The sequence below is a fragment of the Lampris incognitus genome, chromosome 2, assembly GCF_029633865.1.
Source record: "Lampris incognitus isolate fLamInc1 chromosome 2, fLamInc1.hap2, whole genome shotgun sequence".
Taxonomy (NCBI): domain Eukaryota; kingdom Metazoa; phylum Chordata; class Actinopteri; order Lampriformes; family Lampridae; genus Lampris; species Lampris incognitus.
Window position 1 is genome coordinate 6,403,992 of NC_079212.1, and position 114,009 is coordinate 6,518,000.

General features: G+C 46.9%; 5 protein-coding genes across 10 annotated transcripts; 2 read left to right on the forward strand and 3 right to left on the reverse strand.

The window, feature by feature from the left end:
• The first annotated feature begins 5,903 nt into the window (after nucleotides 1–5,903).
• LOC130108475 (transmembrane protein 198-like) lies at nucleotides 5,904–21,300 on the forward strand. Of its 6 annotated transcripts, none has more exons than XM_056275418.1 (6): nucleotides 5,905–6,090; nucleotides 7,510–7,831; nucleotides 8,533–8,820; nucleotides 18,147–18,722; nucleotides 19,433–19,566; nucleotides 20,612–21,300. In XM_056275418.1, the coding sequence occupies exons 3-6, from the start codon at nucleotides 8,667–8,669 to the stop codon at nucleotides 20,759–20,761; spliced, it is 1,014 nt and encodes a 337-aa protein (XP_056131393.1). In that variant the 5' UTR covers nucleotides 5,905–6,090; nucleotides 7,510–7,831; nucleotides 8,533–8,666; the 3' UTR covers nucleotides 20,762–21,300. The 6 variants fall into 6 exon arrangements, with proteins under 6 accessions (XP_056131396.1, XP_056131393.1, XP_056131392.1 ...); XM_056275417.1 differs by having other exon boundaries at nucleotides 7,561–7,831; XM_056275420.1 differs by lacking the exon at nucleotides 7,510–7,831 and having other exon boundaries at nucleotides 8,492–8,820.
• A 7-nt stretch (nucleotides 21,301–21,307) lies between these two features.
• Nucleotides 21,308–32,691, reverse strand: LOC130108476 (matrix metalloproteinase-19-like). The gene is made up of 9 exons (XM_056275422.1): nucleotides 32,485–32,691; nucleotides 29,384–29,472; nucleotides 28,697–28,827; nucleotides 27,873–28,085; nucleotides 25,782–26,027; nucleotides 25,596–25,697; nucleotides 24,018–24,182; nucleotides 22,450–22,577; nucleotides 21,308–22,284 (listed from the first exon to the last, which is right to left on the reverse strand). Exons 1-9 carry the CDS (start codon nucleotides 32,563–32,565, stop codon nucleotides 22,042–22,044), a joined length of 1,398 nt encoding a protein of 465 aa, XP_056131397.1. The 5' UTR covers nucleotides 32,566–32,691; the 3' UTR covers nucleotides 21,308–22,041.
• Nucleotides 32,692–34,501: 1,810 nt separating this feature from the next.
• On the reverse strand, nucleotides 34,502–41,844 carry pym1 (PYM homolog 1, exon junction complex associated factor). The gene is made up of 3 exons (XM_056274245.1): nucleotides 41,578–41,844; nucleotides 36,288–36,381; nucleotides 34,502–36,140 (listed from the first exon to the last, which is right to left on the reverse strand). Exons 1-3 carry the CDS (start codon nucleotides 41,606–41,608, stop codon nucleotides 35,639–35,641), a joined length of 627 nt encoding a protein of 208 aa, XP_056130220.1. The 5' UTR covers nucleotides 41,609–41,844; the 3' UTR covers nucleotides 34,502–35,638.
• A 5,516-nt stretch (nucleotides 41,845–47,360) lies between these two features.
• spats2 (spermatogenesis associated serine rich 2) lies at nucleotides 47,361–62,677 on the forward strand. The gene is made up of 13 exons (XM_056274482.1): nucleotides 47,361–47,510; nucleotides 51,307–51,588; nucleotides 53,077–53,156; nucleotides 55,795–55,903; nucleotides 56,536–56,585; nucleotides 56,793–57,015; nucleotides 58,172–58,354; nucleotides 58,508–58,643; nucleotides 59,397–59,455; nucleotides 60,768–60,877; nucleotides 61,118–61,220; nucleotides 61,839–61,984; nucleotides 62,290–62,677. The coding sequence occupies exons 2-13, from the start codon at nucleotides 51,564–51,566 to the stop codon at nucleotides 62,563–62,565; spliced, it is 1,500 nt and encodes a 499-aa protein (XP_056130457.1). The 5' UTR covers nucleotides 47,361–47,510; nucleotides 51,307–51,563; the 3' UTR covers nucleotides 62,566–62,677.
• A 10,239-nt stretch (nucleotides 62,678–72,916) lies between these two features.
• On the reverse strand, nucleotides 72,917–92,923 carry pan2 (poly(A) specific ribonuclease subunit PAN2). Its single transcript, XM_056272746.1, has 27 exons — nucleotides 92,646–92,923; nucleotides 91,687–91,790; nucleotides 90,718–91,023; nucleotides 90,457–90,626; nucleotides 90,217–90,337; nucleotides 89,943–90,020; nucleotides 89,567–89,837; nucleotides 89,069–89,414; nucleotides 88,010–88,106; nucleotides 86,334–86,453; nucleotides 86,087–86,206; nucleotides 85,204–85,332; nucleotides 83,024–83,223; nucleotides 81,314–81,462; nucleotides 81,057–81,163; nucleotides 80,847–80,945; nucleotides 80,414–80,502; nucleotides 80,144–80,288; nucleotides 78,200–78,337; nucleotides 78,018–78,077; nucleotides 77,818–77,908; nucleotides 76,988–77,145; nucleotides 76,691–76,834; nucleotides 74,728–74,907; nucleotides 73,931–74,024; nucleotides 73,530–73,733; nucleotides 72,917–73,331 (listed from the first exon to the last, which is right to left on the reverse strand). Exons 3-27 carry the CDS (start codon nucleotides 91,003–91,005, stop codon nucleotides 73,297–73,299), a joined length of 3,633 nt encoding a protein of 1,210 aa, XP_056128721.1. The 5' UTR covers nucleotides 91,006–91,023; nucleotides 91,687–91,790; nucleotides 92,646–92,923; the 3' UTR covers nucleotides 72,917–73,296.
• Between the last annotated feature and the right edge of the window lie 21,086 nt (nucleotides 92,924–114,009).

Genomic DNA, 114,009 nt, shown 5'->3' on the forward strand with positions numbered 1-114,009 from the left:
GCAAGTCTAGGTAGACAAGGTTACAGCGACACCGTGTGGAGTGCAGAGGTAACACGGTTTAAAGGAGCTAGACCTCATCTCCTCATTCCTGCACCGGTGGGAAGTGTTAAAGGTGGTCGTTATATGAGCAAACCCAAACACACACACACACACACACACACACACACACACAGACACACACACACCCTCTCTCTCTCTCTGTCTGTCTGTCTGTCTGTCTGTCTGTCTGTCTGTCTGTCTGTCTGTCTCTCTCTCGCATACACACACCTCGTTGTTTCTCTGCACAGCATGGATACTGATGTATATTAATGGGCGTCATCTGGTATTCCTCCACATCTCCTCAGTCAACTACTGATACCTATCTTAGCTACAGCCTGCATCCAGCACCTGGTCTAACTTACTCTGTACTGTATACTGTACTCTACTGCACTCTACTGTACACTGCACTATACTGTATACTGCACTGTATACTGTACACTGCACTGTACTGTATACTGCACTGTATACTGTACTCTACTGCACTGTACTGTACACTGCACTGTATACTGTACTGTATACTGTACACTGCACTGTACTGTATACTGTACTGTATACTGTACACTGTACTGTATACTGTACACTGCACTGTGCTGTATACTGTACTGTAAACTGTACTGTATACTGTACACTGCACTGTACTGTATACTGCACTATACTGTATACCGTACTGTACACTGTACTGTATACTGTACACTGCACTGTACTATATACTGCACTGTACTGTATACTGTACTGTACTGTACACTGCACTGTATACTGTACTGTGTACTGCACTGTACTGTATACTGTACTGTACACTGTACTGTATACTGTACACTGCACTGTACTGTATACTGCACCGTACTGTATACTGTACTGTACACTGCACTGTACTGTATACTGCACTGTATACTGTACACTGCACTGTACTGTATACTGCACTCTAAATGTACTGTACGGTATACTACACTGTACTAGATACTGTACTGTACACTGTACTGTACACTGTACTGAGGGTAATGGTTGTAAAGTTTGCAGTAAAACAGACCCATATTTTCAATCACGATCAGTTGAGACAAACACGAACGGTTATATTCCGTCTATAATTCAAACCCTTCAATTAAGTATGTAAATCTCTGTTTGACCTGGTCAAATAAATCACAGATTAGGCCTTTAAAAGTCCAGTGATACTCAGTGTGTGAATACTGTGTAATAGAAACTCACAATCTGCCAACTTTCTTTTGCGAGTCTTTTTTTTTTCTTTTTCACATTTTACATGTATGCATCATACTCCCGGATAGAGCGTCTCGAACTCTTAGACAATTCTTTCTAGATATTCTGGTATATCCCCAGTCTTTCTACTTTAAGGATACTGTGTTGTGTTGGATGTCCCATGTGTTTTTAGGTTAACTCAAGTTTCTAATGATAAAAGGTGGTGAAATAGAGTTAGAAGGAACACCACCCCATAAATATGAATAGTATAGTACCCCTCTACTCTAAAATGTGTGGGGGGGGTTTTATGGGTAACACTTCAGTATGGGGAACGTAGTCACTGTTAATTAGGTGCTTATTAGCATGCAAATTAGCAACATATTGGCTCTTAATTGGTCATTATGACGTACTCATTAATGCCTTATTCTGCATGGCCTTATTATACAACCAGTAAGCCATGAACTATGAGTTTTCCCTCTATAACCTCAGAAGTATTGCTTATTAGTAGTACCATCTCAATATGCTTTGCTTAGTATGGCCTTTATAAGGTGGTAGTACCACAAGAAGAGTTATTCTCCCTTACTAACACTTAATGAATATGGTCTGTTCTTACATAACAACACACAAAACTACAAGTGTTCATAGTGTTAAATTACTCTAAATTAAGTTTTTGTTACTTAGAATATGTTCCCCATACTAAAGTGACATCTTGATCATTACTAATTCACTAGTAATTAAGTTTCTGTTACTTAGAATATGTTCCCCATACTAAAGTGGCATCTTGATCATTACTAATTCACTAGTAATTACGTTTTTGTTACTTAGAATATGTTCCCCATACTAAAGTGGCATCTTGATCATTACTAATTCACTAGTAATTAAGTTTTTGTTACTTAGAATATGTTCCCCATACTAAAGTGGCATCTTGATCATTACTAATTCACTAGTAATTAAGTTTTTGTTACTTAGAATATGTTCCCCATACTAAAGTGGCATCTTGATCATTACTAATTCACTAGTAATTAAGTTTTTGTTACTTAGAATATGTTCCCCATACTAAAGTGACATCTTGATCATTACTAATTCACTAGTAATTAAGTTTTTTTATGTTCCCCACACTAAAGTGTTACCGTTTTATGTCTGTGTCCCCTAAAATGTCGGGCCTTGACTATACTGACCAGGGGCGCGCGCTCATTGTGGCAAGGGGGGCGGTCGCCCCCCCAAGGTTGGCAGTAATCATGGGAAAGAAAGGGGGGGAAAAAACTTTAACCGTATAAAACAATATATTTTACACGCGCTCTGATCTGACGCATTATCATAATACCAAATAAGCCTAACTCATGCAACGTTCCCAACAAACAGCCAGGTTATAGGCAGTTCTCTATCTAACCCACCCAGCAGATGGCGTTAGTATACAAATTCTATCAATAATGCTATAATATACCAATGCTTTTCGTTTAAAATGTGAGTACTTACTAAACAAACGTTAAATATGCCGTGGTTTAACAGAGTATGTTTGCGCCCCGCCCCCGCATGAGAGGTTTATTTCCCGTTCCTGCACACGGCCCCCCGACACGGACTTGTACCTGTACAAAGTTTGTCACTACAGCGGTGTTTTCAGTCCTCTACTGGAGGAGGAGCCGTCTATGCGCCCCACTAAAATATGAGATTCAAACGTACCCTGGGCAAGCTAGATTTGGTACGTCACAAATACGAGAGCCAATCGCTGTGGGATATGCAAATGAGGGGCATGCGAAGCAACCGGAAACCTCCTGCACAGAGCGGACTTGTCAGTACAGCGTCGGCGTGAGCACGGTGAACGTTTTGAGTTTGCAGTTTTTGGATGTAAACCGCACCTTGGAGCTTCCTCCGCTATCTACTAAAAACTGTACTGCTGAAACGGCTGGAATTTATTCACAGACATCGGGCTCACGTGCCTACAAACCTGGAGGGACTGCGTATCTGCAATGCCCATTTCACTGAGGAGCGTTTCCATAATCTCATGCAAACGTCACCGGGTTTTCACGAGAACTTAGTTCTGATGTCTGATGCCGTGCAGACTATCCTGGGACTGCGACAACGAGCGGCAGTCAGTATGCAAGGTATGCATTTCTTTTACTCAGCCGACAGTCAAATGAAAGTTTTCTGCACGTCACACATTTCCTTTGTGACCAATAGCATTAGCTATGTTAGCTTTTTGCTAGCTGCTTGGTGATAGTAAAGCTGTAATAGAGTAAGCTGACTAAGGCGGTCAGGGTTTGGGGTACTTTGTTGTTGCGTAACATAACACTCATGAACAACTTAACTTTGCTTCTCTTCCTGATAGGCCGCTCTGCAGCTTCTTCTCTACCCCGGCATCTGCCTTCACAGACTCTCTATTGCCTACTAGTGGATAGCCCGCTTTACTACAGTAAACTGTGTATTTGGCTAACGTTCCAAAGTTCAGCCATATGAAACGATGATGGCGGCCGGAGGTGCGGCGTTTCCCCCCGAAAAACAGCACGTTGTGCAGTGTAAACCTCTTTTGGAGTCGGGACCTTGATCCCAACCAGGTTCATGCAAGTCCCCCGCCCCCATGTGGTGCCACTAAAGGCTCCGAGGGCTGACGCCCCCGCCCCCCTTGTCTGCTTTCCGGGCTTGGTCCCAAACAAAACTCTCAGAACCATAATCTTGAGTGCGGTGCGGCTGCCTCACCCTGATGTCCCGGCGTTTTGAATTTTAAGACTACTGTTCCCAGGCAACCTTGGTTGGCGATCAAGACCAACAGATATTACACGTAATAGGTGCAAAAATCTCAGCCAGATGGAATATCTTGCTGCAAACGTTGATTAGACCTCTGGTATATAATTACAAAATAACAATATGAACACACTGCAACATTGTAGCAGATATTATCATATGTTTCGCAACCACTGCTGTGTCAGCCACTGCCTGTTACAAGCTCACAAACAACATAAACAAATAAACTACACTAACTACACTTCCCATTCTGATACGTCTGCTAGTCGCCCATTTTGGTGCACAACAGAGTCCGAGTCTGGATCTGACTGAGGCTCAAACATGTGTGGCTGAATCTCTCCGATGTCAGCTCTAACGCTAGCCGTCTTGATGCTACCGCTCGTTCACCGGGTAACCTAGCCAGCAGCAGTGGTGGGCGGGGCGTGAGGCCTGTGATATTTGCATATTCATAGACCCTGAATTTCCTAATGAGGGAGAAAGACATGCGCGTCCAGTTTTTCATCTTGTTTTGTTTTTGTTTGTTCTTTTACTTTTTATGTGAGAAACACCGTTACACAATGGATCGTTCTATGGAAAGGACCATTTTTCTGCCCCTAGCCTTTACAGAAATATTACACTTGAAAAATACTTTAGGGTTACAATTCAGTTCTGTGTTAAAATAAAAAAATGTTATTTGAACAATCACATCTTTTTGGGCCATCAATTTGGCAATATTTGCTTTTATTCAGTTATATAGGATGCCAGGCACCACAGAAGTGCTCGTCCCCACAGTCATGTATAGAGGGGCAAATGCTGAATTTTGAGGTCAAAAACGTGATTTTCTACCATTTAAAGCACAATAATGTACACGTAATGATCAAATATATGATGTAAATTACATAAAACAAAATTCCAAATAAATATTATAAAATATATAATTGAAACTAGTGGTCCCCTGCAGTTGTGTCACTGGTGTTACCGTGTAAGAAAAATCTATTATTTTTGAGAAGAAAAAAAAAAAACCACACTGACTTGACATCCTTTTACCCACTTCCTGAAGGTGTATGAAGCAAGGCCCAGGGTAAGTCCACTGTCTGTTTTTGGTGATCAGAAGTGTTCTAGTTTGTCTCGTGATTTCTATGAAGCCTTTAGTTGAGGCACTGCTATGACCTACTTTATTGTTAGGGAATTGTCACAATTTTTTACTGTGGTCCAAGTTTAAATGTTAGAAAAAGAAACACATTTTAAGACATTTTGCCATTCCGAAAGTGGCCAATTCTATAGAATGACCCCAAAATATTCATCAGTTAATCATCTCAGAGTATTTTTAAACTATATAGGGTGTTCGGAGGGGAACTTTAAGGCCGGTAGCTCCCAATTCAATACTGCAACAACAGTTTAGTGTCAATTCAATGTGTATTGCAATTTATTCAGATAAAAACATTATAAATATTGTGTTCTGAAAGGATGTTTGAGGCTCCGGCCCCAATAGTCTACAGCAACATGTGAAAACTGCAATAATCCAAAGAAAATGTGCAACAAAACGCATTAGTTTGAAGCTCTGGTCCAAAAGCTTAAAACGCCAATACGCTCCTCCGAGTAAAACGTTCAAACAATTCCAATTCATTCAGAGTTGTGCACATCGGGAAATCAAAAAGTCCTGATTTCAAAGTTCATTGTGCTTCAACACCGCGATTCAAGAGAAACGCTGCGATGTTAAAATTGTCACGGATTTTGCATTTTTCCCTTTCTTTTTTTCCACCGAATCTTTTTTTTCCCTTCCCTCCACCAGAAATGAAGAGAGAGTCAAACTGGCTCGGCCTTGGACTTGGCAGCCGTCTGGTGCCGTCACTGTCCAGTACGCCAGGAGGCCAGATGGTCTCTCTCCCACAGAGTCCAGTACTGTCAGCTGTTCTCTCACACACACACACCCAACACACACACACACACACACACACACAAGGGCTTATAAGGCCTCGGCCGCTCCGTCCTGTACAGAGGGGAAACTGCACGGAGACAACTTATTCACACGCCTGCTTTGTTGAGTTTACTGGAGATGTGACGGGTCAAACCTCCCGACTTTCCCTGACAAATAACACAACGCCCTGTTCTGCTCCCTGGACACGCCATGCCTCGTCCCAGGTAGGCCAGATTTGTTCTTCTTATGTTCATTTTGTATTTTACTCGGCGTTGTTGGTGCGATTAAGAATACGAGAAAAGTAGTCTTAAATCAAATAAAGTGTGTGATATGTACATACACACACACACACACACACACACACACACACATATATATATATATATACACAGACAGCTGATAATTGCTTATGGCATGAAACAGGCTTACTGTCTCAAAGAATTTACTTGACTCACTGGAATATATATATATATATATATATATATATATATATGTGTGTGTGTGTGTGTGTGTGTGTGTGTGTGTGTGTATGTATGTATGTGAATATATGTATGTGAATATATGTATGTATGTGAATATATATATATATATATATATATATATATATATATATATTCACATACATACACACACATAACATGAACAAAACACATTACACAACATTAAGATGCGGCATAACGAAAGACAACAAACTCAAAATCATGGATTTCATAGCTACGACCTTGTCCATTTATAATTGAGTAATGTAATTCAGTAATCTACGGTAATTTTGGGTAATCTAGTAAATTTTTTAGTAATCTAGGTCAAACTTTGGTAATGTTTTCATTACTACGATTAGGATGTAAACTGTGTGTCTCCTCCTGCGGTTTATCTAATCCCTACTGGGCACTGAGCGAAATGAGTCACCGCATCGTTCTCGTGTAACTTCTCATGTGAAGTCAAGACCAAACCGCCGCCGTCCGAACTGCCTCTCAGCAGTTTGGCCTCCTCCTCAGCAGCTTGTAAGAGCTGGACAATACGGACCAAATCGTCACGACGATATTTCCCACCGGCTACCTGAACACGGATAACGTGAGGAGGACGTTTCAGTGACGACTGTTGGCGCTTTCATGCGATATTGTCACACAATTAAAACGTTTATAAATGATCGTTAGGGCCCCATGGTTTCTGAGCGTTAGGCGGCGCCACGGTGACGCAGTGGTTAGCGCGGTCGCCTCGCAGCAAGAAGGTCCTGGGCTCGAACCCCGGGGTTGTCCAACCTTGGGGGTCGACCCAGGTCGTCCTCTGCGTGGCGTTCGCGTGTTCTCCCCGTGTCTGCGGTGGGTTTTCTCCGGGCGCTCCGGTTTCCCCCGCCGTCGAAAAGACATGCATGTTAGGGTTGATACTCCTGTCTTGCGCCGCTGACCCGAGGCCTGGCGAGACCAACCGGAGGTGGTCCCCGGGCGCTGCACGGCGGCCGCCCGCTGCTCCTAGCTACACAGCTGGGATGGGTTACATGCAGAGCGTAATTTCCCTATGGGGATTAATAAAGTTTATCAAAATAAAATGTAAAAAAATAAAAAAATAGTCATGTGGCTATGATGACCAGGCAGGTAGAGACAGTCAGTAAGTTCAGAAAACCACCCCATTTTACTGTACTGCAGGCTTCGGGACCAGGAAATGACAACATCTAAGTTATATCCCCGTATCACCAGAACCAGTCATGCTGCAGAAGTTGACAGCAGTTGATAAGACACAGAAGTGAAGCATGCTGCAGCAGGCTGCAGGCCGCCGGCCTCGGCAGCGGGCTAAAGCTTTGCTAATTCCATTTGCTGACCGTGAGATCTGCCCCGAACGGCTTAAGAGGGCCACGGGACCACATACGCTGTACTTCCCCAGTCTGACGACAAGATAAAGGAGCCGGACCGTGATTCATCACTACCCACCGCCACTCGAGCTCAGCCCTCAGAGACGCAGGAGGTGCAGGTAAATCTGAGCACCGTTTGCAGGCGCGCCGTTCTACATCCTTTCAATATAATCACTTAAACTCAGCTTTTATGCGTTATCCTCAAATAATGACCCACACTGCTTTGGATGTTGTGCATGTGCGTGCAAGATGGCTGTTTTCCGGTTCACAGGCTGGACGCTGTGTATTGTGTTGCCGTTGCTGGGAGGGGAGGGGAGGGGGGAGGGGGGGGAGGGGTTGTTTGTTTTATATTGTTGGCTAAAGGGAGCGTTTAAACACATGCTATAAAACAAAAGGATTTTGTGACGGCTAGTCATTTCCTCATCTGCATCCTGTATTTTAACAAAAGGTTCTGGGGAGGGAAAGACATGTGGGTCGGGGGGGGGGGGATCCCTGGTTTCCTCGTCTGGTTCCTGAAGAGGGAATTGCTCATGAGGGAAAAGGGAAAGAGGCGTTTGCTCTCTCTCTCTCTCTCTCTCTCTCTCTCTCTCCCACACATGCATGTAAATAACTGCTCTGACGGGGGCGTCGCTTGAACGCATCATGCCAAACGACAGGAGGTAGCTCGGGTGGTAAACGTAAGACCGATTAATTATAAATATATACGTTTGGACCCAACCGATTCTGTCCCGACTCGTGCGAGCTGCGGCAGAGCTCACGTTGTTGTCCACTCCTTGCAGGTGCGGGACAGGAAGGAGTTTAATGTGTGTTCCCGTTTCAGGAGCTTCCTCCTCCTCCCCTGGACACCAGAAACACACGTACCAATGGTTCTCCTGCGCTGAACAAAGCGACGTGCACTCCCGCCCTGTCCGAAGCGAACGCCAGCGGCGGCGGCGACGACGCTAATCTGCCGAGATGGCAGACACTTCGCTTCATGTCACCGAGGAGCCAGGGCCAAATTTAACCGAGGTGGACAGATGCATGCTGGGGATTAAGAGGGAGCATGAAGTCATCCCGACCATTATCTGCTCCATATGCCTTTCACTGGGACTGGTCTACTGCTTTCTGGGTAAGAACCTCATGATGATGAGCACTGGCATCCAACAGGGTAGACGTTTTAGTGTAAATGTACACACTTGGATGTATGCACAGTACATTTACACACTCACATTTACCCCCACTTCTGGAAGATGTGGTCCGACTGCGGATGATATCGTCATATACATGGTTAATTTGAGTCCACTGCTGGTAGCTGCCAAGGCCTGAGGCTGGATCGGGGTGTGTGTGTGTGTGTGTGTGTGTGTGTGTGTGTGTGTGTGTGTATGTGTTAGTGCTGTCACATTATATTCGAATATCGAATTTAATTTCGAATTTGCATAAAAACACGAGATTCGAACGTAAATGGGGAAATTCGAATTAAATAAATAAATAAATAAATACATTGATTGTACTTTAAAATTATTAATTAATCAATGTCAAAAATGCTGAAAGTAGGCTACGGCAAGAATTCCCGCTCTAATTACCCATAAGTCCATTACCCATAAGTCCATGGAGCGGAAACGTAGGCGTAGGCTGCAGCCAGAAACGAGAAAATGGAGGAATTTGGTGCTGCCGACAACAAGCCCGATGATCAGCATACCAGAAAGATCGTCACTCCAGAGAATCTTAGGAGTGCGATTTGGAAACACTTTGGTTTTTGGAGTGTAAATGGAAAGACTGAAAACAAGGGCAAGGTAATATGCAAACTATGTGAGCGTGAACTAGCGTACCATAGTTCCACCACCAACCTACGGTCTCACATGCAGTTCCATCATCCGGCCGAATACAAAGAACTGCAGGACCCTGCTGGTGCGTCTGCTGCTGCTAAACAACCCAGGCTGACAACGTTTTTCTCACCTTCGGCTGCTCTGTCCTCTACACGAAAAGAGGCGATCACTTCACAACTCACCAAATTCATATGTAAAGACATGCGGCCAATAAGCATCGCGGAAGGTGGAGGCTTTAAAGATTTTCTCCGTGAGATTGAGCCACGTTACACTATCCCGAGCAGAACCACAATAACTAAAAACATTGTGAAACTCTACGATACTACTCGTGAAAATGTACGCCGGATACTAAGCGATAAGGAAATTGCACTCACTACAGATGGGTGGACGTCTATAGCCACAGACGCTTATGTTACAGTTACAGCACACGTAATGTCGGAGGCGTGGGAACTGAACGATTTTGTCCTACAAACGAAAGACTTGAGAAGTAGCCACACTGCAGAAAATGTCGCGGAGTGCATTTCTGGCACACTGAGGGATTTTCACATTCCCCGTGAATCGGTGATCGCAGTCACAACAGACAATGCACATAACTATGTGAATGCTGTGGAGAGGTACCTCGATACCGTTAACATACCTTGCATGGCACATACAATCAATCTAGCTGTACGTAAAGGGCTAGACGTCAGAGCCATAGACACGACACTTAGCAGGCTAAAGAAAGCAGCCGCACATTTCGGCAGGTCACCTACCGACAGCTACCTATTGGAGGATAAACAGCCTTTGCTGGGCTTGAAAACCGATAAATTAATTAACGATTGCATCACGCGATGGAATAGTACATATGAAATGATCTGCAGGGCATCGGAACAACAGGCAGCTGTTGCAGCTGTGATATTTGAGAAAAAATGGTCAAATCTCGAACTAACCACAACTGAATGGTCCATGGTCGAACAGATGCGTGAAATACTTAGACCGTTCAAGATGGCGACTGAGGCTTTGTCAACTAACAAATATCCCACAGCTTCTGCTGTACTGCCTTTACAGCATGTACTACTGTGTCAACTTGGCTCACCCATTCCTAATGCAATGCCCAGCTTGAGAGAAATGACCGCAAAGATCGACACAGATTTGAGGAAGCGTTATGACAAAAATAACGAAGCAACATTCATGTTATTGAATAAAGCAGCATACCCGGATCCCCGCTTTCATAGTTTAATACATTTATCAGAGGAACAGAAGGACCAAGTGCACGCAAACATTAAAGAAGAAATGGCCGTGAGATTTGAAAGTGGGACGGATGAGCATTCGTTAAGCTCAGACACTCACGCAGGGAAAACGGCCCTGACGGCAATGGGCGATCTGTTTGGAGAAACATACAAGGGAAGGGGCGAGACGAGAGACCACCAAGACAATGTACTGCACCAAGAGATGTGGTCCTGCCGAAGAGAGACAACGATGCCAGCAGACAGCAATCCTCTTCTATGGTGGAAGACGCTGGGTAGCGCAAAATATCCCCACCTGGCGCAGCTTGCAAGAAAGTAGCTGAGTGTTCCCGGGACATCAGTGCGTTCTGAGCGGGTCTTTTCCACAGCTGGGAATATTGTTACCAAGAAGCGCTCCGCTCTTGACACTGAACACGTTAACCAGTTGATATTCCTGGCGAATAATTTGTAGCCTCCCAGTCCAGTTAGGCCTATGTGTAGGCTATGTATAATCGTATTTACAAAGGCCACATAACCCACTATTTTTTGTTTTATTATTACTATTGTTATTTACTTTAGTTATTTAGTTTGGTGGGCTTGCCTAGGCTACTTATAGGCCACGTTCTGTTAGTAGCCTACGTTACGTTGCCGTGGCAGCGCTGAATGCAGCCCAATCGCCGTGAGGATTATTGACATTATTATTACTTGTTTGAGAAGCGTACTCTGTGGTAATTGTTTTTGAAAATATGGCAACATTTGACTTCATAATTTGCATTAAACTTCACTAATTATTTCGACCGAAATATGTTGTCTGTCTGCTTGTCCCCTCTTGTGGATACAAATGGTAAAACGCATGATCAAAATAATAACTGGTCAATAAATTACGGTTATTTTTAGTCTTGCCATTTTAAAGACCGTTTTTTACGTGGAAATTCGAATCCAAATTCGAATATGGGTACAATTCTGCCACGAATATCGAATATGTTTTTTTCTTAAAGTGACAGCCCTAGTATGTGTGTGTGTGTGTGTGTGTATTCAGGCTGTGTACTGGTGAGAATCTGGCAACACGATACGTGTCACGATAGAGAGGTTACGATTCAATATATGGTGATATATTGTGGTGATATATGGTGATATATTATATACTGTAAGAAAGGTGACATATTGTGATACTGTAAGAAAGGCGATATATTGTGACTGTCAGAAAGGTGATATATTGTGATACTGTGAGAAAGGTGATATATTGTGATGCTGTCAGAAAGGTGATATATTGTGATACTGTAAGAAAGGTGATATATTGTGATACTGTCAGAAAGGTGATATATTGTGATACTGTCAGAAAGGTGATATATTGTGATACTGTAAGAAAGGTGATATATTGTGATACTGTCAGAAAGGTGATATATTGTGATACTGTAAGAAAGGTGATATATTGTGATACTGTCAGAAAGGCGATATATTGTGATACTGTAAGAAAGGTGATATATTGTGATACTGTCAGAAAGGTGATATATTGTGATACTGTCAGAAAGGTGATATATTGTGATACTGTAAGAAAGGCGATATATTGCGGTTTCATAGGCCTGTGTTCTTCGTGCTTATGCTACTTCCTGTCTCAGTTTACGTTGTTGGGTTGGAGCGGAAGAGCCAAATGGCTGAAGATAGATTACAACACTGCCATTTAGCGGTCGTGGGGTTACACACAACACAAAATGTTTGTCACGAACCTTTACATGTAAACAATTAAAAATCGATACAGTGGTTTTGAGAATTGATACAGTGTCACAAAAGATAATATCGCCATACTACAGTGTATCAATATTTTCTTACACCGCTGATGGGACTTAATTAATTGTAAAGCGCTTTGAGTGGCTGTTGCTGCTAGAAAAGCACTACATAAAATGCAACTTGATTGATTGATTGATTGATTGATTGATTGATTGATTGATTGATTGATAAACCCCCAGGCAGGGGAGACAGATGGGGACAGACTATAGGAAGACTCGCCTGCTGCATTTAAAGCCTCTAAATCACACAGATGCCTTTGTGAACGTTGATGGCACGTTATGAATAAATAGCATTTGCACTGAAATGAAACTCAAACACAAACCTCCGAAATAACACACACACGTAAAAGAAAGAGCGTGTGAGGCGGGAGGGCAAAAAAGAAAAACAGCTGCATAATTTCTAACCCCGGCCATGTTCTATTTGATTATTGTGCTCAGAGCTGCTTGTGCTGGACGGAGTATTACATCTGTCCAATAAAATGTTCTGCTGCAAACAACACTGGAGCGGGGGGGGGGGGGTTTCACGTACGGTGCCTGTTTAAACCAGCTGGGGCGCACACACACACCCTATTAACACAAACTGTGTGCAGTGTGTTCACATATTCGAGGTGTCGGTACACTTTATAACCACTACACACTACGAAGCATTAGTTAAGTATTATTAACTCCTGAATTCATCATTTGTAAAGCAAGACATGCACCAGTGGTTAGTGAGTGTGTTAATAGATGTGTTATAAATACTGCAATTCATGATTAATTAATTATTAATACTGCAATTCATGATTAATTCCTTATTAATAAGTGTCAGTTTCCTTTTTCTGTTGAGATGATAACTGAGACTTCTGTGGGTCTTGGGGTGCTGCTGGCCTTTCAGTCTCATGTGTAAATGCTTTGTAAGACATAGACAGTCCTCACTCCAGATGAACGCATACAAAATACTCAACTAACAACTAGTAACTACCTGAATTAGTCATGAATTGCAGTATTGATGAGTATTTATAGAACGTCTGTTAACACCGAGTTGGAACAGTTACGTACGGTTCACATCTAGACCCAATTACTCCAATGGTTGTGTCAGTATATAGTTTATATTTGACCTAAAACATCATCAATATAATAACGCAGTAATAACAATAAATGTAACTACAGTACAGCATTTATAATTGAGAGAGAGGATCTTATGAACCATTTACAACTCCTAAATAACTGCTTTGTAACTGATGTAATTCTTAATTTAGAAACGGTGAGTCCATCATTTACAAAGTATAAAAACACAATTATTAAACACGTTATAGATGAGCTTATTCATCGAGCATACAACGTTTATAATTGTGTTTATGAATTACTTACGCATGTGTATTAATGTAGGAACAATGCTGTACAAATGATTAATTCAGCAGTACTAATACTTAACTACTGCTCGATAGTGTGTAGTTATTGTCAAGTGTTACCGAGGTGTCTAACGGGTCAGTTTGTCCGTTAATGAGCACTTAATGAGGTTGTTTGGATTGCCCCCCCAGCAGTTTAACAAATGTCAGTGATTAAAGATGAGAGAAATACAGCACTTTCAGTTAATCGTCTGCAAAAATATATAGAGAGAGAGTTGTGTGAAATCGGTTGTTTCCGCTGCACGACAATAAATTACGGGAGCGTTAACGCGAGTCCCGGAGCAGAAACTGCAGTGCGCAGACGTGATGAGACAGATCCTGACATGTCTAACAATGTTTTGGAAAACGCAGCGTGCAAGTCCGTCCAAATTTCTGCTCAGTTTTGGTGCGAAATAACTTTAAAAAAAAAAAAACTAAAATTTAATCTAGTGGTGAATCACGTCCTCGCTGCATGGCTGTGAGGGTTGTGACTGGTCAAGGCCATCTTCACACACATTCCTCTGACGCCCTAAAGGGAGCTTTAATTGTACAGGCAGTTTTAATGAGATTTAAATCTGGACGGTCCCTTCTTAGTATGCACTCCTCGAGCGCCACCGTGCATGGCTTGCAAAGGATTAAACAGAGCCTCCGCACTGTTCCTACTACACGTGACTGATGGTACCCGAAATCCTGTCAAGTCCGAGTGAAGTCACGAGTCATTGGTTTTAAGTGTTCAGTTTTGTTTTTTTCTTTCAATTTTGCCGAGTTGAGTGTAAAGTCGTCAATTTTGTGACGGGACATTTTGTCAAATTTTGTGACTTGAGTCCTACTCGGCTGCAAGTCAGGTGACTCGAGTCCCCACCTCTAGTCACTGGTAAACCCGTACTGGTGTGAGAATTCAAATCTGGTGTGACTGAATTCTACAGTGTAAAAAAGCAACACAACACATAATCCATCCCATCACATCTCAAATCTAGAAGTATCCATCCACCCATCCATTATCCAGGAGTGTGAAGAACTGCCCCGAATTACCTGCAAACCCATATTAAGATGTTAACTCCTGTTCGACCTCTTCATCTTAACTCTCGGAGGCTACTTACTGTCGAAGACCTCTACCAACATGACCAGTCCAGACTTTCACCTCTCCTGGACCCAAAATGGTGGAACCAACACCTGGTCTCCATCAGCACTACTGACTCAGCTCCTTCCTTCAAGAAAGACCAAAATCTTTCCTCTTCCAGGCCATCCTTAAACCCTAAATAATCCCCAAGAAAGACTTTGCAGCTAATATGAAACATATGGCACTGCTATTGGTGTCCGATGAAATTACTTAACGTCCCCATCCTTACTTCAACACCATTATTATCAATGTCTCCTATTCTGTCCTCCTTCTCCCTGTTGTTGACATCTTATTCTGTTACGGTGAAGACATGTCTGTTACACTGATATGTGTCAGTGTAAATCTGCTCTGTTCTTTGATTCTCCTCTTGATGATCTAAGACACACTTACACTAAATACACTCAACATAACATGTATTCTCTTAGCTATGTAGCAATTGTAGTACTATTAGTAGTTCATATAGTCTACTCCTGTATTTTCACAATGTGTGTCTGGTGTGTGGTGTGTGTCTGTGTGAGAGTCTATAAACGGCCAAACTAAAGCACATGGGGCCTTGATTCTTTTTGGAGGTTATTGGGGACGATCAGGGGCACCTATAAAAAATAGCAGAAAATTAAAAATGCATAATTATGCATAAATATGCAAAATATGCATGTTTCTAAAAATGGCTAAAAACCACTTTTCTCGGCATGTCAGATGATTCTGAGCATCTTTGATTTTTTTCACCTATATAAAAAAAAAATTCTGGGACTTAGAAATGTTTTGGCATTATGCAAAATATGCATTTTTGCACAAATGCACTTATGACCCTAATTTTTTTTTGAGGTGGTAGGTATTGTTCCAGAGAGGACCAGAAAAATATCAGAAATTAAAATGTAATTATAATAATTATGCATAGTTATGAAAATATGCATTTTCTAAAAATGGCTAAAAACCACTTTCCTCGGCATGTCAGATGATTCTGAGCATTGGGGGGGGGGAGTTGGAGTGGGGGGGGGTGTTTAGGGGCAGGGGGAAGGCGGTTAGCTGGCAGGATGAAGAAGAGGGAGATTTAGACGGGTGGAGAACCAAACCGCTACATTGTAGCGGGGTTCTTCTAGTACTACTATATGATCACTATGTAGCAAACGTACTTCTACTACGTCTCGAGTAGGGTTGGGCATCGTTTGGATTTTTACGATTGTGATTCCGCTTTTCGATTCCGGTTCTTAACGAGTCTCGATTCTGGTTCTTTGAGAGGCCGGGGTCAAAACAGGTCACGTGCTTATTTCACTGAAGAAAATGTTATTTAAAAAAAAAACTTGATACCAGTCATTCTGTCTTAAGAACGGGTCAATCATGTGACCGTCTCATTCTTACATTTACAACAACTGTCTCCATACATGAAGATGAAGAAATAAAGACACAGTCACACCCCGGTCCGGACTACCAGGTATTAAATTAAACTCCTCAAATTAGAAACAGTTCTTGTTTAGAAAAATGAGCACATCTGCCTTCTCAGGCTGTATACGCGAGCGTTCCTGTAATGTTTATCTCGTACCGCCGCTAGGGGGCACTGTTGGGTAATGAAACGTGTTGTACGTTAATACGCGGCACGAAGAAGAGAATGTAAGATGGCGGCCACGCATGTGGCGTTGAAGGCTCGGCGAGCTCAGTAAACCTTCTCTTAACGTCACCTGCTGTCGTTCTTAAATCTACTACGGTACCACAAACCGGCGACGACGACCCCCAGCGGTCTGTTGCGGACCGGCCGACAAAACGCCACATGTCGGCGTCTGCGTACAGTTTATAGCAGTTCGCTCCTGTAGAAAAGAAGAAGACGAGCGTTATTAACGTTCACCTACCCGCTGCCTGCCGCGTCGTGCGCTGAGGGCTGCTGAAGAGGACGCCGAGGCCGCAGGTGGAGACCGGCGCGACGCGTTCGACACGGTACACCGGTCCATCTGGACACCGTGCGGGCCAAGGTGCCGGGCCGGGTTTGTTGTGCGTCCTCCCTCGCACGAAGTAGCTTCGCCACAGGCCGAAGCCGCACTGCCGACCGCCGCTCGCTCCGGTCCATGATGGCGCACGTTGAACTTGCCGCCGAGGCGGAAACTACGGAAGCTGCGCGCCGCCACCAACGGAAACGGAAGCGAACTGTAGCGCGAGTGATACTTATGTAGGAACCGATAGGCAGAATCGCAATTTGAACTTCTTAACGGTTCCTTTGGAACCGGAATTTTGGATTCTCGACGCCCAACCCCTATACTTGAGATAGTTCTAACTCTGATATTATGACTACTAGTACTACAACTTTCGGCTGCTGCCGTTAGGGGGCGCCACAGCGGATCATCCGTTTCCATCTCTTCCTGCCCTCTGCATCTTCCTCTGTCACACCAGCCACCTGCATGTCCTCCCTCACCACATCCATAAACCTCCTCTTTGGCCTTCCTCTTCTCCTCTTCCCTGGCAGCTCCATATTCAGCATCCTTCTCCCAGTATACCCAGCATCTCTCCTCCACACATGTCCAAACCATCTCAGTCTTGCCTCTCTTGCTTTGTCTCCAAACCGTCCAACCTGAGCTGTCCCTCTAATATACTCCTTTCTAATCATGTCCTTCTTCATCACTCCCAATGAAAATCTTACCATCTTCATCTCTGCCACCTCCTAGCTGGTCTCACAACCATAACTCTGATATTATGACTATGTAGCAAATGTAGCACTAAAAGTACTTATATAGTAGTACGGATATGATTACTATTAAGGCAATATACTACTACTACTTACTTATTACTACCCTTACTTCTTAGTACTACTAAGATGTGATTACTATGTAGCTGATGTACTACTACTACTACTAGCATCATAGTACTACTAAGACATGATTACTGTGCAGAGAATTAACTACTACTATGACTTCATATAGTACTTACTATATGATATGATTACTATGTAGTACTGTATGCTTTCAGTTGGTAACACTCGGATTTATCTGCTAATTGCTAACGCTCCTGTAATGTATATCGTTTTGGATAAAAGCATCTGCTAAATAAGTAGTTGTGCCTCTGAATTTAAATGTGTCATGTAAATGTTAGATGAATGTATATGAATATGTATATTATCATCTTACGCTGAGCAGTAACAACCAGTCCCTATTGATCTCTATTCAGGGTACCGCTGCTTCAAGATGGTCATGTTCCTCTCCGGCTTCCTGACCGGATCAGCTGCCGTGTTCCTGCTGTACCATAAGGAGCCCATGCTGGATGCCCAGCTGGGCATGGAGACCAAGGCAGGGATCGGGCTGGGGGCCGGCGTGCTGTGCGGCCTGCTGACCATGCTGGTGTACACGATGGGACTCTTCCTCACAGGTGTGCAGCTGGGCGGTCTGCTGACCGTCGCCGTCCTGGTGGTCATCGGACAGTTTTACACACTCACCCCCATGTGGGTGCCTCTCAGTGCCCTGTTGACCTCCTGTGTCGTCTTCGCCACCTTCACCCTTCAGTGGCAGAAGCTGTTCTCGGTCACCTCCACGGCTGTGTTCGGGGGAGCCACGGTGATGCTGTCCGTGGATTACCTGGTGGAGAAGTTCACGCTGACCGATCATGTTCACGAGATCCTAAACCAAGTTCCCCCACGTCCACTGTGCTGGTTCAGCTGGGCCATCACCGGGATCTGGCCTGTGTTAAGTCTCATGGGTGTGTTGGTGCAATGGAGGTTCACGGCCAATGGTGTGTCACACAAAGCAGGTGAGTGACAATTATCTATTAGCCAGGCCACAGGTGGTGTGGTTTGGGGCATGTCAACCAAAAATGAATGGTGGTTTTTTTTTTTGTGCACACATACGCAAAATTTCTTAAGTGTCATTTCCAGTTAGGGATGGATGATATGGAAAACATCACTGTCATGATGATCATAGGGTTTTTTTATATGATATCTATATGTGTCATACCTGTTTCCATATGAAAACAACCTATTTAAGAATCCAGCTGAGGTTCATCACATTGAACTGTTTGGTAATGTAAGTATTGTAGCGAATTGGGGGGGCAGCCGGGAAGCGAACCCGGGTCGCCCGCACCATGGGCGACTGCACTAACCAGCCAACTAAAGGATCCGACCCATTAGCCAAGGGCCAGCGAGTCTACTCATCCGTGGTCGTTACAGTATAATATCAAGCCTAAATTAGTTTTCCCTCAAATATTTCAGGCCTCATTTTGCGAGAAATTTGAGATTCTCGTTATCATTCATCAAGATGACAATGTTGCACCTATCGTGATATGATAATATTCAGATTTCATCCCAACACAATGCCCTTGAAAGATGATAAACGATATATTGAACTATTTCTCAGCCCTAGCTTCAATACAGACGATGAGGAGCTAACCTCTCTCTCTCTCTCTCTCTCTCTCTCTCTCTCTCTCTCTCTCTCTCTCTCTCTTCCTGTGTGGATGCTCCTCAGCTGCTCACACGAAGCAAAACGAACGAGCCAAGATGTTCGGGTGCCAACGCAGAAACTCCAGGAGAAGAGCGGAGTCCTGCCGCCGGCGGAAGCCTCCACCTCTGAAGCGCTACGCTGGAGATGTCCTCGCCCCGGTCAGTAGAGATGAATCATCCAAACAGAGACAATATACTGAAAACTAGGGTTGTGTGAAAATATCGATCCACTCCGAGTATCGCAATACTGTCGTTCACTGTATCAGAAACACTGCATCGATTTAGACTTGTCAGTGTGTGACTTCATCACTGAGCACCAGGTGGCAGGTGAAGAATTGTAACATGTTCTGAAACATGACAACAGCAGGCGATAGAGACACACTAGATGACTTATTGCTCTGATCTGATGCATCCTGAGGTGTTTTCTTTGTGACATTTTTTCTAAGATTTTTAAAAATATTGCATTTGTCCCTAGTGCCTGTTCCATCACAATACATCACAATATACTGAGCTGTGGCACTTGTGTCCTGATACAAATCGTATCACCAAATCCTTGCCAATACAAAGCCCTACTAAAAGCTAAATTGAGAGATACTAGCAAAAGAGGCTAGATACTGGGCGTCCGGGTGGCGTGGCGGTCTATTCCGTTGCCTACACGGGGCTCAGCGGTTCGAATCCCCGTGTTACCTCCGGCTCGGTCAGGTGTCCCTACAGACACAGCTGGCCATGCCTGTGGGTGGGAAAGCGGATGTGGGTATGTGTCCTGGTCGCTGCACTGGCGCCTCCTCTGGTCGGTCAGGGCGCCTGTTCAGGGGGGGAGGGGGAACTGGGGGGAATAGTGTGATCCTCCCACACGCTACTTCCCCCTGGCGAAACGCCTCACTGTCAGGTGAAAAGAAGCGGCTGGCGACTCCACATGTATGGGAGGAGGCATGTGGTAGTCTGCAGCCCTCCCCGGATCGGCAGGGGGGGGTGGAGCAGCAATCAGGACGGCTTGGACGAGTGGGGAAGTTGGCCGAATACAATTGGGGAGAAAGGGGGGGAGGTGTAAAAAAAAAAGAGGCTAGATGCTAGTTTTCATTCGCCTCAAAGAAGAAAAAGTGAATTCTAGCTCTGACGATGTTGAACCTCTCCCTTTCTGTGTTGGTGGAAGCAAAACAGAAAGTCCGTTCGTATAATAACCACGTCTTCCTCGCCTCCTCAGAGTTATCTCCAGAGCCTTCAGGTGCGTCAGATGGGGACGGGATCCTCGACCAGCAGCCTCAGCACCATCACACACACAGTGGTAGACTTTGACTTCGAGACCGGCTCCATGGTGCCCCTGACCGCCTCCTCGCCCGTTTTTAGGATCTGAAGGAAAAGACGAACGGACGCCGTTCCGCGACGCACCCGCTCGGCGAGGGCTTTTTACTGCGCCGCAGAGATGGAAAAGTAAACGAGAGTTAAAAAGCAAACCCTCCAGAGTTTGAGCGGCAGGGTGAGTCCCCTGAGACTTGCTCCCTGCACAGAGGCCTAATGGAAACTCTGGATCGTTAGCTAAACCCCGAGGTGCCCTACAATTACAAGAGAAATATGAAACTACAACTATGCAAAGTCACCAGAGCTCCTGACTGTATTTCTCTCTCGCCGTCGGTTCAGCTCAGTCTTGTGTTTGACAGTCTGTCGTTTCACACGTCCATATCCTAACTTGTGTTTTCCACATGCTAACTGTCGGGCGTTGCGGGAGTGTGCAGGTTTGCCTGCAGACAGGTCGGCGGTATATAAGGTGTTTTATGTAGTCGGTGTGATTGCATTGTTACAGAACAAATATCAGAGTTGCAAACAGAATTAGAGAAGGAATGCTGGCACACGCCGTAGCCTCTAGGCCAGTGTTTCTCAACCCAGTCCTCAAGGACCCCCTATCCTGCATATGTTCTTTGCAACCCTGAATAGGTGCCTGTTTGTAGTTATTCCACCAATCAGCAATGAATTTTGTCAGATGTTGCACACCTTGCATGATTAAGTGCTGCGAGATGATTGGTCGAGTAAGTACAAGCAGGGCTACCTATGCAGGGTTACAATGAAAATCTGCAGGATAGGGGGGGTCCTCGAGGACTGGGTTGAGAAACACTGGTCTAGGGGAAAGAGGAGAACGGAAAGGACTTGGTAGTGCGAATGTTATTGGAATATAGTCGTATGATGAAGGTACAAACATTCCTTAATCGTCTTCCGTAGTCGACACAGTTGGCAGCATTACGTCAGGTTATATTATGTCATGAAACTAACCTTAATCCCCAACGCATATACTGCAACATTCTCATCCATATTGCAAAAAAAAGCCTTAATTCGCCTTATTTCATTTTACAATTCACGATTTGCTTAAATGCATTTCAGACACTTTTCCCACAGCGCCACAAAAAGGGGAAGAAAAAAAAACAACGGTATCTTTACTGCAAAAGAAAAAAAGCTTATGGTTGATTTTGTACATTATGCTGAAATTTAATAACTTCCACTCGACCTTCGCAAGAGAATCCTATATGAACGTTTTATTTTTCCAATGCTACCTTCCAAATAAATAAGCATCTTTTTCCCCTGTTACTATACACCTTTTGTTTTTGGTCTTTTCGTTTTGGGGCAACACCGCCCTCTGGTGGCTCAGTCGTCGCATTGCAGCCAGTGCGGCGCGGTGCTCCGGGGAGAGGCCCGCCCGGCGGCCGGGCGGTGTTTGCTGACACGCCAGTACTGGGTGCCTTTAAACACGTGCACGTGTCCGTCCCTCCATGTTAAGGCCGCACCGGGGCTGCTGGGGACCCCGGGCAGGAGCTGCCCGAGAGGTTTGGGGTTCGAACCTGTTCTGTCCGTTGGTCCAGTTTCATCCCATTGCCAATACCTGGAGCCCTGAAACAAACACATGAGGAGGAAACTGAAGTCTGTCACAAGTGGAGGACGCCTCCGCCCCCCCCACCCCCCACCCCCCAAAAAAGGAGAGGTTGGCACATTGAGAGGGACTTGGTGGCACGTTATAGAAGGGGCGAAGCGGGTGGTGTCTTGTCTTGTACGTACTTGGATGAATGTCAGCTTTTTGCTCTTGTTGCAGTAGAAGGCTGAATCGACATTAGCGGGAATCTTCGCCGGGGGTCTGGGGAAGCTGTAGTCCAGCTTGAACCCGGCGTACCTCCACATTTTATCCCCTGTGGAAAAACATGCAGGGGGGAAAAAAACAAAGCTTTTTTTGAGAAACACCTCGGTAATAACAGCAGGGGGCACAACGCAGCCCTGACGTCGTGCCGCTGGAGGCATCGTTATGACACGTCTGTGTGATGGGGGTCTCAGTAACCAGTGGTTTAATGGAAGGAAACCGCATCCTGGCCTGGTTTACACACCTTTTTTACTCTCAGAATTCTTGACCCACCTTTATTTGGAGCCCATTTAAATCCGCGTTGCCACAAACTCACAGTACACATCAAGGTAAGTGGTGTCAGGCTGATGTGAGTTACAGCAAATAATTTACTTCAATGCCAGTAACTTCTCTATCTGAAAATACCTATATATATACATACATACACACACACATATACATATATATACATATATACATACATATACCTATATATGTATGTATAGATGTATATATGTTTATATACATATAGATGTATATATATGTATATATAGGTATACGTGTGTGTGTATATGTATATAGATAGGTATATATAGGTGTGTATGTATGTGTGTATGTATATACATATATGCATATATATATATACATATATACATACACACACACCTATATACCTATATACACACATCTATATATGTATATATAGAGGTATATATGTGTATATATACATATAGAGGTGTGTATATATAGGTATATATAGGTATATGTGTATATAGGTATATAGGTGTGTGTGTGTGTGTGTGTGTGTGTATGTATGTATGTATGTATGTATGTATGTATGTGTGTGTGTGTGTGTGTGTATATATATATATATATATATATATATATATATATATATCCAAACCACTTATCCTGCTGTCAAGGTCACGGGATGCTGGAGCCTATCCCAGCGGTCACTGGGCAGCAGGCGGGGAGCCACCCTGGACATTCCACCAGGCCATTACACAGGGCCCACACACACACACACACACACACACACACACACACACACACACACACACACACACACACACACACACACACACACCTAGGGACAATTTAGTAGGGCCGAGTCACCTGACCTACACGTCTTTGGACTGTGGGAGGAAACCCACACAGACACGGGGAGAACATGCAAACTCCACACAGAGGACGACCCGGGACGACCCACCAAGGTCGGACCACCCCGGGGCTCGAACCCAGGACCTTCTTGCTGTGAGGCGACCGCGCTAAGCACCGCGCCACCGTGCCGCCTGTGTGTAACCTCGATTTTTTTAAACGGTTCGTAAGTATGGGAGTTCGTAACCCGGGGACTATTGGTAATCGGTTCCCTAATGATGACCGCCCGTCTTTTTGTTGACCACTGCATCACTGGTAATACCTCTGGTTACCCACATCACAACCTGTGTGAAAACAGTGTTTAGCCGACTGGACACACGACTTCGGCCGTCAAACGCTTTTCCCCAAAAAGCACCTTTTAGGAAGTACGACTTCCCGGTTCTCGGAGAGTGAACGGCTGCGTCCAGGTTCCCCGGCAGGCCGCTCCACAGTGCAGAGATGAGGACCGGCGTGTTGAATCCCTTATCTGACAACGTCCACACGTACTGACCGCTGAACACGTAGGTCTTGTGCAACGGACCTGCAGAGGGAAAACACAGGCCAGCAGATAGTCAGAGACCCGTTAAAGCTGGGGTAGGTAACTTTATTTGTGAAAAATGTCACATCCCTCTTACGGCCGAGAGGGATTCAAACCCAGACAGCATCCTCATGTGGGCCACTTCAGGCAAGGATGCGGCGCTGACGGCCTTCTTCTGGCCCTGACAAAATGGATGTGAGCCTGAAGTGGCCCACGTGTATAATAGCAAATATGGCCCAAATATGCCAAATCACATGTGGGCCTTTTTCTGGCAAAGATGCGGCGCTCTGGGCAACATGTGATCTGGATGTGACCCTGAAGTGGCCCGTGTGGTAAATGGTGAATATGGCCCAAATATCACAAAACAAATATGGCCACCTTTGGCGAATATGTGGCACATGCTGCATTGCTACGGCTCGGTTCTGGCCCAGATCTGGCAAACAGGAGCGGACCGCCCAGGTGCCATCATTCCACGCGGTTTGTGGGCCGGATGAAAGTGTCGGGTGTGGGACGGGTGTGGGACGGGTGTGGGACGGGTGTGGGACGGGTCCGGCCCACAGCAGTTTTGCTATCTGGGAACGGCCTGAGAGAAAACCAAGCCGCTGTATTCAGGATCTCAGTGTCTCACCTGAGCTCGCCTGACTGGCTGAGGCTTAACCGCTCTCGTTGGCCCTCAGCCAATCAGGGGAGCTCTTTGTGAAGGGGCAGTCTTACTGCCTGTCAATCATTCACACAAAGCTTTTCTTCTCACCACGGAACTTGTAGAGGTGGCGTTCATCTTAATACATACTTCACCTTTTAAGTACAAAAGTGTATCACGGTATCACCGTTGGTGTAATGTGGTTATCAGCAACAATATGAATTTTGCCAGTTACTACGGGCAGGCTCATGCATGAAGCTGGTCTGGAGGGAGAGGTTACGGGGGAGGGGTTATGTCAAAATTGCTTATTGTCCCCTACCCCAACTTTAGTTGATTCAAGTAAAACTTTCTGACGAGTATTGAGGAATCCAAGCATGCATTGATGGAAACCTGTATTGTTATTGCGCGGATTACTTTTATTGATGTTTCTTTTCCTCTCTAAAAGTCCCAGCATCTTATACACAGAAAGACTCTCTTGTCAGTCTCCCAGGTTTATCATAGGGCCCTGTAACAGAACACGAGTTTCGGCTTATAACTTCTGAACTGTAGGGCCTAGAAAAAAATCCAGATGTTTATTCCAGGTGTTCTTTGGGGACCAGAAAAACCAGATAGTCCGCCATTTTGAATTTCCTGAAAAACCTGTTTTTTTGTGAACAAGTCCCGGGTCGTTGTGATTTAATTACCACGTAATTTGTGTCCCATGACCGAAAGTACGCCATCGGGTACCACTTGCAGCCGTACGTTGGATGTTCTCCTGTTAAGTGTCATGTCTGTACCTAGCATAGTCGCGTCAATGGCAGCCTTGCAAGGATCCGGAGCAGCTCCCGCCAGGCTGGCCTGTCCAGGATTTCCAGATGGGGGACTTCTCTCTGGCTTTCCTGAAGCGGGGACACAAATGGAAATCAGCGGCTTTATGACGAGGAAAAGTAAACGTGGCGCCCCGTATCGTTGGGGGTTTTTACCGTATAAAGCCTGGATGCCTTTTAGGTCATCCGGGTGGAGTTTGAAGCTGGGACGGTATCCGTTGTACACGGGGGCCATCAGCGCGGTGGGGTGCCGGGAGTGGCCCAGGCCCAGGGCGTGGCCGATCTCGTGGGCGGCCACGATCCTCAGGTTGGTGCCGTGGTCCTTCCCCTCCGTCCACAGCTCGTCCTCGTCGAAATGCACGATTCCCGACTCGGGGGCCTCCGCGTGGGCCAACACGCGTCCTAGCAATAAAAGAAGGAACCATTATCTGCCGAGGAAAACGTCCGCTCATCCATCACCCGTCCGCTCATCCATCACCCGTCCGCTCATCCATCACCCATCCGCTCATCCATCACCCGTCCGCTCATCCATCACCCATCCGCTCATCCATCACCCGTCCGCTCATCCATCACCAGTCTGCAGAGCGGACAGGCGACACAGTTTCATGCTGCAACACGGAGGCCATCGTACGATATTACTCAGCTTGTGAAGGGCCCCTATGAACAGTTCTGAAAAACCCTACTGGAGTAAAAATACTACTACTTGGCGGTCTGTTCCCTTGCCTGCCAACACGGGGATCGCCGGATCGAATCCCCGTGTTGCCTCCGGCTTGGTCGGGCATCCCGACAGACACAATTAGATGTGTCTGTCGGGACACCGGATGTGGGTGTGTGTCCTGGTCGCTTCACCAGCGCCTCCTCTGGTCGGTCGGGGCGCCTGTTCGGAGGGGGAACTGGGGGAATAGCGTGATCCTCCCATGCGCTATGTCTCCCTGGTGAAACTCCTCACTGTCAGGTGAAAAGAAGCAGCTGGCGACTCCACATGTATGGGAGGAGGCATGTGGTAGTCTGCAGCCCTCCCCGGATCGGCAGAGGGGGTGGAGCAGAGACCGGGACGGCTCGGAAGAGTGGGGGTAATTGGCTGGATTAAAAAAAAAGTATTGAGAAAAGTTGTTTTTCCAGTAAGAAACTAATTTACTCTTACTTGACTCGTTACTTTGTGAGTTACTTTGTGAGTTACTTTGTGAGTTACTTTTGTTGTCATGCCTACAAACTAACACAGCAGCAGCTCCATAAACATGGAAATATGCTGTAGTTGACGTGGCCCACATCACTAGAAATAAACAGACCGTATGAACAAACCACATTCATTTTGGCCATACTTGAGACTTAGTCATACAAATTATTCATTTAGCCACCAGTATGGTTTAAGTCACGATGGTTTTACTCTGTAATGGTTATTAAAAAGATGAATACGTTATTATTACACTCCAAAAGGTATAGGTTAGGAAGAATTTACTAAAATACTATGAGTAGCTGTACTTCATTATTACCCACCTCTGCCTATGAACTGACCATAGAAAGCACTGTGAATACTAAAGACCATAGAAAGTGATAATTCATCATCATCCTCATTATCATCATCATCATCCTCATTATCATCCTCCTCCTCCTCATTATCGTACTCACCATCCTCATTATCATCCTCCTCATCCTCATCCCCATCATCATTATCATCATCCCCATCATCATCATCATCCTCATTATCGTACTCACCATCCTCATTATCATCCTCCTCATCCTCATCCCCATCATCATTATCATCATCCCCATCATCATCCTCCTCCTCATCATCGTACTCACCATCCTCATTATCATCCTCCTCCTCCTCATCGTACTCATCATCCTCATTATCATCCTCCTCCTCCTCATCTTTCTCACCATCCTCATTATCATCCTCCTCATCCTCATCCCCATCATCATTATCCCCATCATCATCCTCCTCCTCATCATCGTACTCACCATCCTCATTATCATCCTCCTCATCCTCATCACCATCATCATTATCATCATCCCCATCATCATCATCCTCCTCATTATCATACTCACCATCCTCATTATCATCCTCCTCATCCTCATCCCCATCATCATTATCATCATCCCCATCATCATACTCCTCCTCGTTATCGTACTCACCATCCTCATTATCATCCTCCTCATCCTCATCCCCATCATCATTATCATCATCCCCATCATCATCATCATCATCCTCATCCCCATCATCATCATCATCATCATCGACCTTACCTCGCCCATCAAACGGCACTGGGCACGTTCTGTCTTTTCTGTGAAAGGAGATTTTGATGTCCGCCGCTCCTTGAAACACTTCCTTGAACCTTAACGGCGACACATCACTCCAGTACTTAAAGGCCTCGTGGACGGCCAGGCGCGTCTTCGTCTGTCCTAGATCAGGCGTGTATGTGTAGATGCGGTAGGTCAGCATCTTCTTACGCCAGTAACCTGTTGAATTGTGCATCAAATGTTGCATAAATTTTGAAGATTATAATGCATTAAAATAAAAGGTAAATCTGGAAAAAGGGGAAGGTTTACTAGATGGTGGTGAGACCTGCTATGCTATATGGTTTGGAGACAGTGGCACTGACAAAAAGACAGGAGGTGGAGCTGGAGGTGGAGGAGTTGAAGATGATAAGATTTTCATTGGGAGTGATGAAGAAGGACAGGATTAGGAAGGAGTATATTAGAGGGACAGCTCAGGTTGGACGGTTTGGAGACAAAGCAGGAGAGGCAAGATGGAGATGGTGTGGACATGGGTGGGGGAGAGATGCTGGGTATACTGGGAGAAGGATGCTGAATATGGAGCTGCCGGGGAAGAGGAGGAGAGGAAGGCCAAAGAGGAGGTTTATGGATGTGGTGAGGGAGGACATGCAGGTGGCTGGTGTGGCAGAGGAAGATGCAGAGGACAGGAAGAGATGGAAACGGATGATCCGCTGTGGCGCCCCCTAACGGCAGCAGTGGAAAGTAGCAGTAGTAGTAGTAGTAGTAGTAGTGGTTTCTCAACAAAACTATATCAAAACTCATCATGCAACAGAAACCCACATACAATTACCCACCCATCAGTTGGTATTTGAGCGTTCTGTTGTTGAAAGAGTCTTCCACACCACAGCGAGGCTGCTCCATCATTGACAGAGTGGCTGCACTGAGTTGTCCCGTTACAGGAAGGCCGGTGGACCTCTGGAAGATTCTGACACAGCAAGACAAAGGGTTATGACGTCGACCGATACCAAAGTAAATACAACTTAAATTGATGTGTTTGGGCCCTACCCAGATAGCATCCGGATGTGGGCCACTTCAGGTAGTGACGCGGCACTGATGGCCTTCCTCTGGCCCTGACAACATGGATGTGAGCCTGAAGTGGCCCACATGTGTAATAGCAAATATGGCCCAAATATGCCAAATCAAATGTGGGCCTTTTTTGGCAAAGATGCGGTGCTCTGGGCAACATGTGATCTGGATGTGACCCTGAAGTGGCCCGTGTGGTAAATGGTAAATATGGCCCAAATACCACAAAACAAATATGGGCCACCTTTGGCAAATATGTGGCACATGCGGCATTGCTGTGGCTTGGTCCTGGCCCAGATACGGCAAACAGGAGCGGACCGCCCAAGTGCCATCATTCCACGTGGTATGTGGGCCGGATGAAGTGTCGGGTGCGGGACGGGTCCGGGCCACAGCCGTTTTGCTATCTGGGTGGATAAAGGACGTGCCGGGCAGATGGTATAATCACATGAAATAATCACCTCAGGGCTTCTGCAGTTTCTTCAGAAGGATCATTTTGGCTCCTCACGTCCAGTGGAATGTGCAAGTAGCCATAATTCCTTAAATAGGCCTGCAGAGAGAGGCCTCGTTTTAGCAGGCACGCCAGGGTTTGCACAAACACGTCTTAACCATCACATCCACAGCACATCCATAAAGAACTTGCATTTGATTTTGCGGAAACATGATTTAGTTTCACACTAAACCGTACTGGCATGCCCAGCAGGCTGAAACCCTCCCGGGCTTGCCGTCACTCTCGCCTCCCATCTCAGTAAAGTCAGCCTGCTATCGCCTGAAGAATATATCAAGAATTAAAGGATTTATGTTTCAGCAGGATTTGGAAAAACTTGTCCGTGCGTTTCTCTTCAGCCGACTCGACTACTGTAACGGCGTCTTTACAGCTCTCTCTCTAAAAAAAAAAATCAGTCAAACAGCTGCAGCTGATTCAGAAGCTCGAGTCCTCAACTAAGACCAAAAATAGTGGATCACATCAGTCCAGTTCTGAGGTCTTTACATCGGCTTCCTGTCTGTCAAGAATTGATTTTAAAACTCTGTTCCTGTTTTATAAAGCCCTGAATGGTTTAGGGCCAAAATACATTTCTGATCTTCTGCTGCACTATGAACCACCCGGACCTCTCCGAGGGTCTGGGACAGGTCTGCTTTCTGTCCCCAGAGTCAAAGCTAAACATGGAGAGGGCAGCGTTCAGCTTTTATGCACAACATATGTGGAACAAACTCCCAGGAAACTGCAGGTCTGCTGCAACTCTCGGTTCTTTCACATCAAGACGAAAGACCTTGCTGTTTACCACTGCCTATCATTACATCAAGTTTGAAGTTTCTGATTATCATCTTACACTGCACTGTAACTTTTACTCTGTCTTTTCATTTGTCTTAAATGTCTTTTTACTGCCTTACGTTGCTTTTCTTAATGCCTTTTATGTTTTATGTAAAGCACTTCGAATTCCCTTGATGCTGAAATATGCTATACAAACTAATTTCCCTTGCCTTGGCCAGCTCTACATATATATATACATATATGTATATGTATATAGACATATATATATACACAAACATGTATATACATATATACATATGTAAATACATATACATATTTATATATGCATATATGTATATTATGTACATATAAATAAAAAGTATATATACACATGTATATATGTATATACATACATGTACATGTGTATAAATATATGTATATACATATAAATGTATATACAGCTATACATATCTGTATATACGTGTGAATGAATATATGTATGTGTATATACATACATACATAGGAAAATGGACGTATGTATATCTATATACGTATATGTATAGTTTCCCCCCCCCGAAACCGTCAATGGTGTTGTGAGTGCTCAACTAACGAGGAGCAGAATATTATACATATATGATTTTCCACTCATATGTATATGGTAGATTTGATACATATATGTATATATACACTACCGTTCAAAAGTTTGGGATCACCCAAACAATTTCGTGTTTTCCATGAAAAGTCACACTTATTCACCACCATATGTTGTGAAATGAATAGAAAATAGAGTCAAGACATTGACAAGGTTAGAAATAATGATTTGTATTTGAAATAAGATTTTTTTTACATCAAACTTTGCTTTCGTCAAAGAATCCTCCATTTGCAGCAATTACAGCATTGCAGACCTTTGGCATTCTAGCTGTTAATTTGTTGAGGTAATCTGGAGAAATTGCACCCCACGCTTCCAGAAGCAGCTCCCACAAGTTGGATTGGTTGGATGGGCACTTCTTTGAGCAGATTGAGTTTCTGGAGCATCACATTTGTGGGGTCAATTAAACGCTCAAAATGGCCAGAAAAAGAGAACTTTCATCTGAAATTCGACAGTCTATTCTTGTTCTTAGAAATGAAGGCTATTCCATGCGAGAAATTGCTAAGAAATTGAAGATTTCCTACACCGGTGTGTACTACTCCCTTCAGAGGACAGCACAAACAGGCTCTAACAGGTACTATTTAATGAAGATGCCAGTTGGGGACCTGTGAGGCGTCTGTTTCTCAAACTAGAGACTCTAATGTACTTATCTTCTTGCTCAGTTGTGCAACGCGGCCTCCCACTTCTTTTTCTACTCTGGTTAGAGCCTGTTTGTGCTGTCCTCTGAAGGGAGTAGTACACACCGGTGTAGGAAATCTTCAATTTCTTAGCAATTTCTCGCATGGAATAGCCTTCATTTCTAAGAACAAGAATAGACTGTCGAGTTTCAGATGAAAGTTATCTTTTTCTGGCCATTTTGAGCGTTTAATTGACCCCACAAATGTGATGCTCCAGAAACTCAATCTGCTCAAAGAAGTGCCCATCCAACCAATCCAACTTGTGGGAGCTGCTTCTGGAAGCGTGGGGTGCAATTTCTCCAGATTACCTCAACAAATTAACAGCTAGAATGCCAAAGGTCTGCAATGCTGTAATTGCTGCAAATGGAGGATTCTTTGACGAAAGCAAAGTTTGATGTAAAAAAAATCTTATTTCAAATACAAATCATTATTTCTAACCTTGTCAATGTCTTGACTCTATTTTCTATTCATTTCACAACATATGGTGGTGAATAAGTGTGACTTTTCATGGAAAACACAAAATTGTTTGGGTGATCCCAAACTTTTGAACGGTAGTGTACATGTGAATGAATATATGTACACATGTATGTATATATACATACATACATAGGAAAAATGATGTATGTATATCTATATACGTATATGTATAGCTTCCCCCCCCCCGAAACCGTCAATGGTGTTGTTAGTGCTCAACTAACGAGGAGCAGAATATTATACATATATGATTTTCCACTCCTATGTATATAGTATATTTGATACATATATATATATATATATGTGTGTGTGTGTGTTCCTTATTTGTTGTCCCTACCATTGAGTGTTTCTTTAAACAAAGTTATATGTATATACGTATGTATATACATATATGTATATATATACATATATACATGTGTATAAATATATGTACATACGTGTGTTTAAGTATGTATAGATATGGGTGTGAATAACCCAAGTCTGATTTCCTTAAATGTGAAGTTTTCTCACCACCGCTTGGCTCATCTTTCCCCTGCTCATAGCAACTGATGATGCTGCTGTTAGCAAAACAAGAAGCACCATATAGTCCATTGTATTTTCTGTTGTGTTTTTTCCAGTGTCGTTACTTTTCCATCAGCGAACGAACATCTTCTGCGACTCCATCCAGCGCGCCGCTGCCCCGTCCAGCACGCGAGCGTCTGTCCTCCTGCTGAGGGCGTGCCGGTCTCCGCCGCTCCCGTCTGTCTAGCCTTCACTTTTTATACCGTCTGCGGCCTCCCACCACAGCATCCCTCTGAGGGACCGGCCTGTGTGGACACGCCTACCTACCAACACCAGTAATTCACGCTCACTTCCGCCAGCGTGAGCACAACAGAAACTCCAAAAATGGCCTTCCACGTGAAGGGGGGGGGGGGGTACACGAAATAGCTAAGAACCAGATGGTTTGTCCAGTGTTTTTATTTAAGAGCCGAGCAAATGAGCCAAAGCCACGGCCCAGGACAAGCACGGGTCCCTCGGAGGAAAACCCTCCTGACATGCGGCCTTTCTTTAAAGTCGTGGGGTCGGTCTGGCCGTTTGTTCATCGACTGCTTTACTCTCTAGGAAACCACCGTTGGGGAACGCCGCATTAATGTCAGCCGAACAAGCTACCGTGTAAAGTGAAGGGCCCGTCTGACAAGAGCGCCGCGGGGCCAGAACCGCCGCTGGCGTCGCTCCGTGGAAAACACTGTTCGTCCAGGATGCTCAACATGTCAACCCCCCCCCCCACCACCACCCAACCCCATCACCCCACCCTGCAGTAAAAAAAACAAAAAATTAACACTCTCAAATTGACGGTTTTGTTCAGCTTCACTGTAAACAAAACAACAAACCGCGGCTCCTCTGCGGGACGACGGTTAATCACCATGTTCACTATCTAAGCCCCACGTCTGCAGAACAATGCTGCAGTGAACCCGTCGTCCCCGCATGTGGGCAGCGCTCCCGGCCTCTTCCCAGCTGGAATGCCTCACTGCGGAGCCCGGCCTACGCAGAGGCGGTGGGACGGAGGGGAGGAGGGAGGCTCGTGACCCATTGTCCCAAAGCAATTAGCCACATTATGTTCCTCCGCCAGCGGCGGCATTCTAACACCAAGGGGCCGAGCGCCCTCAGACGAGTCGCCGCATCTGCGAAAATATGTTTGTTTGAGGTGGGACCCTCGCGTCTGCGTCACTCTGCTTTTTTACTACCGTCGCTCCAACCATACGGGAGGTCTCGGCCCGTGACTGAAGAGAAGAAGACAAAGGTTCTTTAACATTAGTCCTTTAAATACAATGAAAAGGTCAAGGCTACGCAAAGTCCACAACTCCTGTTTATAAAGGATTACAAGAACACCTCGACATGACTGCGGCTTGTGTTTCTAAGACTTTACAGGAGAGACGTGGTCTACATGCTGGTTTGTGACGTCGTCTGACTCTTTGTTTTGGGGGGAGGGGGGGGGGGTTAATTGGTCTCGAAAGCCGCCCGCGCGCAGGACGGCATCCTGGCGCTCATGACCGCTCAACACGCTCGCTCGCCAAGGTGACTCGTGGCAATAAAGCGACCATAGAAAAAGCGGTAAAAATAGTATTAAAAATACAACAGTAATATACATAACATGGTGTGCAGCGGGCGTAATACATATTATAATATTGTTATATTATAATAGAGTAACCCAGGCACTGAGGGTGCACAATCCAGTGCATTCTTAGTGCCGGTCCCAAGCCCAGATAAATGGGGAGGGGAGGATTTTTTTCTTAATTTTGAGATACTTTATTGAGCCCCATGGGGAAATTATGCTCTGCATGTACCCCATGGTAGCTGGGAGCAGTGGGCAGCCGCCGGGCAGCACCCGGGGACCAACTCCAGTTCATCTCGCCAGGCCTCGGTCGGGGGCACTAACCCTAACCATGCATGGCTTTTTGATGGCGGGGGAAACCGGAGCGACCGCCGAAAACCCACCACAGACACGGGGAGAACATGCAAACCCCACACAGAGGACGACCTGGGATGATGACCACCCCCCCCCCCCAAGGTTGGACAACCCCGGGGTTCGAACCCAGGACCTTCCTGCTGTGAGGCGACAGCGCTAACCACTGGGCCACCGTACCGCCCAATCAGATGCGGGTCGCATCAGCGAGGGCCTCCAGTGTATAATACTACTGCTATTCCTACCACCGCTATTGACGGCTGCTCCCGCTAGGGGTCGCCACGGCGGATCGTCCGTTTCAATCCCTTCCAACATTAAAATGTGACCTCTGAAAGATGTGAACTTAGTGTCAGACTCGCTTGCTCCGTCATGACGGCCTCACGAAAATGGTTGTTCTTCGACCGTGTCGGCGATCAAACCCAACAGCCGGTCGAAGGTCATGGCCGGTATTCATAGAGGCCAATCAAAGGAGTCTCAGACGTCAACCTGAGGATCGAGCGTCTTGCTCTGCGCACGCACGAGGACGCTTTTCCGCTCGCGAGTACTGTTCTGTGCGCACGCGGGTTTCGAGACCAATTAACCACCACGGGGGGTGGGGGGGGGGGGAGTCCTCCTCGTGGTGCTGAGCGAGAGTACATGTTAAACACACTGACACATGGGAGATAATACTTTTCAGTAGCATGGACCTTTAAGCGATACAACCGAGTAGGAGGACGCCTCGGCATTAGTGTGCATTCAATAGACCCGTCCAGCCATCGACGAATGATTTCGAAACCACACAGGTCGATGACGGAGGGTCTCTGTGCTCGCCGCTTCTACGTCTAGCTAATATCTGACAAGACAAAAGGCTGTGGAAAAAAGAGAAAAAAGAAATAAAATACATGCACAGCTTTTCAGTTTAACACAATTGTGAAGGCGCGGTCTAACACCAATACAAGTGAGCGGGGTTCTTAAAATATTTACACATTTTGTGACCGAGAGAACAGACAGGACAGTTTGTCAGCTCTGGAGATGTCGCGCCAGCTACGTACATATCCCGTCAACGTCGCCTTGAGACGCGCCGGGACCGCGTTCGCTCCCGAAGCCACAGTTTGTGTTGAACAGCAATCAGCAGAAATATAGTCAAGGGGAAGTAAAAGTTCTCAAAGCTGCAAAAGGTCTCTGGCCTTTTCAATACTTCATTTTGTCCAGTTGGTCAGCCGCCTTCGGAGCGGGCCGGTTTCAAGACTCGCCCTCCAGCTTCTGTAACTCCTCCTGCAACGCCTCGGCCCGGCCAAGCTTATCCAGCTGATCCTTCGTCAGCTGCTGGATTTCTCCAGAGTCCATCTTTTGCTGCAGCTCCTCCACGTGTCGCAGCTTCTTTCTGAGGTTTTTGATCTTCTTGGCCCTTTCGGACGCCGCCGCCACGGGCTCGTCCGGAACCGCGGTGTCGACGGGTGCCGCCGTATTGTCCGAAGACTCGCCGCCCTCCGACACCGACAAGTTCTCAACGGCGTCTCTCGCCGAGTCCACGTCCGCGTCGCCATCCTGGCCCTGCTGCTGCTGCTTCCGTTTTTCTTTACGCTTCAGGTTGCGCTTGGCCGTCTTGGAGAGTCCCGCCATCTCGTTGTCCGCACAGCCGGGGATCTTCTGCTGTTGCTTTGGCTGTGCCGCGTCGGCCGGGTTCATGCCGGGGGGGAGGTCCGGCTTGCTTTTGAAAAACTTCACAAACTTGTTTTCATACCTGCAAGAGAAACAGACGTTTGCATTTGTGCACGTCAGCGCTTCACGATCCAGCACAGTGGACTTCTTTTCTAACGAGCAACTGCAAGAAAGTTGGCAGTGTGCAGTTTTCAGTCTACATTTGCACATTAGATGCAATCATACTTACACGGGGACTTCTTCCTGCGGGACATAACCATCCTTGACCCGCCGCGGCTTCCTCCAGGTCCCATCAGGTCGCTGCGTGGCCGCAATATATTTCCCTGTAAGTACATCAGTCACAACGTCATGAGGAAAAACTGGCATGCTTACAGGCAGAACCTCGTAAGTGGTCAAAACAAAGTCAACCGGGATCTACTTACGCTAACCCACATCAGACGTTGAGCAAAATTCACTGGCTTAAGTAGGACACGCGAAACAAGGGGGGCACATCGTTGTGCGTATCGCTAACGCTGAACTAACCCCAACCGTGACCTCCACCAACACAAGAACAACTCGTATCTGTGCACTGTCTCTGTAATTAGTTGGCGATACCTTTTCACAGGTGTGTGTCAGTTTAGTAAACCGACTCTGTGAGCTACAGGTTCTCTACTGCATCCATCACTGGCGGGCACGTTGGCGCTCGTATGAGCAGAGTACCTCAAACACCTTTGCCAGCTTGTATGCAAATTGCCATACCGCAGCTTCTTTTTTTTTGGGGGGGGGGTTCCCCCCTTTTTCTCACCAATTGTACCCCAGCCAATTACCGCACTCTTCCAAACCATCCAGGAAGGTGTTCCACCCCCTCTGCCGAGCCAGGGAGGGCTGCAGACTACCACGCGTCTCCTCCGATACATGTGGAGTCGCCCGCTGCTTCTTTTCACCTGACAGTGAGGGGAGGGGGGGGGGCGTAGCGCATGGGAGGATCACGCTATTCCCCCCAGTTCCCCCTCCCCTCCGAACAGGCACCCCAACCAAACCAGAGGAGGCGCCAGTGCAGCGACCAGGACACATACCCACATCCGGCTTCCCACTTGCAGACACGGCAAATTGTGTCTGTAGGGACGCCCGACCAAGCTGGAGGCAACACGGGGATTCGAACCGATGATCCCCATGTTGGTAGGCCACGGAATAGACCGCCACGTCACCCGGCTGCCCACATACTGCAGCTTTGTCTGAGAAAAGTACAATACTGGGGTGTGAAACTTCCATCAAACCTGAGCTAATTTTGACTCGTGCATTTCCCTTACAACAGACCAGCAGTTAGCGTGTGGTGATCTCAGGCCAGTCCCTTTCACATTCCCTCATTCGACTTGCATCGACGGCGCCGATGCCCCGCAGGATCCGATCCGCTTCAAAATCAAAGGGATGCACAGAACATGACTTAGGCGTGTCCACGTCTTACAAGCGGGGGCAGGAAAGAACAAATGTCTTTTTCTAAGATGCAAAAATACCTTGTGAATACGGCCTCTCGGTTTGTATCTTAACAGGTCAACAAAACAGCCGCGGACCGCGGTCCCGTTGGAGATTAAAAAAAGAAAAATGCCAGAATCTGGGGGAAAACGTCGGTATTCAGGTATCAAAAAATCCAGGGATCAAACCATGGCCCGCAGTTTTGTCTTCTTTTCTTTTTTTTACCTCTGGGAATAAGTCCAGTCTACTCTGGACAACCATGGAGGGAAGCGAGAGCGGCAATTCTACAAACCATAAAACTATACAGAAAAATCAAACAAAACTAAGCAAAAACACCACCAACAAATTACAACCATTGACAAATACAAAAATATACTCTATAGCTTTGGTTTTCCTCTCTCGATAACAGTGTCCGCTCTCTCTTTCAATACGTCTCTCGCCGCTCCTCAGCAGACGAATCTGAATGTTTTGCATTTTTAGCAGAAGGTGGAGGGGCGTAGCCGGGGGGTTGTGACTCGTACCACATCACATCGCCAAGCCTATGACAACCCATGGCTGTAATAACGCCGTTATAACCACAGAAGCAGCACTGGACTGAAATTCACAGCTTTGCGTATAGATTGTCGAGATAAGCACCGGGGTCGATGTCTCCGACTCGGACGCATCCAAACGCAACAGTATTCGGCGAAGATAAGTCGCTTTGGTGTTGTGCAGACCTTAAAGAAAATGATTCCACCAACAAATAGCTACATCTAAATTATATTATTCTACACATATTTGTACGCTGTATTTAACGTTTTGGGTCGCACCTCCGATCCACGCCTTGCCACTCTGAAATCCCATCCATCCATTATCCGAACCGCTTCTCCTGCTCTCAGGGTCGCGGGGATGCTGGAGCCCATCCCAGCAGACACTGGGCAGCAGGCGGGGAGACACCCTGGACAGGCCGCCAGGCCATCACAGGGCCCCCCCCCCACACACACACACACACACATCTAGGGACAATTTATTCACCTGACCTACATGTCTTTGGACCGTGGGAGGAAAGCGGAGCCCCCGGAGGAAACCCACGCAGACCCGGGGAGAACATGCTAACCACTACGCCAGCATGCTGCCCCCATTCTGAAATTCCAACATTTCCACATTCTGGTGGGTTCCGGTCCATGGGCCCCCCCACTCCGAGTCAGGTCAAGTCGACACTCCACTGAGGTCTATGACAGAATTAGAAAAGAAAAAAAAATCCCTTTTCGGAAAAACAAAAAAGTATCCGTCACCTAGGAAAAGATACATTTCAATCAAGCGATGTCGTGGAGTGTTATTGACAACTAATCAAAGTGAGAGATTCCATTTTGTGAAGTCTTTCTTCCTCAGGGGCTGTTTTGTGGCCCCAGTGCTGGCTACCTGGCGGGACAAAGCTTAGCTAATATCAACACGGACCCCCACCACAAAACCACCCCATGGTCGGCTTATTACGACCTACAGTTGGGTTTTAAGCTACTTCCTCGCGGTCCTCCGTAATTATAATACGTTACTTTCCCTGTGACAATAAATGATCTCCTTCCATAAGCTGTGGTGAGAAGGAACATGAATAAAAGCAAAGTTTAATGTCACCTAGCGGTTATTATGTCCACGCTAGCTGACTTTCTAACTTGTGGCTAACGTTAAGCTAGCTCTTATGACGTCATTCATAGGTACACCTACTGCCATTAGCATCTCAGCTACTATACAAGATGGCGAAACAAGACAAAAACGCACCGGCTACATATTCTATTGCTCTCACGTTGTTTTACAAACGCACAGAGGCGAAAAGTATCTGTGGCATATCTCCTGCCGCCGGTAGGGGGCGCTAAGTTGGGAAACGCTCCCGTGGACCGTATTAGAGGACAAACGACCTGTGTGGTCGTATGGGCTGCTGGAGGACTTGTTAATAACGTCTAGTGTTGAATTTTGGTAGTGTAACCGGTTATTTTTTCTTGCCCGGTACGGGATTCGATACGGGGCGTTCTGCACCACAAGGCGACATCGCTACCCGCTCGGCTAAAGGGTAGTTTACACTTATTAGTAGTTTACACTAGCTTTCTCTGTGTCGCTGTAAAGCGTCAAACGTAATCAGAAAATGGCAGGTGAGCCTCCACGCAACTATTTTTTTTTCTGCACACAACTTTTCCCATTTTAAGCAAATTTGTTGCATTTTTAGAGGTATGACTCGGATCAGACATGAGCTCGTGGTGATATTTACACACGTTTTTATCACATTTTTCAAGTTTCACACTTTCAGCTACATGCAGTGGTGGATCTAGAGATTTTTTCCTGGGGTGGCGAGACTGTGTCCCAGAGGTGGCAGCTGCCACCCCTGTGGCCACCCCTGTAGATCCGCCCCTGGTGAGGGGGGGGATTCTAAATCGGCGACTCCTGTTTTGAGACGAGTTCGGCGCGGGTCTCATTGACCTTTCACCTGTACATGTACATAAAACATACTTTAAAAACACATTATCTGATTTCTAAACGGGGTGGCAAGACTGTGTCCCAGAGGTGGCAGCTGCCACCCCTGTGGCCACCCCTGTAGATCCGCCCCTGGTGAGGGGGGAAGGGGGGGATTCTAAATCGGCGACTTCTGTTTGAGACGAGTTCGGCTCGGGTCTCATTGACCTTTCACCTGTACATGTACATAAAATATACTTTAAAAACATATTATCTGATTTCTAAATGGGGTGGCAAGACTGTGTCCCAGAGGTGGCAGCTTCCACCCCTGTTGCCACCCCTGTAGATCCGCCCCTGGTGAGGGGGGAGGGGGGGTTCTAAATCGGCGACTTCTGTTTTGAGACGAGTTCGGCGCGGGTCTCATTGACCTTTCACCTGTACATGTACATAAAATATACTTTAAAAACACATTATCTGATTTCTAAACGGGGTGGCAAGACTGTGTCCCAGAGGTGGCAGCTGCCACCCCTGTGGCCACCCCTGTAGATCCGCCCCTGGTGAGGGGGGAAGGGGGGGATTCTAAATCGGCGACTTCTGTTTGAGACGAGTTCGGCTCGGGTCTCATTGACCTTTCACCTGTACATGTACATAAAATATACTTTAAAAACATATTATCTGATTTCTAAATGGGGTGGCGAGACTGTGTCCCAGAGGTGGCAGCTGCCACCCCTGTTGCCACCCCTGTAGATCCGCCCCTGGTGAGGGGGGGTTCTAAATCGGCGACTTCTGTTTTGAGACGAGTTCGGCGCGGGTCTCATTGACCTTTCACCTGTACATGTACATAAAATATACTTTAAAAACACATTATCTGATTTCTAAACGGGGTGGCGAGACTGTGTCCCAGAGGTGGCAGCTGCCACCCCCTGTGGCCACCCCTGTAGATCCGCCCCTGGCTACATGGCCCGAAAACGATGGGAGGACGCTGTTCCACAACGAGCAACACGCTGGGTGCGCAACGTATTCAACTCGTCCAAGAAACGACGACACGTCGAGCAAGTCCACCGCGAGGCTTCCGCCGGAGCTGGAATCACAAACCGGGACCCGACGGAAGCCGGAACGCTCGGATGACGTCACCGCTCGCCATGCATGGTTAACGTTTAACCACGGGGGGGGGGGTCTAACGACGCAGTCTGACCACCTCAACCCCCCCCCACGTGTCACCTACTGAGCTCAAACGCTGCTAACCGAACCGCAGCAGTTGCCATTATGTTTCCCGAGTGCACAGATTAACCCCCCCCCCGTCTCCACGAATTTCAACGGCCCCAGCGAGCAAGTAACACGCTCGGCCCTGGAAATACCCCCCCAAGAGAGTCGAGGCAAAACCCGAGGCGAAGGCGACTTCGACGGGACCCGTTTTAAGGACGGGGCGGGTGGGTGAGCCGCCGGCCTAGCGTCGGATCACACGCTGCTCGCCCTCCCGACAGATCTCACGCCACGGCGCCTGCAGCACCGCCGGCGAGCCGACGCTTAAGTCGGGGGGGGGGGAAGCGCAACCATGGGGGGGGGGACCCCCACGATATTTCCCCCAAGCAGCAGGCTCGTTCCCCCCCCCCTCACAATAGGTCTGACACATGCGTGCGGCTTACCAGACTCATCCGTTACATAGGGGGTTGCCATTTTGGAGTAAACGTGCTTTTTCCCCCTCGCAGCCCGGTCCTCGTCTCTGCTCCCCCCCCCTAAACACCCCGCAAGTCAGCGACGGTCGCTCCCTTTAGGTTTTCCCGAAAGTCCCGAGTTCCCCCTCCGGACGCCGATGTTCGTGACCTCTCCAAGAGGCCGGACGTCGCCGCGAAGTACAGAAACAGCCGCGAGTTACGAACTCGCGCGAGCGAGGCGGAACTCCGCTCGCCGACCCGCCCCCCCCCTCCCCCCGCCTTCAAATAATCGGGCGTCCCCGGGCGGCAAAGCGTGCGCGCCTACGTCGATTCGTGGACTTCGGAAGTGACGACACGCACCGCGGGTTGCCAGGTTTGGAGCGAGTGAGCGTGTCGGAGCCGCTGGAGTTGGACGTGAGTTGGCCTGGGTGCGTTTACATATGCACGAGCTCGCCCGTCTCGCCCCAGTTATGGTAATACTGGGGTTTTTTTTGAGGTGGCCGTGTGGACGCATTTGTTTGCTTTCTAAAAATCGAGGTACGGTCTTAATCAATGAATCGAAATCCCAACTGAGACCGTTACATTTTGGGGAATCCGGGTGGCGTGGTGGGCTATTCCGTTGCCTGCCAACCCCCGTGTTACCTCCGCCTTGGTCGGGCGTCCCCTACAGCAGTGTTTCTCAACCCAGTCCTCAAGGACCCCCTATCCTGCAGATTTTCATTGTAACCCTGCATAGGTAACCCTGCTTGTACTTACTCGACCAATCATTTCGCAGCACTTAATTATGCAAGGTGTGCAACATCTGATTGCTGATTGGTTGAATAACTACAAACAGGTACCTATTCAGGGTTGCAAAGAAAATGTGCAGGATAGGGGGGTCCTTGAGGACTGGGTTGAGAAACACTGCCCTACAGACACAACTGGCCGTGTCTGCGGGTGGGAAACAGGATGTGGGTAGCTATGTGTCCTAGTCGCTGCACTAGCGCCTCTTCTGGTCGGTCGGGGCGCCTGTTCGAGGAGAAGGGGGAACTGGGGGGATAGTGTGATCTTCCAACAGAGTCTCACACGTTTTCGTTAAATACACACGAATTTAATCAAATACATTTCGTGACTATATACGAAAAGAACGTATCAATATAACGATCTTCGCACGCTCTAGGTCCCCTGGCGAAACTCCTCACTGCCTGGTGAAAAGAAAAGGCTGGCGACTCGACATGTATCGGAGGAAGCATGTAGTAGTTTGCAGCCCTCCCCGGCTTGGCAGAGGGGGTGGAGCAGTGACGGCTAGGAAAAGAGGGGTAATTGGGCGGGTACAATTGGTGAGAAAAAGAGGAGGAGGGGGGGGGGACACTGTTGAATTTTTGAAATCGTTCAATCTTTCCATAAATGTTAATGTCTAACACTGAACCCAGCCACTGGGGATGCACAAGCCAGCGCATTCGTAGTGCTGCTCCCAGTGGGGAGGGTTAAGTCAGGGAGGGCATCCGGCGTAAAACCTTTGCCAAATCAAATATGCCCATCATAAATCAGATTTCCATACCGGATTGGTCGAGGCCCGGGTTACCAACGACCGCCACCAGTACTGTTGAATGTCTAACACTGATTTCTTTTGGTTATTGAAACCCAGAAGTCTCAGATCCCTGATGAGAGCATATATGGTTGCCAGAGTGTTGAAGAAGTCAAACTGATGATATTGTCTATTTTCAGGCGTTATTAAAATGATTGCCGTTGTTAGCTGATTTTTCACAACCACCAAAAATTAAACCGTGTATCTCCAAATTGCCTTTTTTTCTTATCTAAGGTTCTGGACAGAGTAATCATCTCATTTGATTTCTTTTATGAACACTAATTGTTTTTAACAAATTTCCGTCTGGTTTTAGAGCACTTAATTGTACCGAGACAGCTCTGGTTAAGGTCACTAATGACCTACTGCTGACTACAGACAGAGGTGACTGCTTGATTTTAGTTCTCTTAGACTTAAGTGCTGCCTTTGACACAGTCGATCACGGCATCCTCTTACATCCCTTAAAGACTTGGGTTAGCATCAAGGGCTCGGCTCTTACTTTATTACACTCTTACCTCACCAACAGAACGTTTTCTGCTGTTCTGTTCTGGGTAACTTTACATCCTCAATGGCTCAGTTGAGTTGTGGTGTCCTTCAAGGCTCAGTTCTTGGCCCCCTTCTGTTTTCTATATACATGCTGCCCCTTAGCCAGGTCATCCAAAATCACGATGTGTTTTATAATTTCTATGCTGACGACACTCAGTTATATGTAGCGAATTCGGGGGGGGGGTAACCACAGGAAGTACCGCGGCGCGAACCCGTATCGCCCGAACCGCGGGAGACATCGCTAACCGCTCGACTAAAGGGTCCGACCCGTGAGCCAGCGGCCAACGTGTCTACTTATCCATGCGCTTAAGCATATCAGCTCCTTCACGCCTCTGGGCGCCTACGCTCCCGATGGCCTCACGGTCTCACCATCCCACTTCTGACACCAATGTAGCGAATTCGGGGGGGGGGGGGGGGGTAACCAAGGCGTCCAGTGTGGTAACGCAAGCGATCCCGGAGGAGCTGGTGGGAGCCCGGGGAGAGTTCTCTTTTCTTTGTGAAGGTCAGGGCGCCCTGGAATGGGTTCGCCCCGAGAGAGGGGCCCGCGCCCTGGGAAGCGTCGCGGTTCCGGCGGCGTCCGGTGAGCTCTCGCCGGCCCTTGAAAATCCGGGGGGGGGGAGGTGTAAATCTCGCGCCAGACCACGTGTCTACTTATCCATGCACGTTACATATACATGCCACTAAAACCCATAGATCCTAGTACCTTACTCTCACAACTTGCCTCTCTGACATTAAATTTTGGATGTAAATTTAACAATGATAAGTCTGAGGTCATTCTGTTCAGTCCCCCAAATTCCATCAGCCCTTTTGGTACTAATCTTGGTGGTCTGTCAGGTAGTCTTAAGCAGGCTGCTAGGATTCTTGGGGTAATATTTGATGCTAACAAGTTGTACACGCTTTTATCTGTTCTCGGCTTGAGTATTGCAACGCACTTTACTCAGGTATCAGCAAGGCCTCCCTTCACCATCTGCAGTTGGTACAAAACGCCACTGCTCGGCTCAGTACCGGGACAAAGAGGCATGACCCTATCACTCCTGTGCTTACCTCTGTACACTGGCTCCCTGTTACATTTAGAATTGGTTTTAAAATGGTATTGCGCACTTTTAAGGCCTTAAACGGTCTTGCTCCAACATACATTTCTGATTTACTGACCTGGTATACGCCCTCTCGACCATTAAACTCCACAGATGGAGCCCTGCTGGTTATCCCCAGGTCTCGGTTGTTACAAAGGGTGATCAGGCTTTAGAGCCCCCACACCATGTACCTCTCTTCATGTCGAACTAAGACAAACCAAGTCTCTAGCTTCTTTAAATCTCGTCTTACAACTTTTCTTGTATGAAGGCTTTTACAAATGTTTGATATTTGTAATTATTTATTCATACTGCTTTATGTTTACTCTTATTTATTTGGTCTTATTCTTATTTTTGCCTTGTCTGGTTGTATTTCTTTGTAAAGCACTTTGTAACATTGTTTTAGAAAAGTGCTATATAAATAAAGTTACTACTAGTATTATTAGCAGTAGTAGTAATAGTAGAAGTAGTTTAGATTGAAGTGATAGAATTCCACTGCACAGGCTAAAGGGCAGAGAAATTGAGGGGAGTGGTTAATCCATAGTTTTTACGGCACGTACAATTTATTATGCAAATAGACACAGACATAGCTATTCCTCAAGTGTCATCACCATCATTACCAATACCCATTTGTGTGGAATCACTGAAATATTGGCATAAAGCAATAACTCCTAAAAAAGATAAATTCTTATTTGCATGAATTGCATGTAAACATACTCACTGTGGTTCTGCAGGTAACTCCCTCGCACGGCTCCTCTCATTACATTTACTGGTGGAGACTACGTGAAGTGAACTGGAAATATTTACAAGCAGACTTGTAGCAAGCAATACTTTACATTGCGATCTTTATTGTTGACACTATCCAATTCTCCTGATTGTCATTAATGAGAGGGTGTTTCAGTATTTCAATGATTTATTTGACAAGATGACGTAAATGTCTGCGGTTATGTAAGACAACAATTATGTAAGTCAACTAGCCCTACTTGTTCCACAAGTTAGTAACTGTATTTTTATATCAGTAGTAGTGGTGTCCAAAGATGAATACTTCTCGATGTGATAGCATAAAGTTAGTAAACCTCTTGGCCTTTTCTGCAAGTAAGTGTTTCATTGACTGGACTAAACTGACGCAGCGTGAAATACCTTTTTGGTAACACTTTAGTATGGGGAACATAGTCACCATTATTTAGGTGCTTATTAGCATGCAAATTAGCAACATATTGGCTCTTAATTGGTCATTATGACGTACTCATTAATGCCTTATTCTGCATGGCCTTATTATACAACCAGTAAGCCATGAACTATGAGTTTTCCCTCTATAACCTCAGAAGTACTGCTTATTAGTAGTACCATCTCAATATGCTTTGCTTAGTATGGCCTTTATAAGGTGGTAGTACCACAAGAAGAGGTATTCTCCCTTACTAACACTTAATGAATATGGTCTGTTCTTACATAACAACACACAAAACTACAAGTGTTCATAGTGTTAAATTACTCTAAATTAAGTTTTTGTTACTTAGAATATGTTCCCCATACTAAAGTGACATCTTGATCATTACTAATTCACCAGTAATTAAGTGTTTTTACTTAGAATATGTTCCCCATACTAAAGTGTTACCACATTTATTTTTTAAAAAGAAAAAATGGAAACTGCCCCATTTGAATGTGTTTTATGAGGGTGGATAACTTTGGGTGCCTATTAAAGGATGAAGTTAAAGAAACGTTAAAGGAAAGAAAACTCTTTCCACCCTTGTATGTCATTTTCATCGCCAGGTATCTGTCATGTCATGGGAGAGAATAATCCAGTTCCCTTAAAGTAGCCTGATTACATCAAGCACCCCCCCCACCACCACCACCACCACCACCACCACCTTCCTTACAGTAAGCAGTGAAAGAATGCTTTCATTAAACGAAAGTCTCAATCTTGATCGTGTCAACGGTCGACGCTGTTAAGTCAAATTTAGTGTCCCCTGTAGAATATGTATCCCAGGAGACACGATCGCTTAGTTTTTAATACGAAACAGGTTTCGGCTTGGGAGTAGACCCTCTCAGCTCGGTGCAATGAATAACACGGAGTTGAGAAGACAGGGCCATCGTAACAATGATTTGCACGACATCTGAACTCCTTCCAAGGGCAAAGTAGGTCAATTTCCTGCCTGTTATTAAAACTGTCAAAGATAACTCGTCCATAAAAAAACCCCAAAACTATAATTGGTGCAAATATGACTGACGCTTTTGATTAAAGCAGAGAACTGCACCATATTTGAGTTAACAGTCAGAATTCACTCGAACCCTGTCCCAGATGGTTATCATGGCTCCCTGTGCCTCCCATCGTGCAGACAACTAAAAGCAGTATTCGCGTCGCTCCCATTTTCTACAGAACGGGCGTTTTTTTGGCTGCTTCCAGAAGCGCTACTTTTTTTTGGTTACGAAATCGCGTTGAGGCTCCAAAACAAAACCAAAAAAAAAAAAAAAAAGCAAAATAACTCCCTATTTCTTTTAATTCCCGGCGTGAAACGAAACGGAAGTACAGGCGCTGAACCGGCGAGGAGGGGGTGTGGGGTGCGTATTTTACAGCGGAGGCGAAATTCGGCAGGGCACCGCTTAACTTGGCGCGCCTGGGAAGGGGGGTTGGTCTCATGCGACGTGGCAACCCGAAGGGAAGGCGAGAAGCCCGTCGGCCGCGGCAGACGGCTCCAGCGCTCGGCGAGACCTGCGGCGGCGGACGACGGGGGGCCAAGCAGGAGGTGAGGCGCTTCTAGAAGCCGCTCTTTTTTCTTTTCGGGGGGTCGCTTTGCCCGCCACCGAAAGTACGTAGTCGTTGTTCCCCCTCCCCCTCCCCGCTCGTTTACGCGGAGGCGTCTAGCGCCCGTCGGGCGCCGTTTTGAGTGTGCGACGCCCGGAGGCTCACGGAGGCGCTAACGTGTAACGTCCGCGGGGCCGGTCAGCGGTGCACCGGGGCGCTGAGTAAAGCAACGGCAGCCCGGGCAAGGCGCTAGCTTGGCGGCGGCTAACGCTGCGGGGGCATCCGCAGATATTGCCTGCACAATAACTGCCCTCCCCCCCCCTCTCTATCTCTATCTCTCTCTTTCCCCCCCCCCTTTTTTTTCGGGTCATATTTTCAGACTTTGCACGCCAGGAAGCACGGGGGGGGGGGGGGTAAAGAAGTGCAGCGAGCCGGATTCGAACCCGCGGTCGCAGCGGACCCAGGCCCGGAGCCCGGCGGAGCGCCTCGCGTGTCGGTATTGTACAACGTAAGTCGGCCCGGGGTGGGGGGGAGGGCAGCCGCGTGTAACGCCCGTTAAGTGGCAGCCGGCCCGGCCCGGCCCGTAACCGGGTAACCCTTAGCACGCTAACGCGGCCCCGCGGCCAGGCGATAGGAGACGCCGAGCCGCCCGAGTGAGTGTGCAGGGCCCCGGTCAGCGGCGCCGCGGGTTCGGATCCGGTCCGGGTCGCTCTTCTTCCCCGTCTCTCCCCTCGCTGCGTTTACCGTCCTGCCGTCGAATGGACGCTCGCCGCGCCGCTAAACGCGTGTGACCTCCGGGGGGTTTGGAAATACGCCGGACTCCCCAACTTTCACTCAAGCGGCGTTCGCTCGTACCGGGGGCCGGGCGATCGAGGCGGTGACGCGGCTTGTCTCCTCCCGAGTGATCCCCAGGTCCGTATTGGCGTTCGGTACCCCATAACGCTGTGGTAGCTGCCCCCCCCCTAGCCATTTTGGGTTAAATTCGCAGGGTTGAGAGGCTGCATGTGTACGTGAATAATAAGTGATGGTGTTATACGTGCACACAGCAGGGGCGACTCTAGGATCAGAGCTTTAGGGGTGCCGAGCACCCAGAGTGATACATTTGGGGGGGGTGGATCAAACCATTTTCGAAGCGTGGGGGGGGTGCTGTATTTTCGTTGTTAAAATATTACGTTTAAACCATATACCGGATATGGTTTTGACATTTCTTCAGCTTATTAAACATGGGCATACAGTAGACAATCTTCAGTTTTAGGGGTGCTGGGGTTCGATTTAGGGGTGCTGCAGCACCCCCAAAAATGGGCTAGAAACGCCTATGGCAGGGGCGATTCTAGGATCAGAGCTTTAGGGGTGCTGAGCAGCCAGAGTGCTGGCCGGCCAGGCAAGATACATTTTGGGGGGGTAGATCAAACCATTTTCGAAGCATGGGGGGGTGCTGTATTTTTGTTGTTTAAAATATTACGTTTAAACCATATACCGGATATGGTTTTGACATTTCTTCAGCTTGTTAAACATGGACATACAGTAGAAAATAACAAATCTCTCCAATTTTAGGGGTGCCGGGGTTCAATTTAGGGGTGCTGCAGCGCCCCCAAAAAATGGGCTAGAAACGCCTATGGTGTACAGTAAGTCAGATAGTCGCCCAACCGCAGTTTAAGGCCCCTGCGCTTAGCCAGCCATGCATGGTTTCCCCTTTCCCATGACAAACCTGCAGAGCTTTCCTCGCCGGTCTGCCCCAAAGTTGGTGAGCGTGCATCCGCGGGTCCGTCACCGTGGGGCGTTCAAAATCACAAATCTCTTCAAGATACGTGTCATCGTGCCGATGTTTAGTGGGGGATGCAAGCGGTGGCAATGAGGTACAACTTGCACGTTTTCAACTAATCAGAACAAGCAACACGCTGATCCAACAAACCAAGGAGGGTCCCGGGGTGTAACGAGACCCATTAGGCCGCTCGCTGCGAGTCTGCCCCCCAAGGAGGAACCACAACGGGTATCTGTCCTGAACGCAAAGGGACGTCTCGGGCCTTCTAGTGGTTTGTAAACAAACAGCCTTGGGATTGAAATGGATCGGAGCCACTTGCTGTATTGCGTGTTTATTCAGTCGGAAACAAGATTACATTTATTTTGTTTTTGTTTTTTGTTGTTGTATAGAAACACGACCCCGTCCCTTCTACGACCTTCTTTCCCGCTTAACTCAGCTATTCGGTTTGGAGCAAACCATTGATCAGCTGTTGCATTGCAGTGCCTGCTTGGCACACGTCTAGAAGTTCGTCATTAATGACTCAAGTGCACCTGGTGTACTGGAAGATTTCAAGCACCCCTCCCTCTTGATAAACACAATGCATCTCCTTGCATGAGCGGCTGGTCCGGTGTCCCTTGTTGACCAGTAAATTGAGTCTGACGTGTCCAAAGGTGTGTTGGCACACAATCCGGGGCTGTGGCATGCGACAGCAGAATCAAAAGGGTGTGTTTGTGTTGCCTAAGTTTCTGTTTCTAGAGGTCCTGCGTCGGAAACGAAATGTAAGCAGGGCCCGGCTGCTGGCCTATAAAATGACTCCAGTTTGCTTAACGTGGTGCAGATCATTCTACGTTTGACAGGGGAGGTTAGGGGGGGGCCAGCCTTAACAAAACTCTCACTGCCCTAGACCCCCTTGTTCTGCAACGCCACCGACAAACCAAGGTGAGAGCGGAAATTGACAAGAAATTTTGACAACCGCGTTGAAACGATGGGTAAAATATCAGTAGCCTACGTGTTTTAATTGAGGAAAGTCCTGGCGTGAATGTACTTTGTTCAAAAACCGAAATCCGTCAGTCTACACTGGCAGACCTGCAGGCTGGGTAAGACGCCTGCCCACCAACTTGCAGCCGGGTTTTATTTAAGGAAATAAGCATGGAGGATGCATGTCCAGAAAGCTCTGAAGAATTTGTAAAGGCATCTGAAACTGTGCTGAGTTGGCCAGTTGCAAGGGCCTGGAACTGAATTTATGACCGTCGGGCTAGCCAGGATTCCCTGCAAATCATTCTGCTAACTGATAGGATATGATATGGACGGATAAAGGTAAGGGTTACGTAATTTTCTGAAAGCGTGTCGAAAGGTGACTGTAGCTGGGAACGGTCTACTGTTTGAACATCCTTAGATTTTAGTTCAAACAAATCCGGCAGACTTGTGTCAATTCTACAAGGCAGCCGACCGGGTCTCTTTATAGAAATACATATGCTAACTGTGTGTATTTGAAATGAATAATGACCGTCATTCCAATCGTTAAGTCTGCAGCTTATAGTGGCACGGGGAATTCTCCAAATTGCCTTAAAACTTTTAGCACCCCTCCCGCTCCTGCAGACTTTAGCAACCCGAGGAGAAAACAGTCGGCCTAGATGCGTTACCAAGAAGGCTGTGTTTTTTTGCAAACTCAAATGCAACGCTGCTGCCAAGCACAATATTGAATGCAGATTGTCCTGAATGGAGTGCCAGATACAGTAATTTATTGAAATCTGTTTTTCATTGTATCTCTCTTTTATGGTCAAAGGAAATGGATTTGAGTTGATGTGCATTATTCCTATTTTCAGTAGTTAAAGTGAACAGTTAACATACACTTTGACATGACCAAGCAGCATGCAAAAAGGTAACGGTTTTTTCCCTATTTACGACCGTCGGATCACGTTTGTGACATTTTGAGTCGGAGGGGGAAAAAAAAAAACTTTAGAGGCTTTACGCATTTGCAAGACACATTTTTTAAATCCCTAATTCATATGACGGCTTATATTCTTTTCTCTCTCTCCCCCCCCCCCCCCTCCAGAGTTTGGTCGACTTTGCGGAGAGCCGGAGTCAACTCTTTTGCCTAAGTGCTGTAGGCCCGATTTGATCCGGCCTCTTCCAACCTTTCTTTCTGCCAGCTGTGAGCCTTTTGTTGGCATCTCGTCTAAGGAAGAAAATCTGGAGAGGAAATTTACTGCACTCAAAATAATCACTGTGGAACCATTTATATTGTGAATCTGAAGTTGGGGGGATCATTCATTACTCGAGGAGCCACACAATCAAAAAGCAGTTGATAACATGGCCAAGAAAAACAGTCAAAAAGGTATGTATTTCATGTATTGATTTTATTTTTTTTTGATGCGAGTACAGATTTGTCGTCGAGTTCAGTAGATCGCCAGCTATCGAGGCTTGCGGAGAAGTGTAGCCTCGTTTTTTGTTTTATTTTGACCAATTTCCTGCAAACGCGAAGCCCAGAATAACGCTACTTTTTGCACAGAGCTTAATGAAATAATTGCAAACTAAATTTGCAAACTCGGCCCGAGGTTTAAAGCGGTCGCAGGAAACGCCGTGAAGTCGGTTATGGAAATTTATGAAGACTTCTGCGTCATAGTTCCGCGTGGGGTTAAGACGCCTACTAAGGAACCTGTCGTTTATCCCCGTAGTGAAGCGGTCGTTTCATCGGTCGACTTTACTTTTACGCTGATGATTCATTTTCAGCTACAGGCTTCTGCTGGTCAGTCTCGGAAGAAAAAAAAAGAGATTTCCTCCAGACATTTGTTAGGCATGCCACATGTTCTTTTCTTTTTTCCTTTTTTTGTTTTTTTTGTTTTCTGAACCTCAGCTGTTTCTCATCTCATCGAGTGTAGCTTGAATGAGATGATCTGCCCCCTTCCTCTGGTGCAAAAAAATAAAAAATAAAGAACGGCTGAGTTGTTCTCGTCTGAAACACACGGGCCATGTTTGGTTGTTACTGGTTTTGAATGTTTATGCAGAGCTTGTGTGTCTCGAATGAATGCCCAGGCGCTGGAAAAATGTCGTGGATTAACGTCGGTTCGTGTACAAGTGCCCTTCATGTCTGGTAAACGGAACGGCTGCACCCACTTTACTGTTTCCACGTAGGCCGGTACCTTCTGAGTGCACTGCGTAGTGTACTGTGATCTGTTGCTTCCTTCTCCACTCACCAGGTTTTAACGCGGCGTTTCTCAACCCAGTCCTCAAGGAACCCCTATCCTGCAGATTTTCATTGTAACCCTGCATAGGTAGCCCTGCTTGTACTTACTCAACCAATCATCTCACAGCACTTAATTATGCAAGGTGTGCAACGTCTGACGAAATTCATTGCTGATTGGTTGAATAGCTACAAACGGGTACCTATTCAGGGTTGCACAGAAAATATGCAGGATAGGGGTTCCTTGAGGACTGGGTTGAGAAACACTGTTTTAACGTCTCTTATGAACGGGACTGCTGGAGACACGCGTGTTAAGTTTTGTCAACTTGTCGTGAAAGTAAATGCGAGACGGGACGTCTCATTCGATGATGTCGATGTTGTCTGCATATTCTCGTTCAGGTGCGGAGACCTGGACGCACAAACGAGAGGGTTCCCGGGCCTCGATGTGCCCGCGTAAAACCACCTTTAATCCCAAGCGTGTCCGCCTCCTCAAAATTAACCCTGTCAAGGAATCCACCTTGCAGTGTCCAGGGGTGACGGTGCATTCTGGGTCATTTGTCTTGATTTTGCAAATAAGACTCGGTGAGGCAAAGCAGAAAATTGATTGTTTTTTTTTGTTTTTTTGTTGACCTTTTCTTCCAGATGCCTCCGGGGTGGTGTTTGACACTCATTCTAAAATGGTCATGTCCCAGGGTGGAACGTTTGAGCGGATGAAGGAGAAGGTAAGGAAAGATGAATCGACTGCTCACAAACTCTCATAAGAAGGCTTTTTAGGCTGGGGGGGGGGGGTGCAGAAAAACAAGAGATTTTTATGACTTCGACAGTCGTTAGTGGTCTAAAACTGAACACGGGGCCTCCTGCAAGAACATTTTCTTTCCACTTTTTTTTTTTTTTATACCGTGTTTCTCGAATTTGTTCTGGCCTGTTCTGAGAGAGGCCAGATTTCACAAAACGTCTTATCCGCCCAAATTTACTGGAGCCCTAATTTTTTTTTTTTTGGGTGCAGCTTGTTTGTGAATTGGATGCATGTGTCAGAGAACCTCTGCGAGCATAATTACCACTTCAAAAAAAAGTCCACATGGACTTAGTGTGCAAAAACAGAAACGCAGTTAGAGGAATCTGAACAGCCAATCAGGTGCTGCCTTTACAGTCGCACACCTCGCCGAAGAAAAAGGATCCAAAAATACATTTAGGAAGATTTGCATTTGTGTGTGACCGGTCCACACCGCTCTTACATTTTTCATCATGCCGACCAACAAATCCAAATAAGAGAAAATTGCCGACTGTCTCAAGATTTCCTATATATTGTTTAATGAGACTGGCGATTGGCCTTCTTGCCACATCCCAAGTTGAACCGTACTGATAATGGGCGTGGGTAATGTGTCTCTGGCCAGGTTGGTAGTTGGACACGGTTGTCTTTTTTTTGGGAGGGGGTATTTTTTCCCCCTTTTTCTCCCCAGTTGTACTTGGTCAATTACCCCACTCTTCTGAGCCGTCCCGGTCCCTGCTCCACCCCCTCTGCCGATCCGGGGAGGGCTGCAGACCACCACATGCCTCCTCCCATACATGTGGAGTCACCAGCCGCTTCTTTTCACCTGACCGTGAGGAGTTTTGCCAGGGGGACGTAGCGCGTGGGAGGGTCACGCTATTCCCTCCAGTTCCCCCTCCCCCCCCCCCGAACAGGTGCCCCGACCGACCAGAGGAGGTGCTAGTGCAGTGACCAGGACACATACCCACATCCGGCTTCCCGCCCGCAGACACGGCCAATTGAGTCTGTAGGGACGTCCGACCAAGCCGGAGGTAACACGGGGATTCGAACCGGCGAGCCACGTGTTGGTAGGCAACAGAATATGCAACCCAGACACCCCCGGTTGTCATTTTTGAAATGCATTGTTATCGGGTGTGTGAGTGTTTCGCACCACTTCAGTTTCCTAGTGAGCTTGATTTTTGGCATCGCCAGAGGTGATTTTTTTTTTTCAGGTTTCTTAGTTATTCTAGTCATCAGAATCAGAATACTTTATTCATCCTTGGGGGGGAAACTGGGTAACGGGTTGATACATCGGAGGCCTGGCATCTTTCCTTTTGATTTCTCACAATTATTTGGACTGATCCATACCTCCATCAGCCTCCCAGTGGGTTGGATAATTTGGCATTAAGAGACATTGAAGGTCATGGGAATGACCACATTCGTGAGAAGTGCAATACCAGTCACTTCCAGCTGTGTGATCCTCCCACACGTTATGTCCCGGTGAAACTCCTCACTGCAGGGCAAAAGAAGCAGCTGGCGACTCCACATATATGGGAGGAGGCATGTGGTAATCTGCAGCCCACCCCGGATCGGCAGAGGGGGTGGAGCAGCGATCGGGGTGGCTAAGAGAACAGGGTGATGGGCCAGGTACAACTGGGGAGAAGGGGGAAGAAAATTGGCTGCAAATCGACAAATGTAAAATAGGAATCTTGGAGTCCTGTTCTGTGTCAATAGTTGTTACCCAGCAGCCATATCAACATGTACCCTGGCTCTGCCAAATGACAGAGGCTAAGCAGGTATGGGCTTGGCTAGTACTTGGATGGGAGACCTGGAAAACTGAGTTGCTGCAGCCCTCCCCGGATCGGCAGAGGGGGTGGAGCAGAGACCGGGACAGCTGGGAAGAGTGGGGTAATTGGCCAGATACAATTTGCGGAGGGGAAGGGGGGAAAAAAAATATGGAGCCTCCACATCAGCAGTAACACCGCGAGTATCTGCAGCGCTCCTTCCCTTTCTCAACTTTGAAAAAGACTGTAAAGCCACATCTGAAGGGTGGAGGTTTGTGATACGACAGATAAAGGGGAAGTTGTTGAAGCCGCACATTTCAGTTTTTTCACTCCTAAAGAACCTGTTCCAAAGGTATTACAGAAAAAGTGGGCCACTTCAGTGGTTACAATGGTAGTAGAGTGTTTTTATTGATTTTTTTTTTTGTAGTCTTTAAGTACATTTTCAGATACATTTAAGTGAAAACCGCCGACTGAATCGCCGTGATACATCACTGAGTTTCAAATGGAAACTGCTCTGAGGTATGAACATCTGTCTACGCAACGGTGACGTAGGGAAGTTATTTTTTGCACTTGAGGTGCTGCTACGTGGCCGCTTCCCCCTTCCTCAATTTTTTTTCTCCCTCCCCAAAAGAAAACCGCTCATGAGACGCCACACTTGCTTGTTGGCTTGCTTCCTTTATTAGTACAAAGACGGTATTGGGTTATTAATGCATCCTCGAGGCGCATGTTTTAAAGAGTACGAGCGTCTGTGGTTGTTATTCAAGGTGATGTCGTATGGATGACCCTCACGCAGAACCTGTTTCTCCTCCACTTCTTATTTTTTTCCAGATCAGCGCCGTCAGGGCAGTCGTCCCCAACAAAAGCAACAATGAGATTGTTCTGGTGTTGCAGCATTTTGAGAATTGTGTCGACAAGGCGGTCCAAGCATTCTTAGAAGGTACGGGGACGTCACTGTTTGATCCGCAGACCTAAAGCCATTACGTAGACCACAGAGACTCCACTTGCACCATTGCTGAGATTTGTAGGGTCGGCATTGGAAGTAGTGTTGCATGTTTGTAAAACTGCATTGGATCGGACACTGTAAACACTAGGATTTTTATTTTCCAATGATTCGACGGAGCGGGCCATTTCAATTATGCAAGTGTTGGTAAATGCAATTTCCCTTATTCATCCCTCTTTCACAGCGTATTGCCGGATAATTTCTTGGAGTACGTTGCTTCCTTGCACATTTAATTAGATCTGAGCCGTTGGCCTGCAGCGCCTCATGTTTCCTCGTGTGACACTGAACATTCTTTCTTTCTTTTCCTTATCTGTCCTCTGTCATTCATAGATTCAACAATGATTTTTTTTTCAGCTCTGAACCCAGCCCTCCGTATTTAATTATGGTATGAGCAGGCAGTCCCTCTTACATTGACACTGCTCTGGTCTTTATTTAGCTGCGCTGAAGTGACACTGAGGCGATGACAGGCTTGTAAATTGGGTACAATAAACGAATGGTAACGACCGTCATCTGAAGTATGTCGTCAGTCAGACACAATGCTCTTCATGGTGGTTTGTTTTGCGTCACAGGCAGCGCGGTGGAGATCCTGAAGGAGTGGAATGTGACTGGCAAAAAGAAGGTGACGTGTAAAGCCTTGTCCTTTGTTTCGGTTTCTGCCCTAGTTCAAAGACGTGTGTCATCTGAACTGGAATGTTCCTTGGGTGTTGTAGTTAATTACTTTTTGTTTGCTTTGACTGAGATGTCAACAGTACAAGTCTCCAAAATGTAACTGCAGGGTTTTTCTTCAGTTTACTGGTAGTCTTATCTTGATAACTTCCGTGTTCAGCCCAAGAAGAAAAAGAAGCCCAAGCCCCAGCCGGAGCCGGAGCCGGAGGCCACGGCGCCGCCGGCAACGCCGCCTGCGGAGAACAAGGAGGAGGTGAACGGTTTTCACGCCAACGGGTCTGCGTTGGACGGAGAGTCTCTGGATTCTCTGAGCGAACAGTTGGACTCGGCCTCCCTGGACGCGGTGGAGCTGGACTCTGAAGCGGCCATATCGGAAACGACAGGTAATCGCAGAACCCCAGGCATTAAAGCAAAAACACAAATCTTTTTCTCAGGCCAAGTTCTATGCATATTTGGCACATATATTTTTAATTTATCTTATAACACCCGACAAAACAATGTTTTTGTTATAAGTGAGCCGTTTCTCACTTAACATACAAAAAAAACCAAAACTAAGGGCCGGCCTCTGGAAGGCTTAGGCACTGTGGGGGGGGGGGGGGGCATTGTGTATTGTGAAAATATAAATTTTCGCATAATTTTGGACTGTTGTCATTACAATATTTATAAAAACAACACAGGTTGTTGTTTTCCACAGTACAGTCAGACATTAGCATGTGGAAAAGCGAAAGTTATGCTAACTGATGAAGTACGCGCTACGTCCTGAAGTAATGCTTCACCTTTTTGTGAGTGATCACACTGTGCACCGTACAAAGTAACATCGGTGGACGGCCGGGTAGCGTAGGGTCTATTCCGTTGCCTACCAACACGGGGATCGCTAATTCGAATCCCCGTGTTACCTCCGGCTCGGTCGGGCGTCCCTACAGGCACAATTGGCCGTGTCTGCAGGTGGGAAGCCGGATGTCCTGGTCGCTGCACTAGCGCCTCCTCTGGTCGGTCGGGGAGCCTGTTCGGCGGGGAGAGGGAACTGGGGGGAATAGCGTGATCTTCCCACACGCTACGTCCCCCTGGTGAAACTCCTCACTGTCAGGTGAAAGGAAGCGGCTGGTGACTCCACATGTATGGGAGGAGGCATGTGGTAGCCTGCAGCCCTCCCCGGATCGGCAGAGGGGGAGGAGCAGAGACCGGGACGGCTCGAAAGAGTGGGATAATTGGCCGGATACAATTGGGGAGAAAAAGGGGGGGGCAGTTCTGTTGGGTCGGACGTCAGCAGCCAGCTCACTTTCCCAGTAGCCGCTAGTCATCTGACAAGTTCCTATAGCGGGTCGACTCCTCTCTCACTCCTCTTGTCTAATTGTTTTCCTTGACGTTTAACATTTTTCAGAATGTCTTTTTGAGCACGTCGTTCATGTCGGTCATGGCGAGGCTTCAGAATTAAACGGAGACCGAAATAACCGGCGAAAACCGCTCATGGCAGCTTAAAATCAAGAAGTCCTCACTTCAGTGCTGGTTGACGGCACATGCTGATCTTCCTCTTCACAGGTGCAGAAGCGGAGAGTCAAGTTGCCGCCCCCAGCCCCATCTCCCAGCAGGGCAGCAGGAATCACCGGGGCCCCAGGGGCAACAAGACACGCCACAGGCCAGTCTCCAACTCCCATCCCCCTGCATCTTCCACAGCACCCAACGCCACCGAGCTGCAAGGGTCATCAGGAATCAAGAAGACGGGTTAGACACCATACACATCCCAAATACCCAGTAGTGCATGTAGCTTTGTCTTTCAGTTTTTCCCATTGAGTTGGTCCTTTCAGCTGATAACCGAGCATCCCGAGAAATGCGGGTATCTTTTTAGACATCTCGTCTCTAATGTCTGCCCCTCAGCGCCCAATATTGACCGCTCCGTGAAAGATCTGCAGAGGTGCACCGCCTCGCTCACCCGCTACAGGATGGTGGTCAAAGATGAGATGGACTCCTCAATCAAAAGGATGAAGCAAACGTTTGCTGAGCTCCAGAGCTGGTACTCTTCCCCCCCCCCACATTTCCAAATCTGTCCAATTGTACCATCTGAAATATTAAGTCCTGGTTGGACTTGGAATGGCGAGGCGCAATGGAAACAAAGCGAATTTGTCAGATTCCCTGGTAGTCCATGGAATGCCTAAACATTTTCCACGAGGTTTAACAGCCTACATTGATAAGATAATAGGAAATGTATCAGAGAATCTGAGTTAATGTTTCTTGCCTTGGCTCTACATGATGAGTGTAGCACTTTGTGAGTCTTGCAGAATGTGCTGTATTTAAGCTGCAGGTAGCTCAGAGTTGTGGATATGGGCTGTTCTGCTTAGTCATTGTGTCAGTCTGCTTTTCTGGCGTGCACCATGTTGTTTTGGTTAATCATCTCTCCCTGTAATATTTTGGATAAGTGCTAATCAATGGGATTCGACCGCAGTCACAGTGTAAAGTCAAAGTGCAAAATCTAACTCCTTATCTTGGATAAGTAAAAGACCTGTCTTTGTCCCCACCCCATTCTCTCTCTCTCTCCCTTTCTCTTTTCTCACGCTCACTCTTTTCTCTCTCTCTCTCTCCTCTCTTTTCTCCTCTTCTCTCTTCTCTCGTTCTCTTCTCTCTTCTCTCGCTCTCTCTTTTCTCCTCTCCTTGCTTGCTCTCTCTCCTCTCTCTGTCTCGCTCTCTCTTCTCTTCTCTCCTCTCTCTCTCTCTCTCTCTCTCTCTCTCTCTCTCTCTCTCTCTCTCTCTCTCTGTCCCCCCCCCACAGTCTAATGGACAGAGAAGTAACTCTACTGGCTGAAATGGACAAAGTCAAAGCGGAGGCCAGTGAGTACAATGTTTTCAAGTGTTTGGACTGAACCAAATCCTGTAAAACACACACCGGCTCGCGGGTCACATGGAGAATCTGACCTATATCACTTCCAAGGTGTAGTTAAATAGACTTAACATGGGAGGCCAAGAACAAACTTCCCTCGGGGCACTGCTATACCTTGAGCATACCTTTCCGTGTGTAACATGACGGAGCAAGACTACATATTTGTACAAGTAGGCCATTCTGCCCCCCCCCCCCCAGTGTAGAGTGGTGTGTGTTCTAGGCCTGGAAAAAGTGAATAGTGTCAGGTGTCAGGGGAGAGTCAATGCTGTCTTTGTGCAAGGTGTGTGTGGGGAATCGGGGGTGGGAGACAGAGGGAACTCTCCGGCAGTCCTCTGACATTACAAAAGCCAGCATTCCTCCAGATTTACCAGCCTCCTCGGCTAATCTCTTCCCCTGCTGTACATCTGTTGGAATGGCTTCTTCCCCCTTTTCTGTTTCTGTACCTACGACTCTCCGGTAAGAGCGTTTTCTGTGAGCCTACTGACTCCCCGTCGCAACTGACCTGCCAGTAAATTCCTGCAGCGTGGGACTATGCTACTGCTGAGCTGTGATTTATCCGTCTACCTATTTATCTGTTTAGATGTGCAATGACCTGACGTGTCTACCGTTACGCCGCCAGCCGATGGCTGGTTTGAGAGCACACTTGTCTACGTCTGATAAATCCCGATAAAGACACATGTCTTAATAGTTTTGGATAATGTTTGAGCCATGTACCTCTTGGTATGTATGTAAAATAGCCGACATGCAGCGACCTCCACAAGTCTGTAGATCTTTATGACTGCCAAATGTCTTTGAGAGGAGAAGACACCATATTAGTTACGGTTTCACATCCGTTTGCAGAAAATGGTTATTTTAACCTTTATATCACTCAGACGCTTGTCTTCCGCAACTTCTTTTGACAACCTGTGTACTTTGTACTTCACCAAAGTAGTTTCAGGTCAAGCTTGGCTCGGTTTTTCTACTGTAGATGTCACTGAAACGCGGAAAGGCCGTCTGGAAATGACTATTTAGAGTCTGTTGGGTTTTTTTTTTTTCAGACTTAGAAAGGCAGCGGTCATTTTGGCTACATGTTGCATCGCCTCACTGCTGAAAGCAAACACTTTCTGAACCTTTTCAGAATGTGCAGACCATCTACAGTCCTCTTTTACCTGTAGCTGAGATGTCGGTCTGCTCTTTTGAAACTGTCGCTTTTCATTTATGCCCCGTTCAGTCTGAACAGAGTTTGAAACCCTGAGAAGGTCACACTTTGCAATTGCTTTTCAGTGGCCATCCTGGATGGCCGTCAGAAGAGAGCAGAGGAGCTCAGACGGCTCACAGACAAGTCTGCGACCATGTCTGAGGACCAGTTGACTGAACTAAGGGCGGACATTAAGGTAAGGTCACAGTCAGAGTCATTTTGCAGCATTAAAGGAAGGCTGAGATTAATGTTATTTTTCACTTCGTCCCAGTTGACGGACGGAAAGAAAGACTGGTGTTCACTTTTAAACTAAAAGCCTGTTTGTAATGGGGATATCAGTCGTTGGGTTGCAGTTTACTCCGGTGTGTTTGACGTGCGGCGCATGCGTTTCCGCAGGTTAAATGTGCTGGCCACTGACCTCGGTTCTCTCTTGCAGCACTTTGTGAGTGAACGTAAATATGACGAGGATCTCGGGAAAGCTGTGAGGTTTACATTTGAGCTTGAACCACTGAAGACGAGCATCGCAGGCTTCGGATCAGGTACGGCGGCTCTACTGACTCTCTGCTCGTGGGTCCTGCAATAAAACATTGTAGAATACCTCCCTTCCAAGGGTTTCAGCCCAAATCAAATCTGAAAGTGAACTGCTAACTGAAAATAAACCATTTCTACCATCAAAATCTCAACACAAGTGTGAAGGGAAATGTATGAAGTCCGACTACTGAGTTGATCCAAACTGCTCTGCACCCTGCCACCGGCAAGACGGCTAGTATATCTATCACCTGCAGTTTTATCATCAGTAAACAACTTTTCTTCAGCACGTTTTGTACATTAAAATGCGAATCAGTGCACTTTACACCATATCAGAGTGGATGGATAAGAAGTAGGTGATGATGAAAATAAAGTTTCCTTTTTGTGGCGCAGCATTTACGAGATGCAACCTACTTTTTGTTTTCAGCGTCGTGAATTGTCCAGCGCTCCTTTATAATTTTTTCCAGACAAGTTTGTGCCGCAGCGGTGCGTCTCTATAGTGTCACTTCAGATGACTGACGTCACTGCTAGGGGAGGAACTCTTGCTTCATGACTGGTGGCAGGTGTCCCAGAACTGCAAGTAGGAGAGAGGATGCTGTGAGTGATTTGCTTCATTGCGTGTTTTACAGTTTACCACCCGCGGACCGGCTATTCGGATCGCTCTCGCTGCAGTTCCACTTCCTCCTCCGTCGCCAGCCCAGGGCTGCTGGAAACCCCTTCCACCACCCAACCGCCAAGTGCAAGCAGCGAACACCGCCCTCCACCAGCCAAGCAGGTCAGCCGCACAAGTGCAGCGCGTCGGACATTTAAACCACACAGCAGCCTGACGGTTTGCAGGAGCAGATTTTCAGGATGTGGAAGCGGGGCAGGCTAAGCTAACTGCTAGCCCACGCAGACCGGCGGTTCTGACAGTCCTCTTGGCTGCCATTCATTCCCTTGGACAGTGATTTTTTTTGTGTAGTTTGGATATATGGGTTGTTGGATATGTGTTGTTGTGTTCCTGATTCATGATGGGCACATGCATTTATTTTTTTGGTTTCTCCTGCGGTGCTAACCGTTTGATTTCTCTCCCTGTTTCAGATTTTCCAAGGCAACAGGCGTACTTTCCAAGGACAGGGCTATCACTCCGGTGGCCCGCGGTATAACGGCGGCTCATACCACGACCGGAACCCCGCCCGCTCCACTTACCGCTCGCAGGGTAACGGGAGTCAGGGCGACGGCCAAGGCCCCTCCGGCCCCTCCTCGCAGCACTCGGGCAACTCACGAGGTCCCTCCCACGCCTCAAACGCCAGCCGCCAAGACCGACCCTCTCATAACGGGCTGCCCCAAAGGCCTCCGCGGACGCCGTGCCCTTGACAGCGGAAAATCCCCGGCTCCGTCGAACCCCCGTCTACTAACCCCTTGCACTCCCCCTCCCGGTACCCGCAGCCCCCCCCCCCCAAGCCCACTAACTACTTTCGATGAAGAATAGAATAAGTTTACATATTTTTTTGTCTGTTGAGCTATAATGTCGCCTCCGCGTCGGTCCATTCATCCTCCAGACTTGAAACGCTCTCGCCAAGCTGTCATTTCCTCTTCCTCTTCTTCACGGCATTACTTTCCTAGCGCATCTCTCCCGTCCCTGACGGACCGGTAGCGTGTATTCCTCCACCTCCATCGTGGTAGAGATGTCATAACCACGCTACTGTCCCGTCTTCTGCCCGTTTCTCTTGCTTCGTAGAAACCGGTCCATCGGTCTGAAGTTGTGTTTTCTGCCCAGAGACTGACGGTGTGGTTACTTCTGTGTGGTTTGTGCGTCGTTTAAGTTAAGTTTCTGAATGCTTTTCCATCTGCGCTGGGCTTCGCATTGGCTCCGAGGTGCACTCTTCACCGCCGTTCGCTCTTTCCTAACCCCCTAGTAATAGTCATGGCTGCCGTGCAAGGTACATCGGGGAGAAGTGCACCGGTAGTTATAGCTGAAGTGTTTCGTTTTTCCTCTGACGTCAACACAGCAGACACGCAATCCACACTACAGACGATCGTGTATCTTTTTTTCTTTCTTTCTGTTTTTTTTTTTCAAATAAATGAAGAAGCAAACATATCAAAAACCTCCATTATGGCTGCTACGGTGGAAGGTTGGAGCGTGGAGATTATCCCCTCATGTGACCCGGTAGCGCGGCGGCGTGCCGCCGGCCGGGGGTCGTTTTGTCACACGGTTGTTCTGGCTCGTCGTCGTCGTCGTCGTCGTAAACGTTAATTGAGGGCTCGATCTCTTTGTAGAATACTACCAAATGACAACAGCTTGTCGTTTTTATCTCTTGTGCAGAACATTTAGGGAAAGGAATTTATACTACGCGCTCTTGTTCTGTTTTTTTGTTTTCTTTTAATTTTGTGTTCCGTTGTGTTGTCATGTGCACAAAAACAGTTTATGCCTTTAGTCACACACGAGCTTCACTTTTTGCCTTTCTGAAATCATGGATGTCGGCACCGCAACAGCCATCTGGACGGCCGGTACTGTCGGAGCAGCCGCGTGGCATCACGTGACACGCGGCTGAGCAGTAAGGTGTCAGGTGCTTTGCCCCCCCTCCCCCTCCCCCTCCCCCCCCCCTTATTATCAGTGTTTACCGTTTGTCCAACGTCCCGCAAGCAAAATCTGGTTGAACCGATGACCCGCCTTCCTCGGGCGGCGTAGATTTCGGTTGTGTGCCACGGCCGCCGCCGGGTCTCGGATGCGTGGAGGCTGAGGCCGGGTCCACGTCTCGTGTCGCAGTGTGTGAAGAGACGGCTGGGGGGGGGGGCGGATCCCTCTGCTGAGCCTCAACACGGGGCCCGCTTGCAGAGCCACCCTGCTATTCAAGGACAGGGACTCCTCATGTAGCCTCGCCTCCTTAGTCCCTTATGTGTGTGTTGACATGTTCCCTATGTGTGTGTTTGTGTTCCTTAATTCCTTGTGTGTGTGTGCGCGCGAATCTGCAAGGCTGTAGTATAAAATCGGTCATTAACAATATTGCTGCATCTTAGTGTTGAGTTGTGTTTTTTTTGTTTTTCTATGGGAGGACTACAGCTGGGAACCGGCGAATGGCGGTGGCCAGGTTTGAGCGAATGGCGGTTGGCCAGGTTTGAGCGAATGGCGGTGGCCAGGTTTGAGCGAATGGCGGTGGGCCAGGTTTGAGCGAATGGCGGTGGCCAGGTTTGAGCGAATGGCGGTGGGCCAGGTTTGAGCGAATGGCGGTTGGCCAGGTTTGAGCGAATGGCGGTTGGCCAGGTTTGAGCGAATGGCGGTGGCCAGGTTTGAGCGAATGGCGGTGGGCCAGGTTTGAGCGAATGGCGGTGGCCAGGTTTGAGCGAATGGCGGTGGCCAGGTTTGAGCGAATGGCGGTTGGCCAGGTTTGAGCGAATGGCGGTGGGCCAGGTTTGAGCGAATGGCGGTGGGCCAGGTTTGAGCGAATGGCGGTGGCCAGGTTTGAGCGAATGGCGGTGGCCAGGTTTGAGCGAATGGCGGTGGGCCAGGTTTGAGCGAATGGCGGGTGGCCAGGTTTGAGCGAATGGCGGTGGCCAGGTTTGAGCGAATGGCGGTTGGCCAGCTTTGAGCGAATGGCGGTGGCCAGGTTTGAGCGAATGGCGGTGGCCAGGTTTGAGCGAATGGCGGTGGCCAGGTTTGAGCGAATGGCGGTGGGCCAGCTTTGAGCGAATGGCGGTGGGCCAGGTTTGAGCGAATGGCGGTGGGCCAGCTTTGAGCGAATGGCGGTTGGCCAGGCTTGAGCGGTGGGCGGGTTCGAGTTCACCCTCTTCCCACCGGTTTCCTCGCAGCTTTGTCGGCTGTAGTAACCTGTGTGTTAACGTTTGTGGAAGTTGTCCCGGTCGGAGGACTCCGCCGGAGGCGGGCGCTCGTTCCGGTTCCCGTGTCGCCGCATTTGATGAAACGCCGCAGTAGCACGAGCCGCTTTAGTCGCCTGTTCACCGACTTGAAACGGGCAGAGTACAAAACCTGGTCCGCTAGCCTGCCGCGTGTGCCGGCTCGTGTAGTTGAGGAGCTGGTTGTAGTACCCTGTTTTTTTTTTTTTTTCCTGAAGTTGGGGGGGTGGGGTGGGGTTATAAAATATGATGGGGTTTTGTTTTTTTGTTTTTCCCTTTCCCTCCGCTTACTACGGTAGGCTCCAGCTGCCCGTGCAGCAGGAAGTCGTCGTCGCTGAACGGGAAAGCGGCGGAGGATGTTCTCCATCTCAGTACACTATGAGCAGAGGTGCTGGATTCGTTGGATCGAGACTTGAAGCGAGCAGCGTTCTCATAGGAACCCGTTTCCCTCATCCTCTTGTTTTTCACATTCCAAACTAAAGGAATATTGGGTCGTCGCCAAAGATTTATTTTGTCCTTTTCCAAGTTGCTGCCTTCTTTTCCTTTTCCTCCTGCCTGTAAGGATTTGGTTTTCTAAGAGGGGGGAAAAACACACACACACACACATGAGAGAGAGACACACACACATAAACAGACACACACACATACACCGACCCCCCACTTTTCTTTCCCATGTTCTGAGTCCCTGCTGTATATATGTGTACGTAGCTCAGTTTTGTGCGTGGTGTTCATGTCAGGCCTTCGGTTTGTGCGGCTCTTCAAGTCCAACACACCTTACTGTCCACGTCTCGAGACGACTTGTAAACTTAAGTGCCTTTTCTTGTCCCCCCCCCTCCTCCTCCTCCTCCCCCCATTCAGTTCATCGACATCGCCGAGTATGGACCAAAGACATCCAACCCCGTCCCCCCCCCCCCCATCACCCCTTTCTCTCTCGTTCTCACTCACTGAATGGCACACTTTTCATTTACTCTGAATTAAACAGTTTGCAATACTTTGACGGTGTGCTGTTGTCTGTTGTCGTTTTTCCGTGCTCCCGCCGGCGGTACGTGTCGGCAGGGAGTGTTCGCCGGGCGGAGGAGGAGGAGGAGGAGGAGGAGGATGGTGATGTGGAGGAGGAGGAGGATGGTGGTGATGTGGAGGTTGGCCACCGTCCCAAGTGTGTGCAGAGTTTCCAGTAGGTTTCTCTTACCGAGAAGAGACGTGACTTTCAGTTTCGTTTGTGGAGAAACTGAAAGAGCCCACTGGCTAATGTTACAGGGTTCACCACCCCAGCTGCAGGGCACACCCTCCACCTTCTGGACACCCTCCACCTTCTGAACACCCTCCACCTTCTGAACACCCTCCACCTTCTGAATACCCTCCACCTTCTAATATCACAGGCTCAAAACCCGAGCTGCAGGGCACACCCTCCACCTTCTAAATACCCTCCACCTTCTGAACACCCTCCACCTTCTGAACACCCTCCACCTTCTAATATCACAGGCTCAAAACCCGAGCTGCAGGGCACACCCTCCACCTTCTAAATACCCTCCACCTTCTGAACACCCTCCACCTTCTGAACACCCTCCACCTTCTAATATCACAGGCTCACAACCCGAGCTGCAGGGCACACCCTCCACCTTCTGAACACCCTCCACCTTCTGAATACCCTCCACCTTCTAATATCACAGGCTCACAACCCCAGCTGCAGAGCACACCCTCCACCTTCTGAACACCCTCCACCTTCTAATATCACAGGCTCAACCTGAGCTGCAGAGCACACCCTCCACCTTCTGAACACCCTCCACCTTCTAATATCGCAGGCTCACAACCCCAGCTGCAGAGCACACCCTCCACCTTCTGAACACCCTCCACCTTCTAAATACCCTCCACCTTCTAATATCACAGGCTCACAACCCCAGCTGCAGAGCACACCCTCCACCTTCTAAACACCCTCCACCTTGTAAATACCCTCCACCTTCTAAACACCCTCCACCTTCTAATATCGCAGGCTCACAACCCCAGCTGCAGAGCACATCCTCCACCTTCTGAACACCCTCCACCTTCTAATATCGCAGGCTCACAACCCGAGCTGCAGAGCACACCCTCCACCTTCTAAACACCCTCCACCTTCTAATATCACAGGCTCACAACCCCAGCTGCAGAGCACACCCTCCACCTTCTGAACACCCTCCACCTTCTAATATCGCAGGCTCACAACCCGAGCTGCAGAGCACACCCTCCACCTTCTGAACACCCTCCACCTTCTAATATCGCAGGCTCACAACCCGAGCTGCAGAGCACACCCTCCACCTTCTAAACACCCTCCACCTTCTAATATCACAGGCTCACAACCCCAGCTGCAGGGCACACCCTCCACCTTCTAATATTGCAGGCTCACAACCCCAGCTGCAGGGCACACCCTCCACCTTCTGAACACCCTCCACCTTCTAATATCGCAGGCTCACAACCCCAGCTGCAGGGCACACCCTCCACCTTCTAATATCGCAGGCTCACAACCCAAACTGCAGAGCACACCCTCCACCTTCTAATATCTCAGGCTCACAACCCGAGCTGCAGGGCACACCCTCCACCTTCTGAACACTCTCCACCTTCTAATATCACAGGCTCACAACCCCAGCTGCAGAGCACACCCTCCACCTTCTAATATCGCAGGCTCACAACCCGAGCTGCAGAGCACACCCTCCACCTTCTAAACACCCTCCACCTTCAAATATCGCAGGCTCACAACCCGAGCTGCAGAGCACACCCTCCACCTTCTAAACATCCTCCACCTTCTAATATCACAGGCTCACAACCTGAGCTGCAGAGCACACCCTCCACCTTCTAATATCGCAGGCTCACAACCCCAGCTGCAGGGCACACCCTCCACCTTCTGAACACCCTCCACCTTCTAATATTGCAGGCTCACAACCCGAGCTGCAGAGCACACCCTCCATCTTCTGAACACCCTCCACCTTCTAATATCACAGGCTCACAACCCGAGCTGCAGGGCACACCCTCCACCTTCTGAACACCCTCCACCTTCTAATATCGCAGGCTCACAACCCGAGCTGCAGAGCACACCCTCCACCTTCTAAACACCCTCCACCTTCTAATATCGCAGGCTCACAACCTGAGCTGCAGAGCACACCCTCCACCTTCTAAACACCCTCCACCTTCTAATATCGCAGGCTCACAACCTGAGCTGCAGAGCACACCCTCCACCTTCTAAACACCCTCCACCTTCTAATATTGCAGGCTCACAACCCCAGCTGCAGAGCACACCCTCCACCTTCTAAACACTCTCCACCTTCAAATATCGCAGGCTCACAACCCGAGCTGCAGAGCACACCCTCCACCTTATAAACACCCTCCACCTTCTAATATCGCAGGCTCACAACCCGAGCTGCAGAGCACACCCTCCACCTTCTAAACACCCTCCACCTTCTAATATCGCAGGCTCACAACCCCAGCTGCAGAGCATACCCTCCAGCTTCTAAACACCCTCCACCTTCTAATATCGCAGGCTCACAACCTGAGCTGCAGAGCACACCCTCCAGCTTCTAAACACCCTCCACCTTCAAATATCGCAGGCTCACAACCCGAGCTGCAGAGCACACCCTCCACCTTCTAAACACCCTCCACCTTCTAATATCGCAGGCTCACAACCTGAGCTGCAGAGCACACCCTCCACCTTCTAAACACCCTCCACCTTCAAATATCGCAGGCTCACAACCCGAGCTGCAGAGCACACCCTCCACCTTCTAAACATCCTCCACCTTCTAATATCGCAGGCTCACAACCCGAGCTGCAGAGCACACCCTCCACCTTCTAAACACCCTCCACCTTCTAATATCGCAGGCTCACAACCCGAGCTGCAGAGCACACCCTCCACCTTCTAAACACCCTCCACCTTCTAATATCGCAGGCTCACAACCTGAGCTGCAGAGCACACCCTCCACCTTCTAAACACCCTCCACCTTCAAATATCGCAGGCTCACAACCCGAGCTGCAGAGCACACCCTCCACCTTCTAAACATCCTCCACCTTCTAATATCGCAGGCTCACAACCCGAGCTGCAGAGCACGACCTCCACCTTCTAAACACCCTCCACCTTTTAAATACCCTCCACCTTCTCATATCGCAGGCTCACAACCCGAGCTGCAGAGCACACCCTCCACCTTCTAAACACCCTCCACCTTCTAATATCGCAGGCTCACAACCCGAGCTGCAGAGCACACCCTCCACCTTCTAAACACCCTCCATCTTCTAATATCGCAGGCTCACAACCCGAGCTGCAGAGCACACCCTCCACCTTCTAAACACCCTCCATCTTCTAATATCGCAGGCTCACAACCCGAGCTGCAGAGCACACCCTCCACCTTCTAAACACCCTCCACCTTCTAATATCGCAGGCTCACAACCCGAGCTGCAGAGCACACCCTCCACCTTCTAAACACCCTCCACCTTCTAAACACCCTCCACCTTCTAATATCACAGGCTCACAACCTGAGCTGCAGAGCACACCCTCCACCTTCTCATATCGCAGGCTCACAACCCGAGCTGCAGAGCACACCCTCCACCTTCTAAACACCCTCCACCTTCTAATATCGCAGGCTCACAACCCGAGCTGCAGAGCACACCCTCCACCTTCTAAACACCCTCCATCTTCTAATATCGCAGGCTCACAACCCGAGCTGCAGAGCACACCCTCCACCTTCTAAACACCCTCCATCTTCTAATATCGCAGGCTCACAACCCGAGCTGCAGAGCACACCCTCCACCTTCTAAACACCCTCCACCTTCTAATATCGCAGGCTCACAACCCGAGCTGCAGAGCACACCCTCCACCTTCTAAACACCCTCCACCTTCAAATATCGCAGGCTCACAACCCGAGCTGCAGAGCACACCCTCCACCTTCTAAACACCCTCCACCTTCTAATATCGCAGGCTCACAACCCGAGCTGCAGAGCACGACCTCCACCTTCTAAACACCCTCCACCTTCTAATATCACAGGCTCACAACCCCAGCTGCAGAGCACACCCTCCACCTTCTGAACACCCTCCACCTTCAAATATCGCAGGCTCACAACCCGAGCTGCAGAGCACACCCTCCACCTTCTAAACACCCTCCACCTTCAAATATCGCAGGCTCACAACCCGAGCTGCAGAGCACACCCTCCAACTTCTAAATACCCTCCACCTTCTAAACACCCTCCACCTTCTAATATCGCAGGCTCACAACCCCAGCTGCAGAGCACACCCTCCACCTAAACACCCTCCACCTAATATCACAGGCTCACAACCCGAGCTGCAGAGCGCGCCGCGTCTGGTCGGCTCACGACAGCACAGACCGATGACGGGGTGCAGAAGGGAGATCAGAAGGCACAACGTGCAGGTTGACAGAAACAGGTACATGTTTGCCATTGTGGTCTGTGGCGAGAGCAGGGTGCAGGTGGAGGAGAGCCTGCAGAGGTGGAGGTCTGCACCGGGGAGAAGAGGTACGCGAGTCAGCAGGAGCAAGACGGAACAGCTGTGCGCGAGAGGGAGGACAGCGGAATGGTGAGGCTGCAAGGAGCAGAGGTACAAGGAGCAGAGGTGCAAGGAGCAGAGGTGCAAGGAGTAGAGGTGCAAGGAGTAGAGGTGCAAGGAGTAGAGGTGCAAGGAGCAGAGGTGCAAGGAGTAGAGGTGCAAGGAGCAGAGGTGCAAGGAGTAGAGGTGCAAGGAGTAGAGGTGCAAGGAGCAGAGGTGCAAGGAGCAGAGGTGACGAAGGTGGATGAGTTCAAATACTTGTTACCCTCTCGCTAGAAAACCCATTAGTGTCTTTTATTTAAGACAGACGTCACAGTAATGGTGTGAGACCGGCTGGAGGAAAGGGAGGCTTGGGCCTGGGCCAATTAAGCTCTATTAACAATAACGCTTGGGCCTGGCGAGCGTGAGGGACAACACCGGCTCTCTGTCTCTTCACTAACAGGACTCACTGGGTCCAAGTTGTGTCCTGTTAATGTAGCTTTGTAAATCTCCAGTCGGGCAGTGACGTCATGCCAGCTTCTTTGGCGGGTTCGTTAAACTTTGTGTGAGTGATCTGTGGCAGGATCTCTTCACCTTTTGCGCGCCAAACTGATTCAAAACATTGCATTCATTTCACAGGTTTGTGACGTTATCCTGCAGTTCTCCTTCAGCAGGAGGAGAACTGCTGCAGGGGGACGAGTTCTGACAGCACAGCCAACACTTGCCGGACTGGACACCCCAGTGGGGACTTATCCAGTTCTGAATAAGACCAAACGTAAGACGGAGCTCTCAGTCCTTTATAGCAATGATGACTTCAAGAACTGCAAAGATGCAGCGGAGCTGTACCACATCTTATGGAGCACAGTCTCCAGGACACGTCCTCAGAAACTGGCTCCTCAAGGCGCTCATCACCACTCCCATGACGCCGTTAGAATCTGCGAAGACAATTAAAACGTGCCTGAGGGACAGCAGGACGCAGGATCGTCTCAATGCCTCGACTATGTTGTCTCATCATCTCATCTCGTCATCAGCCGCTCCTCCGGGGTCGGGTCACGGTGGCAGCAAGCTAAGTAGGGCACTCCAGACATCCGTCTCCCCAGCAACGCCCTCCAGCTCCTCCTGGGGGATCCCAAGGCATTCCCAGGCCAGATTGGACATGTAGTCCCTGGGGTCTCCTCCCAGTTGGACATGCCCGGAAAACCTCCAAAGGAAGGCGCCCAGAAGGCATCCTAATCAGATGCCCGAACCACCTCAACTGGCTCCTTTCAACGTTAAGGAGCAGCGGCTCTACTCCGAGCTCCTCACCCTATCTCTAAGGCTGAGCCCAGACACCCTACAGAGGAAACTCATTTCAGCCGCTTGTATCCCCGATCTCACCCTTTCAGTCACTACCCAAAGCTCATGACCATAGGTGAGGGCTGGAACAAAGACTGACTGGTAAATTGAGAGCTTTGCCTTCCGGCTCAGCTCCCTCTTCACCAGGGAGAAAAAAAAACTAAAGACATTTCAGACTTCAACCAGTCACTGAGAAATTTGCACCTCAAGGACAAACAAAGTATGTTCACTAGGTGGCATTTTTTTTCCAGACCGATCTACTTTGCTCTAACTGTGCATGCACATACATATGCTGAAATAACTACGTTTCATTGAACTGAATTTCAAGTGTGAACGTTAACACTAGATTGTCCCTAGGAATCTGTCCATAGGAATGAATGGGTGTGTGTGTGTGGGCACCCTGTGATGGCCTGTCCAGACTGTCTCCCTGCCTGCCATCCAATGACTGCTGGGATAGGCTCCAGCATCCCCGCGACCCTAAGAGCAGGATAAGCGGTTCAGACAATGGATGGATGGACTATAACACTAGATGGTAAAGCGGCACGGTGGCACAGTGGTTAGCGCGGTCGCCTCACAGCAAGAATGTCCTGGGTTTGAGCCTCGGGGTAGTCCAACCTTGGGGGTCGTCCCGAGTCGTCCTCTGTCTGGAGTTTGCATGTTCTCCCCGTGTCTGCGGTGGGTTTTCTCCGAGTGCTCCGGTTTCCTCCCACCATCAAAAAGACATGCATGTTAGGGTTAGTACTCCTGTCTGTGCCCCTGACCGAGGCGTGGTGAGGCGAACTGGAGTTGGTCCCTGGGCGGCTGCCCACTGCTCCTAGCTACACAGCTAGCATAATTTTCCCACAGGGAGCAATAAAGTATCTCCAAAAAAAAAAAAAAATTTTTTTTTTAATTTCACTGCTGAATTTGGTGATGTGAAAATGATCAGAACCAGAAATGATTCTGGATCAAAACTACTCATCAGGATTTGCATCAGTGTGCAATACAAGTCTCGCCCAAATAATTATGTGTAAAACGGATCAAACAAACAACATTACATGGTGCTCAAGTCAAGTTTATTTACATGGCCCAAGAAAGTTTCCATAAAAACAGTAATAATAAAAATGGATATTTTGCCAATTTGGCAACATAGCTTTCAATACACAAGTTTAAAAAAAAAAGGTACGATAGTTTTTGAGATGGTCAAAACTGTCCAGTTCATTTCAGTCCGTTCGATGTGCAGGCACGATTCAGCTGATGTGTACTGTACACATCAGCTGACATGCGCATGATGGGGATGGGGGATGGGGTCAAATTCGCTTGTTTTGTTTTTTTGTTTTTGTTTTTTTTTACAAAAGGTGACATTATCTGTAAGTTAATCCCTGGCCGGAATGAGACGGCGCTCCAAACTGAATCCGTTTAGTGGAAGTGTGTCAGGGAGCTGCTTACAGCCCCATCACAGAGGGAAATACAGCTGAGCCTGTTGGAGAGAAGAGACCGGACTCAGTAAATGTGGATACGCCGCCACTCGACGCTGTTCAAAGTTACCCCAAACTCATTTCCCGTCGTCACGAACTGACTCGTCAACGCAGAAACGGTTCGACTGCCCAGTGGAAAAAAAAAAAAAATCAAAAAAAAAAATCAAAAGTTTGCTCCTAATGCAACATCACTTTCGTACTTTTTGGGCTACCTTGACCATCTCCTGCGTCTGAGTCCGGGACTTTCCAGTCCAACTTGCGCCCTTTTTCGTAGAGTCCCTTGAGAACCTTCCTCATTTCGTCCGCTCCTCCTCCTCGACTCAGCTCCAGAAACTTCCTGTAGAGCTGCAGAGCGGTGCGTGCGTCCTCGATGCTGTCGTGCGTCTCCCCCTGGATGTTGAGGTCTGGGGACAGAAGACGCACGTCGGACAAAACAAATGATGTAGGCGCGTTGTTCAGCATGGTGACTGGTAACGTGACGGTACTGCTGTTCAACGTCGTGTTCAAGGAAATAACGACTTCACATCATCGCATCATTAATTCCATACTGACGAACCACTGAGGACAATTTAATCTGCACGGCTGAGAAAAAAAGAATTACCTAGGAAGTACCAGGCCAGGAATCTTAGTGAAATCATCCTCTTCCGCGGCATATGGAACAGGTACACAGTGTCGATGACCTGGTCTTTTAGAACCTGTGACAAAAAAAAACAAAACACAATTAAGTCAACAAGGCTGTAAATACTTCATAAATCTAGCCGAGATCCATCCATCCATTATCCGAACCGCTTATCCTGCTCTCAGGGTCGTGGGGATGCTGGAGCCTATCCCAGCAGCCATTGGGCGGCAGGCGGGGAGACACCCTCGACAGGCCACCAGGCCATCACACAGGGCCCACACACACACAGACACACAGACACATTCATACCTAGGGACAATTTTAGTGTGGCTGATTCACCTGACCTACATGTCTTTGGACTGTGGGAGGAAACCAGAGCCCCCGGAGGAAACCCACGCAGACACGGGGAGAACATGCAAACTCCACACAGAGGACGACCCCAGAGGTTGGACTACCCCGGGGCTCGAACCCAGGACCTTCTTGCTGTGAGGCGGCCGCGCTAAGCACTGCACCACCGTGCCGCCTAGCCGAGACCCGTACGGTGATATTATAGCCCCGGTGTCGTTACAGGTACTGGCAAAATTCCCATTACTAAAGATATGTGATGCAACATTCATCACTGCACCTTTCCAGTTGGTTTATTTTTTATCGTTTGCAGGAACCTAAACTACACACACAACACACACACACACACACACACACACTATAGAGTAACTGATTACAAGCTTGCATAAAATGGGCTGTACAATATTGACTTCCTTAAAGAATGGAGATCATACCAGTAAATTGATAACCCGGAAGTCCTTCTGCAGGCCGTGGCCCACAAAGCGCACCCCGGTGTCGATCAGAAAGCGTAGCTTCAGGTAAGTGGACTTCAGCGTGGTCAAGTGTTTGGAGGAAATTTTAGCATCCAGGTCGCCTGGTTTGATGCCAGAATACTGTGTCAAGTAGTCCACCACCTGGAAGGCAAATATTTGGGCTCTTTAGGCATCGAAGCTGGAACTTCAGAATTGAGCAACAAGCACGTAGGGAAAAAAAAAAAGCATTATACCTCAACTTCAGAGCATAAGTTTCATCAAAATTAATTCCCGTCCGACCCGACCCAGCTGTCAGAACCAAGTGCACAACAGTAAGATTTTAAAGCATCTCTGTAAGAAAGGTTTGGGACCTGCGTAGGTCCACACACATGAAGTTGTACATAAAGTCTACCGTCTGTGTGGAGGTCACTGATACGTAACATGACGGCAACACAATAAAACATCCACTGATCCTTTTCTGTGTCATATTTGGGCTTCCTTGAAACATAATTTATTAGTTAACATCAGCAGAGGCTGCTGAATGAACCTAAATGAGTCATTGCCCCCCCGAATGCCCAGATTTCTGTATTCACACATATGGAGCGGTCGCGTGGTTCTTGTTTTTTCTGGATTTCCCCCCCAGTTGTATCCGGCCAATCACCCCACTCTTCCGAGCCGTCCTGGTCGCTGCTCCGCCCCCTCTGCTGATCCGGGAGGGCTGCAGACTACCACATGCCTCGTCCCATACATGTGGAGTCACCAGCCGCTTCTTTTCACCTGACAGGGAGGAGTTTCACCAGGGGGACGTAGCACATGGGAGGATCATGCTATTCCCCCCCCTTCATCCCTGAACAGGCGCCCCAACCGACCAGAGGAGGCGCTAGTGCAGCGACCAGGACACATACCCACATCCGGCTTCCCACCCGCAGACATGGCCAACTCTGTCTGTAGGGACGCCCGACCAAGCCGGAGGTAACATGGGGATTTGAACCGGCGATCCCTGTGTTGGTAGGCAACGGAATAGACCGCCACGCCACCCGGACACCCTGGTTCTTGTTGTTTGATTTGACTGACAGTTGCAGTTCTCTGAAAAGCACACGGCGAACAAGGGCATTTGTAGATACTAGATGTCGACAGAGAAGCCGTGTAGCCTCGACTTTTCTACTTGACTTTTTCTTTTTTCTTCTTTTGATGTGCTGCCATTCACAATGCTGAGTAAGAGTGGTCAGGATTTAAAGAGAAGTACACATGGTACTTTTAAGATAATGACCCTTTAACGCTGTCTGGACAGCTTAGCAGCGCCGTTACAAACAACAAACATGCTGCACACTTCGTTTCTGGTCTTCGTCTTTGACAACAAATGGTTTTAGAACCTCTCAAAACGGCGTTCTCTGATTGTTGGGTGACTCGAAATAAATTGCACCCTTAAATTATCTGTATCCATCCTGTAACGTGACACAAGCAGCCACTGTGTTGTTGTGCAAGTCGGTACTTATCCAGTACCAAACTAAAATCTTTCGGTTTCCAAATATTTTGGTTTCCGACATTACTTGCACTATCATTACACATTCAGTTGAAGGAAATGGAGAGGGGGAGAGAGAGAGAGCGAGACACAGAGAGAGAGAGAGAGAGAGAGAGAGAGCGAGAGAGAGAGAGAGACACACACACACAGAGACAGAGAGAGTGAGAGACAGAGAGAGGGAGAGAGAGAAAGAGGGAGAGACAGAGAGAGAGGGGGAGAGGGAGAGAGAAAGCTATGCGATTGAGGTCTCGACCTGAATAAGAACTGTAATTAATGCAACATATCACATTTAACCGTATCCTGTTTCTGCAGTGAAGTTTGCCATCAAATTAAAATGCGGGTCATGGGCCCACTAGAGTCAATGGTTCCTTTGTTTGGGTGCTCTCAGGTGACAAATGTTAGGCTTATCTTTGTGTACCTCACCTGCTCCTGAGTGGAGATGTAGTCGTCGATGAAGGGAACGCCCTCATTGGGCCCTTGACCGCGCACACACGTGATTCGGGCCACAGACATCTGACTGGGCTTGATGGTGGACTTTGTGCCATCGCTCCGCAGCTCCGCCTCTTCCTTTGGACATCGTACAGGGTTAAGGAAGACCTGTTTTTACAGCGTTTCTCCGGCCAGAGGCCCACATTCTTCAACATATTTCAGTTTCAAGTGTAAATACTGTAGTAAAGAGTCACTGTGCCCACGCAAAGCAGCATATACAGTACAACAGACCTGGTTAAGTGTGACGAATTCAGCATCCAGCCCCACCAGGTCTCCAGCTTGTGGCATCTCGCTGACCATGAGGGGGATGAAGGTGGCATGACTCTTCCTCTGCTTTCGGGCCAACGAAGCCTCCGTCAGCAGCACGCTGGCCTCAATGGGATTCTTAACTGTCACAGAGGAAAACCCGGGGTGGTTTGCAGGTTACTGGTTGGTTAGACAGTGCTTAGTTGAAGGACACACTCAGGTCTCAGGTTAAGACCCAAAGAAAAAAACTACTACTACTACTATTACTACTACTTTCGGCTGCTCCTATTAGGGGTCACCACAGCGGATCATCTGTTTCCATCTCTTCCTGTCCTCTGCATCTTCCTCTGTCACACTAGCCACCTGCATGTCCTCTCTCACCACATCCATAAACCTCCTCTTTGGCATTCCTCTTTTCCTCTTCCCTGGCAGCTCCATATTCAGCATCCTTCTCCCAATATACCCAGCATCTCTCCTCCACACATGTCCAAACCATCTCAATCTTGCCTCTCTTGCTTTGTCTCCAAACCGTCCAACCTGAGCTGTCCCTCTAATATACTCGTCCCTAATCCTGCCCTTCTTCATCACTCCCAATGAAAATCTTATCATCTTCAACTCTGCCACCTCCAGCTCCTCCTCCTGTCTTTTCATCAGTGCCACTGTCTCCAGACCATACAACATAGCTGGTCTCACAACCATCTTGTAAACCTCCCCTTTAACCCTTCTGTCACAAATCACTCCTGACACTCTTCTCCACCCTGCCAAAGGAAAAAAATTAAGTCAAATTAAAAAGGAAAAAAAAAAAAACACCTTACTGCGGAGGTCGTATTTGGAGTGGTAATTCCTCTTGGCATAATACAGAATGGCTGGAACTTTCCAGCTCACATCGAATTGCGCTGCTTCAGTCTGTGAAAAGAGGAAAACTAAATTAGATTTCAGTTCTTATTACTTGAGCAAGCACACAAAAAAAAAAAAAATGTTGCACTGGAGATGAAGTGAGTCACCGAACATTTACCTTATCAATCGGCTCTATTAAGAAATCGTTGAAAAGGTACCACTGTTGATGTGTGACCCCCTAAAATGAACGAAAAGAAATCGCTTGGAATAGTGACATTCAAAACCAGCATCTGTATGATCAAGTTCTACGCTAGCTTCAAGTCCTTACACACAAGTCCCCCCAGCGTCTGACGCACTCACCTCTTTCCTTTGGTGGTAGGTCTCGCCCACTTTGATGTGTGCCACCAAGTTGCCCCCCGTGCGGGCGTCCAGTATGTGAGGCACAGTGACCACCAGGTCGTACAGAGACGCCCCTTCAGCCTCTTCAGCCGGGCTCAACTAGAACAGAGTCAGAAACCGAGTCACAACTGGACAGGAACACGCCGCAGAAGGACGGTGTCATCGCAAATGAACGGCACATTTCCAACACGTTCACGTCAAGCTCGCACTGATTCAGAAGCCAATTTATCGGCTAACTAGCGAGATAAATGATCCCAATAAGAAAATAAAGGCAATTTTCAATTTGAATTAGAGCTGCACAATATATGTAGAATTTACCTTCATTGCAATATTGACATGTGGGATACACGTATCACAAAAGACTGCGTGAACTGCGATAAATGGTATATTAAGCACGTGCCACGCATTCACATGCTGCATACTACTAGGAGTTTGTGTTGACTTTGGTGCCCCCTTGTGGGAAAAAAGGCGGTAGTGTCACTTGGCCGATTCTGCCTCGGTAACAACAAAATATAATGTAAAAAATAAAACTCTTAACATCAGTTACTCACTCTGCAAACCTGGTAAGACATCCGTTTTAAACTGAGACTGTGACGTCATCATGTAAACTCCTAGCAGCTGCTTTAAACAGGCCCAGATGTTGTGTTAAAAGTGATGACGAAACTGTGTTGCCATGCAACCAAGTTGGTGGTATTTGTTCATTGTCAGTATCGTGGCTGTAGCCAGGTGCATACTGTTCCAACAAAACCAAGTTGCTGGAATGGAAATAATGCATTTCATCTTTTTATTCAGTGTGCACAGGCTGTTCATTGTCTGGGGTCTGTTAGCAGCAAACCTAAAGCAGGAAGACATTAAAACTCTATATTTCAATATCGGTTTACTTATTGTGAGTCATATCGTCATCGCAATATTCGACAACGTTATCGCATGTCGCATGTTTTCCTGATATCGTGCAGCCCTGATGTGGATTTGCTTTGCACTGACAGTTTGGTATGATAGAAGTCAGCTTGCATTTTACAGTTTAATAGTCTTTGATATGTAGGGGCGTCCGGGTAGCGTAGCGGTCTATTCTGTTGTCTACCAACACAGGGATCACCAGTTCGAATCTCCGTGTTGCCTCCAGCTTGGTCGGGCGTCCCTACAGACACAATTGGCCGTGTCTGTGGGTGGGAAGCCGGATGTGGGTATGTGTGCTGGTTGCTGCACTAGCGCCTCCTCTGGTCGGTCGGGGCGCCTGTTCGAGGAGGGAGGGGGAACTGGGGGGAATAGCGTGATCCTCCCATGCGCTACGTCCCCCTGGCGAAACTCTTCACTATCAGGTGAAAAGAAGCGGCTGGTGACTCCACATGTATGGGAGGAGGCACGTGGTAGTCTGCAGCCCTCCCCGGATCAGCAGAGGGGGTGGAGCAGCAACCGGGACATCTCGGAAGAGTGGGGTAATTGGCTGGATACAACTGGGGAGAAAAAGGGGGGAAAATCCCCTCCCCAAAAAAATTAGTCTTTGACTGCCAAAAGACGTGAGGTAAACTGGATGGAGGACAGACGTAAGGTAAACTGGGTGGAGGAAAGACGTGAGGTAACCTGGGTGGAGGAAAGACCTGAGGTAAACTGGGTGGAGGAAAGACCTGAGGTAAACTGGATGGAGGAAAGCTGTTTGCTGTTAAGACGGTCATGGCCAGAAAGTGGTCTTTCACTGGAGAATGTTTGAGACAAAATCCACTCTGTCAAAATCAAACTCACAAAAGACATCACAAACTACCTGGCTTTCTGCTTCTCAACTGGGACCAGACTGATTCTAGGGAGGCTGCGGGACATTGCTATCTGACAGACTGTTCACTGTCACAGCCAAAGAGATGCTTTGAACACCGACCGGACGGACAAACATTCAAGACCTCGGTCCCTCACCTCCTCTGTCTCCGGCCAGGCGCTGACCTCCAGGCCTTGGCTCTTGCTGAGGGACATCTTCAGTATGAGGGGGATCCAGACGTGTCGCAGATCCTCCGCTTTGGTGTCGAAGGTGAAGCCCTCCTCGCCGCACAACTCCTCCCCGCTGCACAAGGACAAAACCATTCGTTTACTGCGAAACAAACACCGCTTCAGTCTGTGGAGGTCACCAAGTCACAGACGTTTACAAAATACAAATTATTCCAGGTGGTGGTCATAAGTGAGCCTTACTCCAAGCACCACTCGGTGGGAACAGGAGGAGGGTCTTTGGGCTTCGGCGGTTCCGTTGCTTCTTTTTGTATAGCCTTGTTAAAGGCGTACTGTCAAGAAAAGAGAGTCATTTTAAAAAGCACGTGGGAACACAAGACAGGAACATCACACAAATGCAGATTCTACACAGTCCAGTGAGGCCCGCATGACTTCCAGCTCCTTCAGAGTGCAGGAACAGGAAATGTACACATCACAAGTTCATCGGTAGCTAAAATGGGAAGACTCACAATCGAAGTAAAATTCTCACTCGTATTTAACTTCACCTTTCTTGTTATTTAAAAATGCTGTCACAAAAGCTTCTCATCCCCGACTGACCCGAGCTGACGGCGCTGCCATGGTAAAATAGGTTTGTGAGCCACTACAACATCCAAACGTCATCGCTACTACTACTTACCTCCGCCTGGACCCTCCAGAACTCGGCTTCTTTTGTGCTATTCGCCTCACAGTTGATGACCAGCACGTCAGGGAGGCACCGGATGTTGCGGGTCTGCAGCTGCAGATGCACACAGTAAGACAGGCCCGTCACAGAAATTACTCGGCTGGAAAAGGCGAGTTGTTTCTTATTTACTACTGAATACCGTGCCGGAGGACTGACGTCACTCACCGTGGGCTGGTACTTCTCACAGTTTTCACACCACGCCTGAGTGCTCTGCTCCAGACAGATGCTCTTCTTCAGGATTTCGGCAAAGTCGTACTCCTTTATCATCTTGTCTGCCGAGTTACAAAGTCCAATTAGCGGACTGTGGACTCTCACAAAAACAGGCACTCAATCGCTTCCAGCACAACAGACTTTAAATGTTATAGATGGGCTTTTAGTATTTTGTCGCCAAGTGACTGAAGAGTGTGTGGGGGACGACTCACCATGGGAGCTCTGCTCAGGATAGTGCATGGTGAAGAGCAAGGTGAGGGAAGAGCGGACCGTCTCTTTACCGCAGCGACACAAACTGCTGTTCTCCACCTCACATCCGAACAACCTCCCGATCACCGACTCTCCAGACGAGCCCAGGGCACTGCAACAAAAACACAGCATCCGCACAACTCAGTTCATTGTCCCCACAACAAAACACAACACCGCCCTGCACAAATGTTGGGTTTCTCTCCGTTTTTAAACCCATTCATTAATTTCTACCCTCCGCTAGACAGACTAGGAAGACTTTGGACTTGTCAGACCTTCTCCCCTTTCTCCAAACACCTCCCCACCGAGCTAGCGAAATGGTTAGTTTAGCGGCCCGTTAGGTTTGCACCGGATTGCACAGGACCTTAGTTGCACGTAGTGCTGAGCAATCACTGTTTCTTTGCAGTTTGCTTTTTTTGTTTTTTTGTTTTTTACTATGACCACTGAAACTGTTTCAAAAAAAAAAAAAAAAAAATCACACGCCATTCAGCCTGAAATTATATTTAAAATTCTAAACACCATCAATCTGAGGAAAGGTTTACAACTGTCATGAATGTAAACCAAACCTTTCATGATCCCGTCATGACTCATCTGTCACCTCCTGCAGGAGCACGTTGTTAAAAGTGGAAAGCACCACCGTGTGCAACGGATTATCATACTGTCATTACTGCAACACTGCATTGTGCTGCATTTCTTGCTTTTGAAACTACAGTTTCCAGCATGCTAGACGCTGTGAGGTGTATTTACAGTCAATAGTATGCACTGCACGCCATTCTCTTCCTCATCATCATCATCATCATCATCAGTTCCGTAAACTATGGAGGTCGTAGGAGCATGGCTGATGCCTCAACAAGTCTCTTCTACTGTTCCCTATCCATCACAGCTCCCCCCGCCTCCACTACGCTCACCTGCAGTCGTTCTCCCATGTTGTTTACCCAGGTGTTTCTCAGCCTCCCTCTTCCGAGTCTCTTTTACCAGGCCTTGCAGGATGTCCTCTGCAAGTGTCCTTTCCGTTCAGCAAACATGCTCAAACCAGTTTAATTTCCTTTCTTATACCATTGTCAGTAAACTATCATGGTGACCATTCATTCATCAGCCGCTTTTCCGGGGTCGGGTCGTGGTGGCAGTAGGGCACTCCAGATGTCCCTCTCCCCAGCAACACCCTCCAGCTCCTCCTGAGGGATCCCAAGGCGTTCCCAGGCCAGATTGGACATATAGTCCCTCCAGCGAGTTCCAGGTCTACCCTGGGGTCTCCTCCCAGTTGGCCGTGCCCGGTATGGTGACCAATAGCTTCCTTAACTCTGTTCAGCACTTCGATGTTGGGGACGTGCACTGTGTATGGGATTTGCAGCATTCTCCTATACGCTCTGAGTTCAAGGGCTTGTATTTTTATTTCTTCCGGATCATCACTGAGCTAAAAAAAACCCACCCTGATCATTAACCGAGTTTCAGTGTTTCAAATAACTGAACCGATCTCGATCAATTAGCTTTTTAAACATTGAAAATTAACCACAATATTGGTTTCATTGCCCAGCACTGGTTGTGAGTCTTCCCCTGCTCTCTTCAGACTGTTTCCTGTTTCTATATCCGATCCCCCAAAGAAAAAAACTCCTATAAATAAATAAGTGTTAGTAATTTACTAAACATTGTCGTGTGTCTATGTGTTAACCTCTGACCTGCTGCTGGTTCCCCTGTAGGCCTGCGGGCCCTCCTGCTCCTGTGTTTCCTGGTGGAGCTGGGTGAGGATGAAGCGGTTCCAGCTTTGGATGAGGCGACCGAGTCGCGCCTTCCCCGTCTGCTCGTCCGAGTCTGCCAGGATGAGGCCCAGTGCCGAGGCCTCGGGTATGGTGCGGAAGGCCCGCAGGAAGTTACTGGCCTGAAAAAAAAAGAAGAGGAGAGGTTAAAATGGAAGACGGGAGAAGAGAGCAGAGACATCCTGGGTCACATGTGGAATGCATACTAGGTTTGTCACAATACCAACATCGTTAACTTGGATACAATATTAACAAAAATGTCAATATTCAATAGAATCTTGCATACCATAGTGGGAAAAAAAGTGACAAAATATGAAAAGAAACTTCAGTGAAAAATTTCTATTGACTCAACTAGAAGAACTGTTTTTATGAACTAAAAACTGTTCCCTTGCCAGTACATAGCCTCTCCTTCACCAAGACTCCTGCCAGGCCACACATGGTAACCGGGGTCTTACGGCCCCAGGCAAACTTGGCAGGGGATCTCGGAGCAGCAGTGGACCCCAGAGATACGGTGTGCAGGCCCATCCTGGTGGACATGCCCTGGCACCTATCAACCACTGCCCCGCTGCCCTGTGGGTGAGTCTGGGAAGACAAAAGGGCTAAGGGAGCACACCCCAACAGAAAAGCAAGCTGTGGCGGCACGCTTCAATGCGGTTTCCAAAAAACTGGATTTCCGGCAGCCTCCTGCAGCTGTGTGGAGGTGCCGGTCATCTAGGGGTCTCCCTTGCCGTCGGAACCATCTCCTCTACAATCAAGTCAGTGGCGTTGGGAGAAGCGCACCTCCCATGCCACTTCAAAAACCATCTCTACGCAGGTATCTTCTTCTGCTACCTGAGTCCCCGACTTCACAAAGTCTGGCGGTGACGGAGTATCCAGTGATGGGAGCAGGTCTGAATGAGCTGGGAGCGCTTAGCTGGAACTCTGCACGCCAGCGGCACAGGGCAACGGTTGTTAGTAGCTGGGATTGAGTGGCAGCTGTTTCCGGCAGACCCCTGTGCATCTGAACAGCCCTATTTAGGGACCGCACTGCTCACTCCATTTGGGGAACGGCCTAGAAAAGGTGGCCCAAAAATTGCCCACTCAACACTGTGCCTGGGCAGGAAACCGCACCTGCCAGGCCACTCCACTATGCGGTCAAAAAACACACACTACACCACTAAGAACTGCAGCATGGAACATAAGGACACTCCCGGGCATCAGCCACGGTGGGTGGTAGAGTGCGTGTGTGTCTCTGAGCTTTTTCTTTCCGAGAACATTTTGACAAACCAGTTTCGGTTCTCTTGCATGCAAACTGCAGAGTAGCGAGGCTGCTGAAGCGCAGCCAATCGGTTCAGTTATGAAGAAGTGAAAGCTTGGTCGAGCAGCTGGTTGGAACAAGAATTGACAAGCTAGCCAGGATGTATGTTGCACTGGAAATCGTTATAATTAAAAAAAAATCACATTAGATATGAATCAATATTTTTGACAACCCTACAGCTTTCACATGACTGAAAATGAGGACACTGGTTAAGATGTGGCATCTGCTTAAGTAAGTCAAGTCAAGTAGGTAATATTTGTCCCCAGAGGGGAAATTGTTGTGTAGCAGTGGCAGTAAGTAAGTAAGAGTTTATTTATGCAAGATGCAGAAAATTAAACAACATACATTTACAGTTACATACAGAAACATATGAATTACAGCCCCATTGTGGGAGGGCAAGTCGGCAGAGATAAATTTTCTTTTCTAAAGTCGTTTACAGACTCAGCTGCTCTAACGGGGGGGGGGGGGGGGTCCGGAGTCACGGGGCCCTGATGGCAAAAGCACAGTCACCCTTGGATTTGTGGAGCGAGTGGGGTATAGATGAAAGACCCCGGTTGGAAGATCTGAGTGGCCTAGAGGTGGATTAAGGATGCAAAAGTTCAGAAATGTATAAAGGGCCAAGACCATGTAGGGCCTTATACGTGATAAGCAGTACCTTGAAGTCTGTTCTATACTTTGCAGGGAACCGATGAAGGGATGTGAGGATTGGTGTGATGTGGGATCTAAGATTAGTATTGGTTAGCAGTCTGGCTGCAGCTTAAAGGTCTGGCTCATCAGTGTTATGTGTCACGGCGTTGACGCCCACCTGACATGGATCTCCTCGTGACAGGTCCAACATGTGGAAGAGGAAGCCGAGCTCACAGGCCAAGCAGAACTCCTTCTGGCACAAGTGATTCTGCACCAGGCAGCGAATTGGTTCCAAGAAATATAATACCTAAAAACATCAGCAACAAATAAACAAGAGAGAAACAATTCTAAGTTGAAACCCGACCTGTGAACTTTCTACCTTTACTGAGCTTCAACACAATACACTTCTCAATACAGCAAAGACCAAAAATATCTTTGATATAGAAAGGAAAATGTGTCAGAGTCATCCATCTATCCATCTATTATCCAAACCGCCCGTCCTGCTGTCAGGGTCACGGGGATGCTGCAGCCCACCACAGCAGCCACTGGACGGCAGGCAGGGAGACACCCCAGACAAGGCCACCAGACTACCACAGGGCCAACACACACACATTCACACCTAGGGACAATTTAGTACGGCCGATTCTCCTGACCTACATGTCTTTGGACTGTGGGAGGAAACCGGAGCGCCCAGAGGCAACTCACACAGACACGGGGAGAACATGCAAACTCCACGGAGGATGACCCGGGACGACCCCCAAGGTTGGAGTACCCCGGGGCTTGAACCCAAGACCTTCTTGCTGTGAGGCAACCGCGCCAGTAAATGAAACTCGTTTTTTTTAACAAAGTTATGAGTGAAAAAATTATTTAGCATTTTTTCTGTCACCCTGACTGTGACCCAGTTACCTCCCAATTTTAATCAGGTAATTTCTGGCGACACTGCCAAACTTCCCTGAAATTTTCATGTTGTTTGCTGCAGCACTTTTTCCATAAAACTGTTTACAGACAAACAGACAAATGACACAAAAAAAAACAACACCCTTCATGGCAGATGGTGATACCTGGATCATGCAGTTGCAGTATGCGTTGGGGATGTGAGGTTCCAGGCCGGCGAACAGGGTTTTGTTGTAATGTTTGAAGTCAAAGTCTTCTAACCCGAGTTTAGAGTATTTAATTGTGACCTGTGGAGTTTTGCCAACACAGAGTTAACCTTAGCACATTTTTGTCAACGTAATGCAATAACAGCAATAAAATAATGATGAAAATTAAAAAAAATAAAATAAAATCGTAGACTACATCAGGTCAAACCTTTCTGTACTTTTTAGCCACCATGTAGAGGTGTGCCTCTTCGTCGCGACCAATTGGTGATTCAGGGACCTGATTGTAATTATCGTAATCGAGCTCCACCTCTTTGATCTTGTAAGGAACCTGTTAAGAAAAGAATCACATGATATCAGGTTAAGTGACTGGGTGTCATGCTGGACAGCACATTATCTTCTGAAGCCCACATCAACAGTGTTACTCGTTCGGCATACTTCCACCTACGCAATATGAATCGTCTTCGCCCACCACTTACACCTAACAGCACCGCCATACTCACTCACACCCTGGTTACATCCTGTACTGACTACTGCAATTCTATCCTCTTTGGTCTTCCCCTCAAGTGTCTTCATAAACTTCAACTGGTCCAGAATCCAGCTGCCCGTATCAGTACCAGAACTCCTTCCATCGATCGTATCACTCCTGTTCTTCAGCAACTTCACTGGCCCCCTGTTGAATACCGTACTGACTTCAAGATCCTGCTCCTCACCTTTAAGGCCCTTAATAACCTAGCTCCTTCATATCTTTCTGAACTCCTTCATGTCCATACGCCCTCCCGAACTTTAAGATCCTCTTCTGCTCTCCGACTCATGACACCATCGGCCTGCTGGACTACCATGGGGTCTAGAGCCTTCAGTCATTCTGCCCCCCGCCTATGGAACTCTCTCCCACAAGACATTCACAACACTGACTCTCTTTCAACCTTCACATCCCATCTCAAAACGCACCTTTTCAAACTGGCATATTCAGTCTGATCCACGCCTCATTGAGTTTTGTGCAGATGATGATTTTATACTTACCTATTGTGTTAACTTTTTATTGTCTACCCTGCTGTGTTTTGATTTCATGCTGTCTGATGCAGTACTGCTTGTTTTTACTGTGTTCTGTAAGGTGTCCTTGAGTGCACTGAAAGGTGCCCACAAATAAAATGTATTATTATTATTATTATTATTATTATTATCATTATCATTGGAAATCTAAAAACCTGATGACACATTTCTGTAGCAGAATGTCGAAATTCTCCCAAATCTGAAACCAATAGACAGTTGGAAATGGGCCAATATCTAAACTCAAACAGGTTGGATATAACATGACATCTCCTGCATTAAAAGTATCAACACTTATCTACATAACTGTACTGATCTATGTGCATGTTTCATGTCAACCTCAAGATGGCTGAATATGTAAATGTGGGTTTCTTGTTTTTTTTATTTCCTCCCCTTTTCTCCCTGATTGCATCCCGCCAATTACCCACTCTTCTGAGCTGTCTCAGTCGCTGCTCCTCCCCCTGCCGATCCAGGGAGGGCTGCAGACTACCACGTCTCCTCCAATACATGTGGTGTCGCCAGCTGCTTCTTTTCACCTAATAGTGAGGAGTTTCACCAGGGGGACATAGCACATGGGAGGATCATGCTATTCCCCCCAGTCTCCCACCCCCCCAACCCGAATAGGCACCACGACCGACCAGAGGAGGCGTAAGTGCAGCGACCAGGACACATACCCACATTCGGCTTCCCACCCGCAGACACGGCCAATTATGTCGGTAGGGACACCCGACCAATCCAGAGGGAACACGGGGATTCGAACGGGCGATCCCCATGTTGGTAGGCAACGGAATAGACTGCTACACTACCCAGACACCCAAATGTGGGTTTTTGACATACCTGATTCCGAGGTCGGGTGCGAGGATTGGGAGCATAACCAATGAACCCAACGGTTTTCATTGCACGCAGAATCTCGGGGTCCACAGGTGGCGCTCGTCTATAGAGGAAAAAAACACAAGCAGGCAATTTCAACACCACTGAACCTGGTACCATGTAACAATTTCATTAAATGTTATGAGGTCAGAAAGTAACAACAAGCACCAACAAAACACTGCTTGTCTGCCACCGGTAATGGCAGTAATGGTCTCTAACCTATCAGCCACTTTGGCAGGCGATTATTCATCCTTAACGGTCTGATTCCATTCAAAATAAAATCAATGTGTTGGTGAAGAGGAGAAAGTTACCGGATTTATTTCACAGACAGACTCCAGGAAACCAAAAAAAAAAAAAAAAAAAATCAGGGTTCCCATCAGTTTCCAGGGCTTTTCAAGGACATTTTCCAGGGCTTTTTCTAGGATATATAACTGCCATTGCTGACAGAAGGTCGTATTATTCAGTATTAACTATCAGTGGAAGTCTCAACTGTCTCTAATAACACTGAACATACTGCCCAAACTTCACACACTGACGTCACTTTTCAGCTGACAAATACAGAGAAAAATATGCAGTGTCAGTTAAAAATTATAAAAAAAGCCATCTCAGCAGGGAAAACCAACTTATAGCCTAGCTTTACACATTTCCATGGTAACAGTAATATTTCAATAATATTTCCTGGTCATTTGATCAGTTTTATAATCTTCCAGGTATTTTCCATCCATCCATCCATCCATCCATCCATCCATCCATCCATCCATCCATCCATCCATTATCCAAGCTGCTTATCCCAATTGGGGTCGTGGAATGCTGGAGCCTATCCCAGCAGTCATTGGGCAGGTGTTTTCCATGACTGGAAAACTGGTCGGTGAATTTCCAGGTTTCCCAGGACGCATGAGAACCCTGAAAAATTACTGTCCTGCCACAGATCCACATCAAGTCACTTACTTTAGTAGTTTTCAGTCAGTGACAACCACACAAAACATTACAGCACATGATCATTAAAACTGACCACCAGTTTGTTACCTGGGACTGGGAGTGGCCAGAGAGGCGGGCCAGTCTGACAGCAGTGGTTCAGTGCTGGTCAGGGGCATGGGGATGAGAGACAGGGGTAGCAGGTCATGGCTCCAGTCCAGCTGTGGAAGTGAGTCTACGAGACAGGGCAGGGGAAACTCTGTCTCCCGAGAATAGTCATTGAACGACACCTCTGGGGAGTCCGACCAAAGGTGCACGCACCCCCCAGAGTCCCCAAAGGCCAAGGCCTGTTTGCTGGATGATACGTCGAAGCTCATGAGCAGCTGGCCCACCGTGTTCACGTGAAAGATGTCTGCAACATTGGCAAGCCCGGTGGGCTCACAGAACTGGCATTGACCTAGTGACAGCAACAAAAAGGGAACAATTAATTTTCAAAATGTAGAAGCTAAAATACTTATTTGTACTATGAAAAGGCAAGAATCACTTTCAATCACTGTACACTGGCAAAGTCAGAGATTACACAGCTGTACACAAGCTGCCACCTAATACCTGTCTGTGAGATGATTGCCAGCCGTGATGTGTAGGTAGGAATGAAGCGCAAAAAGAGGGGATCCACATGCACCTGAAGTGGGGTTACAGCCCGCATCATGCGGAGGTCATACACCATGAGGAAACGGTCACACGCCAAGCCATTCAGTCCACGACTGGAGAACCCACATGCGGCGAGCAGGTTTCCGTGGACGTCAAAGTCTGAAAGGCTGCCAGAGAACGCATCAAACTCATGCTCCATCTTGAAAGTGCGCAAGTCACGGAGTGTTACCTGGTTTAGAAGCAAAGCCAAAGATGAGTCTTTCAGTTTCACTGGAGATGTAAAATAGCCATGTGTATTTCACAAACTGATCGGAAGGAGGCATTTTACCCTTACCTTTCCAGATGTGTGCCCACAGAAGAAGAATCGATTTGTATGACGTATGATTGCCACTCCTGGTACCTCAACCTGAAACTACCAATGCAAACACATAATAAGCAAGCGAACAGTTAACTCACCACCCAATTACACTTTGAATGAGATCAATTGAGATATCAGTAATTCTTTTTTTTTATACTTGGAACTGACTGAACTTGGTAAATTTGGTGTCCTGTAGTGCTGGAATGCTATCATATTTAGTTGCAGCAATAGACAGACCCTCATGTTTTACCTTTTGAGACTCTTGAACGGTATTCAAGTCAAATTCAACCACACAGTTCTGCAGTCCACCCATGAGCAACGTGTTGTTATCAGTCATAAGGAGGCTATGCATATCAGCTCCTTCCTCCATCCTGGAATACATACAATCTATTCAATGACATTTTAAGTTAATGAGAGCAAATGTATATGATGCCAACGATTATCAAAAAATGACAGAACATAACACAGGCCAGAATTCTGTGAAACTGACGGGCAATCAAACATGATGAGGCCCCCGCGTGTGTAACATTTGAGGTTATTCTTGGAGAGGAACAACACGCCTGTCTCCAAGCTCTGAATGTGGCGGATGTCATCAGCTGAGTGCACTTGAAAAGAAGAATGGCGGGCCATTGTAGGTCCAAAGAAGGAGGTTACGTGTCCCTAAAGAAAGATGGTAGAAAGGCGTTTCTAAGTAATTGAAAAAAAAACAAATGTTGCAATCCATAGCTGCTCTATCGAAGTCAAATCTCACCCTATGGTTCCCCATCCAGAGCATCTCCTCCTGAAGATCAAAATGCATCGCAGTAACTGGGATACCAACTTCTGCAGCTACGCTGTGCAACTCAGAGAACATCCCTTCTAAAAGGTGCACAGACTCGGGCACTGTCACAGCAAGTCCCTCCGGGTCCAGCTCCACGCCTTGTAGTAGATTCGGATTAAGGCGTGGGTCTATGGAGGTTTCCATCCCAGTTTCCAGGGTCGCATGAAGGGAAGGCGAATATTCCCCCATCCCCGCATCAAGACCTTCAAAGTTCATCATGAGCACAGCTAAATCAGTCTAGAAAGTAAAACAATTAAAGTTGTCAATTTTAGTGTTTATATATATAATCATTGCAAGTACTCCTGAAATTTAACTTTAATCTCGGGTTTATCGAGGTTTATCCTTCCACTCTCTCACGACACAGTAATGAGACAGAAAAGTGTCTTTGGAATAAGAATGATTCCTCCATGCTGTTCCATAGAAAGACACAGGACATCATTCATTCCAACTGCCATCAGACAACACAACTCCTCTCTCTCAGCTTGGAAAAGATGTTGAACCCACACAGACTACTATGAGGCCAGCCGTGGCTCTATAAGCATCAGTTACTTTTACTCGTTTTTACCTCAATGCAAGCGTTACTGTTCCCCAGGCACAGTTCTTACATTAGTAATGTTTACATATATGTATTAACATTGATCGTTCTCTGAACACAACTGTTAACTCTTTTACACAAATGTACACAAATTAATCTCATGTAACAAAGTGCCTGTTGACAAAACCCTATTGTTTGGAATCTTGAGATTTTAAAGATTATTTTTACTTATGAGTTTGTTTTCTATTGCCATTTCTTATATGTTTTCTACTCTTGCTCTGTTACTGTGTGTTGTCCTGCTGCAGTGCAAAACAATTTCCCCCCCAGGGATCAATAAAAACAACCAATCTTCACCAATAGCTCACCTGATTTCGTTGGTTTGTGTATCAACACACCCGGTGTGTATGAGTGGTTGTTTTAACATCTTTGGATTTGTCTCCAGATGATGGTTTTGGGCTAAAAACGAACGCTAGAGAAATGACCAGATCATGTCTCATTATCTGAAGTATCTCTACCCTTAACCTTGTGCCGTCCGCACATTCTGTAAGACTGCCTTTGTCTTAAGGGTCATTTATGACCCACCTTCATTAAAGCAACTTCATTTTAAACCCCAAATCTAGTTTGCGCGAAGAAACAACCTGCCTTTCATCACAAACTGTGTGACTATCTGGGTTTTCCCTCTTCACGGTGCAGAAAGACAGCTCGTTTTTATCGGGTCAAACATGACCCAGACACGTCTTAAGGTCAATCATGACCCTAGGAAAATCTCAGTACCCTAGTGGTGTGCAGCTTTAATGGAAATGTGAACAAAAACAACGTTTTGCTTTCTCTAATGTTGGGGGTCACTGTAGGAAAAGTCGTCACATCTCAGGTTGAATAAATGTCATTTGGAGTCTTTTCTCTGGGGTTTAACACTGCTATGGGCCTTTTTGACTCTGAAGACAACAGGAGGGTTAACCTGACTGACAGTCTGTCTGTCTGTCTATCCATCCCTCCATGAACAACAGCAGCATTTCAACTAGTAAAGGAAAATACCAACATTATATACTTGTTACCATTAAACGAAACACATAGCGGAACACCTTAATTCTAATAATAAGGTTTCTGAGGTCCCGGGGCTGCACTAAAACGTCACCGGACGTGATCCATCGTTAACGTTAAAGGAGACGAGCTAAGCTAAGCTAGCATAGCGGCCGCCAGGCTGTTCAACCAGCACGGAACCCCCCGCGCCCCCGAAGCGAACCGGCATATCGGAACGTTAAACCCAAATAAAACTCTGGACAGGTACACAACTCGGCGAGTCAGCACAACGCCCTGCACCCACCTTTTTTTACATAGTCGTTCACCGCGATCGGACAGGGGTCCCCCCATGTTGCTCCCATTCACAACAAATACAAAACCCGAGCGTTTCCGTATCCGGTGTGTTTACGGCGAAACGCGTGACCGTCGAAGAGACGTTCCGCGCGCACGGCGCGCTCCCTCTCGCGCGGTGGTCGCGAGGTGGCGGTGCTGGGGGGGGGGACTGTCTGACTTTCTGTCTCTACGGAGGGAATCCGACGACGACTTTATAGTTCAGCGTCTTTATTTCAACAGGGACGGTTATATTCATACAGCAGCTAGCTCCGCAGTCCGAGTGCTAAACGTAGACTGACGATTATGTGGCTCCCCTGCGTCCCGGTGCGTCAGATGGACCAATCAGCTTGCAGCTAACTTGACAGCCAATAGGAGTGCTTGTATCACATCCTTATAGCCAAACGGGGCTAGTATAGCAGTGTTTCTCAACCGGGGGGCTCCGCGGACCCCTAGTGGTCCGTGGTGTAATTGCAAGGGGTCCGTGAAAATAAAATATCTTTTAAAAAAAAGATCCTATGACATTTATAGAAATAGGATTATTTTACTCAAATGTGACTGAGACCTTTATCTACCTAAAATATAAAGGGTAACAGGACTTTTTTCTCTAATTACATCTGTTTCACAAGTGTAATTTATTGTATTTTAATAAGAGATCTCGCTCCCGTTTGCATTGTTAAAAGTTACTGCATAAAAATTCTGTTGTTACATATATCTGAAAGTTACTGAATACATATTCTGTTTTGTTACATATATCTGAAAGTTACTGAATACATATTCTGTTTTGTTACATATATCTGAAGGTTACTGAATACATATTCTGTTTTGTTACATATATCTGAAGGTTACTGAATACATATTCTGTTTTGTTACATATATCTGAAAGTTACTGAATACATATTCTGTTTTGTTAACTATATCTGAAAGTTACTGAATACATATTCTGTTTTGTTACATATATCTGAAGGTTACTGAATACATATTCTGTTTTGTTACATATATCTGAAAGTTACTGAATACATATTCTGTTGTGTTACATATATCTGAAAGTTACTGAATACATATTCTGTTTTGTTAACTATATCTGAAAGTTACTGAATACATATTCTGTTTTGTTACATATATCTGAAAGTTACTGAATACATATTCTGTTTTGTTACATATATCTGAAAGTTACTGCATAAGAATTCTGTTTTGTTAACTATATCTAAGTTGCAACTGAAAGCTCTTATTTTTGCCCCAAAGACTGAATAAATGCTATAATGCAATTTAAAATGCAGTTTCTACTGTTTCTATCAAATTGCAACCCCCCTCCCCCAAGATCAGGTGGAGGGGTCCTCAGGGTAGATCAAAAATACGCAGGGGGCCCAGGACCCCAAAAAGGTTGAGAACCACTGCGTCTAGAGAATATTACAGGGACGACCTCCTGCGGTACCAGATTTGGACTTTCACGGGGGGGGGGGGGATGTTCAAGGCACCTATTCGTCCGGACCGCACCCAGAATCCTACCAAGGGCGCAGATCTCACGACAACCCGGGGATTCTCTCAAGAGGATTTTGGATTCGAGAGTCAAGGTCCTTTATTTGTTACGTCTCGTTACACAAGTACAAGAGAGCACAATTCTTGTGTTTCGGCTCCTCAACACTGCAGCAACAATACTGTAAACTACTAATAAAACACGTTAGCCCCATTTAACGGGTCTGACCCTTTAGCCGAGCGGTTAGTGACGTCGTCTTGTGGTGCAGTACCCCCCTGTATCGAATCCCGCACCGGGCAAGAAAATAACCGGTTACAATAGTAATAAAATAACAACAAAACACAACAAAAAGCAGTGATAATAATAAATAGTGTGGGGTGTATGTAAGGTGCAGTGTGTATGAAGGCTCTGCCTTAATAAATGTGCATACGTGTGTAGTTGTTTGCATATTTGTGTGTGTGTGTGTGTGTGTGTGTGTGTGTGTGTGTGTGTGTGTGTGTGTGTGTGTGTGTGTGTGTGTGTGTGTGTGTGTGTAAACTGATGAGCCGCTGAAGACCATAAGTCGCATGCTAGCAGCAGAGCTTAAAAGTTGCGACCTCCTAGTACCTCGCCATAACCGGAAGTCCCTGGAGACCCTAGGTCAGTACCAGTCAGTCCAGCACCAGGCTTAGTGTCTTTAATGTTCTTTGTTCAAAAGCCTGGTTGCTTGGTGGGAAAAGCTGTTCTGGAGCCTACTGGTCCGGGCTTTGAGGCTGCGGTACCGCTTGCCTGGCGGTAGCAGCTGGAACAGTCCATAGTTGGTGTAATGATCTGTGCCCTCTGGCTATGTTAACTTATAACATTAATGAAGCAAGGACGACTTCTCTCGTGCTGGGTGTTTATTCACCGACCGGATTCCCACTGACGTTGTTACGTACATCACGTGACTCTGTTGTGGCGCTACGGAAAGCCGTAAGGGACATTAGCAAATCAAACGTTACTAGCCAATATTACATCTCCCTTTTTCTGAAAAGTGCTGCTTTCTCTGCAGAGATACAGACCACGTTGAGCACGTTTATAAGCGAATACAAGCTTAATAAGAAAGAATATGAAAGTGGAACTCTTATATAACTGGACTGCAACAAAGTAGTGTAAAACATTTCCTTCACTGTCTAAATGGGACACCGTAATAACATTTCATCTTTTTTTTCTCATTTCATTACTGGTAACTGCAAACAGCAGGTAGGTACACAAGGTAAGTGAACGCTGTAAATATTTCTTTTCAAAACATAGCAGGTATAGTACAGGTTGGTGTACAATTCTCTCTTTTTTTAAACATTCATAAGTCAAGGATTTGTCTTGGTTTGATCGTGCGACCTGACCTCGTGGTGTAACCAGGCTGTGTGTCTGGTTGTCGCTGATTGTTCGTGTCTGGAGGTTCAGCATGCTCTTGCTGATGGGCTTGTGTGTTGTTGTTAGCGCTGGTAACAGTCTGCTGTGAAGTGTGTGTGTGTGTGTGTGTGTGTGTGTGTGTGTGTAGTGTTCACTCTGCTTTGTCGCAGGTGTTGACGGTTGCGTTGGTAGATCTGTGGCTGCGGGTGTTTCGCTGTTGATGGGAGAATGGACCGCAGCCTCCGACTCATCAGTAGCTGTGCCGGTGGTTTCAGGTTGTCCACCGGTGTGTTGCGATACTCCAGTAAGCTCATGTAGGGGTCTTTGTTCTCAGCTTTGGCTTTGTCCAGGATGCGTTTGGCCGTCCGGACAGTCTTCTCGGAGAGGCCGTTGCTCCGTGGGTAGTGGGGGCTTGTGGTGGTGTGTGAGAAACCCCATGTCTGTGAGAAGTTGCGGAACTCACCAGAGCTGTAGCACGGACCGCTGTCGCTGACGATAGTCTCGGGGATTCCGTGTCGAGCCATTGCTTTGCTAGCTCGTGTGAGCGGGCTACATCTATGGCTTTCTCTAGCGTTAGCTCAGCTCCCCGGCTAAGTAGCTTTTCTCTCACTCTGGGTGAGTTGGTGGCAAACACGACGCGGTCCCTGACCATCTCGTCGGCATTTGGGTAGCCACAGTCTTTGACTAGGGAGCTTTAGCTCAGTTACAAATCGTTGGAAGGATTCACTCTCTCCCTGCATCTTTTCATGAAATTTATATCTGGCATAAATCGGGTTTGCTTTGGGGGTGATGTGCTCGGTGTACTTATCGTAGTACGTTTCTAGCTTCTTGGCCTGTTCTCCGCTGAGTGTCCACGTGTTGTGCACATCGCGCCCTTTTTCCCCTATCCAGAGCAGGAGGTAGCTGCATTTCTCCTCTTCGTTCTTCCCGCGCAGGGGGCCCTTGAACATTAGCTCCGTCGTTTGTCGAGATCGTCTCCATGCTTCAGGTAAGTTCGCCGATTCCCAGTCCATCCGTGGAGCTGGAACGCCGTACGAATCCATATTGGGTATTTAAACTCCGCTACTCTGACACCATGTAATGATCTGTGCCCTCTGGCTATGTTAACTTATAACATTAATAAAGCAAGGACGACTTCTCTCGTGCTGGGTGTTTATTCACCGACCGGATTCCCACTGACGTTGTTACGTACATCACGTGACTTTGTTGTGGCGCTACGGAAAGCCGTAAGGGACATTAGCAAATCAAATATTACTAGCAAATATTACAGCAGTGATAATAATAATAAATAGTGTGGGGTGTATGTAAGGTGCAGTGTGTATGAAGGCTCTGCCTTAATAAATGTGCATACGTGTGTAGTTGTTTGCATATTTGTGTGTGTGTGTGTGTGTGTGTGTAAACTGATGAGCCGCTGAAGACCATAGGTTGCATGCTAGCAGCAGAGCTTAAAAGTTGCGACCTCCTAGTACCTCGCCATAACCGGAAGTCCCTGGAGACCCTAGGTCAGTACCAGTCAGTCCAGCACCAGGCTTAGTGTCTTTAATGTTCTTTGTTCAAAAGCCTGGTTGCTTGGTGGGAAAAGCTGTTCTGGAGCCTACTGGTCCGGGCTTTGAGGCTGCGGTACCGCTTGCCTGGCGGTAGCAGCTGGAACAGTCCATAGTTGGGGGGCGCTGGGGTCTTTGATAATCCTACAGGCTTTGCTGACACAACGTCCATTGTATATGTCCTGGATGGAGGGAAACTCACATCCACTGATGTCCCGGGCCGTCCTCACAACCCTCTGCAGTGTTTTGCGGTTGTGGGCAGGACAGTTCCCATGCCAGGCGATGATGCAACCAGCCAGGACGCTCTCGGTTGTGCCTGTGTAGAAGGCCCGTAGAATCTTGGGCCCCGTGCCGGACTTCTTCAGTCGCCTGAGGTGAAAGAGGCGTTGCTGTGCCTTTTCACCACATGGCTGGTGTGTTCATCCCAGGTGAGGTCGTCGGTAATGTGGACGCCGAGGAACTTGAAGCTCTTGACTCTCTCTACAGCGGTCCCGTTGATGGTGACGGGGTCCAGCCTCTCCCCTCTCTTCCTGCAGTCCACAATCGGCTCCTTGCTTTTGTCGACGCTGAGCGAGAGGTTAGTCTCCTGGCACCACTTTGTTAGGTTGTTGACCTCGCTCCTGTATGCCGTCTCGTCATCGTCGGTGATCAGGCCCATCACCGTCGTGTCATCAGCAAACTTCATCACCAAGTTGGAGCTTTGTGTGGCCACGCTGTCATACAGGGAGTAGAGCTGGGGACTCGGGACGCAGCCCTGGAGGGCTCCCGTGTTGAGGGTCAGAGAGGCAGAGGTGTTGGAGCCCATCCTCGCCGCCGGGTGTTGGCTCAACAGGACGTTCAGGATCCAGCTGCACAGGCTGGGGTTGAGTCCTAAGTCCCTGAGCTTGCTGTAGAGTCTGGAGGGGACTATGGTATTGAATGCAGAGCTGTAGTCTACAAACAGCATTCTCACATAGGAGGTTCTTTTCTCCAGACGGGTGAGGGCGGTACGGAGTGTAGTGGCTATTGCGTCGTCGGTGGATCTATTTTGTCGTTAGGCAAATTGGCGAGTGTCAAGGGTGGGCGGTAACATGCTACAGGTTAGTGCCTTAACAGGCCTCTCAAAGCGTTTCCTCTCGATGGGAGCGAGAGCAACCGGGCGCCAAGCATTCAAGCATGTTACCTTGGTCTTCAATAATATCACCTACGTTTAGCAAATGATGTGCTGTAACAGACACAGCCATTAATAGTAGCTTAAATATATAAATTGATTGAATCACTTTTAGGTCATCACTATACATATTTACCTATTTCACAGAGCCACACATCCACAAATGCTGCTGCAACTTGTTTACTCAAGATGGCAGGGCCTCTCATGCAAGTGTCTTCCTACGACTGTGAAACCTCACCCGAGGCGCCCCGTCTCTGTCCCTCTGTGCCGTGTCTCTGGGCTGCCCTCCACAGATTGTTTTACTGTTGCGGTCAAATGGCACAATTCGTCAACATTTGTATTAGCCCTTCATTCATTTTCTATGAGGACTCTATCAACTAGTATTTGTAATATTACAGGGGTCGTCTACTTACACAGTGGCGTTTTGAGCCTGCAAAAAAAAAAAAGTCTTTATGGCCAATTTTTTTTTTCTTTTCTCTGCCATGTTTTGGTAAACCCTGACCTGGCTAGAATATATTACATACAAAGGCGCCACAAAAGAATAAATATATGTTAATGTCCTACAAAGAGACAACTGTACCAATGCCTGCACAGCTGGTATTGGTAGCGTGTAGTACCAATACTTGTGTTTGGTAAAACCAAGTTGATCTCCTTTACAGAGGCATTAAGCCAGCATATAAACTTATACATGAGGTTTCTTAAAACTGTTTAAGTACTGACTCCTGCAGCCACAAACATTTACACCATCTAGGTCTCTTAACATTCTCGTGGCATCATTATGAGTCATTATGAGTCATCATTATGAAGTCTCTGTAAGCTTTCTTTTTTGTATTTTGGCCACAAGTGGGCAGTAGAGAGTGGAGAACGTCTCACGCCTTCTGTACACATGCTAAACTTGTGGGAGAGTGTTTGCTTGTGCATCAGTGGCGCCCCCAAGGGGTGGCCACCCCTGGCCACCCTGATACTATCCCTGCCCCCCCCCGCTGGCCCCCCCAGCCACGAGTCGCATATGCAGAATATGCTTCTGATTATGCATAATATGCTTCTATCTGATATTTTACATTAGGTGTTGTTCATTTAAATCAATAATGTATATTTTTCTTAACTCTCATATTGACAGTTTTCCACTAGGCTATACAGTATACTGACAACAGCAGCATAGAATTCCCGAAATTCAGTCATGGCTTTTGGTTTTGGTGTGCCACCCCAAGATTTTCAGTGGCCCCATTTGGCCACCGCGATGAAACATTTCTGGGGGCGCCACTGTTGTGCATACGTCATGCGGCATTGCCTGTAAATATCATCATCTGTCATTTGTTCCGTAATAAAATGTCCAAGACATTTGACCTTATTGCAAACACCAAGATAATTATAAGACAATTTGAAGTCAGGAAGTTTTAGACATTTGTCCTCTTTGGTTGTATAGACCGAGACAACACTCCTACTAGCATTGTATTTGATATCATGCTGCACACCATACACAGAACATATAGTAAGGATCTGCTGGAGACCAGCGCTACAGGGACTAAGGACCACAACATCATCTGCATAGAGAGTTATCAATCATGCACCAGTGTTACATCAAAGAGAGTTGACTCAGTTCATCTGGATACAACGTTTATTGACAGATACATTTCATCACTCATCTAAGTCAGTGGTTCTCAACCTTTTTGGGGTCCTGGACCCCCTGCGTATTTTTGATCTACCCTGAGGACCCCTCCACCTGATCTTGGGGGAGGGGGGTTGCAATTTGATAGAAACAGTAGAAGCTGCATTTTAAATTGCATTATAGCATTTATTCACTCTTTGGGGCAAAAATAAGAGCTTTCAGTTGTAACTTAGATATAGTTAACAAAACAGAATTCTTATGCAGTAACTTTCAGATATATGTAACAAAACAGAATATGTATTCAGTAACTTTCAGATATATGTAACAACAGAATTTTTATGCAGTAACTTTTAACAATGCAAACGGGAGCGAGATCTCTTATTAAGATACAATAAATTACACTTGTGAAACAGATGTAATTAGAGAAAAAAGTCCTGTTACCCTTTATAGTTTAGGTAGATAAAGGTCTCAGTCACATCTGAGTAAAATAATCCTATTTCTATAAATGTCACAGGATCTTTTTTTGAAAGATATTTTATTTTCACGGACCCCTTGCAATTACACCACGGACCACTAGGGGTCCGCGGACCCCCGGTTGAGAAACACTGGTCTATACCCATCGGCGTTCAATGTAGCCCTGAGCTAAAACTAATTTATTTTTCTTTAAAACAAAAATGTTAATAAGTGCATGCTAATGTATTGTAAAAATGTACCATGCCATAATGCATTTATTTTCTAAAGCCTGTATTTGAGCTGGCGTTCCAAACACTGACGCGTTTGATTTCTGTACGTTCATTGGGTGATGCTGATAAATCTGACCAATGAGATGGGGCGACCCAGACCCCGTTGCTACAGAAGGAGCTGAGCGGGAAGTGATGGAAGAGAGCGGATGGCTGGTCCGGTATCGCTGTGTATGAGGATAAATTTCAACTGTAATATAACTCCGGGTAGGCCGCCGACTAAGAGTTTAACCTCTTTAGTTATCAGGCGGGATGTTACAGTGTATAACCCAGAAGTAAGAGAACAAAAAAGTTATCTGTCTGCTGGCGAAGCCAGACGCGGCGGCCATTTTAGATAGCTTAAGAGCTAGCGAAGCGATGGCGGAGGTCGATAGCTGCGTGAGTTGCTTAGTCGTAGTTGTTTCCGCCGTGTGCGTGCTTCGACTTTGCAAAATGTCCGGTGTCCCAACTAATCTATTACCAACTAATATATACAATAATATCGCTGTTTCGTCTGGCTAAGGCGAAAAGAAGGAAGAAACTCGACGGACGGGCCAGACGTTTACGACGGTGTTGTTTTCGTTGCCATGGCGTCCCAGAACATCAGCCAATAGGTCTGTTTCTCTCTGCCGCCTACATCCGCTACATCAGTGTTTCTCAACCGGGGGTCCGCGGACCCCTAGTGGTCCGTGGTGTAATTGCAAGGGGTCCGTGAAAATAAAATATCTTTAAAAAAAGATCCTATGACATTTATAGAAATAGGATTATTTTACTCAAATGTGACTTAGACCTTTATCTACCTAAACTATAAAGGGTAGCAGGACTTTTTTCTCTAATTACATCCGTTTCACAAGTGTAATTGTTGTATTTTAATAAGAGATCTCGCTCCCGTTTGCATTGTTAAAAGTTACTGCATACAAATTCTGTTGTTGCATATATCTGAAAGTTACTGAATACATATTCTGTTTTGTTACATACATCTGAAAGTTACTAAATACATATTCTGTTTTGTTACATATATCTGAAAGTTACTGAATACATATTCTGTTTTGTTACATATATCTGAAAGTTACTAAATACATATTCTGTTTTGTTACATATATCTGAAAGTTACTGCGTAAGAATTCTGTTTTGTTAACTATATCTACGTTACAACTGAAAGCTCTTATTTTTGCCCCAAAGAGTGAATAAATGCTATAATGCAATTTAAAATGTAGTTTCTACTGTTTCTATCAAATTGCAACCCCCCTCCCCCAAGATCAGGTGGAGGGGTCCTCAGGGTAGATCAAAAATACGCAGGGGGTCCAGGACCCCGAAAAGGTTGAGAACCACTGCACTACATCGCAACACTGTTCTGCTGCAAGGCCGACTGTCTGTCCAGCACCATCACCTCCACCTCTCACTTGTTCAAATAGAATAATGACTTGTTAATAGAGAAACATCACATATTGCTGCGTTAAGTGCTGCTCATGCGCCATCTTTCTTTTCCCCAATTGTATCCGGCCAGTTACCCCACTCGGCCCTGTGATGGCCTGGTGGCCTGTCCGGGGTGTGTCCCCCGCCTGCCACCCAATGACTGCTGGGAATAGGCTCCAGCATCCCCGCAACGCTGAGAGCAGGATAATGGATGGATGAATGGCAGGCATTGAACGAGGTGGCAAAACTCTGCCACCATCTCGCTGCAATGAGGTAACTGGGATTCCATCCATTCTGTTTGTTTGCTCGTTTGCACTCCAGCAGCGTAACAGGCCTGCAACACATTAATTTGGGGGTTTATTGCCGGAATAGATACGTGTGTATTTTTGAGTTGAGTGATTGATCTGAATTCCTGGGACTAAAAAGAGTTGAATTTGGACTCATTTCACGCTAAGGACATTTGTAACATGTGTTGTACATTGACTTGTATGTTTGGTATTTGCCGTTGGGTATTTTCTGTGAGTTAGTGTATGCTTAAGAACAAGGGTGTGTTTAAATAAGGTTTCATATCCGGAACAAAGAAAACGTTTGTGTTACAAAGTAAAGAGGGGTTTGCATTTGGAAACTGTTGGGGTTGAAGCAAAGCAGGTGTCATATATTAAAATTTTGTGACTTAAGGTGACGTAAAATCTGCATTTTATTTTTCAGGGGGTACCCCCACCCCTCTAAAAAATGCATTTATTTTTCAGGGGTACCCCACCCCTCTAAAAAAATGCAGACATCATTGTTTTAAATGGGTGGCGCAGTGGTTAGTGCTGTCGCCTCACAGCAAGAAGGTCCTGGGTTCAAACCCCCGGGGTAGTCCAACCTTGGGGGTCGTCCAACCTTGGGGGTCATCCTCTGTGTGGCGTTTGTATGTTCTCGCCGTGTCTGCATGGGTTTCCTCTGGGTGCTCCAGTTTCCTCCCACAGTCCAAAGACATGTAGGTCAGGTGGTGGTGGTGACGTGAAATCTCATATGGAAATTGGTTTCAGAGGAAATAGTGATTGAGGTTATGGAAAAGAAGTTTAGAAATTGAGAAATAAGATAAAGGCAGTGATTTGATATTTTATTTTATTGTAATTTCATTTATATTTTGAAAAGTAAAGACTTTTATGTTTACTGTATTTGATTGAGTTCCATTACTCATTTCATGAGGGAATCTTCTTAGATCATTAAGATAACTGGGAGGAACCTACAAAAAGAAAAACGCATCTTCAAAACATTATACATTATTATTTGTATATATATAAGTTAAAAAGAACTCATGGCGCCCCTAAGAGAGAGTTTAGTTAATTTAAGGTTTTCTGCCCATCACTGCGGCATCGGGGCGCTACATAAATAAGATCGTTTGAGCTGAGCTATCGTTGACAGCCGTGGTCTGTTTCTTTAGAAAACAACAATTGACAGCTAAAGATAACTACTAGGCATGTCCAGATGTTTGAATGGTGCCGTATGTTTAATCATGTTTTTTAAGCACAACACGATGTACATAAGTGCTGCAGTAACTTTGCTAACCTTGTTCTACGTATGCCAGCTCTGCAACTTTACACCAACAGATCCTGAATAAAACCCGATGAATTCATAAAATTAGGGAAATGACTAGAGATGCACCGAAATGAAAATTCTTGGCCGAAACCGAAAACCAAAAATGAGGAAACCAAGGCCGAAAACCGAAACACCGAAAGAAATGATTATGTCAATTATTAGAACCATTGCATTTATGGCTATGACTGTGTACTAACCTCACTAAAATCAAGGCATTGCAAGTCAAAGAATAAATCAATCACAAAAGTATGAAAATATTTGTTTAGCACTGACATTACAACAATGCACAATATAAATTAAAATTCAAAACAAAATGTTTAACTTGACCCCACTCATGTATACATTAAATAATAATGTACAGGCCTATAACTGACTGGCCTGCTGAAAGATTGTAAAATTAAATATGTTCTCTCATAAAAACACAAAGTGCATTTAAGTCAAGTGCCTTTTAAATTTTTCTCTGTAGGACTACTACAACAAAGTGCATTGCCACTGACTATGGCATGCACTTTAGATCGGTCGATATGCCAGGTGTCGAACATATTGGCGAATGCAGCAGAAATGGCTGCTGCTGTATGTGACCCTCTAAACTCTTGTGAATGGAGCAGAATCTTTTGCAGCTTGAAATCTGTATCGATCCACTGTGCGGTTAGACTGAGCATACTGGTGAGGCTGACGTCTGAGCTCCTCCATATGTCGGTCGTGAAACTGATAGCTGTAATATCTGATGCTATAAGCTCATGGACATGAGTTGCAACAACATTAAACAGCTCAGGTAAACACACGTCTGAGAAATGCCATCTGCTTGGCATGGCATAAAGGGAATCAATGTGATCAATCAGCCTACGACAGTGGTTCTCAACCTTTTTGGGGTCCTGGACCCCCTGCGTATTTTTGATCTACCCTGAGGACCCCTCCGCCTTATCTTGGGGGAGGGGGGTTGCAATTTGATAGAAACAGTAGAAACTGCATTTTAAATTGCATTATAGCATTTATTCACTCTTTGGGGCAAAAATAAGAGCTTTCAGTTGTAACTTAGATATACTTAACAAAACAGAATTCTTATGCAGTAACTTTCAGATATATGTAACAAAACAGAATATGTATTCAGTAACTTTCAGATATATGTAACAAAACAGAATATGTATTCAGTAACTTTCAGATATATGTAACAACACAGAATATGTATTCAGTAACTTTCAGATATATGTAACAACACAGAATATGTATTCAGTAACTTTCAGATATATGTAACAACACAGAATATGTATTCAGTAACTTTCAGATATATGTAACAAAACAGAATATGTATTCGGTAACTTTCAGATATATGTAACAACAGAATTTGTATGCAGTAACTTTTAACAATGCAAACGGGAGCGAGATCTCTTATTAAAATACAAAAAATTACACTTGTGAAACAGATGTAATTAGAGAAAAAAGTCCTGTTACCCTTTATAGTTTAGGTAGATAAAGGTCTCAGTCACATTTGAGTAAAATAATCCTATTTCTATAAATGTCATAGGATCTTTTTTTTAAAAGATATTTTATTTTCACGGACCCCTTGCAATTACACCACGGACCACTAGGGGTCCGCGGACCCCCGGTTGAGAAACGCTGGTCTAGGCTATCCCAACATGATCAGGATAGTAAAATGTGGATATTGCAGCCACCGGACGGTGTAAGCAAGGGACAGCTATGCACTAGTATGCAGGCGACTGTGAACAGGCAGGTAACAGGTGAGGCGTGATCCTGATCACAAGAAAGGTCTGTTAGTCACCAGTAACAAGAGCGAACACAAGGAGCCAAAATATCAAGAGCCAAAAAAAAACAAAAAAAAACACTAGGAGCAATAACTTCGAGAGAGCTACAATCACTAAAAGCTTAACCACTAACTGGGAGTGTCTCAGTGCGTGACTACCACCAGCACTGAAACAACACTCCAACGAAGAATGGATGAAAAACCGGGCTTGAAATACAGGATGGGTGATGAGCTGATGCACACACACACACACACACACACACACACACACACACACACACACACACACACACACACACACACACACACACACACACACACACACGCAAAGACCAACAGGGGGCACCAGAGGAGAGGGATAAAAACAGAAACACAAGAGTAGGATACTGGGACATGACAACCAGCGGTACCAACATATCATTAACAATTAGGAATGTATGCCCCAATGTCCCCAGCAGGAGTGGCCCTACACCAGAGGTGCTTCCACCAATTTGGCCCTCAGCAAGCTTCGAGTGCTTCTGTCACAACTATGGAGAGAAATCAGTGGGACATTTTTCTGGCAATTGCTCTCATTTGTTCATAATTGAAAGAAATGGAAAAGTAACGGCAAAAGGTTTCAATATGACACACTATGATGTCCCGGGTTACATTAGGAACCAGACTGAGCCAATCCCAGATATATACTGGCTGTGTGGGGGCAATAAACTTAGAGTTACACTGCCACTTGTGTGGAATGGCCTCTGCACATGTTATGTTGTCTCAGAATATTCATATATTGCCAGTATCCAATACTGCCCCTCCATAAGACAACAATCATCTACACAAACGTGAGTACCAGCAAGACCCAAGGCTCTGGATAGATGGCATAGGCGTCCCTAGGGATGATGATGAATGACCAGATGAGCACAAGGCCCAAAATCAGATAGCAGCAGGCTTTGCATCCCTTTTCTTATTTATAACTCCAAATGAAAATGTGGGTTGGGTTGGATAAATTACCTATATTATAACCAGCAGCGATTTATTAACTACACTAAAATGCATTGAAAGCCTTAGCAGAGCAAACCCATGCCACATCACAAATGACATAGCAGAATAGGATGGCTCCTGATGGCTCATTTACAAAGGCTATGACTATGCTTGAATCATTAACAACTGAAGTACAAGGGAATGTTGCTCATGGCATGTGGGATGTGGACTGGTTTGATATGTTTGGCAAGTGGGGAGCAATGTTTGCTAAAATGGGAGCGATCTTGTTGGTAGTACTAATGGTTTCCTCATGCTGTGTGATCCCATCGATTTTATCTATGATCAAACGACTGACAACTGCTGCGACTGGACAATTTCCTGTGGTTCCCACAGTCCCCACAGCTCCTCCTGCTAAAGATAGTGGGCTTGACTCAGACGTTTATAAGGGAATAGAGGACATTATTCATTCATTCATTCATTCATCATCAGCCGCTTCTCCGGGGTCGAGTCGTGGTGGCAGTAACATAATGATTTTGATATTTGTGAAGTAGCGGCTATAAAGATAAAGATATTTTCCTTGAACACCCAGACATGGAATGCCCTTTTCATGACATTTTTCTTGACTGTTTGTGCACTGGAAATACACACTGACAGGGATTCATGCACGACCCGACATTGACATTACAGTTGCTGCACTTTTGTTTGATGATTTTGGGAGATGGGATAGACACATATGTAACATTTTCATGTGAACAAGTAGAAGAATTGCGGACTATATTTGCTCGAACGTGGGTCAGAGGAAAATAAGATTGTTTGTACTCCTGCTGAGCCCACTATTCCTAATGTTGCCATACTTTATACCAAATACCTACTGAAGAAGGAGTTGGCATTCCAAGCTTTTGTTATATCCTGAACCTGGGTGGCCCAGTGGTTAGCTCTGTCGCCTCACAGCAAGGTCTTGGGTTCGAACCCCGGGGTTTTCCAACCTTGGGGTTGTCCCGCCTTGGGGGTCACCCCAGGTCGTCTTCTGTGTGGAGTTTGCATGTTCTCCCCTTCTCTGCATTGGGTTTTCTCTAGGTGCTCCGGTTTCTCCACCATCTGTCTGTGCCCCTGACCGAGGCATGGCAAGACGAAGTGGAGTTGGTCCCCGGGTGCTGCTTGGTTTAACTGTCGAATTTGGGCAGGGTTAAACGTCGATTTCCATTGGTTTGGACTTGGGTTTAGGTGGGGTTATTCAGGGTTGGGGTTAGGGTTAGTGTTTGGAATAGGTGGGATTAAACATTTGTTGTTGAACCCCGCCCCATTCTGCAGGATGCAGCCAGGTAGTCATCGCCGTTGTAGCAACTATACCGTGCATTTAGAAATCCCCAAACCAGTAGCGGATTTTGGTGTGGTCGACATGGGCAGCATCTTGCCATCTTGCCTGCACAAAAAAATTCAGAATGGTGAGATTTGCGCTATCAAATTTGTGACCACTGCTGGCACGTTCATATAGGCAAACTAGGCAATTGGCGAGGGTGGGGAAATGTGGGCCAACTATTTATGAGCAAAATTGCAGAGTAACCAATGTAGCAGTAACTGCACGCTCGCTAGGCTACGCGTTCTGTAAGCACAATGAATTGCTGAGGATTGAGTCAATCATGCTGCACCAGCAGCCGCCTCCCTCCCCCAGCTCTCAGTAGCCTGGCCTACTGACACCAATTTCGATTGTCTCCGAGAGAAGAAAAATGCCCGCCTTGTACACTTATGAGAGGTAAGCTTGATTTGCTCTCTAGTCGTTATTGAAGTAGCTGATGGTATGATGGTATGTGGTTGCGTACATTTCACGTGTGTGTGTTTGACACACATGAGAAAGTGGTGTATTAGGAGAGATTTGCAGTGGTTTTTTAGTTCGAGGAGCTGAAATTGGATTATTTGGAAAATAGAGGTACGTGCTGTCATGACTGCTGTAAAGATTTTGGAACCAGGTCATTGGAGTATTTGGCGGCCTGTCCGGGGTGTCTCCCAGCCTGCCGCCCAGTGACTGCTGGGATAGGCTCCAGCATCCCCACGACCCTGAGAGCAGGATAAGCGGTTTGGATAATGGATGGGTGGATGCAGACCTGTTTGGCGCATTATTTGTATATATGGATCCACAAAATGCCCGCATATTGCATCATGCATATTGTTCACACTTTGAGCACACTAGCATTGCACTAGATTGTTTGCGTTATGTGTATGGCATATTGGCGTTTTTGTGTTGTTGTTGGTATGGTATGTTGCAATAGAGGGCGGCATAACTGTTTTTTCGCCTATCAAAGGGCATGTGCTGGTCCTGTTCGTGACCGGGACCCTGCTTGAGCTGCTGATATGTATACATGAAAGGGAGTTCTCAGGAATTTACCCAAATTTGTGGACTGCTCTCAGAATTTGTCTTTTCAACACCGAAGCTCATCAGCTCCTGCCTGAGATCCACCATGTCACAGGAACGCCTAGTGGCCTTGCTGTCACCGGTATTAACCATGCAATTAATGTGCAGATTTCTATTGATGATGTCATTGATGACTGCATCAAGGAAGACAAGAAAGGTCGGGGTTTTAGGCGGCAGTTGTGCAATTTGTGTTTCTTTATTGAAGTACAATAGTGTAATGGGGGGGTGGTGAAGGGGCAGTTCACCCAGGGTGCCATACAAGCCAGAACCGCCACTGCCCCAGACAGTTGGTAGGCAGAGATCTCCGACTGGCTGGTATCACAACACTACTGAACAGGCTACAGCCCAGTATCATAGCCTTTAGTTTATTGAACGTCACATTTTTATTTGAGTGAGTACCAAAAAACAGTCCCCTTCCATGCTTTATATAACTACGTCAGCAATTTACAAAGTGGCTAGATTTGTAGGTGGTGTCAAAAAGTCATTAGTCTCAATAAATACACCCATCCCTCCATTTTCAAACCGCTTATCCTGCTATCAGGGTCACGGGATGCTGGAGCCTATCCCAGAAGTCACTGGGCGGCAGGCGGGGAGACACCCTGGACAGGCCACCAGACCATCACAGGGCCGACGCACACACACACACACACACACACACACACACACACACACACACACACACACACACACACACACACACACACACACACGCACATTCACACGTAGGGACAATTTAGTACAGCCAATTCACCTGACCTACATGTCTTTGGACTGTGGGAGGAAACTGGAACCCCCCGAAGAAACCCACGCAGACACGGGGAGAACATGCAAATTCCACAAGGAGGACGACCTGGGACGACCCCCAAGTTTGGACTACACCAGAGGTCAAACACGGGACCTTCTTGCTGTGAGGCGACCGTGCTAACCACTGCACCACTGTGCCGTCATGATATATCAGTCAATCTATAAATTCTTATAGGCCCTATTTACAGTAAATATGTGGAAATGGCCTGATTGATTGACTCACTGATTGATTGATTGATTGATTGATTCAGTCATTCATTAATTGATCTGAAGAATCATTTTTGTTGTCTGATGTTTTTGTCTTTTTTTTTTAACTCGGACACTGAAATCTTCAGAAAAGAAAAACAAGAACAACAACAAATAACTTTTCCTTTTCTTTTCTTTTTTTTACAGCCGATCAATATAATCAGTTGACTTATTGGTGACTTGATTTATTGTGTAGGAAGTATTGTAATAGATTTGTCTTGTAGGATTTTATTGTGTGGAGAGTAAAGCACATGACTGATGGCCGAGCTGTTGGGTTTACCTCTGGGAGTTACAGGCTGAGTTTTATGATGAAATCCACTTCTATGTTAATGACAGGGATTTTCTTTAGCCAGCAGGTAACATGAATATAAGCGGTGACAGTTTCTCTTATTCAGCTTTGTGTACATTTCACATTTCAAACTGAAAAGTATAACTTTTTCCGTTGCGGCACATAAGATTTAAGCGTTTAATTAACATTTAATTCTTGCAAAAAAAACAAAAAAAACAAAACTTTTTATTCAAAAAGTGGGTATTGAACAGAGCGTGCGGTCTTCATACACCAAATAATCGTACTTCCTCCTGACGACCAGCGTTTCTTCTGCCTCGATGTCATGACCTTAACCACGGCCCAATCCTCGTAGCAGGAAGTTGGAAGCATGACGCCATCTCGAGCGTTCCCTTAAGTTCTCTTTCCCAGGAAAAACAGAAAAACAAAAACAACAATAAACTTTTTTGTCATCAAAGTGTAAAGAGAGGACTCCAGATAGGGGGACAGGAAGTGGGATTGTGGTGACATTTACATGTTTAGACTGACGTTTGCTTGCACTGAGCCCAAAGTTCTGTGGTAAGGCTCGGGGGCAAGAGGAGGACACATGGGGAAGTTTGTCCAACGCAAACGACCCCGTGTGGAAGATACACTCTGGGATCCATCGACGTGAAGGTTAATCTCACTTCCTCAGGGCCATCATAGACATGAAACTCGGCACAGCAGAACTTCGTGAGATGAAGTCAGCGCAGGGTGGTCAAATTAACGTTCCACTGACCACGTGAAGAGATTCGTCCGACAAGGCTGTCCGCCAGTCAGCTCGCAGCGGTGAATTAAACGGGCTTAAATGGAGGACGTATAATTTCATGCAAGCACGCACTACATAACGTGCCTCCCAGTTCTTCATCTAAACGATTTTAACCGTATAGATCTGATGAAAGCCACGAAAATATGTGCAGGCACACTCTAAAAACATTTGAACTCTCATCATATCAGCCTGTTTCCATCAAGTTAAAAGAAAAAACTGTTGACATAGCAGCACTATTATGGCGTTATCGTCTAAAAAAGATGAAGTAATTCCATTTAGTTAGTCAGTGCTGCTGTAAAGTTAAGCACACCAGCCCAGCACATGGTGAAGTTGTTGTGGGAAATTAAGATAATAACAAAAGCAAAACTGCGATAACAGCCACGTAATTGCACCGTATTCCAATTAAACCCTCTCAGCTAGACCGGCGTATTGTATTTGTGCAAAATCTAATTTGCATAAAATGAACGCACCTGAAGGATGCCCCAGGAAAGTCCTCCCATGACTCACCAACCCCCAGCAGCTGCTTTATAACACACTGAGGATTCCCACAGATGACAGACGACGCCAGAGACCAGCCACCGACCAGCCACTGACCAGCCAAGAGCCGCGAGAGAACGCAGGATGCACCTCACAGCAGTCTTCACCATTTTATTTTTCTCATCAGCACTCGGGGCCCCAACCGGACCGAACCTTGACGATGCTTGTTCTGATGTGCGAAGCAGCTCTGCCGATCTGAACAAAATAGCCAGGGTCGTTTCACTGGAGATGCATTCATCCACTGTATGTGCACCTGCAGTAAAACTTAACCGTACCGAACCAATCTTTCGTATACTTGTGGGAGGAAAATGCCGCAAGTTAGAAGTCTCACTGTGTTTGTTCGTCCCGTTTGTGTTGCAGGCACACGGTGTTGGAAAAGACGTGACAGATTTATTCAGCTTTCCTGGATGGATCGAGGCCACAGACGAATGTGATCCTGCAAGTCTCCAGAACCAATCTGGGGTAAGTACTCCCTCCTCAGTCGTTGTACAGCTGTTCCCTTTCAGTGGGGTGTAAACTGAGCTTTTAATCGACAGGAGTTAGTCAGAAATAAAGTACTTACGGTAAATATTCTGATTATTAGAAAACGTTTGATGGGATGAATCGTCTTTTCCACAGCTTTGTGTCATGAAGGTGTTTGCCGTCCTGAAGAGCTACAGAGCTGCGCTGGAGATGGCGGCTGGTTTCCAAAGCTGCTCAGATTTCTGCAAGAGGGTGACGCCCGCGCTGCACAGACTGCACACCGACCTGCACAGGTGTGCGGAAGCCAGGACGGGGAGGAAGCTGCAGGTGAGCTCACCGTCTAAACATACAGCCAGCAAGTCAAGAGAACAAACCCTACGGACTGGAGCGTGGCAGCAGCTCCGTGACCGGAGAAACCGTGAAGCCGCGTCGTAACTCACATAGGAACAGTTCATATGTACTGTGTTGAGTTGGCTTACCCTTACGAAAACACGATGCACTTCCAGTATACTGAAGTATGACATGCATCCTAACTTTTGGAAACTAATAACGTATAAGACGTGTACTATTTTGGTACTCCTTGGGACTAAACTGGACCACTTTGCAGTTTATAGAAGTATATTTTAAAGTGTACTTAAACTAAAATATATTTGAATTCTTTTGGGACGGAAATGTTTACTTTTTGCAGTTACAGCATGAGTAAAGTACACTCACTTGTTTTTTAGTAAAACAAGTACACTAAATGTGCGCTAAAGGAAACTCTCTTCTTCCAAGTACAGATTAAGTATACAGGTAAACGTTAAGTATACTACTCTGAAGTATACTTTTTGCAAGTTGCAGCAAACGTAAAGCAAACATCAAGTAAAAGTACGCTTGCTCAGTTTTAGTATACGCTAAAGCTGTGTACGCTAAACTTTTAGTGTATATTAAAACTGTCCTGAAGTAATCTTCTTTTTTCCTGTGGACAGTAAAAGCAGACAGGTGTCGATTCCATGTTTTATGATGGCTCAGCATAAGTGTCATGGCTGCTCTTGATCGTTTACATGCTTTTATTTATTATTTTTTTTAGGAGTCCCACGTCAGCGAAGAGGCGCAGCCCCCCAGACTAACGGAGGAATGGTCGAGGGCCCTCTTCTGCCGCTACACGATGGACAGACTTTTCTCCTTCTCCGTCCTCACCGCTCGCGTCTTCGCAGCTGGCGACCCGTCAAACCACGCTCCGTCAGCTTCACCCGCAAAATGTGTTTAAAAGAAAAACCCAGAAAACCTGCCGCAGCCTCTCATCGGTAGACTGTCTGCAGCGCAGAGAACAACTGGTATGTGATCACATTGGTCATGTTTGAGTATCTTGTCGTCATCTCAGGATGGCAGTGTATGTTTCAACACAAAGGAACATGTAACGTACTTTCAATGAAATTGTCATTATGAATATTTTCAAAAATATTTATTCAGTTGATATTTATCCTATTTATTCCTCAAGCTTTTTATGAAGGAGGTTGTTTCGGGTTTCTGCATTTCACGTGGTGTATTTATTAAGCCCGCTGGATAAATAAATATGGATGTGCAGTATCTCACGTGGTTGTCGGTGTGATTTGTGTTGTGTTTCTCACACACAATAACTGCCAAAGGAAAGTGAACTTACTCCTCATGACGGGAGAATTTCCCATAGTTCAGTCAAACAAGTGCACGGAGGCGAGAAGGAAGTTGTGCTTTCCTGAAACATCCCTGTCACTCCACAGCTTCCTGCGCGTTTGTCTCGCCGCGGCGTGTCGGCTGTATGAATGGGAGGAGGGGAAAAGAAAAAAAAAAGCTATTTTTCACAACAACAAAAAAAGAGGAAGTGAGCTCAAGTGTTGCATAGTACCGTTATTCAATGAGTATGTGCACATCCACATCTGTTGTGTATATGTCGTCATGACCGCACAGACATCACTGAGCCCGTTATTGTCATATTGTCTTTTCAGCGTTTTCGACACTGTGGTGTGACTTTGAATGGGATAAATTATCAATCACCCATCATCCTTATTCCCCCCCAACGAGTTTCAAGGGGGGAGTTACAAGAAATTAAAACTCCCAATTGTGTTACGGTGGTGCGTGTATCTGCCTGCAGCGTCCTGCGGCAACCCTGCTACCTGCACTTGACATTTAACGTTCCTATGGCGACACGTCTGTTACACTGATGTGTGTCGGTGTACGTCTACTTTG

Coding starts and splice junctions, on each gene's coding strand:
- pym1 (XM_056274245.1), bottom strand. CDS start 41,608: ATGGCAACCCCCTATGTAACGGATGAGTCTG. Junction 36,382..41,577: donor CTATGTAACGGATGAGTCTG/GTAAGCCGCACG, acceptor ATGTACTTACAG/GGAAATATATTGCGGCCACG. Junction 36,141..36,287: donor CCGCAGGAAGAAGTCCCCGT/GTAAGTATGATT, acceptor TTTCTCTTGCAG/GTATGAAAACAAGTTTGTGA.
- LOC130108475 (XM_056275418.1), top strand. CDS start 8,667: ATGGCAGACACTTCGCTTCATGTCACCGAGGAGCCAGGGCCAAATTTA. Junction 8,821..18,146: donor ACTGGTCTACTGCTTTCTGG/GTAAGAACCTCA, acceptor ATCTCTATTCAG/GGTACCGCTGCTTCAAGATG. Junction 18,723..19,432: donor TGGTGTGTCACACAAAGCAG/GTGAGTGACAAT, acceptor GATGCTCCTCAG/CTGCTCACACGAAGCAAAAC.
- spats2 (XM_056274482.1), top strand. CDS start 51,564: ATGGCCAAGAAAAACAGTCAAAAAG. Junction 58,355..58,507: donor ATCAGGAATCAAGAAGACGG/GTTAGACACCAT, acceptor TCTGCCCCTCAG/CGCCCAATATTGACCGCTCC. Junction 60,878..61,117: donor AACTAAGGGCGGACATTAAG/GTAAGGTCACAG, acceptor TCTCTCTTGCAG/CACTTTGTGAGTGAACGTAA.
- LOC130108476 (XM_056275422.1), bottom strand. CDS start 32,565: ATGGACTATATGGTGCTTCTTGTTTTGCTAACAGCAGCATCATCAGTT. Junction 29,473..32,484: donor GAAAGATGAGCCAAGCGGTG/GTGAGAAAACTT, acceptor CTCTCTCTGCAG/GCCTATTTAAGGAATTATGG. Junction 25,698..25,781: donor AGGCATCCAGGCTTTATACG/GTAAAAACCCCC, acceptor TCCCCGCTTCAG/GAAAGCCAGAGAGAAGTCCC.
- pan2 (XM_056272746.1), bottom strand. CDS start 91,005: ATGATGAACTTTGAAGGTCTTGATGCGGGGATGGGGGAATATTCGCCT. Junction 88,107..89,068: donor CTGGCCACTCCCAGTCCCAG/GTAACAAACTGG, acceptor TTTCCTCTATAG/ACGAGCGCCACCTGTGGACC. Junction 80,503..80,846: donor TCTGGAGGGTCCAGGCGGAG/GTAAGTAGTAGT, acceptor TTTTCTTGACAG/TACGCCTTTAACAAGGCTAT.